General features: G+C 38.0%; 2 protein-coding genes and 2 long non-coding RNA genes across 4 annotated transcripts; 2 read left to right on the plus strand and 2 right to left on the minus strand.

Annotated features, from left to right (window-relative positions):
- Positions 1-10,863: 10,863 nt before the first annotated feature.
- Positions 10,864-40,787, minus strand: GXYLT1 (glucoside xylosyltransferase 1). Its single transcript, XM_064422460.1, has 8 exons — positions 40,516-40,787; positions 32,680-32,772; positions 25,065-25,239; positions 23,459-23,584; positions 22,396-22,647; positions 16,172-16,295; positions 15,703-15,875; positions 10,864-13,649 (listed from the first exon to the last, which is right to left on the minus strand). Exons 1-8 carry the CDS (start codon positions 40,710-40,712, stop codon positions 13,488-13,490), a joined length of 1,302 nt encoding a protein of 433 aa, XP_064278530.1. The 5' UTR covers positions 40,713-40,787; the 3' UTR covers positions 10,864-13,487.
- A 111-nt stretch (positions 40,788-40,898) lies between these two features.
- On the plus strand, positions 40,899-48,138 carry LOC135301913 (uncharacterized). Its single transcript, XR_010363651.1, has 3 exons — positions 40,899-41,954; positions 45,123-45,809; positions 47,629-48,138. It is a non-coding gene; the product is annotated as an uncharacterized LOC135301913 (long non-coding RNA).
- Positions 48,139-49,360: 1,222 nt separating this feature from the next.
- Positions 49,361-80,892, minus strand: YAF2 (YY1 associated factor 2). The gene is made up of 4 exons (XM_064422461.1): positions 80,601-80,892; positions 80,339-80,464; positions 60,885-61,037; positions 49,361-58,416 (listed from the first exon to the last, which is right to left on the minus strand). The coding sequence occupies exons 1-4, from the start codon at positions 80,624-80,626 to the stop codon at positions 58,179-58,181; spliced, it is 543 nt and encodes a 180-aa protein (XP_064278531.1). The 5' UTR covers positions 80,627-80,892; the 3' UTR covers positions 49,361-58,178.
- Positions 80,893-80,985: 93 nt separating this feature from the next.
- LOC135301911 (uncharacterized) lies at positions 80,986-82,769 on the plus strand. Its single transcript, XR_010363650.1, has 2 exons — positions 80,986-81,765; positions 81,883-82,769. It is a non-coding gene; the product is annotated as an uncharacterized LOC135301911 (long non-coding RNA).
- Positions 82,770-110,937: the final 28,168 nt, after the last annotated feature.

The following is a 110,937-nucleotide window of genomic DNA, read 5'->3' on the forward strand; positions in this document are numbered from 1 at the left end:
CTTGTGGAAACTTCCTAATTGGCTTTGTTGGCATAGATGGATTACTTCCCAGAAATGAAAGGCAGAAGGGTCTTCTATCAGTCTCTGAAGTTCAGTATTTTGTATTTTAATTATGCATTACTTACACAAAGGCCTTCTTTTGTGATCAAAAGGACTTTGGGAAACAAACCAGCAGCCAGAATTAGAAATGCTGACTGAGGGGCAGACATAGAGATTACCATAATTCACATATCAGCCACAACTCTCAGATCAGAAATAGTCTACAGATGTAATGTGTAGATGCTACAGCAGTCACTTGACCTGAAGCTAATTTACTTTAGAATCACTGAATATCTCAAGCCGTAAAAGACCCATAAGGATCATTGTGCTCAACCTTCTCCTCCTCACAGGACTAACTAACCCAAAAGACCAAGAGCATTGTCCAAATGTTCCTTGAGCTCTGGCAGGCTTGGGGCTGTGACCACTTCTCTGGGGAGCCCGTTCCAGTGACTGACCACCCTCTCAATGAAGAACCTTTTTCTAACGCCCAATCCCAACTTCGCTCATAGATCACCTTAGAGGTTACTAACGAGTAACTAACGAGTAACACAGAGTGGATTTTTCAGGTATAGTAGCTAGGGGGGAAAACAGTACATTTGTATTTGTATCAGAAACCCTAATGCAGGATGTTATCCTGCCAGGAAGAGGAACATGTATCACTTACTGATTTCTCTTTAACCACAGACCAACACTTAGCATTTAAATAATTTCAAAAATGTTTCAGGAAGAAAAATTCTTTCCTGGACATATTCAGAAATACTTGGAATAGCAAGGAATAAACCTTAAATGCATCTGGCTTTGGCTGGGATTCACCTGAGCTCACATTAGGAATCTACATTGTGGCACTTGATTCTAAGCTCACTTCCTAATCTCTATCAGCAGGGGAAAAAAACCTGCTTTTAGAGTAAAATTTCTTTCATTTACATTATATGTCTACCTTAGGAAGAGACGAATCAAACTACAGAATTTCCTTTAAATGGTGGTCTGGAACCATTAATTCAGAAAATTTGGTGTTATGAATCCAATATAGGTTTTCAGTAAAGGAGCTATAAATTTCCTGATGTACGAGTCCCTCAAAGACTGAAATAAGGTTAATGGTTCAAACCATTGGCCACTTGCAAAAGCAGCAGGATGCTGTGCTCTAATCTGCCTCAGGGGTGGGTCCTAGCAGGTAACACTAAAGAATATTTGAAAAGTAGTACCTGGTATATTGTATAGACAACAGTCAAAAATCCTTGTCTACAAAGTTATGAGGTTCAATATTATTACAGTCATAAAAAAGAACTGAGTTGCACCTAAATTTTACATGAATGCAACAGAACTAATTACTTAAGAACTGTTAGCCGATATAACTATACATGAGGCCATTAACAATAATTACAATACAATAATAGTTTTGTATCAATTCAAGTTTGCAACTCAAAGAATTGCCATATAAAAAGTAACTTACAGGCCTGTTCAAGGACAGCAGACACAAAAGCTAAAACACTCTGATGGAAATAAACTGAATGTACTACTAGTAGCAGAAATGTTTCATGGAAGAACATCTCCATTCCTTCAAAGTTCATCATCTGTTTATTTCCTAGTAATTTGCTAAGTTGATATAACTAGACTGTCAACTTTAAGGAGAAAATACACTGCAAGACACAAATTCTGTTCTGAGGTGGGTACTGGCCTCACCAGCAAAGTTTCTCCTTGTTGTTGTCTGAAGAGAATGGGCATTATGTATATTCCCTGAGGAGTTTGATTTTCAGTAATTTTAACAACAGGCACAAACTGACATGCAGAAAGTTCCCTCTGAACATCAGGAAACTTTTTTTTTTTACTGTGAGGGTGACCAAGCTCTGGCAAAGGTTGCCCTTGCAGGTTGTGGAGACTTGGAGATATTCAGAAACCAACTGGATACTGTCCTGGGCAAACAGCTCTATGTAGCCCTGCCTAGACAGTGGGGTTGAAGATCCCTCCCAACCTCAATCCTTCTGTGACTCTAAGATGTTTCTAGAAGTTCTAGAAACCACTCTGTATTTGGGTTCTGCTGCTTATGCTCTAAAATGTACTCTTATTCAGTTTACCAGCTATTTCACATCATGAAAAGTGAATGAAATATCCATCATTCATTACTTTTTCATTTCTATGTTCAATCTGGATATTAAAAAATTTAGAAGGCTGGGGAAGGAATGTTCTTCCCTGTGTCTCTGTACTACACATGTACAGGAAACTTTGCACAAAACAAAGAAAGAAAGAGAGAGAGAGAAGGACAGATAGGGATGAGGGTATTGATTTTTTGTTTGACTCAATACTGTGTCACAGCCTCTCTGACCCTTCTAGCATGATTCCAAAGCAAATAAATGACTAGGAATCTCCTTTTTTTTAGCAAGACATCACTCCAACATATCTCCAAGATACCAGCTCTAAAATGATATTATGGTATTTAGGCTTACCAATGAATTAATTTGAAAAGCAACACTTCTTCCCACCACCTCCCTTCCGAATTAAGAGAGATACAATGCTGTACTTTTGGGAATAAATTAAGAACAAAAGAAATTAAATCTGTGTTCGTTACTAATTAATGTTTTTGATAATGTGAAGGCATTCAAGTAAGTCTTCTGAATTCAGAAGTAAAATATGTTTGCATCACATGTGAGTGTTAAAATACTTTCATGTGCATTAGCAAACCAGAAGAAAGTTAAGCAAATATTGACCAATATAAACATTTCAAATTCAGCAGATCTAGACAATTTACAGTAGGAAATCATGAAAGAATTTCTGGAAGAACACTGTTGTTAATGGGTTCAACAAATCTTAGAATTCCCAGAAAATTCCACAAAACAATCAAAATAATTTTAATATTATTTAAAATACTGAGTAACTTTTAGTTAAGACTGCTATGAGACTAAGACTATTGTCAGACATGAAAAAAAAATATCACAGAAGTTGCAACGCAATTATCTGGAAAGAAATTAAAACAAAATACTACAATCAGAAGTAATCAATGTGCTTGCCAGGAAAACAAAGCTTGTCAAACAAATATGATATTTATTCCTGAATGTATTCTGTTTTTCCATGAAGCTAAAATTATGCTATGCAGACAAAAACCAGAAATACAAAAAACCTGCAAGACTAACCGGCCACTCTCAACAAATAATCTTTGATAGAAAATCTTTATCAAAGAGCTGTTTCCAGTGAAGTTATAAAGGACAACATTATTAAAAGCTTTCACTGGTAATTTGGAAGTAAATATAAAATCACAGCTGATGAAGTTTGCAGATGACCATACCTGGTAAGATGATAAACAGTGATAACAGCAGCAATTCCACAGCTGAATCTGCATTACTGTGATGAAAGAGCATTAGGCTGAGCTCACTCTAACAAAGACAAATGCCCCCAGAACAAGGAATGCAGATCCAAGCCCAGGAATGGAAAGTATGTTAACATGAGCACTCAATGTACAAATTTATAAATACTAGGAAAATTTTATCTATGCATTAAAATTACCAAATCCTTAACTATACTGTATACCATACTGAAATCCTGTATACCGTATTTTATGCTGTGCCCATATTTTAAGGAGGCTTCTGGAAAACTGATGAAGGTATTAAAAAGAGCCACAAAACCTAAGAGAGATGTATTTGAGTAAAAGTTCATGAACTCAATTTGTTTGACTTATCCAAAACGAAACTGAGAAGTGATTTGATTGCTACATTTAAGTATCACCACAAGGAGAAACTGCAGCATATTAAGGACCTCTTTACCCCAGTGAGGAGAAGCATAAAAAGAATCCATGGCTGAAACCTAATACCAGAAAAAATTAAAATGAGACTTGAGGCACACACTCATCACTGTGAGAGCAACGAACCATTGCAACAAACAGGCAAAGGGAAGCATTTTCTTTCTCCAGGCACTCAAACCAGGACTGGACATCTCTCAGAAAGGCATGGGCTAGCTGGACACAAGTTATCCTTTGGTCAAATAAATTACTGGGTTCATTACAGCTGATGGCCTGTGATATATGACTGATGAGACTAGATGAACTAACATCCCCATGGCCAAACTTTATTAATTGATTTATCAGTGCTTTATGCTACCATCCATTGCCAGGGTATCTGAACACTTTCATATTAAATCAATAGCAAAATCCTTAATGGACTTCAAGGAGCTTCTGACACATCTACTTTCAGGACTAAAACTAATTAGGGGAAGATTTCTGAAGAGGTCAGAAGGTCTCTATCTTTCTTGCTGAAGACTGTGTATTACTGTATTTCCTTTGTGATTATGGGCTATTTTGAAGCATGAGCCAGTGATTTCAGTCAGGCACAGTACTGCTAAATGGTTCTGTTTAAGAAACTCAGTTCAGTTTGTTTCCTCTAATGCCTGCCAAGGTGCCAGTGGGTGTCATGACAGAACTCTCTGCATTTTCCAGTGCTGTTTAGCGTAATGGACACTTGCATTACTGAGACAAAAAATAAACTTGCATCCTCAGAGAGTCATAATTTAGATGAAAATGAAGAGTGCTGGTATGTACAAGGCACCACATAAACGTGATCCTCTAAAAATTACACCTTTTCAGAGACATAGTACTATTCTATGTGGAGAACAAGCACTTTCACCTTTAACAGTTATAAAGTTATGGCACAGGATGTAGTGTTCTCAAAATACATGTATTTTGCAAAAAGGTATTAATGTCACTTGGACTCTAAAATTTATAAAATACTTAAGTTTATTTTGTGCAAATATATAAAAATTCTTGTCATATTATTTGATAAATGTACACTGATAAAGAGACTTCTAATTAATTTAGAGACTGCTTGAGGTCTAGCACATAAAAATAAAACACCTGTGAATTTGCTAGCTGCTTCATTTTTCTTACAATAGAAAACTGTTAATGCTTTATTCTTCAAGTTAAATCAATTTTTATTAATTACACCCTATCCTTCTGGGCAAAAAATAATCAAAATAGGCAAAATAGGATTACTGCAAAAATAAGATATTGATCTTGTTTTTAAGCAGCATCCTACCATCACTAACTTTTGCTCAGTTTATTCATTGTTTTTATGGACCAGTGAAGAAGCTACTTCTCAAAATCCTGTCTGTTTCAATGGGCTATTTGCAGCTGTTAATTTTTCAGCCATTTTATATACTGTGCACTCTATTGTGTTCAGCAATCCCTCTAAAACTTTGTTTGGGCCTTTTGAAGTCATAAATCAATTTCCTCTCCTTGTACCTTCACAGAAAGAAGAGCTGACTGAAGATTGCTTCTTCCTTAGAGGTCATCCAGCCCTTACAGGAAGAGAGCCCAGACCAAGCCCTTCTCTGACACCAGGTGCCCTGGCAGGCAGGTGCTCAGGCTGCTCTCAGCAGCCCTGCCTGCCTCAGGCAAGCAGAATGGCTCAGATCACCTCCTTTCAACTGTAATGGCTTCAACAGCCAAGCTTCTTCCTGGAAGCATGCCTCTGGTAAAAAGCCTTTATCTCTACAGAAAAATAAAGATGATTACAATTTTGTAATAGCCTATTCCCTAAAGCTGAAAGGGAAACTCAATTTATTCCCCAAGTTACAATCAAGAAACACACAGCACTGCTTATGCACTACACTGGGTCAAGAACACGCTGAGGTGCCCAGACATGGTACCAGCTCATGCAGCAGCTCTGTGGAGAAAGCAGCACCCCTGCTGCAGGGAACCTTTCTGGCTTGAACTGGAACAGTTACCTTATCACAGCAAACAGCTCTGAAAGCACAGCTCTGCAATCTGGTGGCAGAACACATTCAGCTGCCAGTGAGATCCAGAAAGATCAGACAGGTAGAGTGACACCAGCTCCTGGAGAAGACAAGCAGCAAGCAGACTGGAGGGGTAATAAAGAAAGGAAACCAGGAAGAATAAGCAGAAAGGATGAGAGGTAGCAAACCCAATACATCCATTTTTCCCACAAGACTGATGAATAATATCAAATCAAAAGACAAACATATATAACACACTTTGGGTAGCCAAATTGGGGTTTTTTATTTCTTGGGCTTAGATCTGCAATTCAAATTCACCTTGAAGAATATCATCCATGGCATAAAAATGTAAAACAAAAGAACAAGGTAAAACATAGAAAATTTTTTAAAATTTAAAAAATAACAATACCAGTGTCTAGTCAGAACTGCATTGAATACTTGACAGAAGTTTCACTTCACCAGCTGCTGAGTGAGACACAGTAGGTCAGGTCAGCATTATAAGGCTAAAACATCAGCTTTAACTAAATTTGATTTCCTAGTCTTAAATCATTAGTTGAAACGGATTATACTGCTTTAATTTTCTTGGAAGACAAAAAAAATCATGCTCTAAATACTCCTTAATTCAACCACAAAGATCTGCATTTTAGGATAACTTCTACATCTACTTTTGCATTCCAAAGCTATTCTTATAAATATTACAGACTGATTTAATGTGAATTACTCTAGTAAAATGTGTACAGAAATGACTGGCAGAACATTAACATTCATAAGACACAGAGGAAGAAATGGATCTGCTGTACCCAGATTATAATTCTGAAAATGAGGGCATGATATTAAATGACCCAAAGGAAGAACAGGAGGGAAAGTGACCTCCCAGAATATGAAGGTAGTAGAAAATGATAATAAATTGCTCATCTCAGTTTAATAATTTAATACAAGCTGCATAAAATAGAAAGGCCACTTAGGAAAGCACAAAAAGCATTTTTAGCTATCAGTTCAATGCCAGTAATGAGAAAATTAAAGACAGCACAATCTAGCAGCACTTCTCCAAGTGATGAGAAAGCCACAGGTAAGACCCAAGTTTGCACTTTGTGGCCTTAGAGGGGTCTGAAGTGCAGAAACAACCCCTAGCAAACCAACTTCACATTCGCTTTTCTCCCCTTGCAAAATATGGCTTGGTTTCAAGTGAACATTTATTAAAGCAAATTCCCAAATTTTTCCTTTGCTCTAAGGAGACAAACAATCAATAAATTATCTGTGGAAAAATGGGAAGAGAAATTTGAGTGAGAATATTAATTCAACAGGTACCTTGAAAAGTAGTCATAACACTTACAGACTTTATGCTTAAAGGCTTCTAACACACTTTCAGAATATAACATGCCTGTATTTTAGAAGTTTGGCATTATTGGTACAGCAACAAAGTGTATCAGAGTTGAGAAGTCTTGCTTTTGTAGACTTGTTTTGGTAAAACAGAACAAGGAAACTGTCCTGATGTCTAATCTATGAGTATGGCACACAACCCATGTTCCTAAATGAGGGTGTCAAAATGCTCATCTCTGGCTTTGACCAGACTCTGAAATTGGGTTTAGTTGCTGGTTTTTAACGTTACGTGGAATTCAAAGACAACAGGTCAGGAACTAGCAAGGAGATGCAAATAACTGCATCATTTCCCCTCCCCTTTTAGCATGACCATTAACAAATAAAACCAATACAACAACACAGCAGCAAGGGAGCAATTATTCCTATTTCAGAGGGTTTAGATAGAGTGATACTAAGGATCTACAGTGACAAGTTATAGTTCTTTTCCTTGAAATTCACAGTAAACAAGGAATCAGTCTTTTAAGAATTATCTCCTCATCCCTCCACATAAGGGGCTGACAGAGGGAAAAGTCCAATCATTTGATGAACACAGGACACTAACCCTCACATCCACCAAATCAGAAATTAGATTCAAGGATAGAGAACTATTTCAAAATTGTTAACTCTATCTCAGAAATTGTAGTTATCTAGCTCCTGTTGTGAAAAATTGTGCATTCCTTGTTATCCCTCTATTTTATTCCTATGGATTAGCTGGAAACTAAAACAAGGAAATTAAATAAAAAATGGACACCTTAGAGCAGCCTTCCGGTACCTGAAGGGCCCCTACAAGAGAGGGACTTTTTACAAAGGCTTTACTGACAGGATAAGGGAATGGCTTTAACCTGTAAGAGGGAAGGTTTAAATTAGGTATAAGGGAAACAATTCTTTACTGTGAAGAGAACGGTGAGATGCTGGAACATGTCCAGAGCAGTTGTAGATGCCCCTTCCCTGGAAATGTTCAAGGCCAGGTTGGAACTAGATGAGCTTTAAGGTCCCTTCCAACTTACATTCTATGGTTGTATGACCTGTAAGTGGAAATAGACTGAGTCCCTGGTTTGTGCAACTAAGGTGGCACCAGATATAGAAGCATTTAAAATCCAGATTTAACAGAACTGATGGTCGTTGCTTTGATTAAAGAAACATGGAATCATATGGATGAAGTAGGCAGGCACCAGCCATGCATCTACCCTAAGAGAACAGATATTCAGGGAAGAAACTACCAGATGATCACTCAAACAACATAATGACTTTAGTAATTGCTGCAAACTTCCTCCTACCTGAACATCATCAAACAGCAGTCTGAAGAAAAAGAAAAAATAAACCCCAACCACAGCAGGCATACAAGTCCTCCTTTAATTACAGGTTTCTGTAAAGAGACCTGTAATAATACCTCCTGCAATTTTTATAAGCATTCAAATGAATGAAGAGCTTAGTGATTATCTTCTAAAAGCAGGGCAGGGAAAAGGCAGAAGGGAGCATAAGGAAGCCCTGCAGAAATTTGCAAGCAAATATACAGGAAGACGCACATTCATAAGTTTAAATGAGGACTCTCTCAAGAATTGACTGCAGCTGTGCATAAAGCAACCACAAAACTTAAGAGACACAACTGAATTTTAACATAAGAATTTCCAATTACTCAATGTTCCTTCAAGAAACTTAAAATTTTAATAGGCCCACAAAGGCTTGAAAAAAGATAGGAGACCAACATATCTTACATTTCATGACAAGTTTCAGGACAAGCTGCTCTTATAGATCCACTAAATGGTTACAAGAGAGAGATTTTGAGAACCACTTTAAAATGAGATTTCCTCCACACATCCTGAAGTGGAAAATTCACTATTACTTCTGTAAACATCTTCTGTTTTGAAACCTGAGAAATAGTTTTGAATACTCTACTAGAACAAAAATGCAACTGTGAGGCAACCTGCATTTCTATAGGAAATTATCCTGCATTACTTAAGATTCGGCAGTTGAATACAGAGACCAAGTCAAATGTTTCTCTGTAGTGTTAAAAAGATCAAATATTTTTTGTTTTCCTAGGGTGCATACACTCATGTTTAGTTATTTTTTACTCGCTGGCTTCACGCTTTGCCCACTTGGACAACTTGAATAAATAACTTAGCTGTTCTTTGTGCAAAACTCTGTAGGAATTTCAGTTATTCTTCTTAAATATACAGAAAAATGCAGCTGGACAAAACTGAACTTCCAAAAAAGAAACAGAAGATTTCAAAGAGAAAAATCACTTCAAAGTTCCTGTGCATAGAAAAATGCTCGGACTGACAGCAAAAATGCCATAAGATAGATACAAGACCTTTCACAAGATCCATGATGATGAGAAGTACCTTCCCACTACTTCCTGCTTCTACTGTCCCTGCTACAGCAGAATCCACTTTCTGATAATAGAAGTCACACATTCACATTACAGTTCTCTGCAACTTATTTTAACACAAAAAATCATTGGATGGCATTTCAAATGCCATCCATTCACAAAATAGCAAAGCAGGCAGGAAAGCCACGATAATTATCATGATCACATTAGGTACCATGAGAATGTTAAAATAGTTGCTACTCAAAAATTGATAATTTACTAAAAAGATCTGGACAAAAAGCCTATACATTCATTTTAATTATACATGAATATTCCACTTAGTCAAGTAAAAAGAAAAAACCATACTGCCAGTAAATGGTTATTGTTAAACCTGTTTGCTAGTTGAAAATCCTTCCATTTGAATCAGAAAACAACGAAAAATAAGTTAAGCCTTTTAAGAAGTAGAAATTCTACATATGCCTATACATTTGGAGGCACCTTTATAAACCAGGCAGAAGAAACCAGAAGTCTCATGTTTTCCTACAGATAAGCTGAAGTTAATGCTCAGTTTCATCCCATTTGATCTGCCAGAAACACCACAACAGCCATAAATGTGAGTTAATAAGCAGCAGCATTTCATTGTTATTTCCACTCAAAAAAGAGTCCAAGAACGCACATACAGCCAACACATTATACCTTCAGCTCTTGCATGTTCTGCCTCTAAACCTTCCAAGCAGACCCAGACCATATCATCCTTCCACCACCAGATTGTAGCTTTCTTTTCCATCCTGTGTGGATAGGAAATATGATTTGTGAGGAGGAAAAGACAGACAGCTGGCTTCTTAGTCATCATGTTATGTGAAGTGTACAGATGGAAGTGTGGAAAGCCTGAATGGTCAGAGTATGTCTGGTATGGACAGAAATCTGGTACAAATCAAGAAATACACTGACAGCTCAGTCTTCCAATCAGCATTTTGCCAGAAGTTTACAACTTGAACAAATTTAGGTCAAAACCAGCACAAGGCAACTCCATACTCTTTTAAAATATTATTAAAAAAATAATAACAAAAATGTTTTTCCCCCCTCTAAACTTGTTTTCTTAATCATTCTAAGCTTAAATCAAAAGGTTACCAAAACCAATGCAATTGGTATTAAAAATCACCACAGAATAATTTTGGCAAAACTACAAACAACTGGACAGACATGTTCATAAGGCTTATGCAGCCTTAGTAACTGGCAGTGGCAAAGCACCACATGCAAGGATGTTCCAGTCCCATGAAAGGATAGCTTGCTTTTCATACTGTCTGCAATGAGTGACAGAAATTCATCCAGATAAGATAACATCTTCACACAGATTTCTTTACCATGACACTGTGATCCCTTTAGAAGAGACAGAATAATGTACCATGACATAGAGACTAATCAAGCATGAGGAAAACAGATTTATCTTCAAACTGAATGTACATTTCCCAATGTTTGCATTTTTCTATCAAACTTTACATTTTATAATAACTTTATAACAAATAAATCATTAAAAATTTGATTCCTAACAGTCTGTAATTTGTTAGTACTCACTGTGTTTGTAGAAAAAGCAATGTTTGTAAAACTAGAGAACAATAAGAATTCCCAAGCTAGATGTAAGCTCTACACTTCTAAGCATCTAACCTTACAAATCAGGTACCCAAATGTTTGGGAGCATAACTGGTTTCTCTCATGTTATCTGGATTTCCAGTCTTTTTAGTGTCTCTAAATGTTTCCCTTACATACCAGATCCGGGTTTTTGTTTGTAAAGGGAGGTTGTTTTCCTAAATTTAAAACATAGGGAATAGAGAACTAAAAATGTATTTGAAACAGACAAATACTGCACAATTACTTAACACAAGCCTCTTGCTTTTTCTAAAGTGTTCATGAGTGTTACCTGGAGGTGAATGGAGATAAGCAGTTTTCATTTCTATTCAAAAAATTAATCTAAACCTATGGCATAAGGCCATATTCTGCTATTTGTAATATGCTAAGTAAACATTTCTAGTTATAAGCTAGAAAGAATTAATTCAAAGAAAGAGTTTTTGTGCTAAAATAAGCATCAATATTAATTCTTCTTGCTCTACTCCCCCATAAAATTTGAAATTTAAGTGGAAAGATTGCTGCTAAGGTCCACATTTTTTTCTTAAATGGTCCATTGGGTTTTAAGAGTATCTTGACATGTCTACAACACACTAAAAACAAATTCAAAGCTGAAAGTTTCTACAAAGACAAACACAAAAACAACTCGAAAGATTTTTTTAAATACAAACACATAGTACAAGTAAAAAGAAAAGCTGAAGACAAATTGATACAAAAATCAGTATTTATGTAAAAAAATAATGCACTGCATATTGTAAAATCAGTCAGTTACAGTATTCACCTTCACAGAGATTTCTACATTTTCAGGCTTCAAAAGGTTACACAGCAAGGAGAAGAGATCTACATGAGAGGCAGACTGCTTCCTAGATTCCATCCCAAAAATTTATACCCTGAGCCTGCAGGGAAATTAGAAGCAGGATACAAACTCTGCTGACAGTGGAGTGTGTTCTTGTACTGCTAAAGCATTTGTCCAGCTCACGTGGATCTGGAAGTCAAAGCCAGTCTATATTTGACAAGGAAACAGGTACAAAAATTAAGCTTTTAAAATGGGGTTGGGATGAAGGTGCAAGTCAGTGAGTGGATTCTCCATGTTCACCACACAGGAACTGTCCTGGAATCCAAAAGCTCACTTTATGAAGACTTCATCTCACTTAGACAGGTTATCTAAGTTCATATATGCTTTACAAATACATTTCATACCATGCAAGTTTAAATATTTTACTGTAACACTAGAATTCAGCCCTTTTCTTCATGGTTTCCTCTGGAGAAAAAGTTTTTATTACTTAAACAGAAGCTTTTCTTTTTTTCATTAAGATAATTGGAGGAAATCTAATCCTTTCCTGTTACAAATCAATATCACCCTATCGACAGTAATGCATTCATGTAGTTGAGGGTCTACCCCAAAACTATTTTAAAGCCATTTATTAAAAAAAGGTATTATAACAGGAAATATTCTCTAAAAAAAACCCCACCTACTACACAGTCTGAATATCAGAACTCTTACTACAGTCTTCACTTTTAGGTACTACACACTCTCTAACAATCATCAGGTAATAATTCCTAGTATGGAAATACAACAGCAACACCTTTCCACCACTGGGCTTTTTTTCTATTTTCAAAATGCCCTATACTATAAAGCTGCAAAACCATGAATTTTTTAAAGTGTTGTAAGACAAGCAACTTCAAACTGGATTTTTACTTAAAACACCCTCAGTTCTGCTCTACCTTTTGGTGCTAATGGCTCTACAATGTTGAAACAAATTATTTTTAATATAAAGTCTCTGTATTTACTAACAGAGAAAGCTAGTATCACATACTAGTCATTAATTTCTCAGAAAATCATATTTATAGTGTGCAGTTTACATCTGAGATAAACGAAACAAGATTGTCAAAACAGTACTTCAACATGTAAGAGATGAACATATAAAGGCACATACAGATTGTCAATGATTAAAACACATTTCTTTGACAAGAGAGTATTTTCTGCACTTGTAAACAACTTTGTTTACATAAAGGCTCACACCTTTAAAGTGAGGTTAGTGCTGCTGACTCAGTTATTGCTACATTCACAGTTTAATAGAATTTTAGACAATATATGAGGTACACTCCCAAACAGAGCCATCTTCATTTCTTCCTTGTTCATTTATCATTAGATAACTGAATTATGCAGACTAAAATTACTGACCATAGAAGCCAGTAACACCCAAATCATCAGATATGAGACAAACATTAGCACTGATTAAACTTCAAAAAACCAGAAAGTCACCATTGCAGAAAAAAGTTCTTGCTCTTCATTACATGAATATTTACTTCATTTTTATGTATGCTAGTAAACTTTTTTTCTGGGCACATTAAAAGCCCATTCAAGCTGTAATAGAATTCTTGCACCTTTTGACCAGCTATGTTAATTCAGTCTCTTGATGTAATAGCTAGGTGTCAAAAATCACCTTCCCTTTGATCTTCTGGCATACAAGTCTCTTATGCTTTTTGTTAGCTGCTTTATGAATACTTTGTATACTCTTCCACAGTATGTGTGCGTGGTTTTCTGTAATTCCCGTTCTAGGGGCTGCAGCAGCGAATGAACCAGGTCATCTCCAAATGAATACTGTAAAGAGGTTAAGAAAATTCAAGGTTAATATGGAAGATTGTCATTACACAGAGGTATTAAGAGTTTTATAAAAATTATTTTCAGCATCATATTTGATGCCTATAGGTTTATTAAATGTTTTCAAGAACTCATGACTGCTTCTCAATGCAATAATTTAAAAACACCTCTAAATTACAGAAGTATGCTCTCATGCTTTCAGTAAACCTAAGAACGATTTTTTATGCTAAGCAAATGAACGTATTCAGACAGGCAAGGAGGAAATTTTTAAAATTACCTTACCCAATTAAAAATTTACAACTCAAATGATTTCTGGATATTTTTTTGTTGTAACTTGTCCCAAATGACATATAACCTTTAAGTAATACAAGTCTTATCAAATTATAATGAAACAGCAGTATAAAAAGTGGTACTGAAGTTTCATTAAATTGAATGATGGTCAAACACATACCATGCTTAACATGAAATAAAGTTACTATTAGCTCAACACTGCAATAATTTTTACAAACAAATGCTAAGTTAAAACAGCATTTTGAAGTAACATAATTTTGTTCATCTTATTACCATTGAATCAGTAGCGGTTTACGTACTTTCTCTGACACATCCACATACAAAATGGGAACATAAATAAAAGGAAATAATTTTTTCTTCTATTTTTGACAATGCTCAAAGGAAACAAAGAAATAATATTTTTATGGAAATACAATTACTTTCTCTGCAATGTATTCTCAGACCCCCAAAAGTACTTTTCTTCATTTTTATACCTATATGACAATGTGTAATAAAGCAACATTAAAATATACTCTTGATTTTTGTAGGTTATACACACACAGTAGCCTCCTACATTAAAATGTGCATCAGTGCTAAGTTTTACAGCTCTTCAGTGAGTATACTGATGTAATGATAAATGGTTCATTAGATGACTTATTGGCAGAATGAAAATAAAGTCATTGTGCTTAGTATTTAAAGGAACAGCAACATAATACACTGAATTTCTGGAAAAGGTCAAAACATAGTATATAAAAAAAATTTTTACAATCCAAATCTATATACAATTAGGTATTAAAGTGCTGCATACAAACTTTGGGAACAAGAGACTTTTTTCTGCACTTTAAAATCTCCAAAAGAATGAAGCTTCTGGTGATGGCTCATTCAGCCTGGAGACAGAGATTGTCCTCTCTACTCTGCACTGGTGTGGCCTCACCTTGAGTAAGCAGTGCGTGCACTTTCAGTCACAACACAAGAAGGATATAAAGCTCCAAGGGATATAAAGGTCCAAAGGAGGACCACAAAGATGGTGAAGGGCCTCAGGGGAAAGCGTGTGAGGAGTGGCTGAGGGCACTTGGTCTCTTCAGCCTGGAGGAGACTGACGGGAGACTTCACTGCACTTAAAATTTCCTTGTTAGGGGAAGAGGAGGGGCAGGCACTGATCTCTGCTCTGTGGTGACAGCGACAGGACCTGAGGGAATGGCCTGAAGTTGTGTCAGGGAAGGTTTAGGTTGGATATTCGGAAAAGAGTCCAGAAGAGGGTGGTTGGGCACTGGAACAGGTTCTCCAGGGAAGTGGTCACAGCATGAAGCCTGCACCGTGCAAGAAGTCTTCGGACAATGGTCTCAGGTGTATGGTGTGACTCTCAGGGATGGCCCTGTGCAGGGCCAGGTACTTGGATTTCAGTGATAGTTGTCGGCCCCTTCCTAGTCAGATGTTCTAAGATGCCCAAATACTCATGGAAATAATTCACTAGGTGATTTATTAAATAAATGATAATAAAGCCCTTTAAATAAACACTGACAACTACAGGCATAGTTCTAGAATTCTAACCTAGATACAGTCTACACTCTCTATCAAAAGATGCTCATCAAAACAGGAATATACTGGAACTCGATCCAAACAATAAAAGATAAAAAAGTGGTAAAACACTTGACATTACTTAAAAGTGAAAAATACTACTTTGTTGCAATCTAGGTGAATATCAACATGCCTACAAAACACATGTATTACTATAGATAAACATACACGAAAGAATAACAAGTACAATGCAAAAATCACTTACATTTTTTATCGCTTCATAGACAGCTCTAAAAGTTGGTTGTTTATCATCGTGGTAAACACCTCTATTTCCATGAAGAATAAATATACCTTCTTCTTCAGCTGCCTTACAATTGCTTCCATAGATACAGTGGTCAGGCCGGTAATTCCATTGGCAAGGAAAGACATAAAGACTTTCTGTGTAGAAAATGAGAACTCTGGGTTAAGTATCAAAATTGTTTCAGGATATTTTCTTTATTTATTTAGGACAGCTTTATAAATTTCTGAACAGTTGTTTTGAAATCTAACAGTTAATTACACTCTAGCAAGCTCCAGCACTGTCTCAAATGCTTTCAGAAGTGAATAGTCCCTTGAAGGCTTTGACCCAAAAGCCTGCTTATTGAATATTTTCCTAGATTTTTTTCCTGGATATTTTTTTTTTCCATGGAAAAGATAATTTCACATTGTTAGGCTGAAAATCAATGTGGATTTACCTGGATTGTGAAAAAACATAATGTTCAATAGATCCTGATCACCCCATGTTATGTTCAGCTTGTATTTCTTCAGTAGTGGCATCAGAATTTCTCCCCATTGTAACCGGACTGGTGTCATATCATTCTGTTAAACAGAACAAAGCAAAACAACACACATTCAGGACAGTTCTACCTGCAGGGAAGGAAATGCCTTACAGAATCGCAGTAGCTTGCACTGCAAAGATACAAATCTCAAATGTACAGATAACTTCATCCTTTTAAACCAACAAGCCCATCTAAGGAAACTCGTTATTGACATTTCCAATATGCTTTATTTCTCAATGATCAACTTCCAAAAAAATTTCCCTCTAACATCTTAACCCAGAATTCTAAGTATAAAAACTTAGAATTTGTTTTCTTGTAAAAACTTGTACTGCTGTATAAAAACTCCCTAAGCAAGGGAGTTTTTATACAGCAGTAGGATCCAATACCAAAACCGCATTTAAGTCATGCAGCAAATAGATGGGGGGTATTTCAATATCCACATATCATGCAATTTCTCTATTTATCACAGAGTTATATACACAGGTTCTAACAATAACTGCAAAAATTTGAACCAGTTCAATATAAAATTAATTATTAAATAGTTCTGAACACACAGAAAAAAATACTGGCTACAAAGTAGTCTACAAAATTCAGAAATCTTTCAAGGTTTTCAGAAGTATTTTCATCAAGTTGAACTTATTTTTTTAATTACTGAACTTGAATTTCCTCATCAACAGGACAACTTTTCAGTAGCAGAAGTCAGTAAGAACCAAAAAAAACAGCTGATACCAAATTCCCGAATTCTTGATTTAGCAGAATCACTTCAAAAGAAAAGGAGTTCTTCTAAGGTTCTGGTTGAGGAGCAAACTGGCCTACATTGAATTCCACGTTAACAAAGGGATTCAAATCTGCAGTTTAAATGGTTACATATTCTAAAGCTAATCTAATCTCTTTACACCCTATTTAACTCAACTAGAACAGAACAGGAGCAAGGCTGCTCACTTTGTACTCTGTACTTCACAGTTTTGAGAGTGTGGATGCAATAGCAGTAAGTCCCATAGAGAGAAAACTCCTGAACAAGTACAAGCATTGGACCCTTGCTTCTTTTTAAGCAAGTTGCCAAAAGAAAAATTATATTAGAACTCCAGAAGAGTTTCAGATTTGCATACAGGAATATCACATTAAGAGATTACCAGGAGCAAAATACTCAGTTTGAGATTTACAGAATCAAAGACTTCTTTCTCTGAGCTTTACACTGACAAACTAGAAAGTGCATAAAATTGCAGTTCAGTTTTTACTCTTCCCTCAGATCATTTCAGCCATGAAATATGAAGGGCTTTCAGAACTGAAGACTAAACCAAGAAATACTACAAGATTTCAGACAAGAATTAATACAAAAAAAAGATCTATGCCTTGTATTATGCAAGAAGCCAAACAGAATATTACAGTCTCTCCTCTCCTAAAAAATTTATGATTATGACTGCCTGCAAGTAAGTATTCAATGAGTGCAGGCGTAAGAAATGCACAAGAAAATTCTTCACTAGTAAGAATTGTCATTAGATTCAATATCATTAAATTCAATTGTCATTAGATTCAATCAATTAAAAGTGATTAAATTAAGTAAAACACAGGCTTTAACACTAAGCTAAATCCTTCCAAAAAAGCAAATAAATAAGACTGAATCACACTAAGTAAATTTAAAATTTAATGATCTGAAATTTGCAATTCCCAGAATACTGACCTAAGGTTTAAGTTTAGGCAAAATGCTAAGAATTAAAAACAGAATTTAATTAGCTCAATCATACCAGGCAAATCATGGTAAGATAATATACAGCAACAAATACAGTATTAGAGCAACACATAGAAAGAGAAGTTTAAATTGTTAAAGTCATTATTTAATAGAATTTTCTTTTCATTTGTAGAGTTTTAAGAGCAGAGAAATCCAGAGGATATCCCAAGACGATGGAAAGCAGATAAGAACATGAATCACATAGCCAGATGTCTAGAAGCACTACTACTTGACAAATAGTGCTGTCAGATTTAAGAACTGGAAACTGTAATATTTCCATAACCTTTGCATAAATAGAAAATAGCTATATATTAATAAAATGGCAGTGATATATAATGACATCTGTGTAGGAGCAAGAGAAACTGCTTGAATAATTACTTGTTTTCCTTCTTTAAAATATTCCACTGTAAAGTGAAACAGCCTGAGAAGTAGGATTCTGATAGAATTGCATTGCAGAAGTTACTCAAGTAAAAAAACTCAAAGAAAAAATGCTACATTAATTTGAAAATGTCCAGAATATAAACCTTCTCTCCAGTATTCCACAACATGCAAAGAATGTTTACTATTTGAGAAAAAAAACCTCAAATGATAGTAGGCATTTCTGTGATGACATCCAACTGATGCAGACAGGTTCTAAAGAACTCTCAAAATTCTAGTTTATTTGAGCAGAAGAAAATATATGGAGGAACATTAAAGTATTTTCTGACATTTTTGGTTGGGCTTTCATTTATTTGTTTAGCTTGGTCATTACTCATTTCTGTACCAGAAAACTTCTGCCTAGCCAAAGCTGAAGCCAGACTTACAAAAGCTGTCACATTTAGCCTTTATTTTTTTTTAAATTCTAAGAAAATATAAAGCTGAGGAAAAATTCTCAAATCACACAGCAATATCTAAACAAACTGCAGCTGCATCCCACAAACAGCTGACCAATTTAAATTTCCTTAATGCCAAGAGAGAGCCAGCCCTCTGCCTTCTGTTTACATGATTCTACCCTGTTCTTACACTAACAATGTAGTGCCAACACTTACTGCATATTTACGTAAGCTGATATACTTCAATAACCCAGCAGAAGGATTTCCTTTTTCTACTGTCATCAAATTTAATTGAATCACAGAAAGGACCAAACACCAAAGGCTACAACCAAGTAAATAAGAAAAGTAGGGAAAAGCAGCTGGTAAGAGACAGGAACCTTCATTTTAGAAGCAATTTGGTTTTGTGTACGTTCACCATACTTCTTGGAACTACAGCCCTAAGCAACAATGAATGATAAAAAAAAAGTTACAATGGTTTAGGTCACAGAAGCTCTCTGAACTTTCTTTTTTTTTTCAAAGCATACCCGTGAATCTCTACTTTGCACTGTTAATTAATCTGAAGTTAATTTATTTGGGGCTTGTTTGATTTTTCTAAGTGCTTGTTCCCTTCCTTGACTGCCTGCATCTCAGGCATCAATAACCTTCTCAATAAATGTGATAGAAGTCATTCCTCTCTATTCACATTGCCACATTGGTCTTTTTGTTTGAAAGCACCGTATCTGTAGCATTTGCTATATCTCTTTAAAAAAATATCTACATCTATATGTATACAAACACAAAAAATGTCATCTACTATTACTGCATCAATATCCTAAACAGTCTTGAATGCTTTACATTCCCATTTTCTAACTACTGCTTAGCAGAGACAACATGTAGGCACCAACCATCGGAAGCTTTATTATGAATTCTAGTGTCATGTGCAGTTACGCAGTGTAATGAACACACCATATTCGGTAACACGTCTGTGCATGCACATCTATCTGTATACAAGCATAGACATGTGTGCATTTAGTGCATGTATTTGTGCTGTACACACACACAGAGACTCCACACACAAGACAAATAAGACAGGACCAGAAGGAACAACATCCATTAGGCACCACCGACAGCCAAGGAGCTGGGATGCTTGTCTGAAATGGCCTGATCTGACACTCCTGAGAAGACTGAGGAGGCTCAAACAGGTAAGTGGATAAAAGATTACTTACTCCTGGAGCAGTACATGGAACTACAGCTTATTGCTACCCAGATGAACATTATAACCATTGGCTAAAGTCTCTGGTTCTATTTTTTATTTATCCATCTTCTGGATCCTCCTGACTCTTAAAAATCAATGTGACAACAGAAGAAAGACACTTAAAGGCCTCAAGCGGCTCAGCTTGTAATTTGGGCTACAACAGACAAAGAACCCACAGTTTTAAATCCATAGCACTGCAGGAATATCCCGATCCAAAACTTTCACTTCAGATAAATGCTCTAGCACTACAGTATCATGCAAAAAGGTCTACAGGTATTTTTAAAAAGATAAAAAAATTCCCAGCACTTATATACTCCTTGAAGAATTTGTTGAGCCTCCTGAAAGAATATAAACAAATTCACACCTTCCCTTAAGACAAGGAAGCATTTTCTAGTCCTACTGTATTTCACTGGAATAGTTAGTGGGACACAACATGGAACTGTTACTGTAAGGTCCAAAAGCATCTGCAGTGTCACTGGCAAGGGTATTAGGACAGTCCCTACCCCTGAATTTGGCCTACCTCTTTTCCCAAGGTTTGAGAATAGTCGTTCCTTTGCTAACAGTCACAAGCAAAAATCATACACTCTCAGGCCCACTGTGTATAGACTCAGCTACACTAAATCCTTTTCGAAGTTTTGCTTTGATGTCTGCAACTTTTCCTATTGACCAATTCTCTTCATAATAAGGCATTCAAGGAACCTGAAGATGCAAACAGTCTCTGCAAGTTTCCATGAACAGTAGGTTTTGTAATAAAGCGTGTGTGTCTTTGGGCACTGTGATACCTGGCAAGCTTGTGGGACCACACTCTAGGTACTGGGGCAGAATAACCTAAATGGTTCCCCTGCTCAGTGCTCTCTTAGCCCAGATCTCATAGAATCACAGAACAAATATTTTAGCCCTCTAGAACCAAGGGAAAGTGTAGTGTTTTATTTTGAATTTCAAAATATTCATGAATTATTTAACTTAATTAAATCTTATATTTTAAATATATATATACATTTAAATTTGAAGAAAACACCAGTTTTAGGTGTTAAGGAGAAAGGACTTCATGTTGTCCTCTAGAAAACTACAGTTCATTTTATGGATAATTTCAGTATCCTACATAATCTGTATGCTTTTGACAAGGTGAACTCAAATTTTACCAAAAATACATTAAGTTTCCAATTATTTGACAACCTCAGTTGTACTGAGAAGCCAAACCAGAATTCTGGCACAGTGTGAATAAAAGACCAAATTTATCTTAGTGTTTACCGTACTGAAAATAAATCACTATACAGAAATGCACTATCAGAGCTTAAGATATATGTAGCTTTCAATCCCATGTTTTTCTCTTCACACTTTTCAGTCTTTTCGTTTCTCCATATGCTATAATCAGTAAAATAAAGTAGACAATGCAAGATTTCACTGATGGTACATATATATTTATCACGATAAGAGATAAATCTCTTTCTTGGAGAAACTGCAGCCATACACTACAGCTACTAAAACTTTCTACTTTTAACTACAACTGAGATAATCCATTCTCCATTTCTCTTAAATTCTCTGAATTTCCTTCAAGAAAAATACATAGCAAGAATGCTAGGATGAAAGCTGCTTATTAGACTGGAAATGGGGGAGAATTAATGTCTTCTGCAAATATATATTGCTTCTCTTATGGATGCATCTTCCATAAGTTTTTCACTGCATGATTATTCTTCCCTAATCAAACTTCTCTTAAACAGAGATGTACTTTCCCCCAAGCATAATCACACAACTCTGCTTTTGAACTTGTTTCAAGTACATAAGAAAAAACTTCAAGTCTGAGAAGCAATGACTATTTCTACTGCTGTGTGCATTGCTTCCATGCATGTAGTAGTAGCTACTTTCATGAAAAACTTCTTTGTCTACAAAAACTAGGACTTCAAAGCAAATTAAAAAATACTTAGGGTGATAATCACCTGGCTACAATGTAAAAGATCAAAATTTGGAAAGCTTAGTTTTCAACAACTTACTAAATGTTTTAGCACCACCTTCTGGTCATACACCTACACACATTTTACAAGTTTGCAATAACTGCTTTTCTGGGATGACTGTAGTGAAGAAATAATGTGTGCATATCTATTGGCAAATGTAATTTACAGCAAACTGTATCAAGTCAAAGGATCTTTCAAAACTAAGAAAAAATAAATCAGTCAAGAACACTTGAAATTCAAGTCTTACAGTGAATGACATTTAAAAAATAGATACTGCTTTAAACACAGTGTACTTTCAGAGCACTATTACAATTACAGAAAAAAACATTTTGAAAAATATATATGAATATGAAACAGAAATAGAATTAAAATATTGAAATCCATCAAAAATGCGATTGTGGCAACACACATACCTTGAAATATTTCCTTCTGATACGTGTCATATTCATTAGCATGACTCCAGAATTAATTCCAGTTACTCCATAATAGGGATGTCTAGCAAATCGATTATACCACCCAATACGAGGCTCTTCATGTTCTGGTGCCATTGCAGCAATTTGTGTGGAGTTGAACTTTCCCAGAAAAGACCAAATATCATCAACAGGCCTCAAAAACAAGATGTCGGTATCAACATACAGTAGTGAATCCACATTTTTGAGGATTAACTGTGAGGGAAAGAAATTTAAAACCAAAATTTTAAGTTTTATTGAACTTCCCTTAATAAAACACAAGAAAGTTAAACAAATTTTTGTCATAGGCAAATAAATTCACTTTACAATGACAGTTTGCAATCAATAAATTTGTCATCATTCCTTTTCCTCACATTTTTAAGAATTTCTGTAGAGGGAAATAATTTTCAGATAGAACAGCATTGCAAAGGCACTCATTTTACATGTTATATGTCAGGGCTCCTTAGGAGTAGGGGAAGGCCAGGTTTTACCCTAACAGGAGCTCCTCTCTGGCTCCTGCTCCCTCGCTTTCCCATGCAGCTGATCAAACAAGTGTCAAGAGCTCACCTTTGGGAGATAGCTGCCATGGCTCTCATTCCCCAAGCCTGAAGTATGTCCTCTGAACATATGCTTAGATGAGCATATGCACAAAACAGTGGCAACAAGAGCCCATTCCTTGTCTCCTTTCTCTAGCACTTCCCAGACCCAAGCATACAGGAGACTTTCCAATGGAATAAGGAGATGAGGTGTGATAAATCCATCTCACCTTCAAGATGACAACATGACCTACACCTCTTTCTGAGGATACTGTGCCATAATGCATCAAGTGAGAAAAGGAATTTTATGCCATAGGGTACTAGTGCCACAGAAAAACATTAAATTCAGAGGGCTTTTTTGGATGCCAAAAAAGCAACTTTAAGGAGTAGTAGTAGTTCTTAATTTAAAACCAAACAGAAATCAGAATAACAAGGACAGTTTGATGCTTCATAAACAGACTTCTGGATTGTCCTACTACAAAGTAACTTACTGGCAAAAATAGTCTTTGTGAAGCACATGGTTTAAATAATTTCTTCCATTCTGCTGCACTCTCAGATGGAAATGTTATTGGATATAATGTGTAATTAACTTTTCCTTCATAGGGAAATTCTTCAAGCTATGTGAAAATAAGAAATCACAAAAATTACTTCAATTCTATTACCAAAACAGAAAAAAAAAAATCAATTCGCAATTCAAATTTATACTTTGAACACAAGTGCAATGCTTCTTTTCCATAACAGAAATCCAAGAATTTGTCAGCTAATCAAAACACTTGAACAAAAAGTGGCACCTGCAAGCCACTATGAAGAAAACACATCATATCAGATCTCATGCAAAAGGAAGAGGAAGCAAAACAAGTATTTACAAGAAATAAGTATATTAATTAAAAACCCTCTTAACTAGTTACCACAGAACAAATAGCAATGAAATATTTCCAAATTTAATCTTACTCCATTTTTACCACAGCTACTGTTTACATAACAGTGTATATAAATTAGCATGTGCAACATACTAATGTCACAGTTAATATGACATTTTGAGCATGAAAACAGTCAAACCCTCCAGTTATAGCTTCATCAGCTTCTAAAGCTGCTACTCCAGTCATAATGTAATTTTCATTAACTGAAATTTACTAAAACTAGACATAACTGTATCCACCATATTAAAAAACTGGTGTTTCACTTTCTCTTAACAGTATAAGACTGACCCATGCTGTAAGCACAGAGACAAAAAAAGGACAGATTTAACATTTTTTCTTGTAAAGCCAACTCTAAATAAGCTCACACAAGATAACTGGTTTGTGTTCAGAACATCAGGTTTGTATTTAACAGATTCAAGATTACAAATCAGAAAGTTTTGGTCTGTCTCTAGGAGAAACTCTGGTATCAGCAGCTGGCATTCTCACACATGAAAAGATTTCAAAGATCCCCATCCAACACTATGAATACCTTATTACCTTAGACTCCTGCATTTCTGCCTCTATCAAACAAGCAGAATTGCTGTATATTGTGCTACAAATTGTGCTACAATTTGATTGAATACATTTTTGAATACTTACTATGTCTTTGAAACTCTCATGCAACTGGTCCTCAGCAAAAATATGAAAATGGAGAGGTTTGATGCTGAAAATAATGGCTGATCTCAACATAGTAACAGTCTCCTCCAGTCTTTCACCACAGGCCACCACTGCTAGATGCATTTTCTCAGAAGGATGTGTTTTCATATAATCATATCTGATACAAAAATATTTTTTCATTTGACATTATTTTTAGCACAGGCTTAAAGAAAAACTCTACTAATTACTGCAGCAAGAAATTAACAAAATACCCTTTACCATACTTAAACCAGCAAAGTATAACCAACAGAACATGCTCATATGTATGCTTCCATTTAACCTGAACCTCCACCACCCCAGCCTACAAGGTAAAAAAAAAAGGTCTGGAAGGTCTATACACAAACATTTATTTTTTATAATCTTACTATTCATTACTAGCAAGGAAATTCATCAAAACAGCTATGCTAAAAGAAAGACTACATGAAGCTACATCAAAATGTCAAAGGCTGACAGTACATTAAGTCTATACATCCCCTTTTACTATGTCTTTGAAACTCTCATGCAACTGGTCCTCAGCAAAAATATGAAAATGGAGAGGTTTGATGCTGAAAATAATGGCTGATCTCAACATAGTAACAGTCTCCTCCAGTCTTTCACCACAGGCCACCACTGCTAGATGCATTTTCTCAGAAGGATGTGTTTTCATATAATCATATCTGATACAAAAATATTTTTTCATTTGACATTATTTTTAGCACAGGCTTAAAGAAAAACTCTACTAATTACTGCAGCAAGAAATTAACAAAATACCCTTTACCATACTTAAACCAGCAAAGTATAACCAACAGAACATGCTCATATGTATGCTTCCATTTAACCTGAACCTCCACCACCCCAGCCTACAAGGTAAAAAAAAAAGGTCTGGAAGGTCTATACACAAACATTTATTTTTTATAATCTTACTATTCATTACTAGCAAGGAAATTCATCAAAACAGCTATGCTAAAAGAAAGACTACATGAAGCTACATCAAAATGTCAAAGGCTGACAGTACATTAAGTCTATACATCCCCTTTCCCTGAACTAAATACAGACATAGGGAAAAAAATACAAATACAGCAGAGGTGAACACAACAACAAAAGTGAGATAACACCAACTTTCAAGAAGTTTCGTTAAGGACATTTTTGACTGATCTAGGTTTTGTTCATTTTCTGCTCCACTACGTCGTTTTTTGTCAAACACACCCTTCAGCCCAAGCACTGACAAAATACAGAAAGCTTTCTCCTGTCCTTCCATCTTGGAGGAGTACAACGTGGGCTGGATGAGGGGGGAAACCAACAGCTCAGATGGCCGTGTGGGATGCCTGGCGCTCCCAGTGGTTCTGGGAAAGCCCTCAGGTACACTGACCACACACACTGTCCATGGCCTTGAGGCAAATCATTGCAAGGAGTGGGGACTGGGAATCCTTTATTCCTGAAGACGCCTGAGCAACAGTTATCGTGAAATGGGCCTGGAATGTATTATATACAGGGCACATTTTAAAGTTCTTTCACTACTTCAATATAATAAACTAAAATTGTCATCAGACAAATACCATTAGCTGGGTGGCAAACAAGTTTGGTATACCAAAAATCTCCTGGATTTCATACATTTAGAAAGAAAAGCTATCAGAAAAGGTTTCAAAGCTTTTAAACACACATCAACTCAAATCCCATGTGGAAAACAATATTATGCACAGCTGTTTGCACAGACTATGGGAGGAGGAGGCTAATAGAACCAAAAGTATCTGAAGATTTAAATTACAAGTTTAATGCCAAATTATGCACACAAAACCAATTCTGAAGTTAGAAAAGACTTTACCAAACCACTAACAATAGAGAAATGCTTGACAAATCACCCATTCTTAGAAACTTGTTGAAGAGAGACGCTTCAAAACAGAAATTACCAGATGTGACTCTCCACTCAATTTATGCAACCATGTAAATACAAACAAGTTTCCCTTTAAATCTGCAATAGATAATATGCAAATATGCCTCTTTTCTTTAAAGCACAGAAGACCTACACACAGAAGACCTACTTCCACAAGACAAACTATAAGCAAAGTTATCACTGTAAAACTACTGAATTTTAATGCCATAAATAATTACTACATTTAAAAAAACATTTCTGAGTTTTGAAAGAACTTAATGCCCTGGAACTAAAAAACCTCAATTTTTTTCAATAAAATTTTATAGATTAAGCAGCAAGTCTTAAGGTCTGGAGCATTATTAAAAATCACATGGAAAGACTTCACAGGTCAGATTTAGATCCAAAACAGGGCAACCTAAATGAAGATGCTCACCTCAACTGTGTCTGAAGTCTCACTAAAGCCAATAGAGATCTAGTGAGCAGGTTATGGAGTATAGAGAGTAATCTACCTTATTTCAAAGTAAACACATAAGGCTTGAATCAACTTTTTAACATAGGTATAGTGCCATTTGGTAAGTTCTACAATATCCCACTTGATCTCCAGATGCTAAAAAGACTGAGTATTTCAAAGATCATCTTGTGTCTACTAGTCCTAAAAAGATGTCTAGGATATCCAAGTGCTTCCCGATTAACACCAACAACTTACATCTCAGCAGCTAAATGGCTGGTCATCCTCTATGCCCTTTCTATTTTAGTGACTGTTTAAGACCTACCTGACATAGACACCAATATGCAGACATCTATATTCAGATTATTTAATCTGCAGATTGAAACTTTTTCTAGATCTTGAAGCAAAATTTGAAAATTAGTTCACACACTCACAATAAAAAAGAATTCTGAAATATAATCAAGACATGCCCCATTCAGACTTTTATACATAATGCTAATTTAAATATTACACCATGTAGTAGGTAGTAATGTAAAAACCACAATGCAAGCTGAATATGATGAGGGAAACCCAGAAATAAGTACACTGCTGCAGTGTGAACAAGCTGCAAGCAGCAGATTAGCCTCATCACTAATCCACTGAAAAGGGAATTACAATAATTAAGCCCTGAAATCATGAGAGCCTACAGTGATATTACAAGGTCATGTGATAAATAAGGGCAAAACCTACAAGCTGCATAGCTGAAAGCCAAGCTCCTAAACTACATGTAAAAAACAGCTTTCCATGAATGAAGTATGACAAAAATTATGCTGAAGAAACACTAAAATGCACTAAGATTCAAAGACTGTAGTTTATTATTTCTACATCTAGTGACCTCTGTCAATAAAAGAAGATTTTTAAGCTACACAACAAAAAACTGATTAAGTTATAACGCTGTTACAGTTACTCTGCTCACACAACTTCTTCTGTAACTTTCAGACTTATGAATTCAATATTTTTAAATCCGTGCTTAAAATTATTTCTTTAAATGCAAAAAAAAAAAATTAGAGCTAACAAAAACTGAGTTTCAGCTCATACCAAATGGGAAACAGCTGGCCTCAGATTCATAAATTCACAACATAAAGTTTTATCTCTGAAGCAGATGGAGCAAGAAGCCATTGGAAAGAACAGGCCACCATTCCCTCTGTGGACTATCCACTACAAAGGGCATGAGACATATTGGATCCTAGAAATGTATTCAGGCAGAAGGTAAGAGACTTCATGAAAAGACACCCTTTAGTGATTATAAGCTGCATTTGACTTCCCTGCATACTGACTATGGGGAACCACAGCCTGCCTTTCAGCAAGCAGGCCTCAGTGCTGCTCCTCTCCCTTTCATACACACCTCTGTCCACTCCCAGAGAGAAGTCCTATCCCCATCTTCATCCAGGAACACTGTTTACCAATAGCCCTCATTTTTCCTCTTCCTGATGTGAGAGGCAGTATGAAGTGTAAATTGTTCAGCAGAGCTTATCCGCTTGAGCTCTGCAGTCTCACCTTCAATGTGAACATATTCCACCCACAGAGCCAATTATGTTTTTCATTATTTGTTTCACTTCCTTCTTCAGTATTACGTCTACATGGCTTTAGTTTTTCCACTGATTTTTTTCCCAAATTTTCTGCCTTTAACTGCTCCCTTCTTTTCCCACCTCCGTAACCCTTCTCCCCATCTTTCTTCCACTGCACCTACCTCCCCAGAAGCCAAGGAAATGAAAACCGTGCTCATTTTGGTAACTGGTCTGTTATAACCAAGTGACACAACACCATTTGGCACTACTTTTTTTTTTTTAGCACATCAGTTTCTGAGTTGACAATGAGCAAAATAAAATTTATTCACAAGAACAGTGACTTGTCTGAACCTAAACAGGTTTCGTGTCAGGAATCACAGCTCTGATATGAACCTTTAGTGAAAGTCAAATACAGGTCCTCCAAGGGTTAAGATGCTTTCAGAAGTGAGGAGATACTTTCAAAAAACTTGTTGAGAAGCAGAAAAACACAAATGTAAATGTTTTTATATGCACATTTCTAATTAATAATAGCCTTATATTTTGGTGTGGGTGAACCTAGTGGAAAAGCTGGAAAAAAGCAACAATTGAGTGAAATACAAAATGTATTTTAGTAAGGATGCTGGATAGACTGATAAAGAAAACTTGACAGACCTAATTTCTAAAAAAAAAAAAAAAAAAAAAAAAAAAAATTCAATAATGTGTGAGTCCTGGCTACTGCAGAGAAAGAAAAACCTCTGGTAATTAAAATAGAAAAGAATGTGCCTGTAACCTAGTACAAGATACTGAGCAGGATGCCATGACAGGATGTGAGTATTTAGGAAGAAATAAGAGAAGTTCACTTTTGTGAGGATACTAATTACAGGAGGGTTAGGGACAGTAAAAATAAAATAAACACTTGAGACAAACCCCCACACATACTTCCATGAGTTTAGGAAACACATTTAAAACAATCCACTTTTGACAATGTGGGTAAAACCATGCATTTTAAAACATGCTACTAAGCAACAGCAAAATGCCAGGTATAAGCCTTGCCCTGAAGTATTTCTGTGCCAAGTGTAGACCTTCATTCTACACTGATTAATTCTGCTGCTAATAACCTCTGAGAGAGAAGAACATAGATGATATCCTCAGTGAATCTGCTATAACAAGGTTTTCCAGAGCCTGTCTGTCAAGACACTGCCTTATATTTAAAGATGTTTATCATGACATATTGTATATTAAATTAGCATTTCTAGGTCAATTACAACTACGAAGCTGTACTTTGATAGTAAGCTACAGAGGTATGTTTTGACAGGTTTTACTTTTTTACAACCTTCATGGCATCCCAGCTGCACTTCCTGGGGAAAAAAAAACCCAACACAAATTTTATTGGCACTAAAATACCCACTAGCTTCACAAAAAGCTTAGCTCTGTCCTTTAGACTCACACAAGGAACTGCAGTAGAGCTCACCTTTATTTGTATAAGGGTAATGTGGATTCTCACATAACACATGGAAATCACAGGTGAGAGGGTACCAAAACCTCAGGAATACCCTGTATACAGTTCCATGTAATTTGGTGTAACAGAAGTGGTTTTCATCATTAGCATAAAAATCATTACTTATATTCATTAAACTGTGCAGGGAAAGTATTTTCACATAATCAAACTGTATTATTTCAAAGCTGACACTACAATATACCTCAGAGAATCAAATGGCAGAGATGTAAGTACAATACAGATGGCTTACTTATTGCATCCTTTTTCCTTTTAATGCCCTGTTTGATCTAAATCAACCACTAAATCAAGAAGCCTAATCCAGCAGTCTTTAGTCACCAGAAAAACAAAGCAAATGGGCAGAGTAAAAAGGCAGCAAAGCTACACTGATTAAAATCCAGCTGTTAAATCACTCCCACACTTATTACAAGTAGGATCAAGGTAACTACAGACATTATCTGGATTTGAAAGTGATGAAAATTCTAGGTTTTATTTAACTTAATGTTCTACTACAGCACTGCATGCAAAACATGTCATAATCAAGAGCTTATGTTGTAAAAGTACACTAATGATACCACTGCATATGATGTCCAAATGTAATCTACTCAATGCCAACTCATTTAGTAGATTAGGTTTGAAGTTACAATACATGAGTAATTTTGAATTGACTATAAAAATAGAAGCCCCATTCTCCAATGAGCCTGCTAATTTAGAGAAATTCCTTTTTTCAGGACTATCAGAATTCATTTCAATATAACCACACCACATGAAGCTCAATATACCCAAAAATTTAAGTGAAACTTTCTACTTTAGCAGGCAACACAAGTTAAAACCCACTTAGCTGCAACATCCAACCACTGAAATCAGTCTGGTCAGACAGCCATAGTAATGACCCCTAAGAACTAAAAAAGCTAAGTGGAATTACCAGTTAGAAACAGAGAGATTACAAGCTTTTTTTCAACAAAAGTATTTAAAAATCCAAAAGCTCCCAGTGTTTTAAAAACTTAGTGGAAAATGGAAAGGAGATATTCTAACTCTGAGATAAATTAGAGCATCTCACTGAAGAATTCAACAAGCACTGAAGTCAGCACAACATTTGGGGATTAATTTAACAGTAAGATATTGATAAAACAATCCAGCTTAATGTGAAATGTTTCATCTGAACACGACACACCCTTTACTACTTTAAGCAGCTTTTTTTCTTTCAATTTCCAAATGTATAAACATGAAATTCTGCAAACATTAGGCGTTCACCATGAACCATGTTTCACCATGAAAGTGGACTCATCGAGTAAAGTCATAATCAATGCATACTTCAACAGAATTGTCTTCACATATGGAATTCTTAATAGATTAGTACAAGTTAGAGCTTAAGGTATGAGCAAATAAACTGCATGGGATTTGTCAATTTCTAGTTCCAAGATTCTACTTGTCTCAAGCCTGACAGAATATCCAGAAAGGAAGTTTTCTGCTATTTTTGTGCATTATTTTGTATTCCTCGACTTTTTCCTGCTTAGTGGGGTCAAAAGACATCAAGACCCTCTCCTGTCTCAACACTGGGCCAGTGTTAGACTCCTCCAGATGTCCAAGGATTAAATGAAACTTACAATCACATCCTGTCCCTCCACCTAGCGTAAGCTAAGCCCCTACACCAGCATTTCATTTACCCCACTGCACTAAACTTCATAAAGCTGAACTCCCAAACATAACCTATAAGGAAAAGAAGTTGTTACTGTCTGATCAGATAGCTAATTCTGCCTAACAAAGTCACGTGCATCCCTAAGGATTGACACAGTATGGATTCCTACCAATGGCAATGAGAAAAACTCAGCAGCCCCAAATTGCAGATGAAGTTCACTAACAGAATAAAAATCAATCTAAGTAACGTCCTTAAGGAATTTATTGACAACTGTTGAGCTTAAAAAGCACTGACAACACACAAGCAGAGAGGAATAACGGATCTAAAGCCCTTCCCACAATAATTTTCAAAAATTAGTAAGTCTTGTGAAGCTAAGCTTTTTTATTCCACTTTGCTTTCCCAGAAATATTCAAGCTTCATACTAACAGGAAAAGATAACCATATCAAAGGATGATCAGCAAAATTTTAAATGTAAGAAAAATTGACTTACAACTTTGGTTATATACTGAAGAGAATTATGCATGTCAGAAACTACCTAACAAGCAGCTTACTTATTTTCAATCTACCTGTGTAATGTGACAGCCCAAAACAGATCTGAGCCACCCTGTCAAAACATTTAAACTTATTGTTAAAGATGCAGCATTAAGGAGACAGTCTATTCTTTAACATACTAAATGTTAAAGGACATTCAAAATGGTCTCTTCAGTGCTTTTGGATGAAGTACCCTCCTTAAATTCTACAAAACATGTAACTTGAATTTAAAAAATCCACATGTACTTACTAAGCATATCGTTTTATTGCAAGTTATATCATAGGTATTAGTGTGCAGCAAATATTATTTCAGGAAAATAATTTATCATTAACTTTTCAGACTATACTCAGACAAGCTTTTAACAGATGTTAGCAAGTTTCTATTTAACAAAGCAATATAATTGAAATAATCTACTCTTGGTAGTAACACTTGAGTCTATAATTCCAGAACACAATGCAATGTGAAAAAAACCAGCTAAGGCAATATAAGCATGTGAAATGCATGTGAAGTAATCAAAATATTTTGTTTTGCCACCTTGCTAAAGAGCCAAAAAACATCAGCTACATCTGTCTGCAATCAAACAATAAAGTACTATTTAACATCCTACCTAAAAGCAGCTTCCCAAAAGCAGTTCATTCCACAAACATCAGAGGGCAGCATCCAATAGGAATTCCAGAAAGATACAGACAAATTCTTACACCTAACAGAATAAGACAAAAATAACCTATATAAATGTTACTGATTTTATGGCAAACTTAAACTGATAGTGTCCTCGCTCAAGCATAACTTTAACAGTTAATTAGTTGGCAGAAAACTGGCTATGTAATGCAACTTGAATAGAAAGGAGAAAGTATTAGAAGCCAATCAGAATTTTTAAAGGTAGAATGGTCCCATCCTTTAGCCTTTACTCTTCATATATTTTCAGAATGAGAAAAACAGAGGGGCTGAGATTTTTGAGGATCCTTCTATGTTCTAGGTTTAAATTAAGCCCATAGGTAATGAGTAACGAGTGAATGGCAACAGTTATTGCTAGAAAGAACTTCACCTTTTCAATACCTTTGTCTACTCAAAGCAGAAGAGCAACTGTAACTTTTCATTTTTGAGGTTACATTGTCCATTTAACACAATCCCTATTCAGCCATTACTCTAGTCAGTGCAAACATGCAAGTCGGATTTTTAATAAAAAACAGGACTTAGCAGCACCGAGGAATTCCATTGTTTCGTGACAAATGGTTAATGCAATACAGAAATTATCACAACATTTCACGAGTTTTCGTTCAACACACTAAAAGCAAGACTATTAATTTATTGACTTGTGCTACATTAACAGCTAAAAAAAAAGCAGAGTTTACTAGTTCACCATTACATTTCATGCAACAGCAGCATAGGAAATATTTTTAAATAGAAACAAAAGTGTGCATTTCAAAGGTTCTGGTGAGAACATCAACATCAAGAACTACAATCCGAAATGAGTAAGCAGAATATTGTAAAGGAAGAGATACTCTCTTGAGTGACCTTCTCTGCTCCCTGCCCTGGTGATACAAAGCCAATAGTGTTCATTCTCCTTTGAAAGTTAGTATCTGTGAATGAAAGACATGTCCAAGAAAACCGACACAAAAGCTGCTGATTTTCATCTGCACTATTTAAGGACTATAGCTCAGAACTCTACTGAAAGTTGGCTTTGCAAGTTTGAAATTAATCAGTACCATCCTGGTAGCAAAATCTGAGACTTGTGAAGGCCAATGTTTTGCAAATACCAGACAATAATAGCTTCATGTAGCATCAAAAAATGTCAAGATTAGCAATTTTTGCTTTTTGTAACACTTGAGAAAAACGACCTGATAAACAGTGTTTCAAAAAGCCTCAGTTAAGTGCTGTGGGGGATGGTGCAGTTCTTCGCTAGATCACAGGAAATCCTTGTATTCTGTAGGTAAATGTGTTTGCAAGAAATTGCAAGTAATTTTATTTCATGACTTAAGAATGCTCTCCACAAATAAATACCCAGGTAAAAAAAAATGAAAATATAGATTGCAACTCTATTTCATGGATATCTGCACTACTCTTTACTGAAGTAGAAAACCATGAGTTCCCTTTGCCAGATTCTTTCTTGCATTACTCTTCGTGGCTTTTCAAGTTTTATAAAAACTCCAAGGCACATAAGGTCTTGCACTTATCCGAAGAACAATCTTTAGGATCTCTACTACCAGGTTTTTGAAGTAACTGTTTCTTATTACTTTTAAGATAAATTAATAGAAAATCTCTCCAAAAGAGTTTTGTGGTTTGGAAGACTATTATGCTATTATTACAGGAGATTCCTCTTCCATTGTCAACAAGAATTTTCTTAGCTGTGTTGAGTATTACCCTACCCAAACTACCAAGGCAAGAGGCAAATCTGAAGTAATGGCTGCGTCACTTCTCTGACACATCAGGCCTTTCAAACATTCCATTTAGCACAAGATTATCAGCCTTGGGTTTGATTCATAAACTGCATATTTAAAACAAAAGTGTTACTAGGATACCTATGTATGCAATTTACCTAATGTTAGCTCAAGACATTCCTGTCAACAACCATCTCCCTCAGTTGACCACATGCTACCATATTCCCCAAAGTTTTTTCATATAAAGGATTAAGATACTGGAATAATTGGACAACATTTTCTTCTTGTCATTCACATTAAGATCATTTAAAATGCCACTCATTAAGGTATTTTCTTACTCAAAATGAAATTTGATGAAAGCTTGGACTACAAGCAATTGCTTTATACAGCTAGGGAGATGCATATACCTGTTCACAAACAGGTACAGTCATTGTTACCTCAGAGAGGTTACTAGTCAGACAGGAATGGTCACCTTCAGTACTAGGGAGGGATATTTTGCTCACATCTATTATTGTTATGTGATTAAAGGCCAGTCTCCACAAATAGAAAGCAGAAAATTATGCAAGGTGAAACAAACTAAACAAGGCACACAGAGTATCCAAACACAGCCCCAATTCACAAGGGAAGAGAGCCCATGAACCAGGCAGATGATCCATCCACCAGCCTAGGTAACAGGAGAGACTCTCCAGGCCAGTTTACCAGCTGCCTAATGGGGTTACTGGTTACTGCCTGAAAGGGCGGAGGACTCACTGTGGGATCAAAGGTGGGCTGGGGAGGAAGGAGAATGCAAAAAACAGATGATGAGAGGTTCCAGTCACATGTGAATACTTCCATTTTCCTGGGTGTGGGAATGGCTCCATTCCATCTGCACATGCAGAGGTCAGAGTGGCTGCAAGTGAGGAGATGGCCACAGATGCCAGGGGCCCGTGAGCCTGCAGCGCCAGGGACTGGAGACACGCGCGTGCACACTGCGTGGGTGGGTGCACGCTGGTGCACGGAGCCACCACAACCAGACAGCCTGCAAGCACTGCAAGAGGCTGGGGAGCCAGCCAGACAGGCCCTAAGACTGGGCCAGACTGCAGAAAACAGCGAGTCTGAGCTACTGAAAGAACCTCTCTCACATAGCCACAAGAGATTAGGTCTGAGGGATGGCAACTGGAAGCACCAGAAAGTCTGAGCTGGCCACCTGGCGTTTGAGAGTGGCTAATGTGGTCAGGACCAGCTATCCAGAAGACTCTCTTTCCTGAGGCAAACCTGTGGGCAGCTGCCACAAGGCTAAGGCCAGTAACTGGAAAGGTCCAGCACATTCACCTGTACACATGTCTGCACATCCAAGAGGGTGTGAGTACCAGAAACTGAATTGGGTCTGTGAGCCTCAAGGATTCACACACTCAGGTCAGCAACAGAGGAGGCCAGAGTGGAGCCTGTTCCTGGATGGACCAAGTGTCTAAGGCCAGTTACTGGAGGAATCCACCTTACATACATTGATGTATTTTTCATTAAAACCTTTCACCCTGATCAGTCAGAGAAGGGAACAGAATCAGGACATTTGTTTGTGGTAGTGCAAACACTGTTTCCTGTGTGCTGATCTCTGTGGCCAGCCATGTGTGCATGCACTAGGAGCCCATGATCCCACTGGAATAAATGCTCCACTTTGCTACTGCCTGGACACCCAGGAACATGGAAATGCAGCAGCACTGCTTCCATCACACTACTGGGCTGGACAATTCCTAACACATACCACTGTCAAAAACATAAAAAAGAAGAAATAAGAAGTTTCAAAACTCACTGATGTCACAGAGAAGCATTCTCAGTGATCTGGTTGCCAATTCAAAGCACCTCTTGCTTAAGCAACCAGACATTTCTTAACTACCTCTATCAGTTAATCTAGCTTCAACACCCCTGGGTAGCAGAAATTTTAGTATTGCAGACATAGAAAAAATGTCTATATTGTGACCTGAAATCTTTTCAGAATGAAAGGACAATTTTAAATTAGTTTGCGAAATACACAGCAGAGCATAAGTTGCAGTCATGAAGACTGAGGCCCTGTGCTCAGGCAAGCCACGTTTTAACCATAAGAAATCCCTCAACAATCAGTTGTAACCTCCTTTTGTTAATGGAAATCATCGTTGTCAGAAATACTTTTCAATCCATGTGGCATATTTGTACTACTGTAACTCCACAGCAAACTTAGCAGAACGTCCAAATGGTGAGGGGTGAAGCCCTGATGGCTACATTCCTGTCAAAACTCCTTTCATTAACAACCTAAGTTTTATCAACTGCATGAACCAACCAACAGACAGACTCATGTCTCTCCTACAGCATAGCCCACAAGTGCAGCAAAACAGGAAGGATGCATTTCCTTCCTGGTCATAACCACACAGGAGTAAAAAACTGGGATGATAAATGCTTAATTCAACTCCAAAATGCACTCACTCCTAATTCTCCTCAACAGCTTTTCTGAACGTTTGCAGCAATACCACAGATTTGTTATGACATATTTAGTCATAGAAGCAATGGCTTTATTAGATAGGAGATAGTCGATGCAATGCTAGATGTCTGATACCTCAACTTTTTAATGGGAAAAATCTTGATAACGTTTCATTGCTTCACAACATTCCTATGCAAAATAATATTTGCTGGTCAAACGTTTGTCAAATTCAGCAGAGTTTTTAAATGAAGTTTCAACTTCATATCAATACATGTTTCATCCTTTTAAGTTTACCTCATATTTTGAAGTTCTTTGACAGGTTCTGGACCAATTTCTTCAAATAAAAATAGCTGAGAAACAAACTGGTGAAACTGCTGGTTAAGCTCTGATATCAATGAAACCAGCTGTGTACAGGCCAAGGGAAGAACCAGCTACCTGTTATAACCCCACTCTCCTCTGCTAAGCCTGTGGATATACTTTCTACCCTCTTCCAGGCACTACAATTCACTTAACTCTCCCTCTGCCAGAACAGTTAGAGAGCAAGAGACTGACACAATCAAACATCAGTGCCACACATAGCAGAACGGTATGGCTGGCAGCACAAAAATGCTAAACTACAGTGTAAGGGAAACATGTTCCATTTTAATAGGGTCAAATTCACTGACCTCACTAAATTCACAGAACTGACAACAGACTGATTCCTGCTGTATATCTCAAAATTGCTATTAGAATAGCACTTTTTTGGATCTGAACAGAAAAATTTGTATTATCTGCCTAACTGAAGTGGCAATATTGACAAAATATTGTCTTTGAGGGAGTCAACAGCTACTCCCAGTTTAGTATCATTTGCAAACTTGCTTAGTACCCCTTCCAGTCCTGCATCCCAGGCATTTATGAAAATGTTTAGCTATTAACTTCTTAAAGTGTTCTTAAGCTGTTTATATCAAGTCTCAAGATACAAGCCAGTCCTCTGCTCCTCAGGCTAGAGTAGTGTTTGAAACAAACTCCTTACCAAATTGATTACTCAATTAATTCCAGTGAATTATTATGTTTATTGGAGGACCCTGCTTCAATCTGTTTCCAGTTGTTTCTAGTTTCAATATCGTACTTCCTTTTAAGTTATTTTCTTCTTAAACATGTTGCCACCATTGCTAAATTCTTCCAGGTGCACTATTCCAAAGCCTTATTCAATGCTTGAAATTTTCATGTTTGCATGTTTCCAAAAACTAACAGAAAATTCAATGTCTCCCTCCCCTATCCCAGAGCATGATCAAGCTCCTTCTACCCTTGAGGAATATACCAAACTAGACTATTCGGGCAAAGAAAACACTTATTGGCTACAGAAAAACACTGCCTGTTGATGGTAGTCAGATTTGCTTTGCTGAACTGTATTTTAAGCTATCACTGAACACAGCTGAAGCAACCCATTTATGAAAGTTACTATTAATACATACAAAATGTTAAACTTCAAGGATTAGAAGGTGATCTAAATGCAACTTTCTCTGTAAGGTTATGCACCCTGCAGGATACTACATGATCACCAGACAGTCAGAAGTGGGCATAAAACAGGTATGTGGCCATAGTGGTCAGCCGCTACTGGAGAAGCAGCTGACACATAAAATCTGAAAAACACCAATACATTCAGCAAGATGTGTGTGTTCAATTACGATAGTGAAAGGATGCAGTTTAACACTCAAGAATAATTTACAAATGCATCTAAAGGAAAATTCAGTGGGACATTTCTTAACTGCCACAGGATAGAGCTTTCCCTTAAACAAAAGCCTTTTTTTCTAAGAGTCTGACTCACAAGTAAGTTTTGAACATGCACTTTTTGCACAAACAGCATGTTTCCAGAACTTACAAGAGGGATGTTTATCCTTAGCCTTCAGCCTGACAGCAGTTTATAGGTAAAGAACTCCCACACAGGTGACAACACACACTGGTTTTGCAAGGAGATATACCCCCAAACACCTGTATACAGTGGAATGCTTTGTGGCACTTGAGACCTTTAGAAAAGAACTTTGTCAGTCAGTAAAACTTTTCTATTTGACAACACAGGGCAGATTTATATCTTATCTAACTGCAGCAAGAAGCTTCTTGCACCTTGCTGAAGCTCTTCTCCACTTGTATATTTAATTTTAAAACTACAATTTTAGTACAAATACTAGAACAGTATAGCTTTTAAAATAAACTTGGTTCTTCTTTTGCTCACTAGCAGTATGATGCAGCTTAAAGTCATTTCAGTGTTCAATAGTATAAATCATTTATTTACATTATTATCTTCTACCCAGAAAAAGTTTGCTTCATTTAAACTGCATGTTTTCTTTAGTAAAACAAATATGATACATATGGTTTTGTCCATATTTTTATTTGGAACTAGTAGATTTCAACTACTCACAAGAAGTTCTTCATCACAAACTAGAAGTGAGGCACAATTATCCTTACATTTTTTTTCACGTTAAAATCTGTATTAACTTGAACTAACGCAAAAACACGGGGGAAAAAAAAAATTCTTTTAAGTAGTTACACCAGTCGAAAGCTGGGTTTCACATTTCAGCTGACTCCACCCCTAGTAACTCAGAATGCTGTTTCATGGTATTCCAAGATTATTAAGTCAGAGTTTGTCATCCTGCCATCCTCCATAAGCCCTTTACAACAGCATCGACAGTTTCCTAATTACAGGATGAGGCAATACATGATGAGCGCTGAGTTGGCCAAAAACGTGGTCGTTTTCAATCAGGTCACCACATCAGATCAGCTCACTCGTATGCTGAGAGGAGCACAAGCAGGGCAAGGACCGGGGGGCGCCAGAGCTCGTACAGCACTGGGAAGCAGCGACCACAGCCAAACCAATAAACTCACTTTGCTTTAAACCGCTGTGGGATCTGAGCAGAGGTAGGGCTTGACTGGCCCAGACAGTCTGGTCCTAATCTTTCCTCCATTTTCAGTAACAGATTTCTGATCACTCCTCTTTTCCTGGCTTTAGAGTTCCTAAACAGGAACAGGAGAACAGGATTATGAAACTACAGTCTAAAGGCAAACTAGTAATTTCCATTCCATAATCTCAACCACCACTTGGCCACACTAAAATTTCTGCTGACAGAGGGCAACAGAACTTTGCGGAGCATGAGATGCTCGGATATGCACCCCTTTAATTACAGAACTGAACTCACTGGTCTGTGTCCCATAGCAAACACTTTTGCTTCACTGAAGTTATATTTGATAATCTTAAAGTTACTAAGTTTCAGACGTGAAGGAGCACCGTGAAATTTTATCCTTTTGGAAGAAAGAAACGCAACCTTCGTCGCTTCACTGGCCCTGTCCCACCAAGCAGCAGCCAGGGACGGGCTCAGCGCCGCGGGGGCGGCCTGGGCCGCCGGCAACGCCACTCCTGAAAGTTTTCCTCGCTTGTTTAAGGCTTCCTCAACCGCCGTTCTCCGGTACCCGGCCCGCGGGAGGCCGGGAGGGAGCGCACAGAGACACCACGGTCCCGAAAGCGCCGCCAGGCCTCGGCGCCGCTCCGCCCGGCCGGCACGGAGAGCGGCGCGCTCCCGCGCCTGCCGGCCCTCCCCGCAGGAATGCGCCGGGAACCGCCGCCCGCGCCCGGCCCCGGCCCCGGCCCCGCGCCGCGTACCTGCCGGCCTCCGCCTCGCCTCGGCCCGCGCTCCCTGCCGGCCGCCGGGCGCCGGGCGTGGCGGGGTCTCGGGCCTGCCTCTCGCGGCCGCTGCCAGGCTCCTGCTCCAGGGACAGGGCCAGCTGGCTGAGGCCGTAGAGCAGCGAGCAGACGGCGCAGCCCAGGCAGAGCAGCGCCACCCGCGCCAAGCGCCGCATCCTCCCGCCCGGCGCCGGCACAGCCGGGCGGGCCCGCGGCTCCAGCGGCAGCACGGCGGGAGCGGCAGCGGCAGCGGCGCGGTCCCGGCGCGGTCCCGGCGTGCGAGGGGCGGGCCGGGGGCGGGACCGGGGCCGGGGCCGGGGCCGGGCGGGCCGCAGGGCGGGGCCGCAGCGGCGCCCGCTGTTTATTTGCCCCAAAAGTGAAAAAGCCGCACCCCACTATTCCCGCTGCGTCCTTTCCTCCATCGGGGCTCCGTGTTCAGCTCGGTCTGGTCTTCATTCAGGGCTCCCGAGCTTGGTCCCTGGGAGAAGTCGAGGGACGAAATATCCAAAGTAGAGACGGTGGCAGTCCCGGTCTGCTCCGCACCGTGCGGCCTCACCTTGAATCCCGCGTGCAGTTTTGAGAACCTCAATATAAGAAGAATGTAAAGCTGTTATAGGGTCTAACATGTGTGTGTCTTCATTAAGGGCTAAAGCTCCCTCAAAATGCCACCCTTTCCTTCCTCTCAATGTTTCTGTTGCACTAACTTTTCCTGTGTGAAAGCTTCACAGCTGCTTTTGCACAAGGATATTCTGTACGTATAAATATTTAAAGGGAGGGTGCCAAGAAGACAGAGACAAACTGTTCTTGGTGGTGCCAAGCAATAGGACAAGAGGCAATGGGAGAAACTGGGACACAGGAACTTCCACCTGAATATGAGGAAGAACTTCTTCACTGTGCAGGTGACTGAGCACTAGAACAGATTTCCAGAGAGGTTGTGGAGTCTCCCCCACTGGAGATATTCCAGAACCATATGGACACAAGCCTGTGCAATGTGTTCTAGGAGAACCCTCTGGTCCAGGGAGGCTGGACCAGATGACCCCCTGTGGTCCCTTCCAACCTTTACCCATTTTGTGATATGCCCACTCATTCCTTAGGCAGCTGAAGCTACACAGATGTCCTTTCTCCTTGTGCAGACACAGTCTGAGCATGCAAATCACTTTGGACTCCAGGCCCCTTCCCTCTGCTGGCCTTGGCACACGGGTGATGGCGTGGCACCCTGGCCAGAGGAACAGATGGCTGCTGCTGGGCAAGGGAGATGCTGGGCCAGAGAACCTTGGAGAACTGAGCCTGAAGGATTTGTTTGCAGTCACTAGCAAAGATAGGGGTGTTTTAGCTCACCAAGTCATGGTTCTGGACAACAAAATGTAGGTCTGGGGAAGTGGCAGAAGAAATAATAGCTCTACATCTTGCTAGATGGGGTATTGGTTGGGTTTCAGCTGAATCCAGCACAGTTGTGCATCCTCTCCCTCTAGCCCAGACCACGGAGCAAAGGCCCGTTTAACTAACCTATACTATTGTCAATGTAAGTATTTTAAAGTCATTATTCAGTGCTGCTCCCTCAGCTTCTGGCATGGTTTAAAAAAATACAAGTTTGGAATAATTCTGCTTACTTCTTTGTAGTTATAGTGCATTTGGCTCACATTTTTTCTATGGACTAGAAACATCCTTTTTTAAAACAAGTGATAATATCCTCATTCAGGACCCTGCATTTTAAGACAATGCTGACATGATTTCCCCTAAACCATAAAAAACAATAGTTCTGTTATAGCTTTTGTGGTCTAAGGATGTATGTTATATGTGACTGCCCATAAAACCTGAGCCATAGCTTACTGCTGGTCTTGGCTGTGCTTGAAAGAAGGAGAAAGCAGGATGATTCTGGTAGCTGGAAGAGAAGTAATGCCAAAATTGTTCATCACCACTTCCTCAAGATAAAAAAGAAATGAGGAGAAAAGGTGGCCCTCAGAAAATATGGGCTACTGAATTCTGTTTGCAGTGGAGATACTGGGATGATTATTAAAAGATACAAGCAGGGAAATTGAGGCTGAGAAAAAACCCCAAAACATAGAATTCAAGAGAAATAAGGAACTAGAGAGGATGAAGAGAAATCAGGGCCAGAGATGGCAGGGTGGTGATGATGTCATAGATGAAATGGCAGAGGATTTGTAAAAAAGAATTCTGGAAGGAGGTTACTGTCTTGCATTGCAGGAAGAATTAGCTCTGAAAGCACCACTCAAGGTCTTAGCTGGGCTTTCTGCCCCTCTGTTCTGTGTTTCTTAGTGCTTTCTGCCACAGCCTGCCATTCAGCTTCCCTGATTTTGTGTTTGTGCTCAAAATCGGGTTCATTGCTCTCACTGCACCTGCTGAGCTGTGTCATGAATTCTTGCACTCTCACTTCACAGCCCTTTACACACACTGTCAAGTCCATATGGCAGGGCATGAGTAACACAGACATGAGAATCAGAGTAGAGATATAATGGAGTATTTGCTGACAGCAAGCTTAAAAGCAGAGACCACTTATTCCCTGCTGAGGTGTGACACTTGTCTTTTATATGGAAGAGTTCCAGCCAGGGAAAATGAGGTCTGAAGGGTGTTACAGTGGCACCAAGAATAAATGTGGCAGATGGGTAGTAATCATGGTCTCATGCTTCAGAAGAAGAAATTATAATTTTTAGAGGAGAAAATAAATAAGGAGTGCTACAGAGAGGTGACAGAGGGAGGATTTTTTTTATTATTATTATCAACCATGTCATTACCCAAGTATGAATTTAAGGATTTCTCTTCATTCAGTGCTGTTCAATAATATGTGAATAATTAATGAATGAGAATATATCTGCAGTGTTCTAAGAATATAACTAAGGCAAGGTCAGAGAGAAAGCATCTTTCTAAGCCCTCTCTTGCTACTGGGGATAAAAAAACAGCTAAACTTACATACACACAAGGCTTTTTTTCAAACTGCAAAATCTGTCCATTTAATCTAAGTATCAGTTGGTCTGATAAAAGATAAAATGCTTCTTACTACAAACTTGGCCTTGTGAATAAGGAAAATAAGCAAAAGTTATTGAAATGCCATACCTAAACTTTATCACTGAGGAAAAAACCATTATCAGATGGTATATAATTACCCAATTAATTTTATAAATTCTTTAAATATTTATAATTATATATCTTTATTACTCACCATGAATAGTTTATGAACAATATGTAACATTTTATGCTACAAGGTCTGCTAGTCTTTAATTAACTTAAAACATGAAGAGTTACAATCAGATGCAAGATTATCTCCTTTTATTAATGAATCAAAATCTTTAATACTTTTCTTGACTAGAATTTAGTTATTTAGCCATGTATCTCTTGTATCTTTAGTATTCAGTTATATTTACTACTTCCAGAAAACAGCTCAAATCCAGAAAAAAAATTATGCTAATAAACTACAGGTGACAATTTTTTTTAAAGAATCAGCATCTGATATTTCTGCAAGTGGGTTCATAAGGGTCATAAGAGCAGTCACTGTGAGCCAGAAAAGGAAACCAACATTCTAACAACTCATTAGATAAAGAGATAAATCAGATCAACATACCTTTAAAAAAAAGTCCTAATCAGTTGCATTTGCATCATTCCCCCTGCTTTTGTTCTTTCACAAAATTAAACCATTATTTAAGTTGGTAAAGCAATAAGATTTTGCGCTGATAGATTTGTGTCAACACTGCCCTGTATGCAGACCAGTTAAGGGTTTTTCAAAGGCAAAGACACTTCCTTTGATGTTCACGTGCCCTTTCATACAAGCTGCGGTGTCAGCACTTGGCTATGATAGATTGCAACGATGGGTAAGCAGGAAGAAGCTGCCTTGCTGCCATGTGTTGTACATATGGTATCATCAGACTTCTTGGGGCAATGACCCTGTTCTCTTGCTGCCAGAAATCACTTTTTTCCCTGCCTATTAACTTTTAAGAAAAAGACTTAGCTTGGTACAACTGCCTTCCACTCTTATTGCATCTACCCCTTCAAATTTCCTAGTGTATAAAATATTAACAAAAACTCTGAAAAATCAATTTTCATTGATAACCAAAATATTATTACCTTCCCCCTTTCCTTTCCTATTTAGCTCTCACTGTTTAGCATTGTAGTGTGTTCAACCTACTTCAAGCAGGAGCTAAAAATATTTTGCAATTATTGTTGATAATCACAATAGCACCCAAGGACAATAGAAATAGGGAAAACGTCAAGGACAATAGTGCACAAAATTAAGTAAGCTGCCTTGTGAACTGTTTAGGAAGTGGTGTGATACCTTGCACATTTCCTGATTTCTTCTAATTTGAATCAATTATTTCTTTATCAATAGTACACTTCAAAATTTATTTAATAGATCCTCTGTGAATAATTGTAAGTTATTGAACATTAGTCAAAATATTTGTATCATTCCTCTTAAGAAAGTTCAAGTTTTGTGCTCTAAACTAATAAGCATGTGTATATGTAGACTTGCACAGTATTTAGTAGTTAACTACATTTAAAAAGCAGAATGAATACTTTCTAGGAGGACAAAGATAATTTTCTTTTTGTGTTTTTCTTTTCAATGGTTTTGTGTCAAGTGCTCCTTTTTCTGAAAAGATTTCTACACTTGGAGCTCCTGAACATCAGTCCAGAAGGGATTCTCAGTGTTGGACTTTTATATCTTTGCATCATCTGAAACTTTCCAAAGACTGTACCTGGCATGGGTATAACAAAGAGGAGATAGGTGACAGCCAGGATGGCTTTACCAAGGGCAAATTGTGCCTGACAAATTTGGTGACCTTCTGCAGTGGGCTTAGAATGTTGATAGATGAGGGAAGTGCAGAGATGCCATATGCCTGCGCACTTGTGCAAACATTTGAAACATCCCATGTGATATCCTTGTCTCTAAACCAGAGGTTGACAAGAAGCTCAACACGACCCAGCAATGTGTGCTCACAGCCCCAGAAAGCCAAACAGGTCCTGAGCTGCATGAAAGCAGCGTGGGCAGAAGAGCAAGGGAGGGGATTCTGCCCCTCTACTCCACTCTGAAATGAGCCAACCTGTAGTACTGTGTCCAGCTCTGGGGTCCCCAACACAAGAAGGACCTGCTGAGATAGTGCAGAGCTGGGCCGTGAAGATGACCGAGGGCTGGAGGATCTCTCCTGTGAAGACAGACTGAGAGAGCTGGGCTTGTTCAGCTGGGAGAAGGCTCTGGGGAGACCTAACTGCAGCCCCCAGTACCCAAAGGGGCCAAAAGGAGAGCTGGAGAGGGACTTCTTACAAGGGTATGTAATTGGTAAGACAAGGAGAAATGGCCTTAATCTGAAAGAAGGTAGGTTTAGGTTAGATGTAAGAAAAAAACTGCTATGAAGATGTAGAACATCAGAAAAAGTTGCCCAGAGAAGCTTTGGATGCCCCTTCCCTAGAAATTTTCAAAGCCAGGTTGGACGGGGCTTTGAGCAACCTGGTCTAAAGGAAGGTGTCCCTGCCCATGGCAGGGGGGTTGGAATTAAATGATGTTTAAGGTCCCTTCCAACCCAAACCATTCTATGATTTGTGTTTAAAGTACTTTTGCAAAGAGTCAAAGCAAACATTCTTACTTATGCAAATACGTACCATATACAATAAACAGAGAAATAAGGCAGGAAGGGCTGGTGTTTACTTGTTTCTTTATTTATACATATTTAAGTTTAAAAGTCCTTATTGTGTCCTGCTGTTGTTTGCTACAGCATCGGGTGTTTTGAGTCCCGATACTCAGATCAGGGTTTCTGAATTTCTATAAAACATTTTTTTATGTCTAATAGAAAAAATATTTACTAGCAGTAACCATGCGCAACAGTAACTTTACATTATGCCTTTAAAGTTCAATTTTTAAGATTAAATATTGCCAAATAATCTGAAAGTAGTTATCTAAGGTATTTTTTACTTTTTCCATTTCACAGTAACAGTGCAGATTCCATACAGTGAATTTATACTACTTGTACTAAGTATGTTATCCTATTCACTTTTTTTTAAAGATCTTTAAAATGAATGCATTAGCCCAGGAAATATTCAGACCATAAACAAAAAACCCACCTTTTTATTTTTGGGGTGGGGTTTATTTAATATTTGATGTAAACATTTTATGCATTTTATTATTAGTTCCAATCAAAAAAAGGCTGCATATCTAGGAAAGCAAAACTACATCTAGCAAACAGCTAAAATGAAAAAATAAATTAGATGACAACTGCCAGCTGTCCTTATGAGTGGAAACAGAGGTATAGGAGAGTTGTCAGGTCTCAGAGCCATTTAGCAATGCAAGCCAGATGACACACTGGAGCCAGTAGCTCCTGTTTCGAATGGAAAAGACAACAGATGGTCATTCAGTAAGGAGGTGTTTTGGAAAGTGGTCAGTCAGTCAAACCAGGTAAAGTGTTGACTGACTTTGCCAATTTATTTACCTTTATATTTTGTTCATCTGTACCCTGATTTTACTTCCCCTTCAAGGAGAATTTTACATGTAAACCAGTGTAGAGACAATGTCAGAGATAGAGAAAGAAAATGCTACTGTGTTTGTCTCTCTACATCTTTTTCTCTAAGGGTTGCTCAATTTTCATAAATAAGAATTCAAAACCATGACTGCTTCAAAAGCAGTCAAATGTGGTAGTTGTTAAAAGCACTTAGTACTTGAATCACCAGGAAGAGATAAGACACTAATATTGACCTTTTTACTGACTGCTTCTTTTAACACTGAATAGAACAGCCAAATCACAGACAAGTGGCTAAGGCACCCAGCACCCTCAGAGCTGGTGGCCATGCCCGAAGCTCACACGAGCGTGTGCTGTGAGCAGCCAGCCTGCCCTGGGCGTGCCCTGCAGTCTGCAGCCATCACACTGCCTTATCTGCGGTGTCAACTGGATTGCTCTCAGACCCTTCCACTGCACGAGTGGCAGCAGAGCCAGTGAGGAGTTGGGATATTGTGTAGAGCTGAACTTTGAGCCTGAAACACCCAAAATAATTTAAAGTTCTGCTAACTCAGGACTGTATGTATGCATAACTCAGCCTTCCTTTACCCATCTTTTATCTGTAGCTTTACACATTTAATTTTTACTTTTTTTTTTTCAGGACAAGAAAGGGTAAAGTGAAATTGGACACTGTCCTAAACTATCTCCAGGCACCAGGCCCATATCTGCAGGGGAATGCTGTGATCTCCCATGGCTGCCAAAACATTTGTGTGGAATTTAAGAAATTTGTTTTGATCTTCAGACCCATAATTGTGTAGCAGTCTTGCCGAACAGTCAATAGCAGAAAGAAATGAATAAAAGGGTGATAGAAGGGCTTAACAACTTATTCTCCGCTTTTGAATCCCTCCTGTTCTTGCAAAATAGATGAGTAAGTAAGACTAAATTAGACCCCTTTAATTAGTCACAATAGCCCCATTCTGGTATCTGATGCCAATTTAGTCAGTATTTCTGCTGGTACCAAATTTGGTAGTTACGTCAACAGCTTCCCAACACTTGCTGCCTGCACTTGGGGATCTATGCCCAATAATGACAGGGTGGCATTTAAAGCATTCTGCACCCAAGGAGGTCCCAGCCTTACATGCTGCTTCCTTGGAGTGGGGATGAGCTCCTATACTCATGGCCAACACTTCAATTACCTGCTATACAAATGGGAAACTCCAACGGTCTTTACAAGAGAATCAGCTTCTTTCAAGAATGCCTTGTAGGACCTTTGCCTCAAGCTGCAAGGCAACAATTCAGAGAACTGAACATGAAAACTGTAGAATTGAAGACAAATTGAAAGAACCCACACAGACCACTGTTTTATAACCTGCTTCAGTAGCAAAGCAGTTTTTACATACAATGAGATGAAGCCTTAGACAAAGCCTCCTTTCTCAAGTTTCTTACCTCATTGGTTACTTTAATTTGCAAGCATGGATGCTTTCATAGCTCCTTCCTTCAGAAGCAGTACTTCCAGGAATATCTCAACTTCCATCATAACCAAAAGCGGTAATGAATCATCTCTGCTAATAAATTAGCAGAGGCTTCTTGGCATTTTGACATCAAATTCCCAAAGTCTGCTGTTTATCCCCAAACAAGTCTGCTGTTTATCCTGTTTGTGCCCACTTGTACTTCTTGCACTTTCTTCTAGACACTACAAATAATCTATTCAGAGAGGCGTTCTGAACTTAATAATTTTATTTACCATTTTATCATAACACACCCCAAGCATCCCAATGCCAGTCAAGGTTGTAGTCCACTTACATTAATTTTCACCAAAAATACTTCCTTGTCAGATTATTCACAGGCAAGAAGTATTTATTCCTGGGAAAGGCATTTCAATGTTTGTCACTATTCTAGGCATCAAAAACATTTATTTATGCTCCTCTGAAACCAACAATATGTCATCAATGTGAAATAACTATAGGGATGTAAATCTTTAAACAATTCCATTATCATTAATTGTGTACCATTTATTACAGTAAAAAAAAAATAGTCTTTGCACTGTGATACCTTCTGTTTCTTTCTTTCCAGACACCTCCCCTCAGCTTTCCTGCCGAGCTTTCAGAATTTTATATTGTTTCATATAGTCTTTGAACTGAGGTCAGGAAGAGGTCAGTTGGAGGCAGTATCCCAATGGGTTAATGTATGGTCATCTTTAAAGGAGTGCTATGATAGAACTGAACATAGTTTATCAGACAGAAAATTTGTAGCATCACCTGATGCAAATTGTACTTTCTGAGTGTTACACAGAGACCTTTTAAGTAGATAATCTACTATGTTTTTCTTAGAGTACCCTTAGATTTTTTTTAATTAAATTTGTGCACATTAAAAAACTACAACCACACAAAATCTTTCATTCACAGAGATGTTTATTTTTGTCTTCAATGTTTGTAGGGAATACGATTTCACTACAAAAGTGTCTCAGAGAAACTCCATTCAAAGTCTAGGCTTAAGAATGAAGGGAAAATATACTTTCAGCTGTACCAGTCCTGAGCAAAGTTTAAAAAAAATTAAAAAAAATCCACCAGAGATAGGAAGCAGCACCAATTAAACCAGAGGGCCTCTTACTGATATCTGCTCATGCTTTCTTTTCTGCTTGAGAATTGGTAAACACTTAGGTAGGAAAAATTACTTTATTAGAATGTGGACACAAAATTCACAGTCCCAATTTCTCACCAAATACTACCCCTTTTTTTATAGTTAGTGTCCAGGGCCTCAGTTTTACTTTCCATTAAGTAGTCAGGACTGCTAACAGCAAGACTGTTGCCCCCATGGTGTAACATTTTCTCTTACTCAAATTGGTAAATAAATATTTATTTAATATACTCCTTCTAATAAATATTTATTTCCTATCAATATCAAGTTCCTGAAAAGTTACATTGTTCTTAGAAGTATACTATTCGTAGCAGTTATAAAACTTCTGATAACATCAGGTCTCAAAACAATTCAAGTGGCTTACAATCTGTCTCTTCTTGTTTCAGTGAAAGGATTTCAAGCCATTGGTAACACTTGGTACTTAATAGTTGGTTTATCCAGGACATTCAGATTCAATCTGACAAAGTAAATACTTCTAAGAGTCAGAACAGAAAAGGCACTTACTCATTTTGGGGAAGACACCTGGCAGGTAAGATTTTTGTTTTCAAAATAACAAGCCCTTTTTCTAATAATAAAATCCTTAAAAAACTAGTTGGATAAACATAATCCCTATGAACAAAACCAATTTAGGTACCCCTTCTCAAGAAAGGTAATAATACTGTCCTTGACTGAGAAACTGAGAAATGTGAAAGCATCCAGAAATACTCAAGTTTTATTCACTTCTGTGATATTCCAGTAGACCATCACAATTGGCTAGAAGAAAAAAATCTCCTCCAAACAATGGGTGTTTTACAAATTAAAAGCCTCAAAAATTTCTGGACTATTTTTTATCAGGTACTCATATCAGCAATAAAATGTAAGATTCTAATATGTATAACCAGGAACATAACCTTGGTTACAACCAACAACCTGTGACTTCAACCAGAGGAGTAAATATTTTACCAAACTTCCTTGCAATGAATCATTGCCTCAGTGATGCTCTGTGTAAGGCACTTAGTAAATTTTAAGAGCATCTGACAGTACTGTTGGTAGTTTTGATTTGTTTGTGAGGATGCTCTAACAACACTTCAAGGTTAACAGGTTAAGGTGTGGAATAATCACTGAAAACAGCCGTATGAATTACTGGCCACAAAACTCTTCAGAAGCCACATCCATTCTAGTCTAGGTTCATATCACCCTTGCAACATAAAGCCATCCTTTTCTTAGCAGTCCAGGAATTAGACCCTTTAAAATTGTGTAGTAGCTAATTGTATGACAGGAATTAATTTTGTTCCTAACTCTTACATCTAAACTTCCACCCTTTCAATAAATAACTTGTATGCAAGAGTGAAATATTCATGGTATTTACTATTTAATTCACAAAACCTTACATCTTTAGGCCAAATGTCATTCAACCAACAGCCATCAAGAGTTATAAAGCAAGACATACCTCTAAGAAGTGTGTGTTGCCTACTTCCAATACAGTACATAGATAGGAACACTAAACAGACAAAAAAGACAAAGAAGCCATTATATGGCTTTTCTAGGGATTATTCTGAAAATACGTTTTCTTTTTTCTTCCTTCCCCCCTCCTTATTACACTGTTGTTTGTGGGTTTTTTTTTTGTTGGACGGGGGGTTTTTGAACGTGTCTGACATTTTAGAAACAGAAGTTTCCTACTTGGGATTTCCGTAGGAAAGCAGAGAAAGCACTCAGTATCTGTGCATGCTCCTCAGATCTCCTTCTCCAGTGGGAACTAAAAGCATTTTACTTGGCAATATTTGCCTCCATCAGCTGGAAAGAATTTTGCTTATTTTGCCACATTTGGAAGCCTCCCAGCATAGAATGATACCATTTTCAGAAATACAGATAATTGGCATCATAGAATGCCAGGTACCTCAGACAGAATGCTTGAATGGTACATAATCAGTGTAACTAAGTTTGCTCAGCAAGAATCTCTTCAGGTAGTCAATTACATAGAAACAAAGGCAACAGTGACAAAATTGATATTGACCTCTAAGCTCCCACAGGCCATTATTCTGTATGACCATGCTGATCTTAAAGAAACCAAAATATAGTTCAAGAACTGGGAACAGCAGTCAATTTCCCCACTTTAAAAAGCAGGCATAATAAATTATTTCAAACTCACTGCATTCCATTTATACTATAAATATATTTAAGAGAAACAAAAGAAAAGACAGGAGAAGGTATCAGGAATCAGAATGTGTTTCCTTCAGAGGTGGGAGTAATGATAATACATGTAACCTGAAGAGATTTCCCTTGCCTAGATTAATTCTAGGCAATTAACAGCTGAAGACTGTTACAGAAGAGATGATGAGTCAGATGCCAGACTTTCCTGCTCAGAGATCTGTGCCATCAGGAACTGGGCTTGTCACTGAAGCATTTTTATTTATTCTGTGCAAAGAAGAATCAGCTTGAAATAGATTCATGGATGACAGCTGTATATTAGATGCATATAAATGGTAAATTAGATCTCTGTGTTCACAAAGTGAGTATTCAAAAAGTAGAACTGGCCTTACCTCTCTCTTGTCTTAACAGATGCAAAGTAATTGAACAACTCCATCCTTCTTTAGTGACAAATAACTGGGACTAACTGAACCAAACAGAATTTGCAGTTTGTAGAATCTAGTGATCTTGGGAAGAGGGTCATGAGCCACATTTCATGAGCCTGGGTCACATTTATTTCCTTTTTCTGCATCCTTTTGCTTCTTCACACAGAAGAGGCAAATTACATGCCTGTGGTTAGCAAGCTATCAAAAAAATACATTAATAGTCTCCTTTCCTCAGCTATCTTCTCAGTAACTCCACTGTAAATTAGAGCTCCATTGGTCTACAGCTGCATGTCTTAAAAGCTTGAGGAAGCATGTTCACTTTGCTTTGACCAAGATCAGTATTTATACGCAGATATGCTGGTTTTGGCTGGGACAGTTAATTTTCTTCACGGTAGCTGGCATGGGGCTGTTTTACATTTGTGCTGGAAACACTGTTGATAACACAGAGATAGTTCAGCTGTTGCTGAGCAGAGGTTACACAGAGTCAAGGCTTTTTCTGCTTCTTCTATTGTCACACCAGTGAGGAGGCAGGGGGTGCACAAGGAATTGTGAGGGGACAGCTGACCACAACTGACCACAGGGATATCCCAGACCATGTGGTGTTCTGCTCAGCATGTAGGGCTGAGGAAAGAAGAAGGAAGAGAATGTTTGGAGGGATGGTGTTTGTTGTCTGCTCCAGTCACTGTACTTACTTGCCAGCTGGGGTTAAACCATGACAGGAAACAGTGTAACCAAGACTACACTTCTCCAGGTGGCCTAGATCCTGAAAGCATAGTCCTGCTCAAACAGTCCTCCATCTGCCAAGATATGCCATACTTTCTAGAAAATTAAAATTTTAGAACTACTTTTTAGACTACTGTTACTGAACAGTATTTTTGGGGGGTGATTTTCTTTTTCAGCATATGGAACAAAGAGCTATTAGATAAGGTTACAATTTTGTCTTTTACAAAACCCCAAATGGGACAGCAATCTCTTGTAATTATTCTTAATAATAATAATAAAGATCTATAGAATATGCTTTTGCCCTTTATCTTCCATGTTTAGCTTCTTAAAAGTACACCTAAAACTTCCTGTGCACATTAAACTGTTTGCTTTTAAAATCTGCCATTAGCAGACAGAGCAAGTCCTATCTGATGACTTTTATCTGTCTCCCATAATAAAAGGGGCAAGATTAGGATTGAATACATCAGAGTGATTCAGTGGTGGTTTGTTTTTATTAATTTTCACCAACACACTTAAATAGAGGCTGTAATAAGCTCCTGCATTACTAAGACTCTAGGATCTGAAACTAATTTGTTTTTTCACTGAATTTTTTTTCACTGTTTGCATCGAATGGTACAAGTTAGACCTCATTCACAGACATCACAATCTTTTGGCACAATGTCTTAGCAAAGTCATGTAAACATCACTTGCTGTTGGATAATAGTATTTTCCAGCACGCATGCAGATTTCCATTGCTGTTGTACCATTTACTCCACTCTAAACAGGAAGTTACAATAATTTCTATAGAGCATGATTTGTAATTCACTTATGAAGCAATTTTCCAAGTTTAATTAGTGGTTAAATCCTCTTAATTCTTGTTAAAACATGGTTTCTTTAGATGTCAAGCTAATCTAAATATAATTGTGGTCTTAGACAAGTCTTCTAAGTCTCTTTTAACAGTTTCTCCTCTTTTTAAACTTTAACAGCACAAAAAAAAAAAACATCTGAGCTTCCACAGTTTGCCTGTTCTTACTGTACAGTTTTTGCTAGTTTGAAGTTATAACCTTTCAAATGGAGACTGCTCTGACAAATGACAGACTGCTCTGGGGCATAATTTCAGGTTAAGAAAACCTCTGAAAGCTCAAGCTGTGTTTCCAGCACACCCAAATCTTAACATTGAGATAGAAGTAAGCATTTTTAAAATGCCACATTTGACTGACTGGTCCACTTGCCAAAGCCAGCATTAACTTTTTATTTTTTCTATCTTATTCCTGAGTAAGCACAGGCTAAAATTATTACAAGTATAGCACTTGCTGTTGCCTTTGGAGAAATTAAATGTAAATGCCTTTCTATTTCCCTACAGTTTCTGATTTTGAATGAATTATACCCAGACTCCCTAGGAGGAAGAAGAGCCAAATAAAGGCATATCACAGAAAAAAAAAACCCCAAACAGATACAGTTAAAGAACCCTGGATAAAAAGTACACAATAGACAGTTCCATGCCAAATCAATCCTGTTAACAAAGTAAAATCAATCAGCAAAACATAGGAAACTGTCAGGCTTTTGAGACAGGAGAGGAAAGAAGTAAAGAATTTGAGAAGCAAGATGTGAAGTTTAGAAGACCAGCCTAAACACTACAGTGAACCAATTGAACAAATTCTAGAAAGTACTGTCTCACATGGCTACTTGAACATGTGCTATTCATAATATTAAAAAAAAAAATGTAAAGTGCACAAATTATAAAATCAAACTATTTTTGAGATTTTACAATCTATGCCCCAAAACATCAAATATCTAGATAAACACATAATAGGTTAAAACTTCAGTCATATTCTTAATTATTGACTCTTAATATAAAGAATTTTAAATTTTGAAATGTAATTTATTTGTTACTACCTCCTTTGTTGGAATCAAGATTTTATATGGTATAATTCAACCTGCTACTGAGTAGAAGAATTTTTAACTCCAATACGTGGATTTAAATTCATGAAAAAAAAGAGATCAGTCAACTGTATATTTGTTCTTTTTCTTATACCACCTATAATTAATAGCAAAGTTAGGAAGATAAGAGACTGAATTACTGTACACTTTATCAATGAACTATTTATACTTATTTTCCCCCATTTCTCCCCCCTTTTCCTTTCTGAAACCAGACAATCAATCAGCACATAAAGGAACTCATTTACATGGAACACTATCACACTTGTCCTTGTGGGGCCACCATTTCATGAACATCCCAGGATGTATGGCTGTTGAAGACTGATGCATATATAGATTTAACAAATAACAGTTCTTATGCAGAGAGCAATCACAGAGAAAAATAGCTAATCAGAACACATTACAACATTAAATTTTCACTTTTTATAAATGGAGTAAAGATGCTATTAAATATATTTACAGTTAGAAAAAAGGATTTAGGATTACTACAAGTCAAAATTATTTAGAAATTATGAAAGTGAAGTTCATTTAAATTATATTATGAACAGACTCAAATGCAGTATTTTGCTTAGAATTTGTCTACTCTGCTGTCAGTATTGTCATATTCTTTTAATCACCAACAGGCAAAAACTTAACTTTGCTTAATGCTAAAACAAGCATCATTGCAATAAAACTCTGGCAACCTAATTGTTCAGTTAAAACCACCACAGCTTTTAAGATCCTAGCTGACTTCTTTAGCACCTGTAGTAGCAATTGCTCTTCAATGTCTTGTTCCATAATGAACACTGAGACTTTCTGCATTATTTTTGATAACCACATTTGTACCACATTTTTGAGATTATTCTCTAGAGACAGTTGAATCATAGTAAAATCCACTCCATCCCTCCTTTCAAACCAAATAGCTACTTAATTCTGGAGATAGCGTCCTTTTGTTGGCAATGCTGGGTGGTTTATTCACATAAACTTAAATAAAAATATATTTCCCATTTAGTGAAATACTGGTAATAGATTACTATTTTTTTGCAAGGAATTCTGAAATGTGTTAAAATTCATTAAATTTCAAATTCCATAATCACATTTCATAAACATTCATAAACACATTTCATAAAACTTCTTGCAATGATATTTACAACCCTAAACTGCTTACTTTAAACAGTTTCAGCTCTTTTGTAATCCATTACATCAGTATATCCTGCAAATAGTCCCACCTAAAAATAAAATATAAAAAAATAAAGTAGAGAAGCATGTATTTTTTCTTTTAAAAACTAGTGTAAGTTATTCTGAACACTAGCCCGGCCCCAAAAACATTTAAGAACCTTAAAAAGCATGTTTTACAGATACTAAATTTGGCCAGGTAACAGCAATGAACAGACATCCTATTTTCAGTAAGATAAAGCAGAATACATAATAAACAGGTCAGTAGTTATCCATCTGAAACAGCCTATAATTAACATTTGATGTCTAAAAAGTTTAAACAGCAACACCAAGGAATGAGGTATGTATGTTCTCAGATATCACATCAGACTCTCATTTTATGCAACTAACTGTATTTCACAACTAGCATCTTACAAAATAGAACAGTACCATTGTGCCTGTAGAAGTACTGCATTAAAAACAGAAAAATACATTACTACAAGAAACCACCAAACATCACAATTGTCAGGGGCTACAAAAATCCATTATTTTAAGCCGTTAAGAAGACGTATCATATGTGGGTAATAATTTGGGGCTGGATTCACTACCAAGAAGGTCCATCCAACTTCCACATAGGCTTAAAAATATATTTACTTTGAATGAAAAAGAAAAGGCTCACGGGAGTGTAAGTGCCCTACCTCACTAAAAGGAGCTAAATGGACTTTTGTACTGAACCAGATTATATAATTTAAAATCTATACATGAATTGTATGTATGTATCAAAACACTTATTGGTTGTAAACAAAAATGCAAAATCTGTATTCACAAAAATATTTTATTGGTAATTTTACATAATACCAGATGGTATTGTAAATAGTTCTGCTCTTTATCAGTATATTGCTAAGTGCGTAAATGTTGACAGCTTATGCCATAAAGTAGGATACTGAGTCTTTTTCAAATGATTTATGACATAATATATTCTAACAGGCCAATTCAATATTAAAAAATTGATTCAGGAACAAAAAAAAAATAGAATTATTATTTCCTTATTCTTGTGCAACATCTGATATTCCTGTACTGACAGAAGTGACTATGTGACACTAGAAAAATCTGGGGCAAGGAAACAGCACTAAGCAGAAATGAGAACTGCAGATCTGTTCTTTTTAAAGCTTTTCCAAACTTTCATAATTCCAAATAGTTTTTGCCAAATGCATCACCATCTGAGGTTCAGTATTTGTTACACAACACAAAATACCAGTGTACAGCGACAATGCAGTACTTCACCTGAATTGCAAGGTTAACTAATCAATGCTTAGAATGTGTTTTCTATTTTGCTTGTAAACATTGCAATAAGTGTTTTAAGTGTCAAAAAAAATTGGTAAAACCATCAACATAATTCAGTAACAGTAATCTAGTAAAATGTGTCAAACATTGGCAAAAATCCATACAAATGTTTTCTTTAATAACATTTTTCCTATTTAACCACACCAAGTACCAGCAGGTGTTTTTAAGAAGATAATTATTATGAAAATTCTGTTGCAGCAATAATTAAGTTGATCTTTGACTTGCATACATATAACTATGTTTCACAATTCTCAAATAATACATATTTAGGCAGCTTGAACTATGTTATAAAAATTTAAATTCAGTACATGCCAATAGTAGAGCTTCCAAGAGTTGTGTTAGAATTCACTAAACTAAAAGTGAAAATGGACATACTGATAACACTGCATAATGAACATTCAAACCACATTTTCATGGCACCCTTACACATGTAGATTAAAAAGTTGGTCTGAAGATGCTTAAGCATTTGTAGATAGCATTTAAATTACTATAGAATCACAAAATAAGCTGAGTTGGAAGGGACCGACAAGGATCATTGAGTCCAAATTCTGGCCCTGCACAGAACAGCCCCAAGAGTCACACCATGCACCTGTGAGCATTGTCCAAATACTTCTTGAACTCTGTCAGGCTGGTGCTGTGACCACTTCCCTGGGGAGCCTGTTCCAGTCCCCAGACACCCTCTCGGTGAGAAACCTTTTGTGGTATCTAACCTAAACCTCCCCTGACTGAGCTTCATGCTGTTATTGTTTCTATTACTGCACTTTGTTTCTTTCTTTTTATTAAATTGCATTGTGTTCCAGTCAACATATCAATTATGCATGACTAATCTGTCATGAAAATGTGGTGACAGAACTTACGTATTTGCATGTTTTGAAGAGACTAATGAAACTGAAGGAAATAAACTTTAATGAGATTCTCCATTCAGTGACGATGCTTCTCCTCTGGGTGAGGATGACCTGGACATTCCTCTCTCTGTGTTGTCAGAGCTAGAACCACTCTGACTGTGTTGATCTGCAGAGGCAGCACTGGAAGCAGGTGGTGACTTAGTTTTCTCCTTAAAGTCTGTAATAATGACTGTCAGATCTCCAACGGTAACTTCCAAATGCTGAGCACTACTTCGATCCACATTTTTCAACCTTGGCCTAAATAAAGCAAATAATCATATTAAAAGCACACACACCATCTTATTATTTTGTCTCCCTTCTACTTTTTAAGAGTCAGAAGAACAAATGTGTATAGAAGACTTATTTTTGCAACATGTAATAGGTAGGAGAACAAAGTACCAGAAGTATTAAAAGTGGAGTGCTTCCTAGTATGTTTTACATTGAAATAGTTGAATGTAACACATTACCATCTCCTAAAACTATTTAGAAGTTGACATTTTGAATAACATCACTGTGCAGCGTTATGTGAAGGTTTTTAATTTAAAACCCCAATTCTTTCTTTATTGTGACTATGCAAAGTTATAAATTTGATCCAGGGAAACATCCATCTCTGCAGCAGCCTGAAGCAACAATTCTAAGAGAAAATGATGTTCAGGAATGAAGATATTGGTGTCTGTCTTTTGATTCAACAGCACAGACAGTGTTAACTTGCTGCAGGTGTTACCTCATTTCAAAAGCTCACTGGGACCACTAGTATACTATTTGAACTGGACCTGGCATTCACAGTATAACTCTGGTATTCCTGGTATAGGGTCTGTTTTAAATTATGCAGAAATGAATGATACCTAGTGTTGACAGAGTAAGCATCTTCATTCAATCTTTCAATTGTTTGATTTTCAGTACATGCCATACTTATGTTTTGCCATCATATTTTTGCTAGTGGCATGCATAAAATACTTCCAATTTAGTCCTTTCCCATGATCATAATGAAAAACTGATACCAGATAGCTGAATTCATACAAGCAGTTATGAACAGCACAGTTTGTGCATTTAACTCACTCCACAGCTATCACTGGCTCAAGCTGCAATAAAATGACACCACATGTTTGCAGATATGACAACAGCAAAGCTCTAACCTTTACCCTACCATCAACTTTGCTTGAAGTAGAATTGGTTCCCATTCACTTCAGCTGAAACAACTCATGTCTCTTCTCCACTACAACTGAGATAGGCTTTGACATCATGCTCCCCTGAGGCTGAAGCAGCATGACTGAAGCAACTCAGAAAAATCTGGAAATCTGCTGATGCGCATCATGGGAATAGAGTGAAAACTCCAGAATTATCAACTTGTGCAAGTGCTGTGCAAGTGTACCTGGAGCTTCTTAATTATACTGAGAGTGCATGAAGATTTTTGTAGTTGTTTCCAGCAATAATATATACATTTTAAGGCAAAAAGAAAAGGATATCATTTTCTCAAAGAATACTGAAGAAATCTGCCCAAACTTAACTTACTATCATATTAGTGAAACAATTATTAGAAAAAATTAACTGTTTGAAGCATTAAAAAAAAAACAAAAGTCAATTCTTAATGCAAGGTCATACTGGTATTTCAGTTCAAGATTTTATTTTAGTTACTTTTCTAATTTCCTTAATCTTTCCCTATCTCACTTTTTGCATTTTTACTGTATTATTGCAATTTACCCATTAATATTTCAATTTATAATTGGCTTAACTAAAGCTCACTATGCTAACATCAAATGCTTCATAACTGAAGTACTTTGGCTGCATGAGGTAAGCTTACAAATTTGAGTATTTAAAAAAGAAAAAAAGGAAAGGAAATAACACCTCCGTGTCCTTAATCCTAATCATGACTCTCCTAATGACTGCTCTCTACTGACTCAGTCTCTCCCTTGTTCTCATCCTAATGATCCTATTTCAGGCACAACAGAAGCATCTGGTACTTCTCTGCCTAACTAATCCCAAAGGATATTTCTTGGCTGAGCTATTTTGGAGTGCTTCCAAAAAAAAAATCAATAGTTCCACATTTTAGATTATGATGAATTAGGGGTTAAACCTGCTGCTTTTGTTTAGCAGTTTGCACCCTCCTTCCTTACAGTAAGATCAAGGCTTTTACAACTGCTTGTCTGTACTGCAATATTTCATGTTTTCACTTCTCAGAGTCCTTCAGCATCACAGATGTGGCATAGAGTTCTGTCACTAAGTAATTGACATACCTTATCCTGTCAGATTAATTTATGCCTAGTTCAGGCCTTCAAAGCTGAAGGGTTCTACAAGGCTATCAATAACTAAGTTGTTTTCCCTACTCATCTGCAGTCTGGTACTGGTTCTCTCTCCTCCCACTACTATTTTGCATGAAAACTAATCACTCCCATACCCTTTTTTTTCCAGAGATTAATATAATAAATTTGCCTATCAACAGTTTTGTATGGTATGAAAAATACTTCTATAAACCCTTAAAACAATATACTAAATAACCCTTAAAAAGTCTTCCTTTCTCTGTTCAGCTGATCTCCATCTTCTGGCCACAAGTACACACTGCAGGTCTTCGTATTTTATAGACAGCCTAAATGAATAAAACTTCACACCAATACATAACTTAACTGTTTGCCATAGCACTTAGAAAGCAGTAAAATCAAAGAACACTTTCTTATTTTTGTTCATAAATGACATTTTATAAATACTGCAAAAATTTCTAAATTTTTTACCTGGTTTTCTTATGACTGTTCTTTTTGCTTGTTGATTCCTTTTCACTTTTTTCCTTTTCTACTTTGTCTTTTTTCTCTTTCTTTGATTGTGTAGGGGGCACAAATTGCTGAGGAACCTGTTGTGCAACCAGCTGTGAGACAGGTCGAGGTTTCCTGTGTGCACATATACATAGACATGCATAATGCTTAGACTTTTCAAGTCTCAAACTGTCTACGCTTCAGCTACTAACATTAACCATCACTGTAAGAAGAAATATTGTTTAAACGTATCTTGCTGCTAATACTTCATTAAGACAGCATATAAAATTTAAACCCATGATAGGCTTTTGTTTCACTTACTTGCATTATCAACAAATGAGATTCTCTTTTTTTATTTTACAGCATTTAGAGACCATATTTGTAATGAGGCCTCTTCTCGCAGTTGTCATACCCAGACAGAGAGCTCAGTGTGAGCTTCAAAAGACAATTCTTCCAGAAATTACATTACCACCCACTCCCAGCCCCTTCACATGTTGGAATAGTCTGGTTTGAGTCTACTCCAATACAGAAGTAGACAATCCTTATCACAAAAAGGAAAAATCTGACCATTGAGGTATCAGAGCTAAAACTGTTGTTGGCCTTACAGAATAAAATTAAAGCGCTTTCAGCTCAAATTTATTGGAGCAATAAAAAATTCTGTTATGTATAATTTTTATCATGTTGTTCACTGGAAAAAAATACATTGCTGATTAATATGTAGGATATGGCTGTCAGAACACATATACTTTGGAAGCTGGCAACAGAAACATAAGACCACATTCCATCAGTAACACAGTGCAGGTTTAATTTCCAAGTTTTGATCCAATCTAAAAACCAGTGTGAAAAGAGCAACAGCAGGCAAAAGAAATTCAACCATTTATTATTTTTTCATTTTCCGAAATATTATTTTGAAGTGGATTAATTTTTTATTCTTTTTGTACTGGAATACAATGATCCTAGTTTGAAATGAAACATTTTACTCATTCCATTGCAAGTGTATTTCCTTGTTCTGCAGTTTCGGAATTAAGAAATTTCAAGTCATGATATATAAAAAAGTTTCTGTTATTAACACTTTGAAGATATAAATTTATTCTCCAAAAGAATGCTTACCCTGCCAAGCTCTTGGGTTTTGTTAGTTGGATTGTGATGTTAGGTCTTTTAAAATAGAAAAAGCACAAATTATATGCACTGTGATACTCTGAAAATACAAAACTGTTATCAAAGCAACAGAAGCTATCAGCTCACACGCATACTTAGTTATCCCAACTCACAGGATCACACTACTGGCACTTCTTGCTTGGGTGAAGAGATGAGAAAAATAAGTGCAGGAAATCAAGGCAGCTCCCAATAACAAGTTATATTTTCAGTAATGATTGCAATAGTTCAAGTTACAGACGGAAAGCCAAATTACAAGAATTCAAAGTGTAGGAAAGAGAGTTAATATAAATCAGCTGAGATTTCATGAGTCTTCACAGTAAACTCTTAATGAATTAAAATAAATTAAAATACTATTAATAAATTGTCAACACAACAGAATTTTGTGATAAAAACTAGACTATCCCTTACCCACTCATGAACTGAGCCTACGCTGACTCATGGAGCGAGGAAGAAAAGAACAAATCCCTTTAGTGAAAACCACCCAGCTTTTAGCACTAGAACCTTGCAAAGCACACACTGTAGTGAGCCCACAGTGAACAACTCAAATGGTCTCAATAGGCTATAAATGTGCAGGTTAATAGAGGACATAAGACATTTTTAAGAAAACTTGTCTCAGAATTTTTTCAACCTTTTGTCACAGTAGTTCATAACAGAGCAAGAACCACCAAGGTGTAATTGATGCACAAGCTTACAACTTCAGGTGGAAAACAGTTGTGATATATAAAGAAAACTGATGATCTGTCCTGAATTGAAGATTGCTCCAGGAAATAGGGATACAGTTTGTCATGACAGTCAAGTGACAATCCCATCGTTACTACACAATGACCTGAGAGAATGATTGGACATGTGACTTATGAACAAGACACTAGTGAACTTGACAATGAATTGTTTCCCAGGGGTGCAAAAAACACCATGATTATGAAAACTTGTTACAAAGGGGAAGAGAGGGGAATAAACAATCTTAGCCAAGCAAGATCTGAATTTATAGCCATTTCAGTTCCTGAGGGCAAACTAGATAATTTCTGTTAGAGTACAGATGGGAAATTAAGCTCACTTCTAAGTCCTACTCTTAGAACTTTTTTCCTACCATATAAAGAATGGGACTGAAAAAAAATCCTTGCATTAAGGAGCAGAAGTCAGAAAGACAAAAAAAAAACCACAGAGAAATCATATTTTGGAAGATGCACTAAAAATTAATCAAGAGGTTCTATGTGGCTTTGCTGTGACAAGAGATTCCCTCCATTAAACAGCCATATGTTTTGCTGTCAATTTTTCTATAGCTATCAGTTACATCTCTGTTCTAAATTTTATCATCTGCTTTCTCACGTTCTGATTTATTAAATGAAGTATTCAAGGTTCCTATATTAAAAACATCGAGAAAAAAGTAATTAATCTCTCAACACTAGGAATGTCTTTCAAGTGCTCAATTTTTTTCCCCAGGTACTCAAAAGGGGCTAATGAACTGCAACCAAGCACTTCACAAGCCATCCAGGTGTCAGGAGATAACTCTACTACACTCATGAAACTTGAACCTGATAGAATTGTTTCTGCTTAGTGGTAGCTGAATCATGTCATTCAAGCATGAATAAATTCATAGAGAAAAGGTTATTTCAGAGAAGATAAAAGAGAAACTATCCCTGTAACAGGAAATTGATTTTGATGATTTGCCAAAATACAACATTTCACATTACTCATTTTCAAAGCCAGTTAAAGACTCCTTGCAATACGTTGCTACAGATTAAGTAGATATGATGTTAACTTTTGTTTATATTTATGATAATTTGCTCTGTAAGAATATTCAAGAGCACCTGAGCTAACTGCTGTTTAGAAAGAAGCTCTATAATCTTCTGCATTAAGATTACAAGCGTTTTTGCCTCTGTCACTGGACCATTATTGGACCACCACAACTGAACAATCCAGAACTACAAGCAGAAATGTTCATAAAAACAATACCTATTATTTAGCCTAAAAGCTTTGTATTTTTGCCTAGTAATTCCACTTTAGTCATTCAAAGGGGAACACTAAGAAAGACATACACTACTACAGAAGATAAGCGCTAGCAATCCTTTCCAGAGGTGAACTTTATGGTTTAAGCACTGTAGCCATATCAAGAAACTGATTTATTGAGCTTCCATGAGATCTCCAAAACATCACATCTCTGAATATTGCACTTCCCTTCTCTACCTAGTTTTCCTTTTTAGACAGTGTTGTCTTTCTTCTAAGTTGACATCAGTCATAGTTCTACCTACACTTCTATTCCAATCTCATCCATTACACTTTTTAAAATTATCTAATTCCACTGCTGTTTTCAAGGTCCTGCTTGACAGGCACTTCATAGTCTCCTTTAAAAAATTAGGAAACTAACATTTTTGGTCCTTTAACAGCCACAAGTCATTAAGACAAACATACAAGGATAAAGTTTTTGTCTTCCCTTAAATTCCCATAAATGCTCAAAAACAAGGATGTCATAATTTTAACTCTAGTCTTCTTGTTGCAGGATTTAACTACATTTTATCCTACCAGGTTTAATCTAGCTGCTGATTTAGAAAGCATATTTATAGAGGCTGCAGAAACTTGTCTTTGCTATAGCATTTGTGTGCAGAAACTCATTTGTTACTGACACTCTCAAAGGAAGAACATATTTAATACTGTGAAGGATGAATTGGTTTTCATTGCTCACATTCTTTAAAAAAATCTTTATAGCACAGAAATTTACATGCCTAGAGATGAAAAATACTCAATAAGACCACATGATATCTGGAACTGTTGCCCTGAGTCCTTTCCATGATGCAAAGCTCAACACAACACCTTCCTGCACATAAATAATTTTGAACATCTCACAGCAGTACATGCTTCCATGATTTCCCTCACCTAGTATTCACCAATAACCTATGTATTTTGACTAATTTGATACAATTAATAACTTGGTCTCATTACAGCAAAGCAGATCCATTTTGAGAAGCAAAACAAAAAATATCTATCAATACTGATGACCAACAGAGACACCAGAAGTACAGTAAACTCTCAGTTGCCTGAGTTGTGCATGAAACATGCAGAAAACCAAACTGGCTTAATGCTGAAACATCTTGGTGTTTAGCTGAATTTAATTTATACAGAGCACAGCTACATTTGCACAATTCTGCTTCTGCAGCCATTACAAGTCCACTCTTCTGCACTACTCAAGAGTATGAGCTCCAATTCTGACAGACATGAACTACTTATCTGTCAATCAGCTTTAGGGTTGATCTGCCACAGTCTGGAAACAAGGAGCATGATGAGGCCAACTGTGATAGTTTTTCCGTGAACCAACCCCAAATCTACCTACATCTCAAGAGAGTTTTGTGTTAGCACGAGGTACCCCTGCATGTAAAGTTGGGAGCTGATTTGTCCATTTGGTGCCACATATCCTAAATGGCCAGAGCCAGCCAAATAACACTGCCAAGTAGCACACAGTGCTGCCAAGCAAGTGAGACTGCTGAAAGCACAGAGACATCAACAGTCTAACAGAGCAGCCAACACATTCACTTTGATTTAGTGGGAGCCATCCTGGACTTGAAGTGGTCCACACAGAACCATATCCTGCCATTATCCACAGATGTCAGAACATAACCTATATTTTTCTATACAGAAATCTAGATGCTATAATTAAATCCAAGTGCTTTTTCCAGCCTGTTGAGGAAAGTGTATTGTCATCCATAATGTGCAGTTTAGAGGCTTCAGACATCCTGAAGAACGGGAAACTTACTCCAAAGCACACCCTTTCCTGAAGCTCTAGCTCCTGTTTTGTATATTTTACTGCTGCAGAAATATTAAAATTACAATTTCCCAACTGAAACACAATAGGTCTATATTAAGGAAATGCTGTCACCTCAGCATTCAATGAAGCTGAAAGATGTGCTTCCACAGAAAACCTGGATCCAGAATATCCTTCCATTCTGCTTAAAATGGAACAAAACTCCCATTTTAATGTGATCCTTTCCTTCCCTTTCCTCAAGTCCAACCACCTCCTGGGCTTCAATTCAGGCCAATAGCTCTTGCCAGAGGCTTATCCTGTCTCAAGTGGCAAATTACCTGTTTTCTAAAGCTAGGAACACATGCAACTTATCTAAAAACCTAAAACAGCACATTAGGCCTGATACTTAAGTCTGCTACTGGGCTCTGGTCAACTTACTTGCCAAACTTTTCCTCCAATAACTAGAGAATAATCTAGTCTAGTTTTACTTAGCTATCAAAAATCTGATACAATTTTAATTACAAATGTCTCTTACTTCCTGGTTTCCTATTAAACTTGTCCTATCTTAAAAATCAAGAAGAAATTGTCCGTGAAACACTGTTCCTACAGAAGGATGTTATGTCCTAGCTACCCAAGATGGTATTGATTTATTCTGGATTCAGGGACTCAAATTTCTCCTCCAAATACTAATCAGTTACCTTTTGGATGACAGCAGGATTCAATGAGAGAGGCAATATAATGGAATTAAAGATTCATTTAGGTTGTAAAAGACCTCTATATTCATGATGATACTATCAAACAGAAGGGGTAACTACTATATACCTGGAATTGTCTATTCATCAGAACAGTTCAAGACTGATCAGCAATATCACTCCTACCCTGTTTTTCTTCCCCAAAAAAGAAAAGCTCCCAAGAAAAACAAAGCCTGTGGTATTTCTTCATATTTTTTCACGGTTTTTAATGTAGAATCTCTACATGGTATCACATACATTTCAAAATTCCAACTTTGCAAATGAATGTCATCATTTTCTCCACTTCTTAGGAAAAAAACCCTACCACCAAACCAAATCTGGCTTCAGAGACTTAAAGAGGTCTTATAATGACACTCCTAATCCTTAAGCAGTACCATTTACCTACACTTATCTTCCCTGCAAGGAGACATGGACTTTTTGTTCAAGACAGCAGATTTATTCCTCAAGAAAGAGAAGTTAGAAATATCTGGAACAGAAACCTGATTTCATCTTGCCATTGGTCTTAGGTTTCTTTTCTCATAAATGAAAAGTCTTTAAATATAGTTTTCTTCCCTTTCAGGGAGGACAGAAATACTTCCAAGCTAATGCAAGTTTCCACATCTTCTACTCAACTTCTTGCTGCTTTTAGGCAGTCACTGCACAGGGCTCAGGCAGTGAATTCAGCATGCTTCTGAACATCATTTTCTTTCTGTCCCACCAGCATGGCATGACAGGACTTATTCTTTGGAAACCTGTAGTCTAGTCAATTAGCACCCTGAATTTTATTCTCCAGCATTTTACAGGAATTAGCAAAATTGCTATAGTCAAGAGGTCTTACAAGTAGTAAATCTATTTATATACATAATCTTTGGTCAAAATCATGAAGCTGACAGCTAATGAATAGAATCAGTACAAAAAAGAAATGCTTTTGCCATTAGAGTTTACACATATGACTTTTTCTATGATGCTTACTTGGGAAAGTCTTGGAGATCATTCCAAAAACTGCATTGTAAGCACAGGGTATGCTGACACATTATGGATTAAACCTAGAACACTCATCACAGTTCTGACTAACATAATAGAAACTCCAAAATCAGGCATTCCCAATTCAGTATCTTTGTGCAAAGCATAAAAGAACAAGGTCAACCAGCTTGTAGGAAAAAATACCTAGAACTACTCACTGGGCTTCAGAGAAAGTCAGTCAGCTCCTCCAATTAACCATTCAAGTGTTCCTGAATCCCACCTTCCTCTTCATTGACTACCTATGAAGGACAATTGCTAAGAAGCAACCTTCTGTAAATAGAAGAGATGATTGTATCCTTCTCTCATTCATGCCCTGCAGATTTGTCTATCTCCTTTCTATCTGCTCCTTTATTTCTAACTGACTCAGCTAATAACTGCTTCTAACTGACTCAGCTAATATTTTTTAAATGGAATTCCAGCATCATTCTTATACTAGTATTTTTCCTCCACCAGCTTCTGCTAGCAATGATTTCAGAAATGCCTTGTAAACATTCCAAACCCTGATAAAAATCCCGATTTGCTGATGTTTGTTTCATACATGTATTTTTAAAGTCTAAACAGAATACAGTTAAGGGCATTAAAATCTTGTTGAGAACAAAGTTGAATCATTCAAATTCTACTCTGTTCTTTCATTACTACACTGGGTCATCTTGCAATACAAATGTACAGACTTTAAATATCTTATAATTTATTTGAAGATCATTTTCCACTCACATCTATCCTAAATATTAATGTCTCAAGAGGCTAATAGAAATCTGATATCCACAGTAATACTCTAATCTCCATTTTTCCAGTCATTACTGGAATGTCAAGAAAAGCTTATCTTCACATACTTTCTACTTCCTCATCATATTCTAGCTAGTCTCTACTAAAAACTCCTCCAGCACGTCCTCGTTTCTTTAAGGTCCACATTCTCAAATATCTCTTAACACAGTAACTAGAGCAATTATTAATTTAAAAATAAAAGGTTGTTCCTAATCTTGAAAGCAAGCAGATATACACAGGGAGACAAAAAGAAAGACATGATTTTACAGTAAGCAGCTTTTTAAACAAATTGAAGGACGTGAAGAAGTGGTTTTAAGTAGAAGATTTTCTAAGGTATGAATACTCCTGTAACATATTAGAACACCTTCACATAGATATTAACGTTTTCAGCAATTATTACAGCATTTATTTCAGTAACTTTAACAGGGTACATCTATAGTTGAGTATTGCAGCAATAGTTGAGTATGAAGCTCCCTGTGCATTTTCAAAATGACATTAATTACACAAAAATCCAACTCTAACTTTGTAATAGAGATTAGACAGCTTTTCACTCAGCATATCATAGAACAGTTTGCAACCAGCAGCTTTGGAATGTGACTTTCCATGATGGATCAATGATGTAGATTTAGATGGCAAAATGTCTAGATGGCTCCAGAATTAAAGAAAGATACTTAAAATTCAGTTTCTGCAACAAGTAACACGTTACCTTGAAGTCAACCTTACTAAGAAGGCAAACTTTCCTGCCACCCATTAGCCTGGTTTTTTTGAGGCTTACCTCCCTTCTCCCACCCCCATATACTGATAACAAGTTACTATGTCAAGCAATCAATTAACATTTCCAACTCCTCAGGCATGTTTTCATTCTTTATCAGAGTTCTGCAAAACAGGTACACTGACCCTAGTGATTTTTGTATCTATGTCTCTTCCAGAGTCTCTTTTTCCTCCCAAGTAACTGGTTTTAAGGACAAAAAATGTAAGCAACTTCACCTACACATTCACCTAAAAATTAAGCATATACACAGCTATCTGACTCTTCCCTGCTTTGAGCTAACCTCTGCCTCTGAAGAGCTCAACTTCAAAGAGACTGCTCTTCTTTTCAAGACTAGGAATTCACAAAAAATGCTGGAAGGCTGAGGCCTACATTTGTACAGACATTGAAATGGTTATTGTCAGTGCTAAATAAACAGGACCAAATTAAATTTTGCATCATAATCTTACCAAAGATTAAAACGCAAAAGAATTTCCTAGGAGTCAAGAAATTGTTACCTGAATTCTTTACAAAACAGAAAAAATAACTACAACCCAGACATGCATACATTTATTCAGGCCCTTCAGTAGCTGTCCTAAAGTAAAAATGCTGGCAATCAACAACCAATTTGACACAGAGAGCGTGGCAGAGTCTTATTAAACTTCCGAGTAAGAAGGCAGAAGTTTAACTGTTACATTTTAGGCTGTTTATTCCAGTTTATGCTTAAATCTGTACCATCAAGGTGTAAGTATATGCAATCTGGCTGCACAGAAACCAAGCAAAAAACTCCCTACCTGTTTTACTGATCTTTCTTTGTGCTTCAAGACAATGAAGTTTTTCAGTGTTAGTTTGACAGTAAACCCTTAAAAGCATGCAGTATTCTTTAAACTTCAATAGTAGAGGGACAATTTTTGTTAAATGTAAAACACTAATTCCCAAATAATTAGAGAATTGTTAAGCATTTGTACACATAAAATGCACAACAGCTTGTCATATATCCTTCCATATATTTGCAGACTAGTAGCTACAGCATTTCAGACTTTATTTTCTTCTATCAGGCAATTTTTCAACTAACATTTGATACATAATCAAAAAAATTGATACAAAAGTAAAAATTTGCTCTTTAAAATTACATTTAACTTTTTATCGACTCTCATATCTAGTCCACAATCTCTTTCAGCAGTACCTTGTACAAGAGCTTTTAGGTTCTGGCAAACAACATTCCATAACAAAGACAGTTGCTTTTTCAACTTCACTATAAATCCAGCACAAACCTTTGTTCCATTACTATTGCTGGTTTTTGAGATCAAGTTCCAGTAAGCCACAACTTACCTCCTAATAAAAAAGGCTCACATCAGTGACTATTAAGCACATCAGTGATATTACTTAAAGTGAACAGGAAATCATCAGGGACACTGTGTATACCAAGTAGTATTGCAAATTCTGTGGCCAGTTAGATCTTGCAAACTGTATTCTACACAGAAGCAAGCAGCTCATGTTGTGATGCCACTCCTGATTTTTAACAGTTTAAATCCTGTGAAAAGTAAAAAATATTTCCGTTTGCCAAGTTCTTGTAATGCAAGTGTAAGTTGCTAGCAATTAAATTAAATCACTACCAGGAGCAGCAGTCTTTGGGTTCTGTCACAGATCAGCTCACTCTCCCTCAGTCATCAGTACTCTATTAAGCTATTCATAGAATAAAAACTATCAGATTAAACTACATTTAGCCTGCTGTGTCACATGAATATGACCTCACTAATCACCACACAAAGCCATCTTGTGAGAAACTAGTCTTTATTGCTACATTGAAGCAGTTCATGATTAAATGCATCTTCAACACTTTGCCATCCAATTTTTTTTTCTCATTACCATTACTTCTGTCATATGCTAGAGTGTTAACAGGCCATTCACTGCCTCTGCAAATAATGCAAGTGAATGAATAATTATGACAGTGCAAACAACAGAGATAGTAGTCTGTATGAAAAAACATTACATAGATCCATCTGCATTTAGCAGAGTAGCAATGCAACTTCTACACATCCTACGTATATCTGAATTCTAACTTTCAGACAGCTCTGATTTGTGCTTTCGTATTCCTGTTTTACAGTATGAATCATTTACTTGGAATTCATCCATTCAGTGCATTTCTAGCAATCCCATCTTTCAATAGAAGCTGATTCAATTAGAATAGACTCACATGACCCATATGGTTTTATCAGTCACTGTAGAAATGTGCAGAAAACTACCCCTTGAGGCAGTGTCCCTATTTAATCATTCCCTTAAAGGGAATGCCCTATTTTCCAGGTGACATTTAACAGATGAGACCAGCAAGTCTCCTGAAGACAACTGGTACAATGCACAACAGCCTGCTCTAAGAACTATCTGTATCAGGACCTTTAGAAAGACAAAGTTCATCTGCACAGATAGTTTTCAAAGCAGCCATCAAATGTTACTTCTCCAACAACCAGTTAAAAGGCTCCAACCTCTTGCATATTGTTGTTAGAATTCTTCCCCATATGCCACAAGCTGTAGTGCAACAATGCTCAGTGTGACAGCAATATTGAAATCTCTCTGCTTGAGAAACATATTGGTATCAACTAATTTAGGTTTCCTTGATGACAATGAGCAAAATATGAGCAGGGGGCAGGAAGCTCAATGTCCTCTAACAATATCCTCTGAGGAGGCAGTATTTAAGAAAAAGGAGGGTTACAGTCTCCCTAGATCCTTGGGATGCATGGGGAAGGATCCCCAAATGCCAATCCCACAAAGGATTGGATCCTTTACGCTGCTCCTCTGTCCCTTTCCTGCAGAAACTGTGAAACCTTGCACCTATGCAAAAAGACATGCAAAATATGAGGACCACACTGATGCAGCAGCACAGTCATTGTTGTACTGAACAGGGCCAATATTTGGTACAGCTAGTTTTGTGATCAAACTGGAAGGAGCTTGCTTCTGACCTACTGTATTTGTTCTGCACTGCAGGTGTCATCTTCCCAGAAGCTGGCAGCAATCTAGAAACTTCTTCCATTCACAGCCAGCCCCACAAAGGTTTTTTTGAGGTATATTTAGAAGAGGTAAATTTCCTCTACATTAAGTAGAGGAAAAGGCTATACACTTTCCCTAAAGAAATCAAGTCTCCATAATGTTTTCCATTTAGATGTATATTAATCTAAAAAAATGGCACAGAATGAGTTGTCACATTCTCTTTCATCCTTCTTATTCAATTACAGAATTTCTAGTACATGACCCTCATCACAAATTTCAATGCTAGCCATAACAAATAACTTTCTTTTCACAGCATGTGCCAAACCAATTTTTTTCAGCTTTTAGAGTTGGGAACTCTATTTCCATAGTGAATTTTCAAACCCCTACTCATTCACACAATTTTTTTCTTCTAGGCATTGTCATATGAGCTATATGGTACAGTGAAAGTATAGTCAAGCATTTTGGAAAAGTTTAAAGATAGGTTCCAAATCTTCAGTAAGTTAGAATAGGAAAATTTTCAATTGCTTGTTTCCTCCCCACCCCTCAATTCCTAAGAAAACAAGAAAAAACTTGTAGCACACGTCAAGGTCATATCTTCTAGTCTTCAATCTGACTTTTGATGGAAAGTTTGCCAGCCAAAGGCCTCCCAACAACATTCTGCAGCTGAACTCTCCAAGTTCAAGCCTGCTCTACATCAGCATACCACATACCCGTGGAATGCACTTCAGAGAACAGACAATCCTCAGGATCTCTCTGTCCTACTTAAACCAGGATAAGCCACTGCGTGAAAGTATAAAAATTGAACACTTAGTATTTTGTTCTAACTCGCCTACTTCAAAAGTATCTTGTAGCTGACTGTATGAGCCAAGAAAAGACATCATTTGATACTCTGAGGATGTTCTGCAAAGCATACTGTTCATTCTAACCTGACTTTCAAGATGAAAAGTACAGATATTTCTATCAAGTTTTAAACAGGAACAGGCATAGTGGGCTGTCACAGCAATCAAGGAAAAATTGGATAAAAAGTTTGGGGCAGAAAATGCAAATTCTCATCACGTTACAAGTGAGACAAGAGCTTTCTTTTTGCCAGCTAATCTTCTCTTTTAAAATACCTCATCTTATTTTAGGTGTTTATTCAAATCCTAGTAGCTTTTAGTCTAGGACAGACCATTTTCCCTATAAAAGATGCACAGAATACCACTGGTAGCACTAAAAACAAAGATGACATTTCCACCAAAAAAACCCCAAAAAACCAAAACAAAAACCAGCAAGCAGAGCTACATGTATCAAAACCCACACCACTTATGCCCCAAAGGAAAGTACTTAATAGTGGAAAGAAAACAAATACCAGATGGCATAAAGTCTTCTTTGTTTCAGTACCCACACAAAAGTTTAATTCCATATAACCAAATTAAACAAGAGAGTATGAGTTCAAGCTAAAATAAAAGAAACAGACCACTGAATGTTATTAATGAAATTCATTCTCAGAAAAAGATGTTTAGAGAATACAGGAGATGTTTAGAGAATGCAAGAATACAAGAAAGGTGAAAGAAGTCATCAAGTACTGCAGAAGAAAAAAAGGAAAAAAATCATAAGATGGGCAAATAAAAACATGAATCTAATTCAATTTCAGAAAGATACTAGAAAAATTATTTAATAACTGGGACCATTAAAGAATAAAGCCAATTGGCTTGACAATTTAGTTTCTTTCTTTAATAGACTATTAGCCCTGCTGACTAGGAGAAAATAAATACACCTTGCCAGTCTTGACTTGCAACAGTCAAAAATCTATTCTCCCACTTAAGCTAAACTACGATGAGGACAAAGGTGAGCAGAATGAAGCCCAAAATTTGAGTCTGCTTTCTTAATAGTTCCCAATAACCAGCTGTAGATATATTTACATGTATCTGTGGGGTAGCATTTATAGTAAGGTTCTACAGGGATACTATTTAATATTTTTAATTATAATTTGGACAAAGGTATAAGGAATAGAACAAGAATCAAACTGAGAGGTGGTGAGAACTATCTGACAATCCTGCATGAAGGTGACTCAAAATGAAAATTATGAATTCCAAAAAAAGACAGCACAAAGCACAGCAGGCCCCACAATGGCATGAAAAAAAGGACTACTTAAGTAACAAGATACAAAAGGATACCAGACTGTAGTGGATCAAGTAGATTACAATTTTTATGAGCTTCTTAGAGCAACAAATTAAAATACCTGTCAGGTTTAAAACTACAAAGATTTAACATGAGATTTAACCTCAAAAAAAGTCAACAATACTCTCCCTACTCCTTTGTAAAATACCGACTTGATTTTCTTTTGGTTGGCTGCCTATTGCATTCTCTATTGCCCATACAAGCTCCACCAATGAGGAGCATCGAACAGAGCCACCCAATCAATAAAAAATAATTCATTGCTTTATAACATTGAAAATGATGTGTGCAGAATTCTGAAGTTTCTCTATATTTTTCAGGGGAAAAATCCTAAATAAATTCCTAAACAATTTCAAAGGTTTTAAAAACTTTTTAAAAACTCTTTTTAAAAATAAAGCTGGAAGTCCAGAATGACTTGATAACTCAATGGCTATCAACAGAGCAAAAGAGAACTATTTATTATTGCTCCTCTTTATACTTCAATATTAACACTAAACGATAAACTTGTAATATACAACCCATATTTTACCAAGCTCTGTATGACTTTTCCACTCACTTCATTCCTGCAAATATTTCCTTCTCTAAACTACCACAAGCATTGAACAGCTCTTGAGTCTGTTGAGCTTGATTCAGTCACTTATTTGTAAAATCAGCATGACAGGCAGCTCTTCCTCTTTTTCTCCTTCCCCACCTTCCCCCTGACACGCACGCGCATGTGCACACACAGAGGCTGCATTCTGGAAGGCAGAAGAGTCCTTAACAAGCTGTTGTGAAACAGACATGTTAAACCAGATATACAAGGCAAGTACCAACTCTATGTCCTCAGCAGTACTGCATTTCAACAGAGATACAAATACCAGATTTGATTAAATGTAACTGATTTGTGCTTATAAACATCCAGATGGTACATGACTAAACACATTGCACATGTTTTCTGAAGAAAAATGACCTTGATATCCAAGTTAAAAAATTAAACATTTTATTTATGAGTCTCAAAGCACAAAACAAACTCACGGCAGTTCCAAGCAGAGACCTGTATCTCGTATTTAGGAGATCACCAGATATGATTATAAAATACATTAGAGGGACAAACTCCCAGCCAAGGAACACTGACCAAATACCAAGGAAACATACAAAGACTCTATCCCAGTCCCTTATGTCTCACACTCTTAGGTGTAAATTTGGCTTTTCATACCTTAGCCTGTGAGAAAAAGAATGATTCAGTGATGAAGATCAATAGATCACAGAATGCAGAAGCCATGCCCCCATTTGGCTGGTTATATATTATCTCTACTTCAACAGTAAAAGACATTAAGTGATATGGATCCCAGATCCACAAAATTCATCCTTATGAAACATGACTTTCTCATTCTGGCTACAAATTTCAGGGACGACTCTATAAATGATATTGCATATAAGAGCTCACTCAATATATGCACCAAATAGGCAGCTCTTATAAAACCACCCCAAATCCAAATTAAAAAAAAAAAAAGGAAAACCCCACAAAACTTCACAGAAGTCATTTGTACCTGTCTCATCTTCTTATTCTCCCTTTCCCCCAGTCAAAAAAAAAAAAAAAAAAAAGAGCTTGAACAGCAGGTACTAAGCCTCAAATTCATTAACAAGATTAAGGTTTTGTTTTTTTTAATTCAAAGCAAGTAATGAAAGTAGTTCTAAAAAATAAAATAAAACCATAACAATCATAAAATACACACCTGTATAACAAATCTTCCCCTACTACTAGCCAAGAGAGTTTTCACTATTAGTGAAAACATCCTTTATCCTTAAAGGGCCACACTTATGGCCTCTTTCCCTAATTTAAAAATCACAGAATGTTATCAAGTCAAAAAAGGAGAAATTGATCACATGTCCCCGCAGCCTTTTTCTGCTTTGTTTACACAGTAGAATATCATTACAAGCACTTCAAAGTTTAAAAAGCCAGTATTTGCAGTTCCTCCTGTAGCTCTCACTACACTGCCCTGGATACTCATCATTCACAATGAAAGGAGAAGTGGTTTGTAACAGCATGGAAAAAAGAATAGTATCCTGCAACTAGAGATCAGACCACATGCATAAAAAACACATGAAGGAAAGCAAAGTGACAGGTAATTTTAAATCTGGATGCTATTGCTAACTGAATAAAAAGAGCTTTACTAACACTTCTGAGGAAGTTGAAGCCAAGAGGTGACAACAGGACAGTAATGCAGCCTCCTAGAAGTCAGCAGAGAGTAGGAAACATGCACTCCTTTAGAGGGAATGCCAATCCTCTTGTGTACTTCTTCCCAGCAACACAAACTCTTAATCCTCATCTTTACAACACTCTAAATTACAGTGACTAATGGTGTTATCTGGCAAGAAAAGCAAAATCCAAACATCTATTGAAGGACAAACAAACTGGGAGCAAATACTTGCTGCAATAAGGTCTGTCCAAGGATCCAGCCCAATTCTTGAAGGTCAACCAGTATTGGTACACTCCTGATTCAGAGAGTGCCATGAAGAACAGAAGAAGAAATGGTAGCTTGCCAGTGGAGGCAACTGTTTTTTGACAAAGCAGTAATTGCGAGAGTCAACCCAAATTCAGCAACCCCATTATAACCTTCCCAGGAGCCATATAATTCTGTGTTTTCAGCATACCATCATCACCTCTGTTGCTTTAACACAGTTCCAGTCTGGGCTTTTTCAGTGCTCTAGCACAGACTTTTCTGTACAGCATGAGTGACAGAGGAGGAATGAAGATTTTCAAATTATTTAGTCTCAGCCAAACTTAAACAATTTCAAGGGGCAAGGAAATCAGACCACTTATTTAGCCTAAAGACTTTTCATCTTGTCAAACTACAATGGCTTTTGCAAACAACAAACCTTCTCGAAAAGGTCATACAATTTCTTTATAATGGAAACTATTAGGCAATCTAAATATAGAAGTCACTACTAGTTCCCTCTGTAGTACAGTGCATTAGGGTTCTATTCAGTATTCCTTACTTGTGCTTCTAATGAACTTCAGCAGGAGATTTGTTCAAGAAAGGAGTACTTATTACAGGCCTATGTTCCTTACATTTATATAACATCTTTCATCTAGAAAGATTTCAAAATGTCTTAAAGGTCACTTGTAGAAAATTACTATACTCAGTGTAGTCTCCTATCAAAAGGAACATAGTAATTTCTCAGTACCCAGGCAACAAAACAGAACAACTTAGGTTAGAAAGTAAATACTAAAGCCATATGTACACTGAGAGTTTAGATCCTCAGTGCCATTACCAAACTAATGCCTGGCAATAGTTGTAGAGTAAAAGGCAGAGGGATATCCATCTGGCAGATAGAATCTTAGTTTTACATCTGACTTGTGGCACATCTAACTGGCACCATGCTGGGGCTCTGCTTTAGTACTAGGTGGGAATCAGTTACACCACTTCCTGCAGCATCCAGGATTTCCCTTGGGACATCCCCCTCCAAGGACAGCCCAGTTTAACTATTCAATGCAATACTGCCATAAACAAAAAGTAAATTTAACTCCATGATCTAATCTGCTTTGAAAATTCAGTCTAGAAATAAAATATAATAAAGAAATTGTAAAATTTTGCACTAATCTTAACAATTATAACAATTACTAAAGAATATAACCCACTTCTAACCTCTGGCACAAAAGATAACTCTTTCAGAGAAAAGCAATCATTCAACAATGAAAATGTCCACAAACCCTACTCATACCTGAAAACATTTCTGTAAAGGTAAATGTGCACAATAAGTATTAAAAAAAATTGTAGCTTCAATACAATTGCCTGGTTTTCCACCTGCAAATCTGGTCACATTTAATGAAGTTTAACATGCAGAAACAGGTATTACATATTTCAACACAAAGAAAGGGATTACTCCGAATTTTAAAAAAATGTAGCACTTTACAATGTCTTATAGATAAAGCTCTAATCAGTAAAAAAACCCACAGACTTCTAAGTAAGAATGATTGCACAGCAACAACCACGCTGATGCATCACCTTAATCTAACATCAAGCTTCAAAATGGAAGACTAAAATAAATAAATAATGCATTCTCAGTGCCATCAAAACATGGTAGTATTGTTATCCTATACCATGTTGATGAAAACCATTTTGTTCTATAGGCAACACCAACAAATGATTTACCAAGGTAATAATTTGGTCACTTGAACTCCAAGTCCATAGGAAAAAAGAAAAAAAAGCCCACAAAAAACCCCAAAAAAACAAAAATAACAAAAAACCCAAAAAAACCACCCCAAAACAACATCAAAAAAACCCAAACAAACAAACAAAAAAAAACCACAAAAAAAAACCAACCACCCAGCTGGCCTTTTGCGCTTCTTTGGCACCCTAATGATTCTCTTCATGGACACAAAGGTCTACTTACTGGCTCAACTCATATATCAGAACTGGAGACAAAAGCTGCCTGGCCTAAAACTTCAACTTTTATCTACCTCATACCATGTGTAAAACCTGGATTTTGCAGTCATATGAAGATGCAACCCATCTAAACCTTAGGGAGAAAAAGAGTCCCATTAACCTACTCAGGGACACATTGTTACAGAGTTTAAGTAGAGAAAAAAAATCAACCTATCAACGACAGTTTGCATACCAGGTCACTGTCAGGGAGAAAGTGGAAACCAAAGAAAGAAAAAAGACATTTTGTTGCAAAACTATTTAAAAGATGAAATATTCAAGTAGGGAAACTAGAAGACAATGAAAAGATTGGTTTCTCAGGAGCTCCATTTTTTGTTTGTTTGTTCAGTTTCAATGCTTTTATCCAGCTGAGTTTCCAAAGCAATAAAACATAATTTTAAACTGACTTTTCTTATCAAACTGCCTGGATGTTAAAGAGGCTTTTTTCATTATGTTTTTGAAGACTTTGCATTAATTCATCAGTCTTATTTTGCTGAACAATACTGATCTGTAGACATCTCTCTGTGATATAAATATAATGCCATTGTTATAACTGGAAACCATAATATATGTGACAGATGCAATTCCCTCTTGTCACATTTACCTTACTGATTTCCTTTGTTAAAAAAAAACCCAAAAAAAACCCCCAACAAAACAAAACACACCAAACAAACCAAAACATGCAACTAATATTCACAACTGAAGTTATGATAAGTCCTTCCAATATTTATTCTGGTTTTCAGAAGTCAGGGAAACTAGTTCCAGCAATAAAGAATAATCATTTTTGTCAAGTAATTGAAGCCAACCTTGCACTTACAATTTCAAACATGTAACATTTATTGCAAGTCATAGTCAGCACTGCTTTGACCAATATCTACAATGTAATTGCGGCTTTTGATAGGATTGCAACTTGATTGCCATGTAAACTTCTCTTGCTGACGGGATTAACCCACAGGTAGGGTAACATTAGGTAAGAAAAGGCTCCTGAGCAACGTTCCCTGCCATTAGCATGCACGGCTACAAGTGCATTCAAGTTCGTTTGTAAAAAGCCTCCATTCCCCAAGCACACATGCTCAGGCCACCAGCAGACACTGGAACCAGTTAATCCACCCCAAGCTTTGTGACTGGTGTACAGAGAAAAGGTCCTCCTGGCAAGTCACGGTTACGCAGGGACACAATTCCATAAAGCACATTTCAGCTAACAATTTCTCCCTAAACGCTGAAGGGTTATAACCCACCCCCTATTGCCCTCGGAAACCTGCATGGTGATGCTCTGTGATGAAAAGCGAATTAAAATAATGCTAATACTACAAATAACAATCAAACAAAGGGGTTATGAATGAGGCAAAGTTAAACTCATAGAAAAAAATTAAATTAATGTAAAAAAAAATTAAAAGGGTGAGTGTCTCAGCAGGCACACCCTAGGGGACAGTTCTTTTTCGTGCACAATCTCTCCAGGGTTACCCTGGGCAGGCAATTATGCCCTTCCTGGTATTTATTCTTTCTGTTTCTACACACGCCGGCGCAGCGCTGGGTCAGGTTCAGCGAGGAGCCCCGGGCCGGGGGAGGCTGTGTTCCCGCCCCCACCCCTGACAAACGAGACCCGATTCCTGTCCCGGCCGCCCTCCCTCACACCCTGGGGATGCACCGCGGCTCCCCGGGCCCCGATTCTGTCACGGCCGCACGGCCGCTCCCCCGCCGCCCCCGCTCCCCCTCCGCCGGTGACCCACCGTGTGGAGGTGCCCTTCCTCACGTCGCACATCAAGCACTTGAAGGCCTCGGCGCTGTTGCGGAAGGTGCAGACGCTGCAGTCCCAGTACCCCTCGTCCGAGGAGGGTTTCGGCTGCCGCTTCGGCCTGCGGAGACACACGCGCGCCAGGGGCAGCACCGGCCGCGACGCGCCCGCCGCCCCCGGGGCGCCCCCGCCGCCGCCGCCGGCCCCGCGCTCCCGGAGGGCCCGGGGGAACGAGAAAGCGCCGCCGCTGCCCCTACCTGGTCGGGCTCTTCTTGTCTCCCATGCCGGCTCCAGACGCGTCCCGGCCCGGCCCCGGCGCGGCCCTTTGTGCGTTTGTCAATAAGGAGGAGCGCGGGGGGTCTCTGGGCTCTAGCGGGGACCCGGGGAGGAGGAGCCGCCGCCGCAACCTCCAGCTGTCGGGGAAACTCCCGCTGCTGCCGCCGCCGCTGCCGCCGCCTCCCCGCTCACGTGTCCCCCCGCCGCCAACCAGCGGCGCCCGCAGGCCGCGGCGCCCGGCGGGCCGCGCACGGCGGCACCTTCGCTCCGCCGGCGGCTCGGGCGCTGCGAGCGGCGGCGGGGCCGGGGCAACGCGGGGGCTGCTGGGGGCGGCGGGCGGAGCGGGGGCGGGACCGGCCGGGGGGCGGCCCCGGCGGGAGGCGGTGCTGGGCAGGACGGGCAGACCGGCGGCGTGAGTGACTGCGGCCGGCCTGCAGGCTCTTCCCTTAGAGCCGCCCTTGTTATCGCCCAAGGTTGCTCGCGTTAGCGTCTAGATTGCCTTGTGCTGCTTCCCACAGAAATTGCTCCAGGCCGTGATTTACAGTAAGAAACAAACGGGAATGAACTGAATACGAACTTCTGCTTAGAAGTCTTGCTCTAAGCATCTCGTTGGCCTGAGGCCAAGGGAGAACACGATGGGTACCAATACAAAACCAGGTGTTACCTTGTCCCTGTGTGCAAGGTGCTACTTTTGCATTTAAAAGCTTGAAAGTACAGCGTGGTTCTCATGCGTCATAGCAACCTCAGACAGGACACGGGTGTTTATCACCTCTGTTATCAGAGTGCACCAGAGTCCAGTCACAGACTAGGATGCCATTTTGCAGGATGCTGTGCAAACAGAACAAAGAGCACATGTCCTAAGAACATAACAAAGACAGCAGTTAGACACAGGTAGAGAGCAGAATGCAAGCAGACAATGAAATTATACCGGTCAGCATCTCAGTGGCCAAAGCTATTACGGATGCATTGCCAAGAAATGATGGGATTTCGAGAACAAAATATGCCCAAGGGGAGTTTTACTGAAGTGTGTGAAGACAAGACGTGTTTAAAAATTAAGCAAATGGACAACAGAGAAAGTTTCTGATTCTGAAGGCAAAGTTGTCAAGACAAATTTCAGCTAGAAATACTGGGATAGAGAATGAAAATGTAGGTAAAGTACACAACACATTAGGGAAGCAAATAAAGACCCCTTAATTGGAATGTAGCATTTATGCAAAAGAACTAACACTTTTACAAGATTAACGGTTTCTTTTCTCTCTCTAGGAATGCTGTGTGTCAGCAACTGGAAACCTGTGTAGGATTTACTTGTGTCTGGCCATTTATCCTGAATTCCTTCTGCATTCACATCCAGCTTCCACTATTGCCTTTTTCCTCACCTTATAGTTCTCTTTCTGTATTTGCCTCACCTTTCTCTTTCTTTCTCTATTGAAATTTCTTTCTTCCTTATCTCTTTATGCTTCTCATGCAGTAAATTATGAATGAAATGTATGGATTGCACATCTGACAGTGAGGCATGCCACACACAGACAGCAGGCCTGGGTTCATTTGCATTAAGTTAGACATCTACAGAGACTAGGAGCGCAGACCCAGCTCTCAGCAGGAGAAACAAACTCATGCTGAAGGTGATTGATCTGATGCTAAGACAAGAATACAATTCTCTCACTTATGGGGACTATTTCTTTCTATTGACTATAAAGAGTGCTTTGCACCAGTAGTCCAGAAGTGGATGTTTAAAATCACAGAATTACATGAGGTGTCCCACTTGTGCTTGAACCTGACATTATGTAGAAATCTCTTGATGGGAAGCAGTGGAGAAACCTGTCTCCTTGTGCCCTTTTCCACAGCACACACTTTCTACTGTGTAAACAAACATTATTTCCCCACTTTTGGAAAGTAATTATTTTGAAACTATTGCTTTCTCTTGACCTTTCCCCTGTCACAGCCTACTTTCTCCGTACCGACTGCGCTAAACAGGACTTCCAGTGATGGTTACAAAGGGCCGAGATATGTTGTAATCCCTCAGGAACCATTCTTGGAGAGGACCGTTTCTAATCAGGAGGAGGAAATGCAACTGCCAGCCATAAATGTTATCCCTAACAAAAGAGTAATCTTTCTGGCTGTTGTGTTCCAGACCTTCTGCTTCAAGGTCATCACCCAAATGACCAGCCTAAAAATTATCATGTTTTCCCAGCAACATTGGGCCTCTTTCCCCTGAGCTCTAAGCAACCCTTATTTTGGGAGCTGAAATGTGATTTGGATGGTACATTCAAAAGTTCAGGTGTGTGGGTAATGGTGCAACTCACAGTGGCCATGAGTCTGCGTAAGGGTCTTATTCTTCAATAATCCTGAAAAAGAAAGAAAGACTATTTTCCTTGCATCCTTGTTCCATCCTCAAATGAGAACATCAGAGGAGACCACTGGCATGGCATCAAGCCATCCCATGTCATCTCTGCAACTGAAACAGTGATGGAAGGCATTATTTAGCAGGAATGCTGGAAAGCACATGTAAGAGGCCTGTGCAATAATCAGATATTGAAGAGATTCAGGGGGACTTTGATAAACTGAAAAAGTCGAAAATTCCATACTCAGATATTTTGTGGTATTCATGTGAACCCAGAAAACTCATCTGTCTTTGCTAAATATTTGTATGGCACATGATCTAGAAAGTTTGAATGACAAAATTGATGGCATCAGTATTAGCAGTCTTTTTAAAAGTGTTTCTGGGAAAGAAAAGGGGTGAATGAAGCATCATTTTGAATACTCTTAAATTTTGACTTTGTCTAGTACAGTTGTTCCAGACCAATTATTTGCCCCCTGTTTTAATTCAGCTGAGCTAAAGTAAACACATATTTGAGACAGAAGGGATGGGCAATATAATTGTATCTTTTTACATCAAGTATCACTCTCTAGCTAGTGTTTGGTCTCTTATTATGTTAAAATTGGCATTTTTTTTGTAGCATTGTACAAAGGCTAGTATGATTATGATATTGAAAATTATATACACTGATAGTTTTGTGGAAGTTACATATTTCAATGCATGGTATAAATGTTCTGGCATTCATGACTTCTCAGGCAAAAGATTATTCATAATAAAGGGGATGTGAAAGAGGATGGTAACAATTTTTAAGCACCTATTGTGTGAAAATTCTTACTGCAGAGAAAATTACAGTTGTTCCCAAGAAAAGGTGTTCACATACAAGGTTATTAATAACAAGCTGGTGTTGTGTAAATCCATACAAAGACTTGCCATTTAGTCAATACTTGAACCATCACTGTGCACATCAAACCTATGCCATTGCTGCATTATCAGCATCTTGAGCAATTAAGTAATCACTTTGTCACTGCTTGAGCTTAAAAAACTTTACATAAAGATGATTATCATTATGTTGTAAATAAACCACATTTTAATTCCTATTCATGAAAAGGAATACTACAAAAGTATAAAATTGTACTAGAACAAATGCATGTTATTCCAGCACGGTGTATCTGTTTTGTTTGGGTTGCACTGATATAATAAAATTAATACAATTAAATCAATTAATGGCAATTTGACTGGCAAGGGTTTTTTTGACATGTTAGGTATAATAAGGCCTGAATCGTGGCTGGAATCTATGTGATAGTGGGGTGGGGAAAAATTAAAAATCAGAGATAGTGAAAAGTGAAAGCTGCTTGCAGACTCTATAATAAAGACAGTAAGATTGATGACAGGGAGCACTGCCCCTCCAGCCTCGGGAGCAGCCCACTGACTACTCATGCTCCTCTTTCTAGTGTGTGGAGGCAGGAGAGTGAAATTCTGCTTTAGAAAGGGCCAGAACAGAGAGGGACCACACCTAGAATACTTCATAACATCAGAGAGCCTAAAAGCTGTTTTAAAAGGGTTTTCACTTCCTTGCATGTACACGTCTGACGTAAACATATTGTATATTTTTTTGGGAACTATAGGACTTATGAAAGTTGATTCATCAGCATGTCTTTCAGGTTTCACACAGACTGGCCCTGACAGCAGCAGGGATATGCTGTCATGAACCTTGAGTAACATGGTGGTAAATAAGTCCAGGAGTCTTTCTAGGGTCATAATTTGACTGTGTGCTTATGCAAATTTTGCAAATTCATAAGCCAGAGGATTTTACACAGAACTCTTGCAGGTTACAGCACAGCAACAATAACATGTGTAAGATCAATAAAAATCTGATCACAATGGTTTGGTTTTTATATTTGTCCTCTGTGAACTGGAATGAAATTATCAAACCACTTACTTTCAGGTACTTGGTAATTATCAAGTAATTATTTCAGTAACTGCTTACCTGTCATTCACAAGAAATGAAGGAACATTCTCATCATTCACTAAATATTTCCTGTCCTTTTGCTGGGATTTGGTGGCACACATGATAGTGTTTTAGACTGAAGAAAATTTCTTTTGGGTAGGTCAGATTGTTAATAAATAACACTGACAATTCTATCATACTGCATAAACAAGAGGTTTGCTAAAAACTGCCTGTGAATGCTAAATTGGAGGTATGTCAGGTGATTGCTACAGACACTGGAAAGGTGTTCACACCCTTTGTCTGGACTTGAGGAACCAGTGGGAGTTTTCAACCCAACAAATGGTGAAAGAATGGCTCCTCCAGGGCACATCGTTCAAAGTGGTAAAGCCGGATTTTGTTTTGAACCATCTATAAAGGAAGCAGAGGGAGACAAGGCTCACTAGCATCTGTGAATTTGGATCTCCAGGGTTAAAGCAACTCGAGTAAAGCTGCCCTTATCAACTATTTAAATTTGGGGCTGAATCTTTCCCTGTCTGCTTCTATCAAGGTGAATTGAGATAGTGCCGGGTACATCCTTGCCAAGGGGGAATTTATCTTGGCAAAGCCAGTTTCCTGAGGAGGAATAGGTATGTGTTGCTGAGGCATCTTTAAACAGGAAAAATCTCTGCTGCCACTTCTTGCTGACATCAGCATAAAATCTAGCTGGTTACAGGGGTGAGCACATAGATACCTCAATTAGCAAGCCAAGCTCCCTTGGGGCTATAGGAGAGAAAAAAATCCCACTCTCAATGCTATCTGTTCATATCTGCTCCTTGATTTCATCATGTGCCTTGATCCCTCTTAATCTGCTCCCTCATTCCTTTTCTGCTATTTGTCGTCTTCCTGGTTGTGTTTTTTCTCCTCCTCTTTAAGTATTCCTTCATTCTCCTTCCTGTTTTCTTTTCCTCCTTGTCTTTATGTCTGAGATTTGTCTTTCTACCTGGTCTTCTAAATCACTAATTCTGCCTGCTCCATCCTTCAAGTTCCTTTTTTGTCGTGTCTCACTCTTGCTTGATTTTCACTTTCACTGATGCTCTCCCTTTTAGAAGTTGATTTAAAGTGTTAAAATTTGACAGGAGGTTGACTTTCCTATTTTTGTGTCACACAGGTGGCAGGCTTCCCACGGAATTAGTGCCAAAGGAAGAACAGCAGCCCAAAGGAGATTTCACAGTTTGCAGCAATATTTAAAGCATTCTGAATCTGATAAGGGAATATGGCTGAAAGTCACATAGTTTCTTGGTCCTATATAGCATTTTTTTAAAGGCTGTCTGAGAAAAAAATGAAATATTGGAACTGAAGCCTCTAAGCCAGTTCCATGCTTAGTTCAGTGCTCCAATATTGTTTCAAGATAGCACGCAAACACCTACTGCAATGGCTGGATTCACAAGTGCCATAAGCTGCCTTTGGATCAAATGTGCTGTTCAATCTTTCTCACTGTAAATCTCTTTTATGAATTCCTTCAGATTTACTCTGAGATCAGAATTTGACTTACAGGCATTATCTTTGACAATGATGGGAAAAGGGTGAATGTGTCTGCATTGTGGGATCAGTAGGAAGAAAATATATTGCAGATGTACTGATTTTTTCAGCTGTAATAGAAGTAATGAATGAATAAACCAACCCTCTGTCACAAAAAAACCACACAAAGATTATTAGTCCTTGAGAAGAATACCTTTTCTGTGTGTAGTAAAAAGCATATTTCACTGCTTATCATTATATATACATGCATACAAACACAGAGGCATGGGCACTTAAACATTCCAAAAAATTGCAAATTTTTCTTGAAAGGTATTCCATATCAGCTCACTACATTTTCATTATGAAATATTCTAAGGTAAGAGATCTCCATGAGAAACCTCATGAGTCCCTTTTTTCCCAGTTTCCATATTATTCTAGGTAAGGAAGATAATGATAAATGTCATAGAAGCGCAGCATGCAGGAGTGCTGCTAAGAGATCTCACTTTTTTTTTCTTTTTTGGCTTGGAATTATTTGCTTGATCTCAGTTTGCCAAAGCTTATCCCCTTCACGACATAAACTATATCGCTATCTTCTGCCTTCAGTTCCTGTGTTACATTTCCATTTTTTGTTGTTTTTTTTCCTCCAACTTTTAATTAATTGAATACAAAATATAGAATCCAAAAAACAAAACAGAAGAACAAAAAAAGAACAGGGATCAGATCCAGCCAATAGAACATGTCTGTGTGGCCTTCAAAATCAAGGCCAGGTGGGGAAGTGTCTTCCCTGAGGAGAAGACAATTTCCTTGCCACTGTGCTAAGGTTATTGCAATGCCAATATCCCTAAATAACCATGCACTGCATCTTACCACTCTTTTGTCCCTCTTCCTATCCTTTTGCCTCTCTTCCCATCCTTTTCCTTGGACTTGTACTGTTGCCATGCGCAGGGCTGGACTGTGTAGACTCTATATTTTAAAGAAGTGTTTTGCAGAGCTTCTTTTTCAAAATAAATTTCAAACATTAATTTTAAAATTAATATATTAATGAGAGAAAGAAAGAAAAATTAAGTTCTTTAATTAATGTGGAGTGTACCCTCAGGCTTTTCCTGTAGGTTTAGAGCACTGTTTACAGTGCTACTGACAGGTGATCTAGGTGTGAAAGAAGCAGAAATTTCCCAGAGGAACCTGTCAGTTGACACGGATGAGTGTTGATTCCTCCTGTTAGGTAACTGTCCAAGTAGAAGATTCTCCAAATTGTTCGGAATTCAGGAAAAACATATAAAAATAAAAGACTATTGAACCTTGCAGTGCTGCTATTTTTAAGATGACTCAAACATTTAAAAATGCCATGGAAAAAAATATGCACTTATGAATGTGATCATCACAGAAAACCATCACTGGAAGTTGAACACTGAGATTAGATGACTTCTTCACAAAGCAGCTACTCCACAGGGTTTGATGAGGGCTTTCAAGCCATCAAATGACTGTGATGCTGCATGGCTAATGATGCAAAGACACATAATTTATGCAAAAGCTCTGCTCCCAAACTAAACTGCTGCCCTCTGGCTATTATTAAAAAAAAAGTATATAAATTACAAAAATGGAGTTTGAAAAATGACAAATTTTGTTACAAGTTGAATATGAGTCAACAGTGTGCCCTGACAGCCAGGAGGGCCAACAATGTTTTGAGACACAGCATCACCAGCCAGAACAAAGGAGGGGATTATCCCACTCTGTTCTGCACTGAGGAGGCCTCACCTTGACTTCTGGGGGTAGTTTGGGTGCCACAATGTGAGACAAATATAAACCTATATGAAAGTCTACAAAGGAGGGCAATGAAGATGGTGAAGGGCCTTGAGGGGAAGCCATTTGTGGAGTGGCTGAGGTCACTTGGACTATTCAGCCTGGAGAAGAGGAGACTGAGGGGAGACCTCATTGCAGTCTGCAACTTCCTTGTGAGAGGAAGAGGAGGGGCAGGCACTGACCTCTCACTCTCATGACCAGTGACAGAACCCAAGGGAATGGCTTGAAGTTGTGTCAGGGTAGGTTTATGTTGGATATCAGGAAAAGGTTTCTCACCCAGAGGGTGTCTGGGCACTGGAACAGGCTCCCCAGGGAAGCGGTCACAGCACAAGCCTGACAGAGTGCAAGCAGTGTTTGGGCAACATTCTCAGACACCTGGTGTGATTCTTGGGGTGTCCTGTGCTGGGGCAGGAGTTGGATTCAATCATCCTGATGTGTCCCTTACAAACCCTCATATTTGATGATTAATTCTGCGTCAGAGTTATCATCTTCTGTAGCTGTTACACACACTTGACTAACCCCCAGAATGCTCTCTTACAGCCCTACAAAGAAATCTTCAAAGAAACCCTGAGATCAAGGCAGTGTTAGCACAAGCTTTAAGTCAGCTTTGAGTGACAGTTTCTGATTTATATTTTCAAACATACCAACCAGCTCTCTATCTCAGTTTGTTCATTACCACTTGCAAAATAAATAAGGGCATTCCTTCCCTTAATGTACCTCTTCCAGAATAAAGTCTTCATACATAATCTATTAAATTATATATTTCAGAGAAGAACTGCTCTTTCATGAAGACTGGATTTATAAAAAGACTATCTAGAATCTTCTATTTTTAATTAATTGCAAATTCTGTAGTATTCCAGACAACTCTAATGTCCAAATTTGTTCTCACCAAATCTATACAGCTACTACCATTTTCATATAAACCTTGATAAATATTGCTAAGAATGAAGAGTTGAATGTCCTTTTTATCATATCAGTAGAATACATAGTAAAGGCATTTCCCCTATCCTTGAGGAAGTACTTAAGTAGATAAAGTAATAATGTGAGATACTAGCTCATCTATTAACAACAGAATATTTGTTAGCTTCACATGTAAGAAGATTTTAAACAAGCTCAGGCATTTTAGATGTACTGGAATTGTTTGAAAGAAAAAAATCCTATAATTGGATTTATTTGTTGTAAAAGAGCTATTTCACAGTTGAGAGACATGTATCTGAAACTCTTCAGCCATGTGTCTCATTAATGTGCAGTAGAACACAGTAGCTACTGTGCTTGGGTTAATCATCACACCTTTATGTGAGCCATTCCAACTGTAGGTAACTCCAGGTAAGACTGTCCCTGTTTAACTTGAGGATAGCTAACTATATAGCAGACATAGGAAAGAAGGAGTTCCAAGAGAAAGTGTCAGGAAAAAATGGATTGACTTTGTCTTCATTTGGTAACTTCAGGAGGTCAAATACAAGGGAAGTTGTGAACCTTCAAAGTCTAAAAACTGTGTGTATTCTAAGAGGTGTTTATTCTGTCTTCTTAGGAGTCTGCCTGGGACACAAGCCAGAATAGCACTGCAACAGCACCTGACAGATAAAATTAAAGCATGAATCATAATCTCTCTGGTCTGCCAAACTGAGCTTTATTCAAGTTGTAGCTTTAAGATGGATTACAGTTTGATGGCATGTCCTGAAGCTAACTATCCCTTAATTTCAAACAATGTTGTGAGATGGTTGTGTATTGGCACTGGGGTACAAACGTGGGTTTGTGTGATGAGAATTGAGTGAAGGGGGTTCAAATCTGAGTGGCTTCTGTTGTGTAAATTTAAATGAAATATCAGCTGGATATTTGCCAGGATGAGATATCATTCTGACAGAGCAGAGAACTTCAGTATATTGAGTGAGTTTTTTGGATTAGTCTTAAAGAATAAAGAGCACTGTAACACTCAAGGCAGAGAAAATGTGGAATGCTTTAAAAACAAGCATTCAAAATAGCATTGATAATAAATTATTTAAATAGAATTTGCAATGTGGATTTCTTGATGTTTGGAGCCTTTTTCTTAGGTATAAGGAAGAAGAACAGCAGACTAGACATGGAAGAACGCCCATTGTAAGGCAGAAGGGCATTATCTTCATTAATGCTAACATTACTGAAAAGCCAATCTTCCAAAACAAATCTACATAATCTATAATCTTTGAAGATATAGAATTGGTTGGGTTCCACTGTAAGTATCATCCTTACAATTTTTATTTTAGACACTAGTAATCAAAGGGTGATATAGCTTCAAAGAGTAGTATTACATAGGTTGAAGTCCAATTTAGCATGCTGGTAATGGACAGAGCATTGGGATTTTTCAATTGGCTTGACTGGGTCAAGGGATGGATATACAGAAGTCTTCAATAATCAGATTGCCTTGATATGCATAACTGAATATAGGCTTAGTTAAAATAAACAGTTTCTAATTGTCAACAAACTGCCTGCTTTATTAAGACCAATAAAAAAGACAAATGCAATCTAAGAGGTGTGTATATTTATATATCTTAACAATTTTGTAAGCTATCGATCAAAGGACAGTATAGAAACAAAACAGATTATTCAGTTTGCAATTCAAAGCATTCTTACATTTGAGATATCAGCTCACAAAAAAAAAAATCTAGCAGACTGCAGTGCAAGAATATTCATTTACTTGTAAATTGGTAGTGTTCATTCAAGACCTCATATTCAGTTCATTGGTTGCAGATATGACCAAATCTGGGAAAATTTGAAGCCTGATTTTGATAAGAGTAGCCATCAATAGCTGCAGCTGGTATCTTTTCCAGGATTACTTTCAGTTAAATTAGTGATACACATTCTTAATATTGACTCCAATTTAACACTGATTTTTGTCTGAGAATTTTGCATGTGAATATTTAACCAGAAAGCCTGTGAGGAAACCCAGTAAGACAAAATAAAGGTACCATAATACCTCACAAAACCTGAAGATATATATGCAGAATCTTGGCACAGCTGTAAAACACTTGGAGTTTTGAGCCAGATTCATCAGTGGGCACTGACTGCTTTGTGCTACTGCATACGAAGGCAAAGAGCCTTGAGAACTTAGGCCGGGTCTACTGATCAGCTGCTTTGCATTACTAGGTGAATGAACACCAGTCAAAGAGACTGATCATCAATCAACCAGCAGGCAGGCAAAGACATGCTTACAAGAGTGGCATTGGGGACCAGATGGTACATCATGTGTGTTGTCAGGAAGAGCTATTAACAGATGAGGCCAGTGTCTCCAGTTGCTTTTGCCCAGCTGAGCTGATCATGCAAATCAGTGAATGAGGAAGCATGACACTTGACTGTTATCTCCAGGTGTAAGTGTATAGATACATCTATATAGGGATGCATATATACACTAAAGTATATATCTGCACCTGCTTATTGCTTATAGCAGCTTCCATAGCACTTGTTAATACCATACTATCAATGTATGTCCTCCATATGAAGCCTACATGTGATATTTCAGGAGATTTGACACTAAGGAAAGTTTCAATGTTCCTATGTTTTCACATTATTGAACAAAATAATGAACAAAAAAGTTGCATCCTCTGCATGCACCAGAAAGGACGTGGCAACCCAGATAGAGCTCCACAAAAACATGCAGCCAGGTCTTAGGCTGCAGATGTTGTCTACCTAAACTTTTAGTAAAGCATTTCACACCATTTTCCTCTGCATTCTCCTGTAGACACTGGCTTCCCATGGCGTGGATAGGGGCTGGGTAAAAAAAACTGGCTGGGCCCGAAGAGTGATGGTGAGTGAAGTTACATCCAGCTGGTGGCCAGTGACCAGTGGGTTTCTCCAGGGCTCAGTACTGGGGCCAATCCTGTTCAATATCTTTGCTGATGATCTGGATGAGGGGATCAAATGCATTCTCAGTCAGTTTGCAGATGACACCAAGCTTGGTGGGAGTGTTCATCTACTGAAGGATAAGAAGGCCCTGCCAAGGGACAGGACAGGCTGCATCAACAGACCGAGGCCAGCTGGATAAGACTCAACAAAGCAAAGTGCTTGGTCCTGCACTAGGGTCACAACAACCTCAGGCAATGCTGCAAGCTGAGGCAAGAGTGGGTGGAAAGCTGCTCATAGGAAGAGGACCTGGGGGTGTTGGTCAACAGCAGCTGAACCTGAGGCAGTGTGTCAAAGAAGCCAGGTGGCCAAGAAGGCCAGTGGCACCTGGCCTGTATCAGGAATAGTGTGGCCAGCAGGACCAGGGCAGTGATTGTCCCCTTGTACTTGGCACTGCTGAAGTCACACCTTGAGCACCGCGTCCAGTTCTGGGCTCCTCACTAGAACAAGGACATTGAGGGGCTGGAGCATGTCCATGGAGCTGGTGAAGAGTCTGGAACTCAACTCAAATGAGGAGCAGCTGAGGGAGCTGGGGTGCTTATCCTGGAGGAAAGGAGGCTCAGGGGAAACCTTATGGCTCTCTATAACTACCTAAAAGGAGGCTGTGGTGATGTGGGGGGCTTAGCCTCTTCTCCCCTGTAATAGGGAAGGTTTAGAATAGATATTTGGAGAAATTTCTTCATAGAAATGGTTGTCAAGCATTGGAACAGCATGCTCAGGAAAGTGGTAGGATCACCATTCTAAAAAGTTTCAAAAAACCCCTGTGGATAGAGCTCTTGAGGACATGGGTTGGTGGTCAATTTATTTTGATGCTAGGTGATGGATGGACTTGATGATCTTGGAGGTCTTTTCCAACCTTAATGGTTGTATGATTCTAGCAGAGATGTGGGACTGGCAAATGACAAATTTCTGAAGTGACTGGTTTAGGTTTTTTTCCTTTCTAAGTTTAAAATTAGTTAGAACATTTTACCAGTAAATTGTCAGAAACAGTGCTGTACTTGAAGGATAGGTGATGCAGCCTATGACACATCCTTGGTGATGCATCCTACAATCCATACAAAAGGATCTTGAACTTTGATATGTACAAAGCAAAGAAGTTTTGAATCATTCTTTCAGATCTCTATATGAAGACACATACTAGAATCACACCAGTACTCTATGCTCCTTACAGTACATTGAAAGTCTGGAACTGAGAGAAAAAAAAAAAAAGTCACCTGTGGTGATGATTTTACAGATTATATAAGTTTTCTCTGATGTTCAAAAGTTGTAAGAAAGGGATGTCATAGTAGGCATAGTTAGGATGATCTCTAACAGCATGCTGCCTTTTCAGTATGAAGTCCTCAGTAAAGAGCTTGGAAGAATTATTTCTGGCCAGTTGAATCACAGTGTCTTAGATGTGCTGATGAATGGTGTTGCTATACAAAACCTCTGAGTTCAGAAGCAACCTTAAAATGTCTGTTTCCACTGTTATCAAAGATGTGAAGTATTGTAAAGCTAATGTTACCTGTATAAAGATGAACAGCAGGAACATCAGTGATCATATGAGCATGTCACAGCTGTACCTGGACAGTGGGAAAGCCAGGGAATTAAAAGCAAGAGATACAATACGTTCTATAAGATGGTCTGGGTGAAACTTTACTTTTACTGTGTAGTATGTTTCATTTTTAATTAGCAACTAAGAAGGTTCAGAAAGACCCAGAGCCTACAGCTCCAGGGACACTGGGGCTAGAAAAGGCATGCCAAGGAGAACACAGCATTACAGCAATATTCCTTCTTCCTGAAGGAATCATTCTTACCTGGGCCACCCATGGAACTTGGAACCTTCATCCTAAACTCTAAGGTTTAACCTAAATAATTAGGTTTATGGTTGGGATTCAGACAACCAGCAGGCATACAGCTTGAAAAGAGATACCATGGTAAGCAGGTATCCTGCTACACTGTTCCTTCCATATTTTCTAATCTAGGCCACTCATAGTACCTGGTACATTGGCCTCAACCCCAAGCTGTCTTTAGGCTAAAAGGGTAGGGTTAGGGTTCAGAGAACCACAAAGAAAACAGTCCCAGGGATTCCGGGCCAGAAAAAGGTGAGGCAAGGAGAACGTGCACTGCACTGACATCGCTCTCTCCGTGTCTTTCTGGTCCGGGCCAGCCACGGCACCTGAGACCTGAGTCTCAACCAAAAGCCACAATTAGAGTTAGCCTAAAGGTTCAGAGAACCACAAAGCCTACCACAACAGGGACACCAAGGCTTGAAAAGGCATGCCAAGGAGAGCACAGGACAGCGCCAACATTGACACTTCCTACATGTTTCTTAACTCAGTCATCGTGGGGTCTCAGCCTATACCAAAACCCATCATTAGGGTCAAGGGCATATTAAGGAGAGCCCTGCACTATGCCAACGTTGCTTACTTCACAAGTTTGTATTCTTGGACTCCTATAGTACTGGAGACCTCAGCTTCAGACCTCCTACACATTTAGGGATTACACGAGTCTTCCATAATCCAAGATATTTCATGTACAAAGTATATCAGTTTAGTTTTTTATTTTCTTGGAAAAAAGTACCAGCTTCTAAGTTCCTTTAGTAGATACTTACTTTTTTCCAAAAAAACCCCAAATAATATTATACAGAGGGCAGTAACTGTATCTTTTTTCCTGTTGCACATGAAATACATACAGACAGATGTGATTTCAGAGTCATTCTTTGTGTTTAAAATTAAATAGAGGTGTAAGAATCAGAGCAGCTGTAAAAGTAGTAATACACTAGGTTGTTTGAATTTTTTGTAGCTGTCCTCGCAACACATAAATTCTCACAATCATGGCAGCATTCTCCTTTACTCCAGCCTGGTTTGACACTCACCTGATCACTGGACCTTAGTCTGCTATATTCCCTCAGTAAGCCAGCGAAGAGCCCTTCTTTTGGTAGGGTCAAATTTACTGCCTGAATTGATTCACAGACTGTATTTCAAGATATCATTATGTGTTTACACGGAAATAAACAGTGGGCACAAGTTCACTCTTCTTTTTCAACTTGCTTTGAGGTTGTTTACATGTGTTCCTAACTCAACCCTGGAGTTATCTGAGTTCTTGTCTGCCTGCCACTGTAAATCTTCAGTGACTCTGCTTAAATCCAGGCACTCACTCTGGATTTTGAAGAGATTTAATGGATGCAGACTTGTCAGTTTTATCTTCTTTGGGTTTCCTTTTCCACCTGAAATAAAGTAAGCAGATGGAATCTCAAGTCTTCTGAGAATAACCGCAGGGAAGTTTGTTCTGTGGGTGTGCAAAAACAAGCTAGAGGATAATTTGGAATTTATTGCTGCTGACTCTGGAATAACTGCCACTTCTGAGAAGCCTGAGGAGTCATGGGGAAAGCACATATTAACAGGAAAACTTTGCTAGAAAAAAGAGCCACATCAAACAGGTCAGTTTCCACAAAAATTGCTGATGTGGAAATAATAAAAAAAACCACCCCAACAATGTCTATTATGTTAAATGATATATAGACTAAGTTGTATCAAAACCCCCCAAATTTACAGCTTCTCTGTTTAGAAACCTGTGTTAATGGAAATGAATACATACATTAAGAGTGACTTGTTTATTGACAGCCAAAGTATTCTGACATAATTATAGCACTCCACAGTCTTCCTTAATGGACAGTGTTTAAATTTAGAGTCTATCTATGTTAGAAATCACTCACTGTATTAATAGATGCCAGCTGTGAGATAAGCCTCTGACAGCTTCTTAAAAATACTGTTATTCATTCACACAGACTTCATGTGTAGCTAATCATTGCACTTGTTGCCGAAAGCTAAAAAGAAAACCAGTACTGCACTCTACTATTGTAAATATTTAACTGATGAAGTATAAAATATTCTCTGGCTTGGTTTTGTTCTCTGCCAAATGAAATAATATTTTTAAATAATCATTCTTTCCTGTTACATTTGTTAGATGAAGAAGTTATGATAGAGTGTCTTACCGGCTCTGCAGCTTCACAGAAAATTTCTCATAGAATATTTTTATGTGCAAAACCACCCGAAGAAAAATTTTAATGCAAGAACTTCTGAAGAGCAGACGGTAACTAATCGTGCCGTTTCACAAGCCTTTTTGCAAGCTAATTGTAGGCTGCTGCCCAAAGGAGCGTTCCCTTTCCCTGCCCAGCCCCAAAGGAGCGTTCCCTTTCCCTGCCCAGTGGTGTGTTCCTGCCTCCCTCTTGCATTGGCTGCCTTAGGGACAGGGCAGGGCATGGGGAGCTGGATCACCTTGCCAGGCTGGCTGTAACCCCTCTGCTGGGTTTGCTGCAGAGTTCATTTTCTCTGCTCTGATCTGTGAGCTAGTCCAGCTCAGCCTACAGCTGTTTGATTGGAAACAGCAGGAGCTTGTAACCAGAGGCAGGGAGGAGAAAGCTGGCCTGTCCTTTCTAGGCTTCATTGCACTTAAGTCAGCAACATAAATACAGGTAACCTCAGCAAAAGGATAGCATTGGAGGTTGCACTGAAAATCGTCAAAAAACCCAAATTGTTCCAACAACAAAAAGGATGAATTTGACCTGTGATCAAAAGACAGAAAAGTTTCCAAACAGGCAACTTACTGGGAAGTGAAAAGCTCTTTTATCACTTATTTAATAGCAGAGACGTAAGTGGTACTTCACAGAGACATGACTTGATTCCTGGCACTCACAACCTAAGCTCTCAGCCTGTACATTGCAAGACAGGCACAGAGACCAGCTTACATCATGGGGTTGCAGTCCTAAAGGATCAGATGCTGTATTAAATAATTAAACATGATAATGGGAGAACTGACCCAGACAGTGAGTAGACACATCCACATTAACTTACAAGAATAAAACTGTACTATCTCACAGGTTGCTAATGCTAGAAGCTAAGGCCCTACTTCTGCAGGCTTTCCTTTTGGCTGGGTGGCACCACCTTTTCCCATTTTTTTCACAGTCTAATCCATGGATGAGCCAGGTCAGCTCATGAGGTAGTATTCTACCAGCTCAGCCAGCAGATCCCAAAAATTTTGGGACATGTGAGCACTTAGAAGAACCAGAGACTGACTGAGTGGAAACAATCCCTCTGTGAACAGCTAGGCATCCTATTGTCTCAGCTGTAATGGGAACCCTCCTCAAAGTCCCCCAAAGCACTGATTATTTGCATTCAGTTGATAGCATTAGTGACAGCTATAACCAGCTGGTTATTTTTTACTTTTAAAAAAATAAAAATCAGGATAATTCAAGTTAGAAGGATCTCAAGAGGTCTCTGGTCCAATCTCCTGATCACAGCAGAGAATTCAGACTAGTTTGTTTAGGTTTTTGTTCTTTCTTGTCCTCAAAAATCATTCTCTTTATTTGAGATGATGCACAATTTATATAGTTTGTTGTATTTTCTAGGGAAAGACCTTTTCTCTGTCACAAGAGCATCTAATATAGCTTTAGGGAGAGAACAAAATGTCCACTGTCCTTCTGTTTGGGCTGCTAAGGTGTCGGCAGAAGAGCACTCTGTAAATACCTCTTTGCAAACAGCGCACCGGCACAATTTTATCCTCTTCTGTCAGGAGGAATCAGTTCATGGTGGCATTTTGCAGGGTCTGATGAGAGAGTTATGAACATCCTGGGAAGCCTTACTTTCCTCTAACCATTTCAACCTGAATGAAGCAGGTGAATGAAGCTTCCTGCTCACCCTGTCTAACCTGGAACAATTTCATTCCAACCTAGGAGGTGGACAGCAGGCTCAGCCAGTGGGTACCAGGGAGCAGAAACATTTCCTGGGGAGGGGGTGGGTGACTATGAACTGCAGCAGGGAGAATAACTCTTCAACCCAGCACAGCTGGATCTGGAAAGTACACCTGCCAAAATGTGGGACACACATATATGGTTGTACTTCTTTAAAATGTGGGGGGTTTTTTTTGTGGTTTTTTTTTGTTTTGGTTTTTTTTTGTTGTTTTTTTTAAGAAGCAAGAAACCTACTCAGAAAGTCTGTTATGTGGTAGCAAAGTCAGCCACCCAAAAATCATGAGATGCCAGGTGACTACATGACCTTGACTCAGTCCCCTGTGCAAAGTGCATTATGCAGGATCAGCACGTATCGTTCCTCCATGGGATCTCCATCTGCTTCAGTGCAGAATACAGATGAAAAAAGATTAACAAGGGGATCTTAAACTTGCTACTTTCTAACATTCAAAAGCTTCACCTTGGCCCTTACATCCTTATTAATATTCCTGTAATGCAGAGGGCAACATGCAGTACATGCATGATATGTGGACACACATGTATACTTTGGAGAAAGTTCTTACCTGAAAGAAAAGTAAAAATGTCTGGAAAAAGACAGAAAAAATTTATTAATTATTAAATTTGACTTCATCTCTTTCTATAATTAATGTTAACTCTAGACTTTCAAGGTCATGTTAAACAATTTATATAGAAAACAGTAAATCAGCTTATCACAGCAAATATACAACAAACAAAACCAAGCTTGGAAATGACTATGTGAACAGTCACATGGAGATGAAATTTCAGCAGCTGCCTTCAAATAACCATTATTGTCCCAAAGGTGAACAGGTAAGAGAATGGCCTAAGGCCACTAAGAGCCAGACCCTCTGCACTCCAGAAGATGCAACACTGAGAAAGCTGGGATGATGCAAGAAGCTGAGAGGGGAGCTCATGTGGCAGCTTTTGGTACTAATTTTGCCATTTTCCCAACTCTTAACTCCTTCAGGGTTTGTTGTTGTTTTCTTTGTTTGCTTTTTTAATTTTCCTTTGATTTTTTTCTCTTCTTCCAGAGTCTGAAGTAAATTTCAGAAGGCACCATGTGCATAATATCAACTGCATTAACATTTTTAAGACTCAGAGCTATTTTCAGATAAAATGTCTTATCCTACTGTGATTCTTGTGAAAGGCCAAGAAATTTCTAGAATGTATATAAAGGTGGGAAGTCTCCGCTACATACAGAGTTCAGCAACAATCTTGTCTAGCCTGTCTCTTTACTGTTTTGTGTTGCCTTTGTGAATGAGCTACAGGGACTTGATATATTGGATTTTATTTTGTCCCCTAATTCCTGTTAAAAAGATGAGGGAATTATAACGACACAGTAGCAACAGACATTGGACAACGGAGTACGTAGGAAGGTGAACAGGGGGTTTTTGCACTGATTTCGTGTGATCAAGATTTACACTACTGTTTTTAAAAAGTACATAATTAATTTCTAAATGTCCCTACAATTAAAAGGCCAAAAGGTGCCCGCATTTAATCAGAAAAACACGTGCAAAAGAGAAACACTGTAAAATATGAAAGAGCTTCTGACATTAATATCTTTAAAAATATGATTTTAATTCAGATCAGGTGTTTGTCAATTAAGAGCATTAACTGGGGACACAGTCATCCTAACCAGCATATGCATTCATCCATAGACATAGCCTGGAGGGGTGGTGATCAATTATTCAGCATGGCATTTTATGCTGCCTCTACCTTTCATAGCACATCGTGCACCAGATTGTGATCAGTAGCAAATATCCGAACAGAAGCAACTGAGAAAACAGTATTTTTTTGGTTGAACCTGAATGAGATTTTAATTTCTTCAGTAAAAAACTCTCATCAGTCACTAGATAATGGAAAATGCATGAGCCTAGTTCCTTCTGTTCTTCTAAAAGAGCTGAGCTGGAGGTTTCCCATTCTCCAAATATCCCATATGCTTTAGCATTCAAACCTTTCAGAATTCTGCCTCTTCCATCACATTTATTGTCACCTCCTCCTCCCCCAAATCTTTACTGCTGGTCCAGCAGCATATTGATGGAGAGCAGCATATTGATAGAGAACAACTCTCCCTGTGTGCTTTTCCAGTTCTGAAGCTGCCTAAGAGTGCAGTCAGAAACGCTGCTCCAGCTAAAGCTGATGGAAGCAATGAGGTCACACCCACACACCCACCAGTTTCTTCCCCATCTATCTCCACCTCAGATCTCTTGAGCCACCCCAAAGCTAACTACCCCACTAAAAACCTGTTTATTTTCTGTTGGATCAGGGAGGCTGATTCACCCTCAAGTTGCATAATCCCTTGATGTGAGGCAAGGAAAAGAACAGGGACACACATGGGAGTGGGGACATGAAGACAGAAAGGCTGCCATCATTGGTGGCAGCCCACATATGTACAAGATTAAGAGCAACATGAACCATTCCTGGAGAAGAATGTGTTGACCACAATTTTTCCACTGAAAGAAAATATATTTTCATAAGGTAGCATAAGTTGCTTCCTACTCTTTTTGAGTTCTTTAGTTTGCTTTTCATTTCTCAGCTGGAGACAGTCTTTGCACTTGTGAAATGAAATACATGTGAGAATTCCTTCAAATTAAATGCAAACTTGTTTTGGTGGGATTTTTTTTTTTTTCATTTTTTTTTAAACTGTCACAAACACATTCCTGAGTGAAACTATGGAGGACTCTTTCTGTACTTATTCTCTCACTGAGTTATTTATACTTCATGCCCTTGCCTTTTAGCACGAGTAGGCTGTACAGGTTTTTTTTGTAGCAAATAGCATTTTTTCCCCCTTATGACAGGAAAAACATACCAGAGATCATTATAAAACAATCAAGATCATTAATCCTACTCCTCTCCTGGGGGACCTGCCTTGTGTTTCTGTTGCTCCAGGGCATTCATCACTCAGAAGTGCATATTCAGCATTTCCCCCTTTTATTTCTTGTTGTCTTGGGTAATATCAGTATGGAGTAGGACACCTGGGTGAAATTGCAGTATGTTTTAATCTTTCTCACTCTCTCTGAGGAGGTTAGGGAAAGAAGCAACATTTCTTGGGAGGCAGCACATTAGCTGGGTTTTTTTGTGGGTAATTGTTATCTGCATTGTTAGGTGCATTTGTGTATCATCTGGAAAAGGCCTGGCAGATTCAAAACGGAGTTCAACGTTTGGGAAAGAAAATGTGTTCTACCGTGAAATTAAAATTAACTGGTACCTCTCTAAGGAGCTCAGTAGCTCTGTAAGAAGTAAACTGTTTTTGCTTTTGCAATATTATTTTGTTAATAATCATGCCTAGACCTAACTAAGTAAGTCTACTGGGTAACTAAACTATGTTCTGGGTCAAATTAAACATGTAACTAAAAGAATTAATTCTTAATAAAACATCTTGGCCATGAAGGTGCCTCAGTATGTGTAGTTTCTATTCCAAAACAGTTACCTAATTTCTGGTATCACTGAAGTCAAGTGATCACTGAAAACTGGAAAAAATGGGCAGCTAGGCTGGTCTCACAAAGTCCCATGAACAAACACTTCACCCCTTTTGGGAACACCTCAGCTCTTGGAGGGACTGTACAGCCTGTCAGTGTGGTGTGGTGTAGCTGCAACACTCCGTGGGGAGCAAGGCATCGAGAGGCCGGGCCCTGTGCTTTGCCCTGGGCCTCGCAGGCCCAAGCGCCATGGCGAGGGCAGCTCAGGGCCCGAGCCCGCGGCTCTGCCCCGCAGCCATGGCGAGCGCAGCGTGCGCTCCCACCCGCGCTCTGCCCCTCAGCCATGGCGAGCGCAGTGTGCGCTCCCACCCGCGCTCTGCCCCTCAGCCATGGCGAGCGCAGTGTGCGCTCCCACCCGCGCTCTGCCCCTCAGCCATGGCGAGGGCAGTGTGCGCTCCCACCCGCGCTCTGCCCCTCAGCCATGGCGAGCGCAGCGCGGGCTCCCACCCGCGGCTCGGCCTCTCGGCTCTATAGCCACGCTTTGAGTTTCCTCCCCGCATCTTCAGCATAAGCTGTAGAGCGCTGTTGTCAAAGAGGGCTATTAAATAAATAAAAGCTGGCGGTGAACAGGCTGCTTCTAAGCAGGAAGCTGTGTGTCATCGAGCTTCTCGCTTGTGTCAGGGAAGGAGAGGTGATGGTGACAGGCGCTGCCTCCAGGCAGGGAGGTGGAGACGGCGCTGAAGGGCTGCAGAGCTGGTGTGGAGGAAAAGGGAGAAAAGGGATACAGCGCAGTGAAAGGATCCCTGTAGAAATAAATAAAGGACAAGCAAAGGAAGAATTTACTAGAAGCAAAACAAAGGAGAACCACCGCTACTTTCAGAGCTATAAAAATGAGGAAATGAGAAAAAGCATGAACACATTCTCATCTAAATTTCCAAAAGAGTCACAAGTTAGCACACTTAGGGAGAAACTATAACAGGGATGCTTCGCTCTTGTCTGCCTCTAATCTAGCCAGCAGTGTGCCCACGTTCCCATGCAACGTGACTATAATTATAAGCTGTGGTCTATCAAAGCAGGACCTGGAAATTTTCATCTTATTTTTCTGCAAACACATGTGGAGGGCTGCAAAACATAAAGCATTGACTCTTCTCATCTTAGCACATTGTTATTTAGCACCATGGTTCTGTAGATAATGAGAGCGTCTGGGTTGCCAGTGAGTAGCGCTTGATAGTATCACACAATTAGATAAGAAATGTAATGAACATGTCCAACACTTCACCCAGGTTTACTGTCTCTTGGTATCTAATGCAAATTGCTTGTAGTTGCCTCCTCGTTAAATTATGATCCCACACAAGACTCTCTTTCCAGCTAAAGAGAAGTTTTGAAATGTCAGAACATACTTAAAGAGCCTTTTTTTCCCTCCCAGTTTTGTCACTTATTTGTGCTCAAGAGTTTTTTTTTCTCATTTTTTCTTTCCCCCACATGCTGATAAACTTCATGTTGACAGACTGAAGGGGCTGAACACAAACAAGTCCTGAAAGTATGGATTTCAGCTTTGGCATTTACTACATTGACAACAGATGTCTTCCCCAAACACTCCCCCAGAGCACCAGTGGCCTGCTGTAAAGGAGTATAAACCCAGGCAAAGAGAGGGCTGCCCTCAATCTAAGAACACTGAAGTGTTTTATAAATGTAGTGTTTATAGCAATGGCAGGTTATTGATACTTAGAGGAGCATCACAGCTAGAGGCATAATGGAACTTCTGGGGGTTGTGGGAAATACAGTCTATGGCTTTAACATAGCCTTGAAAGGCAGAGGACAATTATAACCTCTGAAGATCTTATAACTTGCCTCCAAGGAAAAGAGAGTCTTATATCCCTAGACAGAAGCTTTGAAGATAAAAAACCCCCACAAACAAAACACTCTCCCTAGACAACCAGCCCACCTCCACAAACCAAAGCAACTTACCCCACCTAGCTTTAAAGGCTCACTTTCTGAAATGTTAGTGTTTATGAACCAAACATCAGTTCTACCATTCTCTGGGACAGAGATACAAAACCTCCTGAACACTTAGATTACACAGGAAAAAATTGTCAGGTGTGTAAAACCAGATTTAGGTGTTTCAGTCTCATTTTTATCTGGAAAACCTTTATTAAAATATTCTGTCTAGATATTAATCATCTTGCTATTGTCTTCCTAGGACAAAGACACATAAGCCTTGAGCACAGATCAGTTCAGCTGGTGTAGACTATGCCAGCATGGAAGAAGCACAGGCTGAGCAGAAGGTACTTGCAGAGGTCATTAGAGGTAACGGATTAGCTCAGGAGCAATCAGGAAAGGAAGAGCTATTCTTATGCCCATTCAATATTCAGCAGTATCAGATGAAAAGCCAAGACAGCTGGTGTCCTATGATGCTCATTATTCACAAGTTTTCGCAAGCATATTTTCCATCCAAGGTTTTAGAAACTATAAAACAGTGTCTCATTCATGACAGATCTCTGCAGAACCCCACTCAGTACATCACATCACTTTGTCTGCAAAGTGCTAAAAGCAGTTTCCCCCCAAAATTTTCACATTTATATTGTTACTATGTCACAATAGCACAAATCTTAATGAAGTCAAGATAAATGACATCTACCATCTCTCTTTTACATGCAAAACTGACAACCTTGTACAGAAAGACATTAGATTGATTTGAGTCTGTATTAATTTTGTTTTACATCTCACATCTTGGCTTGATAATTTTGTTCCCGGATCTTTTTTAAACCACAGGTCTGAAATTCCTCAGCTCCCACTTTTTAAAACCAGATTCTCCGTGTATACTTTTAAATGCAAATTCTCACAGACAGCTCCTAAAATTGCCTAGGTTCTCTATGTACTCTGCAAGGCCCAACCACTTTAACAACATCTAACCAGCTGAAGCATTCCCTACCCCTTTCTTTCCCAGCTTTCACTCTGATGGGTTGTTACTAGCATTGCAGTTGGCTTTGATAGCAAGGGCTCATTCTGCCAAGGATGAAACACCTCAGCCTTTCCAGCTGCTGCACTGAAGACTCCTCCCTGATGAAGGGTAGATCAATTTGCTCCCTGGTTTTACCTTATTAACATACTCCTTGTTTTTCAATCTTTATACAACAAGAATCATTGTTTCTTGATTGATTGGCTGATCTTTTGATTTTGCCTCTGTATTCTTGTGTGAATTACACTTTGCAAGCTGGTCAAGATTCCGCCCCTCTTTTTTTAACCATCTTTGAAGATTTCATAAGTTGGGCTCTTTGCTCATTCCTAATTTTATTCCACTTTGAAGTAGTTGGTAATAATGCCTTTATGACTGCTTTTTTGAAGAACTGCCTGTTTTGCTCTTGACCATTTCCCATTTGCTCCAACTTCTCATTTCTCACTGCTTCAATTCTGTTGTGACTATTTGAAAATTAATGGTATCAAAGACAATTTTACTACGTGACACATGAGCTACTGTCTGCGGATGAGACAAACAGGCTGGGAAACCAGTATGAGTGAATGACCAGTTATCTGGCATTTCTCCTCAGCCAGGTGGCTTCTTTGCTTTCCTGTTTCTTAACAAATTCTGTAAATGCCATGTAAAGCATAAGAGTCATTATGATAAGAGTCACTAAGTCTCCCCCTAGTCTCCCAGTTCCCTCCTGTAACTGAAATTTAAGTAGAAATGCAGTTTCCCTAAACCGCTATTCAGCAGTAGTAGTGCTAGTAAGAAATATGAACATTTTGGGAAGCAGCTTTACTATAGATCTATAGAAATATAAATCAAAATATGGAATAACCATCTCCTGGTTAGCTTGTTTTTATTAAAAGGGACATTGAGCTTATTTTTGTTTCTGTGTGAATTGCAGTACAATAGATGAAATGCATAAGCTTAAGACAGTATCTTTGAAGTCATGTACAAATATTATGGAGACTCCTCACCACACTACTTTCTATTTTAGAACTGAAGATATGATTCTAAAGTATCTCTGCCAAACATCAGCAGATTCCTACAATGAACTCTGAAACCCTTAAAAAGGAGGAGGGAAAAAAGAAAGAAAAAAGCAGTGGAATATCTAATAAGCCTTTTAAGATAGCAACATAAAAAATACTGCCTATCATAATACTGTGGCACAAAATACATATTTTAAAGCCACTTATGAATGAGTAATACACTTATCACTTAGACTGGAGGCATGCATGAAACTCAGACTGGAGTATTCTCTAAAGGAATATGTCTAGACAATTGAAACATAGTTTCTTGGCCTCTCTCATCAGCTGAAGCCCAAGTATGATATATCTGTCAACAAACGTGGCAGCAAACATTAACCTGTGTGATTGATTGCTAGTTTTGCTACAATTCTTTTAATAATGACCATGTATATTTTAATAATCTCAGTGAATTCAATTTAACTCATTCATATCATGTGAAGGAGCTATACCATATACATTGTAGGAAGAGAGAGAAACAGAGATGTCAGTAAAGTTCCCAGTCAGCAGATTTTGGAATTAAATTGCTTATTCATTATTAATGCAAGTAATTTTAGAACAAAACATAAGATTAACCTTTTTATTAGTTGTTCACTTGAGCTTGCTAGGGTTGTTTCCATTTTTAAACATTTTCTTTTTTTTTGATTAATTAAAAATAGATGAGCTAAGTAAGAGAAGATAACAGAACAACTCACATTACTAGCAGCTTACTGAAGGAAAAATATGAACAAGTAAAGTCTCCTTCAGCTGGAAACTTAGGCCCTTATTTAAATACTAAATTTAGTCAATGACAATACAAGTGGAAAAGTAATTGGACGGAATAACTAAATGAAGGGCATTGCTGGAAAGCAATGTTGTTTTTTAAAAAAAGCATCTTGCAGGTAAGGTATATTTACAATGAGACATCCTGAAGCTGGTCTGCAGACTGGATGTCACACACAAAAAAACCACAGAACAGAAATCTATACATCTGAGAATCAGAAATCTAGGGAGGAACTGTTCATTATTGGTAGAAGAAACAATAGCAAGTTATGAAAAAGGAAAAAAAAACCCTAAACATAAATAATATCACTGGTGAAGATAGACAGGAGGATTTTGTCATCCCAACAGCTGGAAAAACTGGAGAAAGCTCTGAATAGTACAATCCCATGGGGGAAGGAGTGACAGGACATCACTGAATTGAGTTTAAGAGACACCAGCTTTCAGATACATCTTAGATCTTTTAAGTTAGTTATTGACTAAAGCACTCTTGAATAATATCTGGTGACACAAACGATAGACTAAGAAGTCATTTGTGACCTTATTTTTTAAAAAAAATTCTGAGTTGTATCCATGTTTATCATGGTGCTGTGAAGTCTAGCACCTGGGAAAAATCAGATTAACTGAGTTAAGAGTTGAATATAGAAAACAAACTTCACTGCAATATGCAAAATCACTCACTTCCTATAAAAGCCTTCTTTAAATGGAGGGGAATTAATGCTACAGGCATGTGTGTTCATATGTGTGGTTTTTTGGTCAACCTATTTTGCTCTCTTTTGTCCCTTATTCTGATGCTGAACTCTACTATACTGAAATTATCAGTCTCACCTGCCATTTTTCTTATTTGTTTTCTTCTCACATCTGAAGCTCTCCTTCATTTCCTACCCAGAATAGATTCTCTTAATTTCCACAAATCCACTGTGCTGTTTACATTCAAGTCTTCCATGTCAGAATCTACCTATGTAGAAAGTTTACAAAAAATAATTCTTCTAACAGACAGGTATCATTGTGCCCCAGGAAAAGCCAGTTAAATCATGAAGACAACATGAAGATGTAGTGAACCTCATTTGCATTAACATAATCCATGTTATATTTCTATGTGACTGAAATGAAGTCTGTGCAGTTAGACACATTACATCTATGTCTGTACTCCAGACAACCACATAAATTAAATCCACATAAACTCTGATCTAAAGTACAGTGAAGAGGAGAATATGTAGAAGGAAACCTGAAAATGTTTAGCATAATTGATATACACCTATTCTGGATGGATATTTGGCTTACTCATCCTTTGCCCTGCCTGTCTTCTTCCCTTCTCCACTGGCTCCCAGCCCCTGAAAGCAGTGGAATTGCATCCAGACATGCTCTTATAATAATTACTCCTAGCCCCTTTATTAAAGGTGCAAAGTAATCTGTGTGCAGTGCTCGTGCAACATTCAGATCAAGAGAGCCGAGTACCTTCCTGTCAACCAGTTTGCCATTTCAAAGGTGTGCAATACAGTACAAAATCCACCATCCTAGCACAAATAGCAAGAGTAAAAAAAGGTGAAAGTTTTTCAAGGCCTACTTTGTCCTGAACTCAAGTATTTAATCATGGGCTTGACCTAAATTTTGCAGTGGATGAAGAGAATTCTGGATATTCTCCAGCAGCTTCAGCTAAATTAGATATGAACATGAATAAGGCCCTGGGGCCCTGCATTCTCTGGGATGCCACAGGCTTGGGACTCGAAGAGAATCCACTCCTGCCCAGAATTGTGTTCCAGATTTTAATTAACCAAGTTTCCTCAGTTAAGCTTTTCCTGTGAAAACCTCCCACAGTAAAAACAACTCTTTAAAATGTTATGCTGCAGCAGATGAAAATAAACCTAGCTGACAAATTTTCAAAAACTTTCTTGGAAAGAACATAATTTCAAGGACTACAATCATTCATTCCAGATACATGGTTCATGAACTCAAAAGCCGTGCATCCAAGTACTGCATGTTCTCATCCTTCCTAACTGCCATATGCTGCTCAGTCATTTCATTTTAAATGCACCCTCATGGCTCCAGGCTTCGTGGGCAGATGGCTCTTTGCCACCTAATCAAATTCACACATCAAATACATCTCAAGTGATGTCTTTTGTAGAACTGTATCCTCCTTTAGTGTCTTTTCCTTTCTTGAGCATTTGAACATCAGTACAAATGTGTACTACCAAAAGGTTGATAATTTTCAAATATAAACCACTAATTCTTCAATTAAGCAAACATGGTACAAGCAGTTCTATCCCACTCTAAAAATACAATTTAGTGCCTTGGAACTTCACAGTATACCCACAGTCTTTAATATACCTTTTAGCTCTATTTTGGGACCCTCCTTCTTCCATAGCCACATCTGTTCTTTGAACAGAACACATCTACACCCTCTGCCTCCACATAAGCAGTTAAAATAATGCATCATTACTCCTGCAAGCAAGTGACAAGTATTTGCACTGCACTGAGCTTGATGCAGTATCTAAATTTGGATGCCTTCTAATTCTCTTTAACTGGATATTGATAAAACTGAATTTTCATGGATCAGCTCATCTTGATGTAGGCTCATAGCCATTGCCTTTCATGAACTTAAAACCTCGGAGCTGCTTTTGATTCTCTGAAGCATCCTATTCATCAGACAGACAGGAAACTTCTCATATTAGTAACTGTGGTATTTTTTCAAGCCACTGTGACCCACATTCCCTAACTGGGTTGGTTAAATGTTTCACATGCTTTTATCACATTCTACTGCCACAACTTCTGCAACTCTTTACTTGCTGCATTACCTGTCACATCCATTAAATGCATGCATAAGCACACATTTCGTCTGTCTGAATGCACAGCAAGGTCAGGGTTAGCCTGACAGTGATGGAATGTTGTTTCTCAAACCTGTACAGCTCTTCAACCTAAAAAAGAATGCTTTCTTTACATGGACTATTTCCTCAGCTTATTCTTTCCAATATATATATATATATATATATATATGGTTTTACAGATACCAGCATAGATACAAGAAATAAGGTCATCTACGTTAAAAGTGATTAAATCCTCCACTTTACGCCTTTTCTGTAAAGAAGGAGCAGTGTAGTAATTTTTTTAAATTGCCTTCAACAGCTACAGGAAACAACCTTCACCCTGTTAAGATCTACAAGATAAGTGAAGCCGCTGAGGATGAGCATTTTAAGGACACCTAAAAATGGTTTTGTAATTGATACTAAAAAGAAGCAATCAGCTATCGAATACCAGTTATTTTAAGATAGTACATTTGGAAGAATATTATTCGAAATATTTTTATAGAAGAGCAATAGCAGAAGAGTGATGAAATATATCACCATATTGACACTGCAGATGCAAAATGAAATAGAAACACTCATAGTAGCACTTATTAAATTGCTTAAAAAAGCTAGATGTAAACCATGATATTTTAAAATTTTAAACAGGCTGAACAGCTCACTTTCCCATGCTATAGTCAGTCATCTCTGCAGATTAAAGAAGGGCTACCCCAGAAAACACAGTGACACAGAAGCCAAAGATAAAGTGTTTACAATTTCTTCCAGAGGTCACCTATTTAGGTACATATAGTTCTTTATATTTACAGTCCTTTCTATTGCTCTGCTGAGAGTAGTAACCTGAATGTGCCAAAAACATAGTGGGAGCCTACTAAACATGGACTAAAATTACTTCTGTGTCTCATAGCTGCAGTGGTTTTAACAAGTGCTGCACAGGCACACTATGAGTAACACCATTTATAATCAATTAAGCTAATCATCCTTATCCACTTCCATATCCCTTCTTCCCCAAGGACAGATAAAAGGCATCTCCTAGTGATTTTGTAGACACTACTGTGTTAGCCATTTCAATAGATGAGAGGTCCTATGACCCAGAACATATTTGGACAATTTTCAAGCTGTTTTGAAAATAGAAAAGACAAAATCTAGTAAGTAGGTATTTGCAGAAAGACATGAGTTTTTAACATTATTTAAAAAAAAAAAGTCTCCCACTTAGTGTAAATTTCTCCACAATCAGACCCATATAATTTATACTCTAAAACTAGAATTCACCTTGCAAACCTAAGGCAGGGCCTCAAAGTTATTTTTAATAATAACATATTAAGTTATTTTTAATAATAACATAATAACAACCAACATACAGGCTGAACATGAACCTCTCAAAAGAAAACTGAGGCTTTTCTAACAATAACAGGAAGGTGTTCTACAAGGCATTTTCTATTCTTCTCTCTTTTGGTAACAAGGCTACACAATCTCACCTGAGTGGCCCAGGGGTACCAACACCGGTTCCTGCTTTATGATACCAAACTGACAAAAGCACCACTGCCTTGCTTGAGCTTTGTGCACTAATTGCACCCTCTTGGCCTGATCTAAATTAGGAGCCTCGTTAACACTCTCCCTTGCTTCTCAGCCCTGATGGGATTCAGATGGAAATCTGAAGCCATGCTGATTAGAGTAGGGGAGCGTAGGCATGAACAGGAACAAATCCCGCCATGCTGAAAGTTATAAAGAAATGTTGGGCTTTTTTTTTTTTTTTTCCAAAATGAAGCAGCTGCGTTGGGGGTGCTCTAGAAAACAACTTTGTATTCAAGGAAGAACAGGTACTTATGCTTTCTAATATAATGGTTATCTAATTCTAGTGTTCTGAATTTCTCACCTAGAAATGCTTTGTTATCTTGCCAACAAAGAACTGAAACTTGAAATTATTCAGGAAGCCAAGTGCAAAAATCCTATTCCTCAAAGTCCCTTTAGAGACTATGTTTTAGGTATTGGGTGCCTTCTTCTAATACAAAAACTACACACACTGCTGATCAACAGAAGTTAAGAGCTAAGAAAACTGTTAAAGGAAGATGATTTAAGGTAAAAAATTCTTAATGCCAATTCTGCACAGAAGTAGGTTCATTTTTATGTTTCTTTTCCAATGTCACCTACCTCTGTGATTTTATGCT

The sequence above is a fragment of the Passer domesticus genome, chromosome 5 (assembly GCF_036417665.1).
Source record: "Passer domesticus isolate bPasDom1 chromosome 5, bPasDom1.hap1, whole genome shotgun sequence".
NCBI classification, from domain to species: domain Eukaryota; kingdom Metazoa; phylum Chordata; class Aves; order Passeriformes; family Passeridae; genus Passer; species Passer domesticus.

Bases quoted from the DNA above. Each gene is read 5' to 3' on its own strand.
- GXYLT1 (XM_064422460.1), bottom strand. From the start codon at position 40,712: ATGCGGCGCTTGGCGCGGGTGGCGCTGCTCTGCCTGGGCTGCGCCGTC. The intron at 32,773-40,515 runs GTACGCGGCGCG...TTATTCTGTTAG, and splicing joins GGCGAGGCGGAGGCCGGCAG to GTGTAAGAATTTGTCTGTAT. The intron at 13,650-15,702 runs GTAAGTGATTTT...ACCTCTTTACAG, and splicing joins TCTATGAAGCGATAAAAAAT to TATTCATTTGGAGATGACCT.
- YAF2 (XM_064422461.1), bottom strand. From the start codon at position 80,626: ATGGGAGACAAGAAGAGCCCGACCAG. The intron at 61,038-80,338 runs GTGGGTCACCGG...ATGTGCACACAG, and splicing joins AGGAAGGGCACCTCCACACG to GAAACCTCGACCTGTCTCAC. The intron at 58,417-60,884 runs GTAAAAAATTTA...TGCTTTATTTAG, and splicing joins AACAGTCATAAGAAAACCAG to GCCAAGGTTGAAAAATGTGG.